The 121,896-nt window shown below is 45.1% G+C and overlaps 1 protein-coding gene across 4 annotated transcripts; it reads left to right on the top strand.

Annotated features, from left to right (window-relative positions):
- The first annotated feature begins 334 nt into the window (after positions 1–334).
- On the top strand, positions 335–107,109 carry LOC116938798 (thyroid hormone receptor beta-A). Of its 4 annotated transcripts, none has more exons than XM_032946442.2 (9): positions 335–622; positions 68,457–68,519; positions 70,531–70,737; positions 82,034–82,137; positions 87,501–87,648; positions 89,313–89,518; positions 90,716–90,865; positions 93,135–93,393; positions 96,500–107,109. In XM_032946442.2, the coding sequence occupies exons 2-9, from the start codon at positions 68,513–68,515 to the stop codon at positions 96,739–96,741; spliced, it is 1,323 nt and encodes a 440-aa protein (XP_032802333.1). In that variant the 5' UTR covers positions 335–622; positions 68,457–68,512; the 3' UTR covers positions 96,742–107,109. The 4 variants fall into 4 exon arrangements, with proteins under 4 accessions (XP_032802333.1, XP_032802336.1, XP_032802334.1 ...); XM_032946445.2 differs by lacking the exon at positions 335–622 and adding an exon at positions 1,664–1,734; XM_032946443.2 differs by lacking the exon at positions 335–622 and adding an exon at positions 11,889–12,650.
- The last annotated feature ends 14,787 nt before the right edge of the window (positions 107,110–121,896 follow it).

The raw sequence follows: 121,896 nt of genomic DNA, 5'->3' as shown, positions 1-121,896 counted from the left end.
AACCCCTCCCGCTCACCCGCCCCTCCCCCCAAACTCACCCCCCACTCACCCCAAACTCACCCACCACTCACCCCCAACCCCTCCCGCTCACCCGCCCCTCCCCCCAAACCCACCCGCTCACCCGCCCCCTCCCCCCCAAACTGACCCGCCCCTCCCCCCCAACTCACCCCCCAACTCACCCCCCCAAAACTCACCCTCACCCCTCCCGTTCACCCGCCCCCTCCCCCCCAACTCACCCCCAACTCACCCCCCCCAAACACCCTCCCCCAACACACCCCCACCCCTCCCGCTCATCCGCCCCCTCCCGCGCATGCGCAGTGCGCGGCTCATCGGCCAAGGTGGGCGAGCCGCGCGCGCTGGAGGTGGCGGCGGCGGCGGAGGGGGGGGTTGGGGAGCGGAGATCGTCCCTTTAAAACATTGTTTTATTTCTCTCGCCACTTCTTACTCTCATCAGCCTCATCGCTGCTGCTGTTGTTGTTATCGCGATACCACTCGGCGTGCTCTCAACTTAACGCGGCGCTACGCGCCTCATCATCATCATCAGTCTCGCTGCCCCGCGTGAAGCTCAGACCGGCCGCGCCAGTGGCGCAGGGAACGGCGGCGGCGGCCAGGAGGAGTGGCGGTGAGTAGTGAGTGGTGGTGGTGAGTGGTGGTGGTGAGTAGTGGTGGTGAGTGGTGGTGGTGAGTGGTGGTGGTGAGTAGTGGTGGTGGTGGTGAGTGGTGAGTGGTGGTGGTGAGTGGTGAGTGGTGGTGGTGAGTGGTGGTGGTGAGTGGTGGTGAGTGGTGAGTGGTGGTGAGTGGTGGTGGTGGTGAGTGGTGGTGGTGGTGAGTAGTGGTGGCGGTGAGTGGTGGTGGTGAGTAGTGGTGGTGAGTGGTGGTGGTGGTGAGTGGTGGTAGTGAGTGGTGGTGGTGAGTGGTGGTGGTGGTGAGTGGTGGTGAGTGGTGGTGGTGGTGAGTAGTGGTGGTGGTGAGTGGTTGTGAGTGGTGGTGGTGAGTGGTGGTGGTGAGCGGGTGGTGGTGGTGAGCGGGTGGTGGTAGTGAGTGGTGAGTGGTGGTGGTGAGTGGCGGTGAGTGGTGGTGGTGGTGAGCGAGTGGTGGTGGTGAGTGGTGGCGGTGAGTGGTGAGCGGTGGTGGTGAGCGAGTGGTGGTGGTGAGTGGTGGTGGTGAGTGGTGCTGGTGAACGAGTGGTAGTGGTGAGTGGTGGTGAGTGAGTGGTGGTGCACGGTGCGAGGCCAAAGTGAAGTGGTGGGGGCAGTGGGGGATGAGGGGCAGTGGGGGGGCGAGTTGGGGGGGGGGGTGCGCAGCGGTGACGAGGGGCAGCGGTGACGAGGGGCAGCGGGGCCGGGGCAGCGGTGACGAGTGGCAGCGTGGACGAGTGGCAGCTGGGATGGGGGGCAGCTGGGATGGGGGGCAGCGGTGACGAGGGGCAGCGGGGCCGGGGTAGCGGTGACGAGTGGCAGCGTGGACGGGGGGCAGCTGGGATGGGGGGCAGCGGGGACGAGGGGCAGCGGGGACGAGGGGCAGCGGGGACGAGGGGCAGCAGTAACAGGGACGGAGCAACAGCAGCGTCAAGTCAGTCGGAGAGCGACCTCGTGCGAATCAACAGACTGAACAGTAATGGGGGGAGGGGGGTGGGTGTAGAGTGAGCGATGGAGCAGCAGCGGGCAGCGGGCAGCGCACTGCTCATGAGCGCCGCCCGAGTTCGATTCCCGGACAGGGCCAACGCAGCTGAACGTGAGCTGGGGGGGGGGAGTGAGATAGTCACTGGTGTCCTATCCCGTCCACTGGAACGCGCACCGTGCAGAGTGGTTGGAGGCGTTTAATGGTCACTTATAACAACTCTATTACCATACCTGTCAACCCGTACGGTTCACCCCGTAATTCGTGTACAGGCAAATTGAGTTTTTAGGTTTTTATTTTGGTATAGCCCTGTGAAGCCATACGGCGTGCGGACGTTTCAATACGGGCAACAACAACAACAAAGAAATGTCTATTTGTGTTGTGTTTCTGCCTTTTGATGAGACTTTGTAGGATGAACGTTGAGATTTATAAGGACACGGGGTGAATCAATAAGGTCTGAATTTGTCTGTAATAAGGTAGGAGGGCACTGATAAGGGGTTAACAGGTCTGTAGTGGTGAGTGTACTGGTGGTGAGTGTAGTAGTAGTAGTGATTGTCTTCGTGTTTCACCCTTGTTGCGATGGGACTTTGTAGGATGAACGTTGAGATTTATAAGGACACGGGGTGAATCAATAAGGTCTGAATGTGTCTGTAATAAGGTAGGAGGGCACTGACAAGGGGTCGACAGGTCCATAGGGTTTAGTCAACCCACAATACTGACGCGGGTACACGGGGGGGTGGCAGTCCTTCATCCAGCAGTGGACTGACTCCCCTTTTGATCACGAGAGACACGAGCAGCAGAGCAGCAGGAGGAGGAGGGATGGACGATCGAGCTGAGAGTCGCGGTGCTTCTCTCTCTCTCTGTCTCACCAGAGTTCAACTTCGTACTCTTCGCCGTCCGCGATGTCTCTCTCCTTGTTTACTCCCACGACCGTGCCACGACTTTGCGCGCATGCTAGGCGGTCCACGTGCGCGCACGCTCGCTCCTGAGCTGCTGTTGTTGTTGATGCTGTTGTTGTTGTTGATGCTGTTGTTGATGTATTCCCCATGGTGTTGATGCCGCAGAGTTCATTCCTAAGCTGTGGTGCAGCAGTGTATGGGTATGTTGTTGCCTTGCGCGATATTAAATACGTGCGTCAAAACAGGTTAGCATAGAGGATGATGATGATGACGATGCTGCTGCTGCTTGTCGTGCATCGGAGGAGCAGTGCAGAAAGAACACAATTGTGTACTGTACGTACATTGTTGGTCTCCCGGTGTTGAACTTCTTTCGCACCGCACGTGGCCATCCGTGCTCGTCGGAGGTGCTCGTGGGAAGGGCACACATCTGCTCCAAAGACAAAGATCCCCCGTGGGGCAAGTGCTGTTAGCGAGTACCTATCAAGGCTGGCACGGCACACGAAAGGGTGGGTTGGCCAACAACCACGCCCGGCCGCCTTTGTCTTCCCAGTGACGATGTTTACTACACACCGCAACCAGGCACTCATTTGAGGCTGAGTCGACCTAGGGGAGGCCCAGCACCGGTTCAGATAATCGTCACCGGTGTTGTTTGGCCGGGTTCGTAGCGAAGCTACAACGCTACCCCCCCTCTCCCCCCCCATTATATATTGTACCACAAAGCAGCTCACGACCAGGGTGGTGAAGCATGGCTTTTAAAAAAAAATATAAAGCCTCCCCACGAGCCGCAACGGGTTGGGGGAGTGGGGCTCCTCATCCAGCAGTGGATTGTGTGACACGCAAGGGCGCGGACCGGCTGGCTTCGTGTTGCAGTCCAGGGCATGGTGGCACGGGTTCGTTCCGTGCACGACTTCTTCCACTCTGGTGGTGGTGCTTGTTGTTGTTGCTGTTGCGTGACGATGTGGCCCAGAGACGTCTCCCACAAGTCAGCGGGGTGCTTGGGTATATTTCAGTGGTGGCCGGGAAAGAATAATAACAATAAAAAACGCGTACGGTGTTTTGAAGAGACGAATTCGGTCTTGCCGGTAAATGGGAACCTTCTTGAAAACGGGAGTGGAGGGAGCTCGCAGACTTCGAGCGATATCCTCCTCCACTGTTGTTGTTGTTGTCGTCGTTGTGATTGCGGGCCTGTGACCGTCTCCATCCGTACCGTGTACACCATCGGCTACGTCTTGCGCGTGCATCTTCTTATCTGCTGGGGAGCGGTAGTGCTGTGATTAGTGATTAGGGCGCTGCTGCGCTACGAACCCGGCGACCCCAGTGACGATTATCTGAACCGGTCCTGCGCCTCCCCCTAGGTCGACTCAGCCTCAGATGAGTAGCTGGTGCGATGTGTAAACACCGCCACTGGGGGAGACAAAGGCGGCCGGGCGTGGTTGTTGGCCACCCACCCCGTCGTGTTGCCGTGCCGGATAACAGCGCTTGCCCCCAATAGTCTGTTAATGCTTTACGGGGGATATTTGTTATCTTAGTGTCGCTATGTATGTGCCTGTGTGTGTGTTTGTGTGCATTGTATCTATAGATAATGTGTGCGATGTGACTGTGCGTGTTGTGTCTTTGTGTAGCAATGTGTGTGTGGCTATGACGTGTGTGTGTTGAGAGCGGTGGTGCCTCGGTTTGCGCAACAAGCTTCTACAATCTCGGCAATACACAATGGAAATTGGTATCCGATTTTAGTACGCCAAAAATTCGCACTGGGCGGGGGATACAAAGGCGTTCGTGGGGACACCGCGATGGTGAGATGTTAACTCCCTCGCCGGATACGCAGGAGGTCGTGGGTTCCTTCCCGACCCTGACGCCTGTTGTATATACTTGCAGTTGGCGCGTTCTCCCCGTTGTCGTGTGGATTTCTCTCCGGGTCCTCCAGTGTTTCCCTTCCACATTTTTAGGCACATGCGTTTCGAGTCTTTGGCTGCGATGTACATTTCCACGTGATAAGGTCACTTCGTTGAGCTGTCATTTGTGGCCAGGTCGCTTCCGATAAAGAGCTACACCACTCAGTGGGACTTACCACTTACCTGGCATAGAGACACAGCGACTTGAAGACACGGAGACACATCAACGCAGGAGATGAGGGCTATGTCGACCAGAGAAGCTGGATCTCAGGATTTACCCTCAGCCCCACTATGTGTGTGATCTCTGCTGTGGAAAGGATGCGTGTGTCGTTCAAACGCTGGTCTTGCTGGCCCCAAGAGAAACCCCACAGGAACAAAACACAACAATCGTATATAAGATGCCCAAAGGGTTACCTACACCCGACTTGCGTTGACTGACTTACTGGACATCCGTGAAATACTGGGACATCCGTGAAAAATAGCTTTATAGCTCATCGGATTCCTCCAGTATAAATAGAGAATTTGATTCTGACTGACCTGATAAAATAAAAATAGATTATTTCAGCTCAGGCGTGCTTACTAACCACACGGCCCCCGTGTAGCTGTTTGGGTCTCGGTAGGCTTCTGTGCATATATCATGGTACTTATTCCCCTTAGGGCCTTAATGGTTTGACGGGGCATTTGGGTGTGTTAAGTGCTGGTGTGTAGTCGCAGTTTGTATGTGTGCAGGTTAAGTGTGTGCGTCTGTGTCTATGTATGCTGCACAAACTCGCACAAACTCGCACTGAGTAGTCGCACTGACTAGCCTAGTGAAGTATGACCGAGGGCTGTTTATACATGTTGATGTTTGTGGCTGTGTGCCAGCTTGTTCCCTGCATGTGTGTGGGGAGCGGGAGTGCAGCTGGGCTACGCACCCGGCGACGTGAGTTCGATTCCCGCTCACGGCCAACACCAGTGATGATTATCTGAACCGGTCATGGCCCTCCCCTAATTCGACTCGGCCTCATGTGTGTAAGCATCACCACTGGGGAGACAAAGGCGGTCGGGCGTGGTGCTTGCCACCCACCCCCTCGTGTACCGTGCCGGCCTTCATAGGTGCTCGCTAACAGCACTTGCCCCAACAGTCTGTTAAGGCTATACCGGGGATCTTTGTATGTGTTTGTGCTCGGTGTACTGTATTGTATGTGGTATGTCTGTGTGTGTTCATGATGGGTTGGGGAGGGTAGGTGATGACGTGCGTCCAGGTGTTTTCTCTCACTTGTTTGTCAACAACGCCCATGAACAAAATCGGAGGGCACGTTCTACATTTTAATGACTATACTATACAGGAGTGTGGTGCGGAAAAAATAATGAATTCACTGCCAAAACGCACTTATTCACTGATCTGCACAGTTAATCACTATAAACACGGAATATTAATGATGTTTCCCTGCGACTCCTAGCTATGAAACACTGTGGCTGACAGAATGAATTAATTACTCACCATGACCACTTTTTGGCAACTGTTTAAATGGGAAACAGTGAGACAATTTATAACAAGCAAAGGTTATTGCAGATTGAGGCTTTGCAAGAAAAGGAGAGAAGTTTAGGAATGAAACACGAGTGTTTATATATGATATTTTAAACACTCGCATTGCTTCTTTTTGAAAGGTTTTCTCTCGCCACGTAAACAGTTTGGGGGAGTTATGTCTGCGTCTCAAACTGGAGCTAATTAAGTGAGAAGGTGTCCTCGCCAGTTAAACTTGTAATATGAGAAATAGACAAATGTGGTCAGAAGAGTGAAGAGAGGCCAGCAACATCCAGCTGAGCTGCAGGAGTTGGCCACGGGCTAATATTGTCCAGTAAGTTGAAGACGTCAAATTGACACCTGATTGAAAATAAGTTAAAATTTTATAAATGGCATATTAAACGTGACTACGTAAATCTTCTAGTTATGAATTGACTGCAATTCCAGTGGTGTTAGAATTGATAAAGTTATTCAGCACTGGGAATGTGGAGTACATAACACATATCGTTCGGTTGGTTTTGCAAACAGTTTAAGACGGAACTTAGGGAGAGCGATTGAGGTGACTATAACAGTATTAACGTTGTAGCTTACGTAGACTTAAATAACGACTCAAAGCTTAATTAAAAGTAACGTTTAAGTGAACGGTCTCTTGAGAGGAAAGAAAGACATTCATGTTGCCCACCAATTAGTCTTCTTCAAGCATTCCCTGGGCCAGTCGGCCAAAACGTCGAGCTCTTAAGAACATGAAGAGGTTGTGACTTAACAGGTTAGAATAATAATATTAACCTATTCTAATGGATTAGCTGGCTTTGGGAAATAATTAAAGTAGTCCGCGTAGAGTGGAACAATACTTTTTGTTATTCAAGAACCCAATGCACATTAGCAGAGGGGAAACTCAGGCTAGAAACCCGGAGCAATGCTCCGCCATATAAGGGACCGACTGAAAGCACTCGGGCTCACTGCCCTCTACCACCAGAGGGGCAGCGATCGGGAGCAGCAAGTGGAACAATACGTTAAAAACATTTCTAAAAGATTTAGAGGCTAGTGTAACTTGCACATTGTCGAATGTTGCGATGTCGAGGCTGAATGCGTTCGCCGTGTGATGTTACGCACATTTTCAAACAGCGAGCAGGGTGTGGCTCGGAATAAAAATGAAGATTGGTCACAAGCGGAAGTTGCTGATAAGGAGTGAGGTCGCATCTGTTATCCTGTCATAGAAGGTCCCCTGGAGTAATTGGAAAGTTGATTTTGCAGGGGACAAAGGCAAGAGGAAAGGAACATGATTGGTTCAGGAGACAATGTGGGGCAGTTTGATGGGACATTCCATGAGAGAAGCTGGTAATCACAAACAGAGCATTTGTCATGGGCATTAACCCTCGTCTATGAGGATGACGGATAAGTGCAATCGAGTTTTTGAATCTGGCGTGTTGCATTGTCGCGGGGCATATTACCCGTGGCGAGGTTGGCCGCTAAAATCCGAGTTTGGGGGATTGATTCACTTCATTAACTCTGACTGATAAAATCAGCCCCGCCTCGTGGGAAGTCAACAGTGGTTGTCCTTTCCAGAGAGACTGGCCCCTCAATAGGAATGTGGAATTTCCACTTTTTTTTTGCTCAACACTTAACCGAGTTGAACACTGCCCTATTCTTGTTTTAGCTAGACGCCTTTTAAAAAAAAAATGCATTTAGTTGTTCCTACAGAAAGATGCTCCTGTAGATTTTCTGGAATAAATACAGTGCATACATAATGTACCTCAATAGGCTCCACAACCAGAAGGCCTGTCGTTATAATCTTGGTAACAAATTAAATGTATTGGCTTCTTGGAATTACAAGGTGTTTTAATTGATAAATATTTTTTAAAGTTGAAAATAAATGCTCATTTCATATCTCAGGGTGGCAAAAAAAAAATGGTAGGTGGACCAGCGCTACCAAGTACTGGACGTAGATTGTGAAGTCACAAACTCGTGAATTATTCATGAGCACGTGACGACCAACCGTTCACTTCTGTGCACACGCGAGGTTGTGGGGGCCAGTGTGAGACGACAATGTCATGATTGATCCAGGACATTTAAGGTTGTACTCAATTTTTGCGAGCCTCACACCGTGCATGTGCAACATCTAGACTGATTAGGAGATCAGCAGAAATGGCCATATTATATTATGCGTAATAGTGCAATATACCATTATGGCTTGAATGGTATTAAACTGCTTTTGATTTGTTATTCTGATATTGATTTTCACATTCCGCTTATAACTTGAGAGCCTAAATTAGAACAACAGTGGCTCATTACACCAAAAAATCAGCAAAAAGTCCCTTCTCGAAAATGCAGGTTTGTGTGTGTTTTTGTGAGGGTGTGATTTCAGCTGTAGAGAGCGGGCAATAAACGTTAATGAAGTGATTGGTTGGTTGTCCTTGCTTGTGAGAGATGCTTTTTATTTGATTTCAAAGCCTCTATACGTCCCCCCCTCCCCCCTCAAATCTCCATACACGTATTCAATCTCTGAACAAACTCCTTTGTAAGAATTGGAGGAAATTGCTTACAAAATATTCAATCATCTGTTGTAGAAAAAAGGTTGAGAGACCGTTAGAAATCAGTGGGATGTCTGTAAAATTGGTCGTCCTTTATAACAAAAAATCAAGCTGCTCTTGATTTATGCAAGGATTATTTTTTTATCCTCCATTCTGTTTTTTTACTCAAACACAAAGAAGAGTGTAAGGACGAGCCCCCCCCCCTCCCCCATGTGTTTGGCCGTGGTGTTGGCGTTACAATGTTGTATTTTAGTAGTTAATTATATTTGTCAAAAAATGTTCTGTAAAATTCCTGACATTCAGGTCGTGTTTGTAATTCTCAGGTTTAAGAGGACACTTCCAAGACTCATTGGGGTCAAACCTTGGTATACACTGGGTCTCGGGGATAACTTTTCCAGGTCACTGAAATCTCGTTCGACTTTATTCAAGTTCATTTGCACAATGTTCAAAACAAATATCGTGCCCTCAGTGTAAGTAAAAAATATTAGAAAACCTTAAATTGGATCCTATTGTAAGCTGCACTGATTGGGGTGCGCTTCAGCCAACCAATAAAAAAGCTTACATGCGTGTGTCCTTAGCTCCTGGGCTTGTGAGCATATCAAGTACCAAAGCACCCTCTTTTCGAAATGCGTGCCGTTAATTCAATAGGTTAAAGCCCATTGAGATTCATTATCTATTGTCTGTTTTACTTACAGAGCGTATCCACACTTTACCCCACCACACACAAACTCAAGTTGCTGTGTTCGTAGCGCAGCCCGATAACCAATATCCTATGACTATCACTAACTGTGGTGTACCCATTTAACACACTGTTGTCACAAAAAATAGACGAAGATCCCCCATATAGCCTTTTTAATAGACTGTTTGGGCAAGTGCTGTTAGCGAACACCAATGAAGGCCGGGACGGCACACGAGGGGGTGGGTGGCCAGCACTAAGCCTAGCCACCTTTGTCTTCTTCGTGGTGATGTTCACAACACTGCACCAGGTACTCATTTGAGGATGAGTCAACCTCAGGGAGGCCCAGGACCGCTTCAGATAATCGTCACTGGTGGTGGCCATTAGCGGAAGTCGAACCCGGATCGCCAGGTTCGTAGCGCAGTGCGCTAACCGCCTACACCACCGCTCCCCACACACACAATCACACACAACCACACACAACAAGATGTAGAATGATGGGAGCATTGCGCTGCGCACGAGGTAGGAGGGATGACAGAAGAACAGTGTGGACAAGACAGATGTGGTGAGATGAGAAAAGATGTAAACAAGAGAGAAAAGAGTGATAAATATAGTGAGGTGCTTGAAGAGAGATGCATTCAGACAAGCAATGAAGTAAAGAGGAACGGAGTAGAGATAATGGTGATGAGAGATTTAGTCAAAATAGGAGTGAGATGACCGGAAAGATAAAAACAAGTGTTTGAAGAGCGGAAAAACATGTGGAGACTGACGAGACACAACAACATTAACCAGCCCCCACCAACTTCTTACCCCCCTCCTCCCCGCTCCAATGGGACGTCTCATGACCATCGTGACCAGTGGGCTGTGTGGCTCAGTACTAATTTAACGATTTGCCTTGCAGATGTGTAAAATATTGCAGTGAAATCAATCCACTTCCTTAACGCAGACAATTCGAGTTCAACGGAAAGTTCCTCCGGAATATCCTGATTGGTTTTTCCCCATTCACGGATAATCCTACGGATAATGGGATCCGCAAAAAATCACCCCCCCCCACCCCCCACATCACAACGGATAGGAGGAGTTCTGTATGTTCCTTGTCTTGTAATTATTAAATTCTGGATAAATGAAGATCATCTAAAGGATCATTGTGTATTTTTGTTTTACATTAATCACAAACTTATAAACCGCAGAGTAGCGGAGAGAGTGGATCATATATCTCACTATTTAAATCGTTACAACGTTGATGAAACTCTTGAGAATCAGCATTTTAATGCCCGATGTCAAGGAGAAGGGATGGGAAAATGAGTGCACTGTGTACATTTTGGATAGTTCTGGTTATGCTGAGCACTCCGTATTGGAGAGAATGCAGATGTGTGCCATGGTTGCAATATTTTGTTTGATTAGCTACATGGATAGTGTCGTTTTTACAAGGGAGATCCGTGGTGCTGTTTGAGCGCAGTAACAACAGCAACAATAACAGAATTAAAAAAAAACCCATCAACACGAGGTATTTAATGGTCGTAAAGGAAACGCAAGAGAATATTAAAAAAAACTGTGCAAATTAACTTTTGAGAGCAAAGAGGTGCCGTAAAAAAAAAGTTAAGCGGGAGGGTGGAAACCAATCTGCAGATGATGGTTAAGGGTATTCCAGGCACTCGGAGCAGCAATATTCTTTTATCAAACAAATGTTTTAGCAAGTGGCTGTTTTTGTTCATTTAATACCAGATGATCAATAACGTTCACTTCGCAGCAGGATTGCGTGCTTTTACGTATGTTGAACTTCTTTTGCACCGTACGTAGCCAACCGCGCTAATCGGAGGTACGGAGGAAGGACAGCAAACTAAACACAAAAAGCAATTGTAAAGTAATTAGCTTTCAATCTAGATGTAAAAGTGCCATAGCTCTCAGCAGCTTCCCAATATAGCTTCAGTGGCTTCCTTTTTTAAACCCTTGGCCTGTACGTGAAGTGCTACATTTCACCGTCGTTGTAATATACAGCACCGCATAAAACAGTAGCACTGACGGCTATTACCCTTTCAGTCTGCATCATAGCACAGCATTGGTTAAGAACGTAAGAAAATTGTAAATGTTGACTCGGGAGAGATCCCTCAATTTTGTCTCGCAGTGCCTGCTTTTGAGACTGCACGTAAAACTTGGCGATGCACCCTTTTTTATTATACACGCTTTTTATCAACTCACTCTGTTGTTATTGTCGTTGTTGTATCCTCAAATCTTGTAACTCGATTGTAACCCGCTTCCCAATGTGGTATCGACCGCGAACTTGGTATACTTATGTCATACTGATGACAATACTATATTCTATCATACAAAAAAAACAATCTTTTTTTACGTGTTATGTTTCGGCTTGGGTCTAATTGTCCACAGTAAACTCACGTTGGCTGTCATTGACCACGGTGCCCTTACGTTATGGCAAGCTTCGGGGCCACTTCTTCGAGTCGTGGAGTTCTGCCGTTACTACAGTACATTTCATAAAAAGTTTTAAAATAATTAAATAGACTTTTAAATAAATGTTTTCTCCTACAACATCAGAGTGCAGCGCCACATTAAATACGCACTACAATGACAATAGTTTAAAGCGATTTGAAGCATGTTTTATTATTTTTTTGGGGGGGGGGGGCAGAGCTTTGTGACGTCATATTTGAGGGGGGAGGGGGGTCTGACTTTTTGTGACGTCGTGTGACGAAGGGGGGGGGGGGTTGGGGGGTCAAAAATCGTCCAAAATCGCGTGACGTCATTTATGGACGGCCTCAACCAGCATGCGTACATTTTATTGGACATTTTGTCTTGCGGCCGTTTCGATATTCCCATGAACGGCCACGTCTTCGGCGGCGTGTTGGTGGAAGCGGCGACCAGCGGTGTCCTCTCGACGGAACGCATCGCTCTGGCTACGCCGTCCCACGTTCGAGTGACGGGCGCCGGGAGCGTTCGCGACGCAGTTCGCGCGCTCGTGAAAGCGAGGGGAGTGTTTGGCGTGTCGGTATAAGTGCCCACCGGGCCAATGAACCCGCCGACCTGACTTGTCGATCGCCAAGCCGCACGGCGAAGTTTGTGCGGCATGGCGACAGGGGGGTCACCCATAAAGCGATTCGGCTATCGCGCGTTCCACAGCATCGCAGAATCCGGACGACGCGCGCGTGGATTGCTAGAGCGGCGGGTTCCGACCGTACTTGTTAATTCATTTGAGATCCCTTTGAAACGGTTAAATCATAAGGCTTGTAACGCCGCTCGCCAGCATATTCCAGTGAGATGGAGTGCAGGCCAAGTGGAGTGTCCTGATTTGAACCGAAGTTTGTCCTGTTGGCTCGCTCGCTTGTTGTCATGTGCCAGTGCAGGGGCAAGCGTCCAATGTCCCAGAGACTTATCACGCACGGCGGACTCTCTCTCTCTCTCTCCCTCTGCACCAGGTTATGTTTGTGTACGCATGTTTAAGAGATGCTGCAACAACAACAACAACAAACCACGCGCTCTATAAACTTCACCGTGCTGAGCGGCTCCACAATCCAGGTCGTATTTTTGGACAGTTATGGTGTGGCTCTGTTGTTTTTCTGTTTCGGGGGGGGGGGGGGGTGGTTTGCATAGCTCTCTCTCTCGTGCGTACAAAATAATGTGTGGCTCCTGGGGGTTTTAGCAGCTGGATGGTGTCCATGTTATGGAGTTAAGTTCGACGCAGCTGTGGCTTGCCATAATTAGGGGCATTCCCCCCCCCTCCCCATCCTTTCATAATTTGTGCTTTGTGTATGTTGGACTTGTGCACAGCTTTTTTTTAAAGTTAATGAGCATGTAGGAATGTTCTTGTACAATTTCAATATGTAGGCTCTGTACAGAGTGACTAAAAAATCACCGGTGGGGGGGAGGGGCGGGGGGCGGGGGGGGGCACCCACCCTTTGGTAGACCCCACCGCTGTAATGCCTCGTTGGCAACGTGGGTTGTTGTGGCCGCACTTGATTCGCCGTGTTTTGCCGAGTGTGGGTTTGGGCGAGAATGGGACTCGTTTCAAATATTGCTTCGCCACTGATGTTGGCCGTGGACGGGTTCACAGAGCCGCGGTGCTTTTACCCCACCGCGCCACTAACTTCTGCACCACCCAACCACCCACCCCACCCCACCCCCCATTGCCCGTTATACTTTTATAGAGTCTTGACGATGTGTATTAAAAGAGTGGCTGGGAAATTTCAGATTGAACGCCCAATGGGTTGTTGCTCATAAAAACCGGCGGAATCGTTTGAGAAAAGAATTTCCAACCTGGAGCAATTAATCATCCAGTCAATGCGCTGTTAAAAAACAACAACAACAACAACATACAAGCATATAAAAGTGCGTGCCACGAGAGAACTATAAAATGCAGAATGAGCCGTCTTAAATAATCACACTACTGCACAGTGTGTACTGTACGTACAGTGTGTACTGTACGCACGCACTGCATTGTCGAGGATGTTTTCCTGCCTGTTGCTGTTTGGTTCGCGCAAACAAACTCGCAATCGGAAGTTGAGAGGTCAAATCCCCGTCGGGAGTCGACTTTGGCCATCGTCCTTCTGGGGTAGAGTAAACGAGTGTCATTTGTGTGGGGTAAGCCGACCCACAACGGTGACATCGCCCTGCGGGAGAGACTGGTCGCTTGCCATGGGATTGGCGAATTTCCCACCACTCGTTCAGCGATGCCAATGGAGTTGAGCACTGTTTAAAGCTTGTTTGAGGCGGGGATACACGGGGCACATTTAATATAGGATGCGTTGTACACAAGACAGGGCGTGACAAGCTAACAGACAGTGTACTAGGGCTGCGTCATTCCACAACAAAAAAAAACCAGGACGACTCAATGCTGTGATTTTGTTTGTGAGTGTACAATACATTTTAAATTATTCAACTTTAATTTAATCCAAAGCACACAAATGTATACATGTATTACATAAAATGTAACATGTTAACAAACCCGTCTTTGATGCATATTCTATGTGCCCATCTGGCACGTGTTTATTTGTACAAGAAGATACTTTTATAATATGTTGGTCATACAGAGAAATTGCCCTTCTGTAAACTGATATCACATTTGACGTTGCGTAACCAATTGGGCTCGTAAAATTGGAGAGTATCTGGACATTCAAAAACATCACAACTTCCATCACTGCCCTGGTCACTGTTCTGTAAGATTTAACGCAGCATATCCTGCACGTTGCGTAACATTACATGAATTTGAGTGTGTAAAAAACACAACTGATAACCAAATCTTCTGAACCCACCCCACTCCCCTCCAAAAATGCTAAACATTCAAGTACCTTTATTATTGCAACATGTTTTGAATGAACAAAAAAAAAACCCTTTTAATCATATATACTTACATTTATTGCTCACCAGATGCTGCGCATATATATTTTTTTAAAACAGACGTTTCAAAAAAGAATTCCTTTAGTCCATGACAAGGTCTTTCAACCTCTGCAGTGCTGCAGATTTAAATCGGTGGTTTAGCCTCACATTTCAGCCCATTTTAGGCCATACCTTTCGGTACATTTTTTAAAAATACAGTACAGTTGAACTCCTCTTATCCTTGCTGATATGGAGCAGATGCTTTGTGGTGTCGGATCCTAATCGCGTTTATCTTGGCGTTTTACTGTTAAAAGAGGTGAAGGTAAACGGGCACAATCGAATGAATTTTCCACCACTTCTGGGCTACTATTGTTCACGCTGGAGCGGAGATAATAGGATGAATCACATACTTCCATGGGAACATTTCAAGGTTCATTCTGAACATGTCCAACACGTGGATAGGTGCAGACAAATTTACCACCAATCCCTTACCGGTCCACCGCTGGATGAAGGCTTTCCCATGCTGTGTGTGGGGCATTGGGGTTCTTTGACCATATTTCACCAGCTGGTCATTGTCACTTGGTTAAGTGGGTGTTCCAGGTGCAATTAAAATATTACCCACCACTCACGTTAGTCATGGCTGGGATTTTAACCCGGGTCACTGGCTTCGTATTGAATTGCGCTAGCTATATTGGGTCTCTAATTTCGTGCTTTGTTTAACATATTCTTGAACACTGGAAAGTCAGGTTCGTATCTCCCTCCTAATATGAGTATCGTGATGGGCTCCAGTGGTGGACTCAATACGGGAGAACCCCTTATCCACAGCAATGAGGAGGACCAATTTCACACATTCTATTATATGTGGGGTCGCCTGTGTTTTTTACTGCACTTATCCGTGAAATAATTCACAGATAATCGAAGTTATGAGGTATATGCCCACAGTGAATGCCAGAAAATATAGCTATTGAAGACCTGTGTGTACAACTGTGGATAATTGGAAGAATTTGCCGATAATCGAATTTATGAGGTATATGCCCACAGTGATTGTCAGAAAATATAGCTATTGAAGACCTGTGTGTACAACTGTGGATAATTGGAAGAATTTGCCCAACAACTCCAATTACGCGCAAAACATGTGCACATGTTTCGAAGTTTTTGTAGCTAGGTGGTGGGTCGATGTGCTTCAAAGGCATGTCTCTCTGTGCGTTCATGTGTCGGTATCTTCCTCCTAGATCTCTCTCCTTGTGTTTCTCTGTCAGAAGAGACAGTAAAATCAGAGGGACGTAGGTACGGAGACACAAAAAGACAATGATCGCCCATGTGGCCTTTAACAGAATGGTGAGGCAAGTGCTGTTAGCGAGCACCTATGAAGGTCGACACGGCACACGAGGGGGTGGATAGCCACCACCACGCCCAGCCGCCTTTGTTTCCCGAGTCCTGATGTTTACATATCACACCAGGTACTCATTAAAGGTTGAGTCGACCTTGGGGAGACCCAGCACCGGTTAAAATATTTTTCTTCTGCAACTCATAATGAGTGGGATTCGAACTTGTGTCACCGTGTTTGTAGTGCGGTGCGCTAATCACTACACTACTGCTCCCCTAGACTCCTGCAAACAAGTGTACACACTCGCACAGGCTACACACATAAACATATGCATGCACGCAACAATAACAACCACTATGTGGTGGTGACGTCACCACAGCGCTTGTGCCAGGCTATGTGCACGTTAAGGCCACATCGAACGCCCACTGGCAGGTCACGGGGCACACCCAGCTTCCATGGGTCAACTGACTGGGATGAATGGCCGATGCACCACCTGTGGCCCCTACTGTGCCAACCTGCTGTGTTTTAGCCACCCAGCACTCCGAGCATTGTTGGTAGCGTCGCTCCTCTGCCCTCCGTTATTGCTGGAGGGCGACTGCCTCCAACTTTCCAGTAGCGTCCTTCACGAGCCTCCTCCACAGAGGCTGATCTTGACACCGCTGGTAAAGGTCATCGTCAAGTCGACTCAGCTCCACATCCTCTAGTACCACATCACTCCATCTCTTCTCTAGCCCGTGCCGTGCCCGTTTAGCCCCCTCTATCCAGCCGAACACAAGTTGTTCAGGCATTAGGAAGCTGGACATGCGTTCTACACGACCCAGCCAACGCAGCCTTGCCTACCGTAGGAGCTCACCGATCAGACTTTGTCCAGATTTTTAAAAGATTTGTGAGCTCCTCACACAATCCAGCCTGGTTAAACCCAGGATGGATCGTAGGCAGGCCAGCCTAAATGTTTATAACCGGTGAAGATGTTCCATTAGGGGGGGTCCACGTTTCGCAAGCATAGAGAAGGGAGGGCATGACTGTGGCCGAGACGACCCAAATCTTTGTGTGGGGCGACAGACCACGTAGCTTCCACATAGCGTTATGCAGCCGATGAAAAGATAATGCTGCTCGGCTGATTCAGAGTGAGACCTCTGCTGTCAATCTGGAGCCGGTCATGAGCACTCTGCCCAGGTATGGAATATTCTCCACTCTCTCCACAACTGCCCCATAACCAATTTGGAGTTGTGGGGGTGGAGTGTCTGATGGTACAAAATACCCAGGCAGGTGCTTAGTTTTGGTGGGGCTGATGGTAAGGCCCCCACCTCTTTGTGGCACGCTCCAGGTTCAGCAGCAGCGCCTCCAACTCCTCCTCTGAGTGAGCAGCAGTGACCAGATCATCGGCATTACATAATATGGTTGACCAACAGGGTGCCATCCCTTGACCGCATCCGGGCATCGATCAGCCTCCCATTGTATCTGTACCAGATGGCAATTCCTCCGGTATAGCCATCGAAGACTTCACGAACTACGTGGTCGAAATAGATGTTAAATAATGTTGGAGCCAGAGGACGTCCCTGTCGCACCCCAAGGTGAGGAGGGAATGACTCCGACTCCTGGCCATGTAGTTTTACCCGGGCCTGCTCACCATCATGAAGGTCCTAAATGATTATGAGCAGAGAGTCAGGGCCTCCGAAAACACGAATAATGACCCAGAGCCCAGGCCTACTGATGGTATCATAGGCATTGGCCAGGTCAATAAAGCAGAGATGTAGGTTCTGTTGGAATTACCTATACCTCTGCCGTAGCAGACAGACAGAAAATATGACATTTTTTCAGGACTGCCCTTTCCTGAAACCATATTGGGGCTCTGCAAGCCTTTCCTCAGCGTGCCTGGCAAGGCGATGTTGAATAACTGTAACAAAAATATAAAAAAAAATGTTCCTGGGTAGTAAGTGTTATTTTCCAATTGCTTATGCCTCAAAGGTACGGAAAATGTCTATTATTCCCCACAAACTTTGCTTTTGTGACCAGGACACAAAAGCAAAGTTAATAATCCACTCCATTCATAACTCTGTGTAACAAATGTATTATTATTTTTGTTCCTGGGTAGTAAATGTTATTTCCTAATTGCTTATGCCTTAAAAGTACAGAAAATGGCTATTATTCCCCAAAACTTTGCTTTTGTGACCTGGGGCTTACAGCTTCCCACACCTCACCGCCATGTTCCCACGCCCCCTTCATTCTATTGATCTGACGAAAAGCCACCCCTCATGGTGGCAGGAGCCAGAGCCGGTGCATGCACGCACGTGCACACACACACACTTCTTAAGCACCCTTGGCACGTCTGGTCCCTGAGCCAGATTCAGCAATCTTGTGAGGCCAGCGCATCGCAATTTTGTACTGGCTCGGCGACACCATGAGGGCCTCGTGGTAACTCGTCATGGATATACCAGTTGAAAGTGTCCCCGTGTCTGTGTCTTTGTGTGTGTCTCCGTGGGTGTCTCTGTCTCTTTGTGCGTCTACGCATATCCACGTCTCAAACTATGCCCCTGGGTCTTTTTGTGTCTCCATGTCTCTGTGACACTGTGTGTTTGTTTATTTGCATGTGGTGTGTGATCAAAGCATGTCCTGCTGGCGGCACTCACTTTGATCGCAGCACGTTTCAGTCACTCGGTGTATCTATGGGCATTTTTTTTATTCCTTATAAAACAATTCACGGATATCCCATGAGTCATGATAATTATTTTCTGCACGGTGGATAATTGGAAGAAGTAATAGTGGTGTTCGTGGACCCTACTGCTTCTGCGGATAATAGTCTCAAGTAATAGGGTAACGGATCATAGGACTTCTCCTGTATTGGTCCTGACGTAGTGGTTGAATATGTATATTCCCATGACGAGAACCAGCATGGTGTAAATAGAGCACTGTTTATTGTGTAATACTCGGTGTCAAACAATAACGCAGTGCTTTTAAAACTCAGAGTTTACTTGAATATTCCAAAGATTTTCCAGGAAGTCGCATGCCAGTTATTTTATCTGTTGATGTGTGTGACTGCATTTTCTTTTATATTGCAGAAGAATGGAAACATTCAGCTGTGCATAACTCAGATTATTGGGAAAGCTATTTCTGCCATGGGCATAATCCAATTAACAGATATTTGGAATTCTACAGCATATGAAATAATGAAATCGGACTACATTACAGCCATGTACCATCGAGTATTTATACGACTGGGTGTTACTGTTGAGCACTAGACTAACATTTGAAAGTTAGCCAGTTAAAATCCCAGTCTGGGGTTGAATAGGTCCAATATCCTTTGGGCTCTGATAAAATAAACTGCATTTTGTGGGAATTTAACAGTGATTGTTCAATAGAGACACTCACCAATGTGACATGGGGATATTGAATTCTTACCTCCGCAAATGGAGATGAGTAACGGAACACTTTTGACTCGACTATTGGCCACCCAGTCAAGGTTTCATGTCGGGAGTCTGAGAGAGGGGGCATGGTGTCAAGGAGCAGACTTGGTACATTTGTGCCATGTACTTCATTTCAGTACAGAACTATGGTCTTATATCTTACATGTTCTTTTTTTTTAACCCATGGATTTATGTGCATATACACCTTTTTACAGCATTGCAATTATGGAAATACACAAGCGAGACATCTTTGGGTTACAATTGCCAATTGCAACTAGATGAATGTATGATTGGTACAGGAGATTTTTTATAGCTTTAAATAAAAAAAACCTAATAAGTTGTTCGGTGTGCTACTAATGTGTATGTTCTCCCTTGACTTGATGCACAGTATTGAACTGTGTTTTCATGCTGCCCGTATGGTTTACCACTGCACTACTGCAGAGTATTGTTCCAATTTCCCTGTAATATGCCCCACAAATCAGCCAATTTGCTGCCATTTGACCTCGGTTTATAGACAAGCCCACACAGTCTCGTAATCAGGACTCGGCCTTGGTGGTGAGTGTGCCTTCAGCCTCTGCAATGGCCAGATATGGTTTCACCATAGATCTTTGGCATGAGGGATCGGAAGCTGCCCGTACTTGTCAGCGGTCAGGATGCCCTGGGCTTTGTGTTGATCACAAATACCGTACCAGGGGCTGAGGTGCAGCCCAAAACTTTTCCTGATCCTCCTCCACGCTTTACTCGTACATTAACCTTGGTGTCATTCTCCCCTATGGGCACTGTACGTGGTGATCTGTGTTCGATTCACACCCACAGCTAATATCAGTGGCGAACGGTATCTGAACCGGTCCTGGGGCCCACCCTTCACCAATCCACATTGGTGAAGAATGGTGCTAATAACTTCGAACAAGTGCAACAATAGAACAGCGTTAACAACACGCACACGTACATACAAACAAATACAGCAAGCACTGAGTTACTGGAGTTACCCCACCGTGTGTCCTCTGTTAAAACCCATCTCTTTTTCTCCCTTGCTCATCTTAATGCCCTGTCCTGCCCCCCCCCCCCCCCCCAGCTATGACCAGGTCTACCACAAGCCCTCCTTCCACACTCCCTCCTGTCCTCCTGCCACCACAACTATACCACCACATTTAATAACCACGCTCTCTATTTTATCATCTTATGTACAAATACAATTGTACATTGGTGTCTTTAATTAAGGCGATATATAAATCTACGTAAGATAAGATCACGTGAGTTGGGCAGGTTCCCTTGCTTTCAAGTCAAAAGTCAAAACTGATTTGTTGGCAAAATAAATGTTATATTGCAAATGTAATGTTTACACTTACAACATGTTATTTATAATACAGGTTTTTGGATTAGATCGCGTTATTTATAAATGTGTCGTAACCCTCCACCACCCGACACGACCAATCAGCAAAAAAGTGTCACGTTGACAAAAGACAATTAGTTCACTACTTTAGCCCACCGGTGTGTTGAAGAGTGAATCCAAACTGGAAATGTTGTGGATTCACTCTTCAACACACCGATGGGCTAAAGTAGTGAACTATTTTGTCTTTTGGCAATGTGACACTTTTTTGCCGATTGGCCGTGTCGGGTGGTGGAGGGTTACGACACATTTATAAATAACGCGATCTAACCCAAGAACATTTATTATGAATAATATTGGTCGCGAAGGCTTACGTGTTAAATGTTGTTACTTGCTTGGTGATGTTTTTCTGCTCAGCCTGCATTCTGACCTACAGAATTCAGGCCAACCTGTGAAGCAAAATCGGCCCAGAGAATTTAGGCCTGAGGCTAAAATGGCAGCCAACTTGAGTTGATCAAAACATGGAATGGTGGGGGCTCAAATCGAATTCCGTGGCTCATGGCTCATGGTATTGCCGTATTTCCATCTACCGGGCCCCCTTTACAGCTCTGCAAATACAGCCAACTCTCAATTATTTCTCGAGTAATTTTGGGGGGGAAGGGGGGCGGGGCCTGGTAACCTTGATTAATAAAAGAAAATGCAGATAATGCAAAACACATGCCAATTAGGATGCAAAACATTTGTTGAATGGGGCGAAGACCTAGAATGTCTCAAGTCTGTTTTTTTTATTGCTGCTTGGAGTAATATGTTTACTTCCCAGCGCGCGTGTTGGTATTTGCGGTGGGCACGTGACAGTGGGCAACAGCCAATAATGAAAGCACTGTGTGCTTAGAGATATTTGATTGATTTTGTTTGCAAGCACGGTCAATCGACCAGCCAGGGAATCTGCCCGCGGATAATCGAGAATTAACACTGGGGCCTTGGTGCACATGACGACGTTTAACGTGATCCACTAAGGCAACGGAAAGATTACTGGGCTATGGGCAGGCTCAGAATACAGAGTGTTGAGGAGCAGGATGGACAGGTGGCTAAGCACACACGCGTGCGTACACAGCAGCCTGGCCGCACGGGCACCCAGGCATGAATACAAATGTACACATGGGAAATCGTGAGACTGCCACTGAACACAATGCGTATTATCACAAAGCATTCGACTGTACTTATTGTGTTTATAAACGTGTTTTTTTTCATTTTAACAGTTTTGGTGGCGCTCATTATTGTGCGCACGTGATTTCTTCTTTCGTGGGGTTGAAGTTTTTTTTACTCTTACAGAATTGACGGGGAGTACGAGCTTACGGGAGTAAAAATCCATTTTCCCTACTCAAAATAGTCAGGCAAAATTGAAACCTTCCTGTTGCAAATAAAGATCAGACATAAATACGTGGATAAACGCAAAAAAAAGTTACAGAATGTTAAATTGAACAAAAATATATTTTGAGGTCCTATTGCTTATGAGGGTTTGGGGAAGGGACTGTTTTGTGGATTAGCAAAATTCACGGAGAAGAGGAATTTTTACTTTTATCTGCGTCTTATCCATGCAAACACGGATATTGGGATGAATTTCAGATGTATTCCTCTTTCCTGCCGCAAATATTTGAATAATAATGTGTTATATCGCGCCGTTCATGTAAATGGAATCTCACAATCGCCAAGGAACCACTAAAAAGCTGGAAGGCAGCCACACGCAGTTCTCTAGATATGAAGATGTTTTCAGCCAATTAATGAGTGTTCATACATGTGGGAGGAAACCGGAGAGCACCCAGCGAAAATAGAAAGATGTAGAAGTGTAGTGGTGCTGTATAATGGCGTTGTATAGTGTAATGTGCCTTGTGTCACGGCTGTGATAGCGTCAGCAGTGCAGGAGGCAGCAGTAGTGGCAAAATCATCACCATCATTATATTATCTTCTTGTTATCATGGGCCATGGTCTGTCCACTTATGGATGAAGGCCTCTCCGTGCTGTCGCCACCGCTTATGGTCTTGTGATGCTGCAGTATATCTCACAAACTTATGTCATCTCGCTCCATCCCTGCCATAGGAGTTGTTGTGGACCGCGGGTGAATCATGGATATTTAGGGCATGTACATTTTTTGGTGAATGGATTTTTGGAGTTTCACTCCACGTTCTGTTGCACTATTGCCCAATTATTTAGCACTATTGCCTACACAGGCAAAATGGTATACAGTACATAACAATGATTGTGTAAGCAAAATACAGCGTCTGACTGCATTCCCTTACCCGCAAGTGGCAGAGTCCAAAGTCACACCCCCAAAATCCGCCAGAAGTCCCATCAGATTTTTTGAGATGCAATGAAATGTTTGCATGATGATTATAAATAAAAAAAAACTGGCCTGTGCTGCTGCTTTCCTAGAATGGCATGACGTGGCTCTTTCCTGTACCAAAGCTTCAAGAATAAAGACAAATAATTGCATTTATAAAATGTGTAGATACTACAGCATCTCGATACGAGCACAGCACCACCAACAACGAGTTCACCACAACCAACATTTCAACAATCTCGACACCATGGCACTAACAGGCCCCGAGCATGCGCATTTATGTTTAACTTCTTTCGCATCGTACGTAGCCAACCTTGCTAATCGGAGTAGGTGCAGACGTGTGATAGCAGAGGGGCCCCGCTGTAACAAAGCCCCAGCAGCTCCTAGATGGGACGTGGCACAGCCGCTGCATGCCTCACGTAAGCCCCAGATGAGCCAATTGCTGCCCGGGCGTCACCCAAAGCGGACCCCGGGAGATGCAAACACCCCCGCAGAGCACAACATCTGCAGCCCCCCCTCTCCCCTCTCCAGGGACGTCGAACACAACCCTGAGATTAACTATGGCCCAAACCAAGCAAGAGGTGGGGGTGGGGGGAAAGCAATGGCTAAGGAAGAAAACAGGGCCCCAGCGAAGAGTGAAAAGCAACAGCGAAATAACAAGTAAATAAGTAAATAAATAATATTATACTAAATCATAATGAAAGTTGTGTGTGGCTCTGTGGGCTCAGCCAGCCCCCTGCACTCTGCCCTCCCCTCACCCTCCCACTCTCCATCCGCGTCCACGGCTGGAGGGGAGTGATTTTTTTAACTCTCGCTGCCTGCCCTGCTGGCACGTGGCGCTATGGTTAGATAGAACACTTCACTCCGGTAAGTAAAAAAACAAAACTAATTTTGGTCGGACTCTTATCGTTCATACGTTGATTTGTGTGCGATGGATTACACATGTCATAAGCGAGTATGCTACTAATAAAACACCTCGATCCAGGGTCGATGAAAAGGAGTTGTTTTGGGGGGGTGGAGCTATGGCTCTATGGTTCGTGCACTGCGCTACAATCCTTGGCCTGAGCTTGAGTTCCGACCACGGTTGACATCAGTGGTAAGTGATATCGGAACCGGTACTCAGTTCCCCCTTTAATTAAGGGGCCGTCCATAAATGACGTCACGCACCTCGCGGGGGGGGGGGGGGGTCAGACATGTGTGACGATGTGTGACGAAGACGGGGGGAGGGGTTTTGAGAAATGTGATGTTCCATCAAAATGCGCAACTTTAAATTATTATAGACAACACGTTCTACTTAATTAAATAGACTTTTTTTAAGTAAATGTTTTCTCCTACAACATCAGAGTGCAGCGCCACATTAAATACGCACAATGACAATAGTTTAAAGCGATTTGAAGCATGTTTTATTTTGGGGGGGGGGGCAGAGCCTTGTGACGTCATATTTGAGAGGGGGGGGGGTCTGACTTTTTGTGACGCCGTGTGACTAGGGGGGGGGGATCATTTGTGCACGGCCCCTAATCTGCACTGACCAGCATGGTGAAGTATAGTCAAACAACCCCCATTACCAACACATGTGGAGAGGCGTTCTTACGGTAATTGATTAAATGCTTTTCTTTAATACTTACTCGTGTTATTTTTTTAAAAAATAATCGTATCTTTGTGAACCTTGAAGTGGCAGTCCCACTCATACACGTAGATTTGTCATGCGTAACCATGCCAAACATGAATACAATTGGCCAAACATTCCAATGCAAAGACCTGCCTGGGGAATAAAAAAAAGCTTGAGACACGTTGAGGTTCTTCTGGGTAATTAAAGGACAACATCTTTATTATTACTGGCCATGTCACAAATATATCGTTCACTGCCACCGAATTGTGGAATTTTAACCACTGACTCGGTGCTGCAAGTAGAATTTTTTGAGTTTAATTATGTTTACCTAGAGCTATTTTTACAAGGGAGATCGGTGGTAGTGAGTGAGCACCCACGACATGAAGACGAAGACAAAAGCAGTCCAGGGTCCTTGCAGCATATTGCACAAATAACAAACAGGGTGTGTAACGATTGTAAACAAAGATTAGCACTGTCCAAACCCCTTTTTGAGTGTTGAGACACGTTTGACTTTTGCCATGCATAAGTCGATCTGTATACCTGTAGACATGTGCGCGACTGGTTAAGCTAATACTTCGTGCCAAACAGAATGTGTAATCTGGTTAATGCAAGCATGAATGGTGACTGCTCATGACCATTGTCGAGCTGTCATGTATGTAGGTTGAATTTCTTGCCACCGTGCATAGCCAACCGTGTATAATCGGACAAAAAGCTGTTCTAAATAAATGAGTTGAAAATCTTGATTTTAAAAGTCCGTAGCGCCCAGTGGCTTCCTAATATCGGCAGGAAGAGCGTTCCAGATGGCCGCAGAAGCGTATCTGAAAGTGCGCGATGTGGTTGATCGTCTTTGTTCGATGGATAGCCAAAAGTTGCCGCGAGGATAACCAGAGTTTGCGTGATGGTTTATGCTCCTTGATGAAATCAGCAAGGTATTGTGGTCCATTTGTGGCAAGCAATTTGTAATGAGTGCGACCTTATAATGTATTTGTTAATATCCACACGTAAGCTGCTAATACAGTATGTGTGTGTGATGCTCTGCTTCACCACAAAGGACAACGGCAAGTGAAAACCTCGCTGGACAGTATCTCATGCAACCGCCTCTGACGAAATCGCCCGGAATGTGCCCGATATCATCAGATCTCGGAAGCTGAACAGGGTTGAGCCCGGATAGTGCTTGGGGTGGGTGCCGCCATGCGTAGCCAGTCGTAGCAGTCCACGTGGGGCTGCATGGCGAGCAAGAGGGCAGTGAAGCCACATTTGTTGTTGTCCTGTACTCTGTTCTCGCTATGCTCCCGCACTTTAGGTGCCCTACCTTCACCGATGCGCTCTAACCAAGCGCGGTGAAGTTACGGTTCAAATAACCCCCATGACCAGCTCGGTGTATGGGTGTAATCTCATCCAGCAGTAGATTGACAGCAGAGCTTTACACGTACGTCAAAGAATCTTAAGCAAAATGCGGTTGTGTAAAGGCACCGTGGTGATTGATAAAACTGGAGTTTTGCTACTTGAAAGGTGAAACATTACGTTTCGGAGGTCTTTTTGATGCTACACTTGAATTGGCAAGTCTGCTTTAACAGGTTGTATGAGGTTCTCGTGCTATATATATTAGGTTGTAAATATTTTGCTCTGTGCTTTGCAAGGTTTGCATGTTCTCTTTATTTCTGTTCTGAAGATTAATTAACTTTTAATATGTTATTGGGAGGGCACTTGAAGTTACAGTTGTGGGTTTGTAATCTTCGCTGTAGCTTGAGCAATCGTCACTTAATAGACGTTGCTCTATGTTTGATTTTTTTTCTATTTTGAAAGACTGCACAGACTCCAGATGGGCAGTGCTCAATTTGCAATTGATCCATAGTGATTTGACATACTGGTCAGGAGTTGACTTGGCCCATCATCACTATCGGGTGGATAAAATAAACACTAAGGCAAAATGCTTGCCCTGTGGATAGAGTTGGCCCCGTCATAGCGATGTGGACTTTCCACCATGAAGTGACCATCTCCCCCACACATTTATTGAGCAGAAAGGAAGCCAGGTGTTTCTCTTGCAAAGAAGGCATTGCCTTTTGTGCAAAGAATTGGCACATATGCAATATATGCGATGCAATTACAGGTTTTAAATTAGTGACCGTTTAAACGCTTCTACAAAGTTCTGTTAAAATCGCTTGTATTAAATGACCTGTACTCATACCAGTTGACTTGCCGTATCTGGATGCTTGTGTAAATGTATTTTCTTTAAAGTGATGTTCGGGTTAAATGTTTTTTCTGGTTTCTGCTAAGAGACTAATTCCTATTTATTCGAATCAATAGTTTTATAGGAATATACTCATTGGAATGTACTACTCATTGCACTTTGCTGTCATTTAAATACATAGTCGAACTGTCATACAATTCTTGCTGTCCGTAGTTGGCAAAAGTATTTAGGTAATTTAAAAAATTAAAACCTTGCTTGGTGTATCTGGTGGGTTCCATTGAATTGTGCTCATGAGCAATCCAACAACTAACTTTTTGTTGGATTGAGGTCACTAGCAATATCCAACGTGTTACAGAATTACACGAGCACTTGACAATAATGAATCCAGTTCCTTTTGGGCTAAACCCCTAATCAAAATTGATACTTGATTAAAATAAAAAGGCAATTGATTACTGTGTTCGTTCAGGCATCCTGCAATCTGACTTTGTTGTAGGTTACTTAATTTGGTTCCAGATTGAAGCTGAAAGGCAAAATCAATGCGTCTTCATTCCCCCCAACGATACTATGGAGAGGAGACACTTCCGTTTTGGTAACCCAGAGCCGGTGATGGAAATTCCACATTGCACTGAAGTTGTACGATTTGTTCTGATCACGGATGGATAACAGGCTGCGTCCACTCCTAACTGGCATTTGAACTCACAACTATCACATTGCAAGCTCAGTCCTCTTTCCACAATGGCATCTGGCCAGATATAGTAGAGTAATACCCCGTTTTACATCAGAGATGCATTCCTGAAAGGTGTGGCTAATATCGAAACAGAATCAGAATATTTATACCGGAGGAATCCGATGAGCTATGAAGCTCTTTTTTTTCACAGATGTCCAGTCGGGGCGTTGTCAGAACGTCACGACGTACATCAAGGCGATTCAGTGATAGGTGGAGGCGAAGGCTGAGGCGAGGGCTACGGGAAAGGACAGGTGATGCTGCCAGCCACGTCAGTGTGTGTTGAGGCGACGCAAATCGGGTAGCGGTATTGATAAAGTGACGGCATATTTGCGGAAACAACGTCAAAGGGAGAGACGTAAATCGGGGCATTGCTGCATTATTTGCCATCCAACATAAAATTTGCTCTTGTGGAAACAAAAAATATTGTTCTCTTCCTCTCTTGTGCCATCCCTCATTCTTCTCACACCCGTATTTTTTTTGTAAGTTGAGCTCAGTACTCACATTTGCCCATATCCACTATACTATTCACATATATTCCCTATGATACTAACTATCTCTGGGTCCACCAGAATGAAAAAAAGTCTACTGGAAGAGGTAGCCTAGTAACGTGGTTTCTCGGAACCAGCATCCACCACACCACAAAAGCATCTTACACCCCTTTCCAGATTGGCTGTAACACTCACCTCTGCACGAGTCTATATTAGTTTTTGTATTATGCTTGTTTACCCAGGATAACCTCACTGAGTGTCATGACTCTTTCTTCGGGGGGGGGGGGGGTGTCCTGCCAAGGTTCTGCAGTATGGGGCAATGGTTACCATGTATAATTACAAATTTGGACTCAGTCTGGCACACAATAGCCAACTCTTGGCAGATGACATCAAGTGCTCGTTATCGTCTGCAGCGAAGCAAAGGCGCACGTTTTATGGTAAATACACGGCGCAGCATTAATCGCGCGGCCGCTGGATAAGAAATGAGCGCGAATCTCTGCAACAAGCGACGAATGCGCTGCCGCTAGGCCATGCCACCATTCATAAGAACTCGTGTAGCATTACAGTACTCCTAATTTATCACAATCTCATAACCGCAGCCTCTTACATCGAAGGGGAATCACGGTGGCGAGGATGTTAACTCCTTCGCCCGGTATACAGGAGGTCGTGGGTTTGGTCCCGACCCCGACTCGATATTTGGAGTTTGTGTGTTCTCCCTGTAGTCGCAGGGATTTTTCTCGAGGTCGTCCGATTTTTCTCTCCACACTTAGAAGCAACATGTGTTTCGAGTATTTGGCTGCTATACATTTCCACATGATAAGCCAATTCGTCGAGTGAGCATCTGTGGCCAGGTCGCTTCTGAAAAAGAGATATGTCGCTCAGTGGGCCTTACCTTGGAATATAAAAAATAGTTTTACTTTAAATCTGCAGCAGTTTTTTTTCTTCTATATAGTGGAATCCATAGGCAGTGTTACTCACATTAGATTACAGTGTACTATTGGCCAAGATACTTAACAATCCTGTACTTAATGCTTTTGGATTACAGTATTTAAGAATTGCGGCAAATGTATTATTCCATTCAGATTACAGCATGCAGTTTGTCTACGGATTACGGTACAGTTTTAGAAACGTATTATTGAGCAGTGCATCCAAGTCAACACACATTTTTATTCCATGCACATTAACATCGTGTACGGCCGACACTATGCCGATTATCTCCCGTGTACTGGTAATACATGGACATTACCTTTCCACGTACTCTTCCACAAGGGTTGTAATAACGTAGATTACACGAGAGACTTAATACCCATGGAATTTCATTATCTGTGCTGTCATGTCTATTGTGCGTGGTGCATTATGCCATATACTGAACCACCGTAGTATGCACTCCTTCAATGGAGGAATGGAAAAATGTCACAAACACTCTTCTGAAGCCCTCTCGTGGCTTGCAGACCTCTCCACCGTTGTTGGCACTTAGCTCCTGAACATATTGCCATCATGCTCAAGGATAGAAGAGTATAATATTCCGCAGTTTCCCTCGGCACTCGGTGCAAAGTGTATCCCCTAGCTTAGCGCGACAAATTATGTGTGTGCATTGTACAGTGCTGAATTCTTTTCTGGAAGCAATTTTGCCCTTCGTGGAAAATCGAACCATATATGTGGAGTGTTGTAAAAGCACTAATGCACAATACAAATAATTGTGATTACTTTATTGTTTAACGGCTGTGGATGGTGATGATTATTGTGACATGCACTTAAGTGCAAGAATGTTTTCAATGGCACATTCTAGGAAATAAGCCTTTAGATTGCAGTCTCGCTGTATTGTTTGTAACTTTCTATCCTTTTGTACCATTGCGTCGTGTGCGAGCACATTTTTTGTAAGCGGCCTATTTCTGGTTTCAATGAATTATGTTCACGTCCAGGCAAGGGCCGTCCAGTGTAACGACCTGTATAATGAGAGGTTGTGGTACAAATGGCGGGATGATTGATGTTAAGACATCGTCGCGCAGCTATCTATGAAAACTGCATCAACAGCGGTTGTCCCGTGGATAGACTTTCCCCACCATAGAAATGTGGTGTTGCCACCAATAGCTCAGAGTTGCCACTGGTGATGAGCATTGCTCAATGCCCATTGAAGCGTGGGGACGTTGAGCACCATGCATTGAAAGCAAGCAAAAAGTCCATTTATTGTCGTTCAAAATAGGACGAAATTCCAAAAATCTAAAATCCGCATTGATGTGAGTGGGCGGGGGGGGGAACGCTTTTAGCGGATTACAAAATCCACAATGCACCTTGATAGTTACTCGTAAAGCTTGTGGTAAACATTCACAGAACGTCTTAAATCTTAGGAGTTTTTAGGCATGCGACTCCAAAAATATTTTTTTTTAAACATTGTTTTTAGTCACATAGCTAATAATGAGACTGATTCATCATTATTATCGTCATCATCATCATCATTCAGTTTATATCTACTGCTGGAGGAATGTCACCTACTCCATGCGTCTTGTCGTGCCATGTTCGTCCAGTGCCGGAATCAATCTCCTCTGCACTTAAGGCAATGTTGCGTCATTATGTGCTTCATTTACTTTTAATGTCATGAGTCGGTTGGTGATTCCCCTGGGTATATCAACATATTCTGCTCTATAGTAGAGTTGTGCTCCTCCTCCTCCTCCTCAGTGCGTCTTATTTCATCTCCAATTTTGCGGCCTGCTTTATCGCGCGAAGCAGTGACACGGGGGTGGGGGGGGGGGGAGTCACTCCTAATGCCTGACAAGGCAAAAAAACCCACTAAAAAACACATCCTTGTGGGTGCTGCTACGTGGCACTGTAATTAATTGTTCTTGCATTAATGTCGTACATCTGGAACTCGATTCGTACGCAACGGGCAAAGAGAAAAAAAACAAAAAACCATGTTCGCTCATACGACGAATTCTTGTTGCGCATTTCCAATGTCGTACATTGTGCCGTGCACGAGGCCGCTTGAGTTGATGTTTTTTTTTCGCCATCGGTTCGTATTTTTTCTTTGCGGCCCCTTTAGCAGCCATCGCGCGCGAACGCGCCGGCGGAAAACGCAACTGGCACGCTTGGCGCTTCGGGTAAAAGAGCGACGCTGTTGAAGGCCGAAGGAATTCGGGCCCGTGTTGAAGCGCAGAGTAACATCCATCGCGCCCGCGTGTGTCTCGTCCAGACGACAACGAGGCACGCACCACGCATGCGACCAAAGTTCAGGCGCAGCTTCAGGTGCAATGAATCCGTGTGCGACCGCGCCCTGACGGATCATGCCCAACGTTGACTGATGCAAAAATGTTTGCTTGCATAACGAATATAACCTACAGTGTGTAGAGCGGCGGAGCATACGCTGTAAATAGTACTAAAATATCCTGACTTTAAAAATATATTTGGAATGCAAGTACTGTACAGTGCTTCGCTGGGCATGGTCACCGCCGATGTTGGTTCAGATAAACCAGCAGATCCAGTTCAGCATGAAGTGTTTCAATCAAAACAATGCCCGTGATTTTAAGCAACAATCTTTTGCGGGCGGTCGCAGGGCGTTAAATCCTTTATGCCAAACGCTTTGGTGCATTATGCACACCGTTAAAGCGAAGCCAGACGGCCAGAGTTTGTGTGCGTTTGTGCGACAACACGTAAGTGCCTGTTTTTTTTACCCTGTTATGAATATGCAGCAGAAATCCGAAAATCCATGATCCAGTCGTTTGCAAAGGCCCGGTAATTTGCGGATTATTGGCGGTTCACAACTGCCCCTTATAAGCGGATTGAAAATGATTTGCGGATCGCAGACCGCGATTCGTTGAAGTGGAGCTGCAGGAGCGGATGTGCCAGGATATGCGGAGGTAAGATAAAAAATAATAATCATATATATTTAGCAATTAATACATTTTGCATCTGCTCAGATTAGCCGTGCTGCTGTGATTCATCAGTAGAAAAAAGGATTTTTGCGAAATTTTAGACTTGGATATCAAGCATCATTTGGGTCTGAGAAATACCGGTAACCTCATCCGCTAATTTATTGTGAATTCATTTAGCCACTAGTCACGTGACTGCACTTCCCCTCTCATCTGTGAATGTTTAACGGATTGCTGGAGTAGCGCAGCTCTTTCCTCCCATAATCAGTGGTACTCCGCCTCGGCACAACACAAATAGCGGATTATTTGGTGGGAACCTCTTTGGAGCTCCATGGATGACAAGGTCCCTGATTTGGTCCCCCCCATATCAAAGCAGATTATTGTTGATTTCTGATTTAGTTCGGTGGTGGAGAGATGGTCTCGTGTCCACTTAACCCTACCACGGTAAGCACGGTTGGCTACGTACGGTACGAAAAGAAGTTCAACATACACATTATCATTCCTCTCGTAATTAACACCATTAAAGACATTTAGTTACACTCAACACACTTCAGTGGGAGTGAAATTTAGAGTACAGTGAATATATAGTGACCCCCCTCACTTTATTTTTGGTTTTACCACTTCATTGGGACATCAACCCCCACCCATTGCTCTCTGACCCAATAACTTTAGCATAGGAATGTGGAAATTACACATTTGAACCTGCTGACTCTATGCTGCCAATGGGTCATATGAGCACTTTTCTCTCACCCATGTAGCCCCATAATTGTGTCATCATTGAGACAGTGAATCTGCATTGATCAGAAGTACAATGTTGACAATCAAAATGTGTTTTGGTATCTGCGTTTTTATTTGCTACAAACATTAAACGAATGAGCTTCCAACTGCATGTGCAAGTGCTTTCATGCAAGGTGTTTTATTTAATTCATAATGGATTTTTTTTTTTGGCTTAGATCGCCGCATGAGCAACATGTGTGTCAGGCATCTCTCCTCCACCTGCCACAGCCAATTAATAAAGTTATTGCGTGAAGAACAAAACGTTGCAAATTTCTATTTAAAGCTTTCGTGACTGTAGGGATTCATCTTCATGGTTCTTTCGGTAAAGTCACGTAGAATGGAAATAAAATAATAAATATAAAACATAATAAAATAACATTTATTTTATTATATTAATATTTTATTATGTTTAATTTTTATTATTTTATTTCCATTCGTTACAAGTTACAGGTTATTGACCGGTGTGTTGCAGAGCAACGACAACCTTTAACAATGTTAAGTTGGGGTAATAAATGTTCACCTGACTACTTTATTAATTGGCCGTGTCGGGTGGAGGAGGGTGTCAGTCTGAGACACAAATCAATCGTGAATCATCATAGTGCTCGTGAAAGCCGACAACGTAATGTTGGTTCTGTTCACATTCATCTTCAACGGACCTTGTTTTTTGGTGAGTTTCTTGTGTTTTTGCCAGTGTGGCTTGTTTGTCAGAAGCACTCATTCGTGTCCCTGCAAGCAATTTTGGATGTCCCTGCACCCGCTGGTAGGTGATGAAATTAAAAAAAAAACGCACAGCGCTGTGCATCTCGTTCTATCCCCGAAACAATGATGCATCAAGTGTTCTTCATGTTGAACATGCTACAATAGTGTCTGACGGAATTGATGTCTGCAAAGAGCTTTTACTGCAGTTCAAAGCAGTGCATTGGGTTGATGAGGTGACGTACGTTGCACCGACGTGCTCTGCGTGTGAGCACATTAAAGCAGGCATCGCACACACTTCACATGCATCCGGGTGCCTTGGTGCGCGCCTGCAATCCAGCACTTTTGGAGGCAAGGGGGGTGGTGGATTGTGTGCAAGCGTATCGCAATCCCAAATCCACCAGGTTGGGAGGTGGCGAGCAAATGGCAGTATGGCAACTGCGGTGGAAGGCATACGTGCTGAGCTTCGAATGTTGCCTTCATATGCAGTTGGGCTTCTCTGGGGTTACTCGAGTTTCACGTTCACATACAAAACTCATGGGTGTAGGTGGACTCGGTACCTCAGAATTACATGGTATTATGTTTTGTGGCGAGTGTGCGATGTCGCTTCACAGTTGGCGCAGTCTCTCAATCTTGGGTCCAGTGCCTACCCGCCGCCCCCCCCCCCCTTGCCAGCCTATCCTGCAAGTTGTAATCGTCAAGAACAGCTGAATCGCTCCTCATTGGGTACCAGTTAAGACTTGCATTTTTATTTAAAGCTTTCGTGACTGCAGGGATTCATATTCTTGGTTCTTTCGGTAAAGTCACGTAGAAGGGAAACAATAAAATAATACAAATATAAAACAATAACATTTTCACGATGTTTTTTTTCTGTGGTTTTCACACCTGATGATGATTGCTTGTGTTGCAGTCGAAACGTCGTGAGAATTTTATTGTTTTATATTTTTATTATTTTATTGTGTCCCTTCTACGTGACTTTACCGAAAGAACCAAGAATACAGTTAAGACTTGTTAAGATCAGCGTGACAAACGCCAGTCTCGGTGGGGCCAGCGCTTATCAACTGGCCTCACTGAAAGATTAGACGATTAAATTCAATTAATTGCACAAACCTTGGTACCTCGAATCACCCCGCTGTGGTACAGAATGTGTAAATGGCAACATGCAGAGGGGTCACAAGAAGACTTTCTTACAGGAATAGACGGCCAACACGGGAGAGTGGTTATTTTCAGAGTGGAGGGTTGCTAGTATTTTTTTAATATCACCCGATCGAACAAAGACAGTTGTCACCGCATCGCGCGCTTTCAGATGCGCTTCTGCGGCCGTCTGGAACGCTCTTGCTTCCGATATTAGGAAGCAACTTGAGCTATGCACTTTTACATGATTGCGAGTCATAATTCGTTCTGGAAATGTGTTTGTAATCCAAAGCACTCGTATATCAAAGCACTCGTAAATCAGTTGTGATCACGTGACGCACGGCGAGACAAAGCGCGTATACGTACTACCCGTATTGCAAGACCCTCGCTCGTTTATCAAATTAATATTTATTTAAAACATTTTGCTCCTCTTGCAAAACACTCGCAGACCAAGTTACTCGCAATCCAAGGTTTTACATCTATATTGAAAACTAATTTCTTCAGAACTGCTTTTTGTCTTGAGTTTGTTGTCCTTCCCCCCCCCCCCCCCGCAAGTCCGGTTGGCTACGTAAGGTGTGTATGCAATCAGATTGTATTTGTTTTCAGCGGCAGGCCTCTGTCTGCCTTTCCCCCCCCACCACTTCGTCAGTTCGACACAGTTACGCAATGCACCAGAGACTGGAAGCACGACCGCCCCCCCCCGTCTCGCCGTTGCTCTCACGACTGTGTCAACTTGCACTCATTGACGCTCGCGTGCTCTCAACCCTGGAGATCCGCTCGGTGTCTCCCCCGAGTCCACTTCACGCGAACCCTTGATGGTGTCCCGCCGCCAGACCCCCCTGAACGATAAAATCAAGCATAGGCGGAGTACTCTTAGGTTATTTTCGGTAAAGTCATGTAGATAGGGAAATAAATAAGTAATAGATGACGACGTTTCGGTCGCAACAATAAGCGATCGTCCTCAGGTGAAAGAGAGAAACATGCCTCTGTGACGAGGCATTATATAGAGGGGGGAGGGGAGGCGTAACATTCAAAGAGGGCTTGGGGGAAAGAGAGAAAAGAAATGTGACAAGGAAGCTGAGATATCAAAATTAACAAAATGTAATGCAACTCAGAGAGTCGGCTAACACAACAGTTAACACTTTACCCGGTTGATCAACGTCCTTCCAAAGATTGCAAAATTTTGCATCCATCTTCCCGGTTGAAATTATGTCCGAGTTATGTGGAAAACCTCCCCGTAGGGGCGGTTCAATCTTGATTTAGAAGCTTTCGTGACTGCAGGATTTCATACTCTTAGGTTCTTTCGGTTGCGATCGAAACGTAGCGATCTATTATTGATTTATTTTCCTACCTACGTGACCTTACCGAAATAACCTTAAGAGTATGAAATCCTGCAGTCACGAAAGCTTCTAATGTATATGGGTAGAGTAATACCCCAGCTTACCTGATTTGCGTCGCCCACGGCGTCAACCCGTCCATTCTCGTATCTGTCGCCTCGGCCCTCGCTTGCACCTACCCTGTACACACACTACTTTGCGTCGCACATAAAAAAAAAGTACTTTACTGTAGAGCACAAAAAACTATCTACATACAGCATTTTGGCGATTGGGAAATATTGTTTTGGTCTTTCTCATTTTTATATTCGTCGTCGCACCCGTTCAGGAACGCATCCCCGATGTAAACCGGGGTATTGCCGTGTGTTTCTTTCTTATCCTGCACATTGTTGCATTTACTGACTGCAACCTGAAATGTGAATGAAATGCAAGTTGGACCGACGTTCTTTCTCACATTCAGCCCTTCCTCACATTCAGCCCTTCCTTGATAAGATGCCCACGACATTGTCAGCCTGTCTTGTTGGGATGTTCCTCCTCTGCAACGTGGCTCCCACTTTCATTACCAAGGCATCGATGAATGCAAGGCAATTTTAAAACACTCTGTTACATTCGAAAGGGGCTCTCCCATCTCTCCTGTATGTATGTTGAAGTTATTTCGCACCGTGTGTAGCCCACCGTGCTAATCCGCGGTGAGGGGGGGGGGGGTCAACAAAGTAAACACAAAAAGGAGTTCTAAAGACATTCGTTTTCAATCTATATTTAAAAGTGCATAGCTCCAGTGGCTTCCTAATATTGGAAGAAATAAGCATTCCAGACGGCCGCAGAAGCGCATCTGAGAAAGCGTGCGATGCGGTGACCACCGTCTTTGTTCGATGGCCGAGCCAAAAAGCCGCTGCGAGGATGACCGGAGTTTGCGCGATGGGTTATGCTCCTTGACGAGATCAGCGAGGGATTATGGTTCATTAGTGACAAGTACTTTGCGCGTAAGGAGTGTGACCTTATAATCCCTCCTCCACCTGACACATTCACACTTCGAGTTTGCTTCCCCTTGCCTTCAAATGATTCCTCCCTTCGTGTTTTGTGTGGCTGGATTTCTAACCCCCGTGTTCATTCTTTTTGGTCGGGTGTCTTTTATGGCCACTTTGTGCTTCTCTCCTAAAAACTGATTCCCCCCCCCAAAAAACAAGTCGTATAACCCATCAAATACCCGAGGTGGGGTGGTCTTCAATCAGCATAAAAAAAGCTGTACATGTGCATATGTGTGCGGTGTAAATTTGATTGTGATAAGTGGATGTTGGATGCTTGGGTGAAGGAATAAGCATGGACAGGTGATGTCTAATGAGGAAGTTGGTGTGCTCAGTGCATATTATTAAACATGGTTCTTGTGCAGTGGCAGGCTCATATGTATGTGTTCAAAACAGATTAAGACTACATGAAAAAGGATATTCTTTGCAAATGTTTCAGTCTATCGTTTAGAGAGTGTGCAGATATTAGGGGTGTGTTCCCAAATTTCAGATTAATCTGTAAATCTAGCCTAGATACAAAGCTTTTGGGTGATCCGGAAATAAAACAAAAAATCTGATTGATCTGAAAGTATGTCACGTGAAATGTTTTTTAAGGAAATGTTTAATGTAGTCGAGATCATCGATGTGTAGGTTACACATCAGGTACATCTATTGCAAGTGCCGGAGGTAAGAGAGGCAGAGTAAAAAGTAAAAATGTGACAGATAGCACTTGGATCGTCGACTGTGTTTAAGTGATGTGAAAAAAAGTTATTTAATAAAAATATAGGTCAGGATATTTGTGCAATCCACTGCTGGATGAGGGCCTCCACATGCTGTGCAGGTCAAGAGGGTTGCTTGGACATAACTTTTGCGCACGGGTCAGTGTGTGTTAGTGCACATGGGAAGTGTTGACTTTGGATCATCGTACATCACAACACTGGATTTATCTGCACTGCCTTCTGTTGACAACTTAGCCCTGCAGCAGCCTATAACACATGCTATGCACGGTGGTGGTCACCCATCCAAACACTGTCCAGGCTCACCCCCAGGATAGCCTCCGAGAAGTGATGAGATTGGATACATTCCGGGCTATTTGGTCAGAGGTGGCAAATATGATAGACGCATGAAATGTGTATCGTCGTGAAACAAAACATCACCTTCAAGAGCATAGTCAGATGCACGTGTCCTAATTTTTGTCAAATGAATGCATTTCGGAGGCGTTAAATACACTTGAATTTTATGTTGCGACACGTGCGATGAAATCGATACAATTACTGACACTTATTATAATCAGGCACTGCGGTACTTTAAAACCCACGCATAAATAACAGCACAGGATACCATTAGTGGCTGCGAAAGATTATTTTTACAAACACATTTTAACCTCGTTCGGTCAGTAATGCAGCGGTGCAGAATGTTGCTATGAGCTGTTATTAAGAGAGTGTGTGTGTGTATTTTAATTGCCATTTATTTGAAGTATTATGGAGAGTTCAGTAGTGCATTAAAACACTGCCTTACCGCCTGCCAGCTCTGTAAATATCCAGTAGGCTCCTGACAAACCCTCAACTTTGACCGTCCTGTTATTCATTGGCAGGGCTTTGTCGGGTGGGTCCGTGCCAGCAGGTGCAGCAGCGTTCAGGTGCGTTGCTTATCAGTGTGTGTGGAGCATAACCACTTTCATATGGGTGTGGCCAAGCCACAAAAAAAAAACACATGACCTTCAGGTATTTATGATAAAATATATATGTTTATTTGCGGTCTGTCCAAGTCACTGTAATCATCGTAAATAAATTCACCGCAGATTGACACAAGTCTCCGATTGTCATGAGCATTCACGATTGATGTTATGCCTAGATTACCTATACACGTATATACTTTCTTGCCTTACAACATTGGCTTGAAATATTTTCGTTTAACCAATGGCACGCGAATACATCCTTGGCAAAAGTCAGTGGTCTCCCCTGCTCAGAAGAGCCGTGCTACAGTGCCCCAAACCACTAGCAACCCAGACTTGTGAGTTGTTAAAGTTCCGCATTGTATTGGTAGCAGCGTGCACGTGTAACACATTGCTTTGAATGTTGGCTTAGTGGATCGCACAGATTTGGTCATGAAGTGAGTGGTGGCCAACCTGCTGGGCTGTGAACTGACCAGGACTTGGGAATCGAGGGGGCACTGACCCTCACTGTTGCTCGCAAGTGGTTTTGTGTGCTGTGCGTGAGCTTTCTCGGGCTATTCTGGGATTATTTCTCGTATGCACCATCCATCGCTCGTTCTGCGGAGAGGTGGCCAAACATCTCAAACACGGCACGTTCAGGTGTTTTATCCGTCACGTGAAATTTGAATTGATTTGTAATGTTGTGGTTTAAAGTTGTACTTTGTTTTGGCCAAAATGGCATGTTTTACACGTCCGCTGTAAAGTTTCAAGTACAATATTTATGTGTCTGCCAATGATTAACCACATACGTGTTCAAACAACCTTTGGAAAATGCTCACTTGAGCTCCGCTTTGCCTATTGCTGCATTATATACAAGTGCGTAAGAGTGAGTAAAACCATTTTCACCTCTCGCTTTGCTTTCTGTAATGCCATATGACGATACATTTCATTTGTCCGTCTTCAGTGCTGTAGTTAACGTTGTTGCTTTATTAAAAATACATTCATGTCAATGGTTTAACGTAATGTTGTATGTGCATCGTAATGCTCTGCATTGCGACATGTCCATCGAAAATCCCCTCTCGTGTAGGGATTATGAACACGGTCTGCGATTGCACGCATCGGTTCGCGATGTGGAAAATGAGCTTGCGCTTGAAAGGGGCTTCTTGTACACCAGTGGTACATTTTCAAATCAAATCTACGTAATCAACCGACTAAGGTTACCCTCGAAATCTTAGTATGCGCTCAAACAAAAATACAGTGATAAAACACGCAACAACAGTATCCAGCGTGTGCCCGGATAAATTCTACGTTGTATTGTGTCAATTGGTTGGTAACAAGTGAGAGTGGAGGGAGGGACAGGCCGTAGAGACTCCAGACTAGTACTGGCCAACCCACTTCCCGCACTCTTCATGAAACACTGCGCTTCGTGCAGAGCAAAGTCGATCTGTGGGAGCATTTCATGCCTGGAAGACTGCTCAATTGCAATGGTTATTTCTGACACTATTTAAACCGACGTCTCTCCTTTCTACGTTTGTAAGAGCATTGCCATCTTTCTGTCTTAGGTTGCCTAACAGCCAAGCGAGCGTGCAGTCTGCTGATAAAACATTGCTTTGTGACAGTACCGATGCAGTATCTTTAGCAGTTGCCTCTGATGAGGTCTTCACATTGGGACGCATTTATCACCGAGCTGGTTTTCAGTTCGCCGAGTCTGCATGTTGCGTTGCCAAGATGGCTCTTGCTGGACTGACAGCATGTGCCAATCATGGAAGGCACATAAATCAAACGCGGTGAATCCAGGGGCCTCGTTGTGCAAAGCAATATAACTATAAATGTGATCCGTAGTGTTCTGCGAGCGGTTATGTTGTCTGCATGGATAGCCGTGCGGTCAGCTATTATCATGACAACTGTTAATGGATGTGTTGGGGAGTGGGGGGATGCGTGCACAGCAGTAATAGTACACCACCAAGAACACAGCCTGCAAAGACTCCGTGGCAGATGGGATGTAAACACAAAATAGTCGGATCAAATCCCCCAGTGGCTTTTTTTTGGAAATGCCGTAGTTTAAAATGATATTTTGAGGTTACTAAGGGAAACATTTAAATGGTAATATTATTGGGTTCTTTATGCAGTGAAAACTATATGCAAGATTTTATCATAAGAGCTGTGCTTGGGATTATTTAGCAAACGTTTTTTTTTCCTGTTCTCACTCAAAACACATAGGTCAGAAGTATATATATATTTTTTTAAAAACTGCTATCAACTGGGCAATTATAGCAATTAATGCAACAAAACAAGCATTGAATACCGTGCATGCAGTGCTACTCGTGACGCAGAATAGTCACGCGTATGCTGTATTATACCCAAGCAACACTTTATTTTGAACATATATGCAATAAGTTGCATGCAGTTTGGTTATTTGGATGTCCTGCTGTTGCTAGAAAATAGTAACCCTACACACAGTGTCCACGCTATCTTCCTGCAGTTGAGTGGAGTGCATTAATAATTCATCTTGGGTATCGTGGAGTTTCTGCCTATGTGATATGCAAGTGGTTATCGTATATATCTCATCATTATTAGTATTACTACCACGCTTGATTATTACCAAAGGCTTTTGGCTGGCCATCGGACAAAGACGGTCACTGCATCGCGCGCTTTCAGATGCACTTCTGTGGCAGTCTGGAACGCTCTTCTGATATTAGGAAGCCACTGGATCTCTGCACTTTAAAATCTATATTGAAAACTAATTTGATCAGAACTGCTTTTTGTGTTTAGTTTGTGCTTCCCCCGCACGTCTGATTATCCACAGTTGGCTCCGTATGGTAAGAAAGAAGTTCAACATACTGTACATGCATGCAAAGGGGAGTTTCACCAAATCTCGAGATGCTTTTTCAGGAGTGTCCTGCTAAATTTAGAGCAAGTGGTTTGCTTGCCTCTGTACGTCTGGAGCTTGAGTGCTGTTACCCTGTGTGTCACTTCTCTTCGGGCATGCTGGGTCCTTCCTACGTTAGCAGGCACGTACTGATGTATAATCGACCATCCCATCTATTTACCATACTAACGCTTTTTAACCATTTTTTTATCACCAGGAAAGGCCCACTGAGCTACATAAGCAACCTGGCCGCAAACAATAGCTCAACGCAGTGGCTTATCATGTGCACATGTATAGCAGCGAAATACTCTAAAACGCACGTTACCTTAGAATGTGGAGGAAAAAAAAACGGAGGACCTGGAGAAAAATCCACGTGACCACGTGGAGAGCATGCAGACTCCCAAATATGCAGGTGTCAGGGTTGAGATCGAAGTCACGACTTCCTGTATACCAGGCTAGATGGTTAACAACTTGCCACCGTGGTGCCAGTCTTCCTGTTCTGGTTGCTTGCAAGCGTTAAAACGCCCTAGAACAAATCTATCATTGATATTTTGGTTAGGCTATGCAACGATCCGACAAGCCAAACCAATACAGTTGTCACGTGTAACGTGACAATTATTAATGGTGCAGGACATGCGACGTGCTTCGGCTGCCATGTAGATTTTACATAAACTGGTGTTCCTCACCACCTGAAGCTTGTTGAAGTTCCGTGTATTTGTCATTGTGGATTTTGAAACTTGTAGTTGAGTGTTTGGATACCCACTATAACTTCAATGATTAGTGACATCATGGGCTCTGTTAAATGACCAAGTAAAAAAATATCACCAGACTCATTATTTAATTCTAAAGTGCTGACTTTAGCGACATGCTTAAAATACCATCAGCATCTGCAAACGTTAGGAGGGTTAATCAGTGTTAATCTTCACTCTTTTGACGATTCCTTCAGTGAAACACCAAGCACGCTGGGCACAGAAGGTTAGCAGTAAAGTTCTGCAATTGATAATTACCAGTTGCAAAGGACTTGAAGTGGCACATGGACAGCTCTGAGAGCGGTAACTCTTTTCCAGTGATTACATGTGTCTGTCATTAACGGCTCTCGGCCAACTGCACATGAAATATCTAGAACACCTGAAGTTGGCCAATATTTACAATTATCGTATGAGAAGTGCAGGTAATTGTTGGAAGATTGTAAACGAATACCCAATGCATTGTTTGAAGGCACACCTGCATGAACACACATGCAAACAGGTGGCTCGTATGAATATGGGAGATAGGCATGCACCCACATGCACAATATGCAGGATCATGCACCTACCCTCTCAGTTTCATGGACGGGAACATACAGTAGCACGCGCTCCTAATTTGAGTGAACACTCGCGAACAACTTATCTCGCTGGCTGATGGCTAATTTTAGCCAAAACGAAGCCAGTCAATATGCCAGGTTGGCAGTACTGACTTCTCCTAATCGTCTTTGCATTATTGATGTCCTTAACACTTTTCCCCACAGAGGTTGAACGTGTTAATCCGCTAGCTCTGTCCTGGACGTCTGTCTGAAGCGTGGGGGCATGATATCTTGTAAAGAAGATCCAATGTGAATACAACCTTTGTGGAAAGTTTTGTTGCCATCATGGACTCACCACTTACAAAGATGGCCACATTGTCCTGGAACTTGGAGATTAAAAAAACAGCGCTCAAGAGGATTCGCCTTGGCGTTTGTGTCTTCCCTGTAGTGGCCCCCTTTCCCCTGCCCTCTAGATGAGGTGATTATATACGTAGTCATATTGCAACGTCACACGTTATGCGACATGTTACGTAGGTGATTATATACGTGGTCATATTGCAACGTCACACGTTATGCGACATGTTACGTATGTCATATCATTGTGCGGCCCAAAAGGTAACACTATTGTCGTTGATGAACTAATTGCGAGGACAAACGCATGTATGAAAGTGTTACAGAGCCCACATGTATGCATGGTTTTTTCCTCCTTGCTTTACAGTACATCCCATTATACAGTATAGTATTGCATTTATATTTGGTTTAACGCGTAGGCTTTCGCGACCAATATTATTCATAATAAAGGTTTTTGGGTTAGATCGCGTTATTTATAAGTGTGTCGTAACCCTCCACCACCCGACACTGCCAATCAGCAAAAAAAAGTGACACTTTTTTTTGCTGATGCAAAGAGGCTGCCTGGCCCACCCACTTTCCCCCTCGACTCATCCTGTACGACACATTTATAAATAACGCGATCTAACCCAAAAACCTTTATTATGCATTTATATTTGTTTCGAAGTCTCATTCTTTGAATAATTTCGTTAATTGTGAGTGCATTCATTTTTAGATATTGTATTTGGTGAGATATACACAGTGAAAGCACTAAAGTCTGCAATGCACCGCAATAAACGAAACTTTTTATTTTACTAGGTAAGGTGCACTGAGCTATATAGCTATTTTACAGACGTGACCTGCCACAAATTATAGCTCAACAAAGTGGATTGTCACGTGGAAATGTATTGCAGCCAAATACTCGAAAATACAATACATATGCTGTGAAAATGTGTGGACTTTCACAGATTTTCATAGCTTTTAGTTGCGCGACTCCAAAATGCGTAACATTTTAGGAACGTGTGAATTGCATCAACACCCTTGCTTGGGATTTTGTCACGAAGGGCCCGACATCAGAATCGGCTCCAAAGTGTTCTCCCACCACGGAGAGCTGGCGAATACCAAGGCGTTCCTTACGGAAACGCAGCTATCCTAGGCTGGTTATCAAAGATTGTTCGTAATCGTTGCAGCCACCCGCTGAGCTTCTCACGGAAGGCCCTCTCGCACTGAATGGAGCCACTCGCGACGAGTCGTGGTGCAGATATTTGAATCAGAACCTTGTGGATATAAGGTTTTTTTTGCCACTTCCAAAAAAATCTGGACTATTTCCCCCTGTGGACTACCCCCAAGTTGCCATGAACTGTGGGTGCCTCCATGAATTTTGGGATTCATGGATTTTATTTTTGCGGATTTAAGGATTTTCACTGCACAGTTTGCAGGTGAAATGTTTCAAGCTCATTTGTCAAGTAACACACTGGTCTTATGTTGCAAAGATTCCAAAAAGTTGAATGACAGGCTTAGCTACATGGAAACGTTTAATGATTTTCACGTGCAACTATATCAAATGGATGTGTTAAGCAAATCACTGTCCAGTGAGCTTTGTACTTGCTACAGTGAGACAGGTACTGTGAAAGAGGCTGCCTGGCCCACCCACTTTCCCCCTCGACTCATCCTGTCCATTGCTGACCTACCCTGTGACAAGCGTATGTTTGCTTAACAAGCTACCCGAGCTACTCGTCCAGAGGGCGCTCTGCAACTTTGCACTGCAGCCGTCACAAAATGCCACAGGTGAGAACCGTTCGTGTGAATTGAGAGTGCATCACAGTCGGCGATGGCTCATCAATGGTCGTCTTCCCTTAGCCAGCGGTGAAAATAAAAACATTCCTGTGCTAAAGGGCAGTGTCTCCATAGCGCAAGCATTGCCATGAAGGCTCTCTGGCGACAGTGCCACGTTCCGCTGTGAGGGCCTCCCCACGCCGTGAAGGCATGCGTTTGCAAGTGGCAAATGGCGCGTTCATTCCTAAAATTCCACCATGATTGATTGCCGGCACCTCACTTCCAAGAATCGGCAATCGATTCTGAAAACGGATATTGGTTTCCAGTTATCTCACAACAAGCCTATTCACGGCAGAGGTGATTGGGTGATAACTCAATTAAGTACTTGTTTCCCACTTTGTATTACTTTCGAGCGATACGGAGTTGGGTGATAGTCGCATGGACTCCTAAGTCATATCATTGCTGGGCGGTTTTCACCTAAGTGAGGTACAGGTTTGTCTGGTCAAGTAACTCTGCTGACTCGTAGTAACCGCATGCTGTATTTGTGTGATAGAATCCCAGCAGCCCCTGAGCCTGGGAGAGGCTGCATCGCATGTGGTGCATTCTGTAGCTCAGTCTGATTGAATGAAACCGCTCTAAGTGCGAGCCAGGATTCAGCACGTACCCCCCCTCTCCCTCAACTTTCTTTTACACTCAGCGGTCATTTTTATAAAAAAAAATATGTACAGTGATTATTTTACGATACAATGGTTATTTCATCATTCTTATATACATTTGACTCATAATTCTAAACATAGGGTCCTTGCCTTAAAAATTTGCGAGTTCACTTTCATTAGTTCAAGCAAATCTGACTGCTGATGAGACGCTGTATGCTAAAACTGGTCCAGAGTTTGCTGGTGTTGGTCCGGTGCTGCTGACGTTGTGCACTCCCTAAAGGCCTTGTGATTGACGGAAAGGGCAAAAAATGCGTACTTTCATTTTTTAAGTCGTGGGACAGATACAGTGCATGAAGGAGTTAAGTTGCCTGCTTATTTGTTATGTATAGTATTGCATCATTGTACACATTTGTGTTTGTGCTTTGGTCTCATTTGTGTTTACGTTTAGGCTTATGTTATGATTATTAATTGCCACTTGATTAAACTGGCCCCCACCATACGAACGTGGAATTACCACCAGACTTATGACTGCCAACAGGTGAGTGCTTCAGGAGCACTTAGACTACATTTGAGATTCAGGTTCCTTTTATGAAAAAAAGCATTTAGAGAATGGTCTGACTTTTTTCTTTCAAGGGAGACCTGGGAAAGTCTTCTTCTATGGAAAAAGTAATGTCGACGAGCGTTGGGCCAATCAACTAAAACAATTAGATCTGAAATTGAAGGAGTTGAAACTGCCCTATTAGATTCCGCGGTCACAGACTCGTATTTTTTTAGCTAGGCAGACTTTTAATGGCTGTGAGCATCCCTTTATGTAATGCCTTCCAAGATGTACGCGTGCAGCATATTTCCCCTCACTTTTCAGTGGAACTCCTCCATCCACGACGCAAATCTGTCCTCGATCAATCGATACAGCACATGATCACAATTATAATCATCATCATCATCATAATGCAGTTCTGTATTTATCGTGATAATGCGCGACTGTATTGTGAAGGTGGATTGTTGAAGATGATGCTTGTTATGATAATGGTGGTGATGATAATGATGATCAAACAATTTTATGGGGACTAATTTGATGTGAAATGCTTGAAACGCTTGGTTTGGAAACAATGCCTCTGCTCTGTTGCACTGTGCGAGTGTAAGAAGTTAGGGGCAGCACATGGTAGCACACCTAGCTACAGATGCAGAATGGTGAAGCTGTCTCCTTGTAACATGGAGCTGTTCGTCATAACTTTTTAATTGTTTGTCTTACATGTTGACAACTGTGGGAAATAGATTCTAAAAAAGAAGCCAGGCTTAGTGAATTAAAATGATGTATACCGAGTATGAGAAGCAAACATTTCTTTCAGAAGACTCAAATATAAACTTAGGTTTCTGAACATGTATGCACAACTTTTCTTATGCAGTTCAACTTTTGGTAATGCATGGTGCTGGCTGTCACGCTGATACACTGGTTAACACACTGCTATGAACCCCACAACCTGAGTTGGATTCCCTGCTGTGACTATCATCATTGGTCCACCACCTCCTTCCACCTCCCCACTGAATAATGAAATGTGGCCGTGACTTTTGCGGCATCGGGTGGCCTTCCATCGATCAAGCTCTTTAGCAAGGCCTGAAAGTTATATTTATATCGTCGGCATTTACAATTACGCATTAAACTATAAGTGCTCCGGCAATTTGAATTGTCACGACTAAGAGTCAAGATTTGATTCAAGAATACATTATTTTTCATCTTGTTTGTAGTGCAGGTACTTAACATCTACTCTGCATGTGTGGCAGCGTTCGTGCTCTCAAAATGCAGCCCAGCAATTTCCCAATCACGAAAGAAGCTAAGATTGAGTAATAAAAAAACAGCAGCCCTCAACATGTTCCTCAGATTTCAACCCATAACTGAGCTGCCCCAGACGGTCAATAACGAGGAGACATTCTCAAGTTAAAGGACAAAGCCGCCAAACTAAAAATGGCATCCCTTGAAGCCATCGTGTTCCAACCGTGATGTTCCACAAACGTGTGAGGGGAAGGCCCCAATAGCCGCCTTGCGTGTTATCCCTCTGCGTCAGGTGTTTCTAGAACTTTTTTGGCCTGCGGACCCACTCAGCCTGTGGAAACATTTCCGCGGACCACCCAGCCCCCCACCCCTGGTGACAAAACGCATTCACTTCTCTCTAAAGGCCACTAATACAGCATGATTAATATTGCCGGAACATGCAGTATTTATTTTTAAACGTGGCTGGAAGGTTTTTTTTTCTTCGGGTTGCATTTAGATCTTAGGGTTAGAGTAATCAGGGTAGTTTACCTAACTTCATGTTTAAAGTTAAATATAAGTAAAATATGAATTCATGTCCCAAACAAAAGGTGTAAACATCATTATTTCCGGATCAACCTGCGTTTGCATCGCAGCCCCACGGACCACCTGGAGGACCGTCGTAGACCACACTGGGTGGTACCAGTGACTGCACCCTGAGAACCATTGCTGTAGATGGACAGAACAAACAAGGCAGAACACACGAGAGAGCACAGAGGAGAGACGTGCCCTCCAAATGAAACAATGCATTTGAAGGGAATCAATGGCCAAGTGACTTCCTGCTCAAATGAGCATTGAGTCTTTGGTGCTCATCTCCTGTTCACGGCCCTGCAGAACCAGTGGTGGAAATTCTACATTCCTGTGGTGGGGACAAGTCTTTCTATTGAACTTAAAATGAACTGAATATGTTTTTGTAACGGAAATATTCATGCTTTTTTGGATGCATTGCATAGGTTTTAAGATGAAATGCAATGGTAGTGATGGGCTCTATGCAATTACAGATGGTTGTACTCATTAAGCCACTGTAAAAATAAAACTATTAAACACATGATGGCAGGACTGGTCCTTGAAGAAACACAGTTATTTTGGAAAACTGTAAGTCGATCAATGTATTCATATTCTGTATAAGCAGGGCAATTTAATTTAGTTATTTATCTTAACGGATAGCTAATTATTGTACAAAGTGAATTGAAATGTTTGAAATTATATTTACAATGAATCTTGTTTTTTATAACTCCTAAGGTACAGTGGCAATGTGAGTCGTGATTCACTTAAGATCTGTCGCCAGGGTCCGAGTGTTGCCACAGTACAGGACCCAGAAGTGGTAATTTCTGCAGGGCGACACTTGAAATTCTTCGGTTCCGACAGCCTGCTGTTCAAGACTGTTAGAGAGGAGCATACTGACAGCTGCGTAGAAAAACCCCGGTTTAGATAATCATAATAATGTTTGCGCGCTTTCAGATGTGCTTCTGCGGCCGTCTGGAAGGCTCTTTCTTCCGATATTAGGAAGCCATTGCAGCAGCTACGCACTTTCAAATCTAGATTGAAAACTCATTCTTTTAGAACTGCTTTTTGCGTTCAATTTGTTGTCCTTTTCTCTACACCTCCGATTAGCACGGTGCAAAAGAAGTTCAACATACATGCGTACAGAAATTTAGTTTAACACGTAGACTTTCGTGACCAATATCCATAATAAAGGCGTTTTTTGTTAGATCACTTAAATACAAATGTGTCGTTAACCCACCACCACCCGACACAGCCAATCAGTAAGGTTTGCCACGTAAATAAAACGTGCCAATTAGTTACTAGTTACTTCAGCACACCGGTATGTTGGAGAGTAAACCCACAGCATTTACAATTTGAGCAGCAAATCTAGTTGTCTGGCCTGTTTTTTGTGAAGAGATATCGCTCATTGGACTGGCCTTGTGCCAAGCATGGTTCTCTTGCTCGTAGAACTGGGCCAAAAGTGTCTCCGTGGTTCAAATGAGTATCAGGTGGTGTGCTCATCTCCGTTGGCATTCAGCAGCCCAGTGGGTGGAAATTTCACAATCCCATTGCCCGGGCGGGCGGGTGGCAGTCCCATTTTTTTTTTATAGGGCAAACATTCTGGGCTTTTAGACAAAGCCGTGTTCGTATTGCAGGACCTCCAATAATCAAACGGACTTGAGCTCACAACCATCGGGGCTTAGAAGGGCCCGAGTCACCAGAGCCACATATCCAGTCAGTGTGACATGGCTCGTGGGCTGCACAGGCTTTGTGCTTTATACGCCGTTGAAGCTGGTTGAGACACCGTACCGACTCTTCTGGTAATGTTATCGGCTGCAGGGATTGTGTTAATCGTGGCATGTGCTGCACATACATGCCGCCCTAATGGCTTGTGTTGTATAGTTATGCGTTTTGCTTCTGGCTGTGATGTGGCGTTCCTGCAAAAGGTATCGGGCGTTGGGCGCACCATGCACATTTAAAAAAAAAATCTGCATATTTAAAAAAACAATGATTTCCTGCTGTTTTGATGCTTTAAAAAAATAATTACTTTCCCGGCGGTAAAATAACCTGCTTTATGTGGTAGTGGATATTAAGTGCACTCTGAATCCTTAATCAGCCCTTGTTTAGACGGCTGTAGTGTTCGAGGTGCTGGCCAAACGTTTGTGAATATCAGGATAAGAAACCTTTATTTGTACTGGAGGATTCCGATGAGCTATAAAGCTTTTTTTCCACAGATGTCCAGTAGGGGTGGGTCAGAAAGTTATAACAACAACCAATAGTGGTGCAGAGTATAGGAAAAGTAAGCAAATCACGATTTTTTTACATTTTATTTTACCAGGTAAAGCCCACTGTGCATGTATGTTGACCTCGCACACCGTACATAGCCAACCATCCTAATCGGAGGTTCGGGGATGGGCGATAAACTAAACACAAAAAGCAGTTCTGAAGAAATGAGTTTTCAATTTAGCTTTAAATGTGCGTAGCTCCAGTGGTTTCCTAATATCGGAAGGAAGAACGTTCCAGACGGCCGCAGAAGCGCATTTGAAAGTGTGTAATGCGGTGACCGTCTTTCACTAAAATGAATGCAGTAAGGGAAGCTCCGAGGCTGAAGTGAAACTGATTGGGGGGAATGGTTGAGGATCGTCAAGTTGACGGAGACCATTTGACGGTTGACGGAGACCATTGTGCCCGCTCGGGCGAGTGCTCTCAGGCCACGTCGGGCTACCAGCTGGGTCTCGGCGAATTCCGTCTTCGGGAATGCACCGCACCCGTGTGTCCTGAGATCGTCCGACTGGACGTCTACGTGAAACGGATTGATGGAGACTGCATCTGCCTCTTGATGGGGGTTCATCGTGTAAACTCCACGCTGAAAACAAGCGGCATTGCAATGTGCTTGCTTTAATGATTAAAACGAATGATAAAACTCGCTTCAAAAGCTCGCATTGTGTAAAATGCGTCAAGGAAACGTGTTTTTCTATAGTTGTAATTACCCGTGCCTTTTCGTCTGTGATAGACTGCAGGGGCACTGCAAATGCACATATTACTGCTGCTCTCTTTGGGTTTGAAAGTTATCTATTTTAAATAGTACCTCCCACTGATGATTAAATCCATTATGCATGCTTCAGTTGGGAGTTTAAAAATAGATATTTTAAATAGCCGACTGGAACTTGTATACCTTTTTTTTAAAACAAAGAACGTTGAATATAACACAAAAAAATGGTTACATAGTTCGTAGGGGACCTACACATCTTGCTGTCATCACAGCGACGCTTGTCAAATTGATAACAAACACGTGGTATTTTGGTAATCGATGTATCCCAAAAAAGTGCCACCGGACCAGTATCGTCTTGGCTTCGCAGAATAAATACGCTTCAACACTCATCACAGAATGCCCTTGCCTATACACATAATGACCACCCCCTCCTCCTCCTCGCGCGCGCACACACACACACAGAACTTTCCATAGGTGCGTGCCTGCTTGCCGGGCACATTGCTACTGAGTGATCACATTAGCCAGTGTGGCGAGGGGATGCGCACGAGCACAACCATAAAAAGAGAGTAGTCGCGCACTGTGTGGGGGTTATGTTGTTGGAGTCTCTTCGCAGCGCACATTGCTGCACAGCACGTTGACGTTACGGCCACGTTATGTCCGTGTGGCATAGCAATTTTTTTTGCGAATTCAGTCCGAATGAATGCCACGTGAAAGAATGTATCTATTTGCAGAGTTGTTAAAGCAATGGCCCCAATGAACATTTTTTTTTACCGTTAGATAGGAAGGGTTTGGTTTTTGGAATCTGAGAAATAGAATTTTGTTGCCGGAATTGACAGCACACCTGTGAAATAACTAGTAATTAGTAGCGATTAATGAGGACATTACTTTAATGGGGAGGGGGGGAGGGGATGTATATGTCAATACAAATCAGGTTTTGATGGGCTGATTGGGTAATACGAACGGAGAGCATCAGATGCACACGTGCGCAGCTCTTTCGGTGATGGTGGGACCATAGACTCTGAAAGAGCTGTATGAAAAAGCAATGGTGTTTTTTTTGTCTTCACTGCCATCTGTTACCTCCTAAAAATGAACACCCATGGTAAAATTACACCTGGGCATGTTTGTGTGCGTGTCACGTGTGTTTTTTGCATGTAGAGAGCAGCAATGTGTCCCATGATGGCGAAAAGACAAATCACTTGACATAATGCCATGAAACTTATCACGCGCTTGGCAAATAACAATTCTAATAAATAATTGAATGTGCTTTCGCGAGGAATTGGGTTTAATCGAAGGATAACAGATAATGTCAGATGAATGTTAAAGTCGAAGTCTGTTTTGACAGCTGTACAGCCCAGCGGTCAACGAAGCTCACACTAAATGAGTTTACATCATAGTGGATGATTCCATCCGGCATATTTCTGTAAATGTATGTGGACCATTACCAAAGCCAACACCATCATGAAAATGTAACTTTAAAGAGACCCTGTTACATTATTTGCAAGATTGGACTACTGGGGGAGATGTGGGGGCATGCACTTGCAGTGGGAATATAAATGAATGTGCACTTTTATTTATTTATTTTGGCCATAGGTGCATTCCTCAATCTGCATACACCCAGATCCCCTTTCGGGACACACTTCTCTATGGAGAGTGAGCTCACGGATTCCTTTCGAAGGTGGAGCAATTCTTTGCAGACCATAAAACCCATTCGCTGTTGACAATTATTTTATTTTGACAAGATGCAGACGTTTATGGGATGACGGTGGCAGGTCCTGTAGAAAGTAGAGGGCGAGATGGAGTGATGTTGCAGATCGGATCCAGCGTTCGAAAACTCACCGTTCAAAACTTCCATAGCATCCCTGTGGCCAGTGCTCTCTATGGGAATTTGATGCTTCACTGTCTGTTCCAGAGTATTTTGAGTGGACTACGCCAGACAAATGTTTAAGAAAGGGCTTCTCGGGGGGTAGCATTTAAGAGTTAAATTTTTTTCTGTTCAGTTTGTTTTATTTTTGTATAGCCCTGTGAGCCATTCGGCTCTTGAATTAGCCACAGTGAGTGACTCAGCGCGTCAATTAGCCACAGCCATGGGTATTTCTGTCGGCTGCTTCGGTATCAATGACCAGAGCCCTGTAAAAGGAAATGCAATGGCTAGAGGGGGAGACCATTTGGTAGGTTCACGTGGCAGAATTGAGGCAGGAGATTTGTAACCAGTATTCGAGGATTTGTGAATTGATTCCGCCAGAGTCAGGTTTTTTTTGCTGCTATTGAGGTTCGTATAGTAAGTAATTTGCACTTCGCAAGGAGATAGCTGGAGTTTCGCTTGCTGCCTTCCCGGGTAGTGGTTTGTCTGCTGAATGCAAGTTGATCAGATCAGCCCTTGCTCCATTGAGTATTAGGATTATTCTAAATGGTCTCTCGTGAACATCCTTTTGAACTGCTTGCAGTTTATTATGACGAGGGTAATTATTTCTTTATCCACGGATCTGGGCAGCCGTAAACTATATTTACTCGAAATTTAATCGCAGGGTTTGGTTTTTTTGCTTTTTGCTTTAATGATACAATCCACTCGAGCCAGCTTTGTGTCCGACTCCCCCCCCCCCCCGTTCCCGCAGTGAGTGACTCAGCACGTCGACCGACGAGCGTGACACTGTGTGGCACTGGCGGTGTAACAACCGCTGGGGTGAAACTACACCAGCGCTCCTGAACCCCCGTGGGGGTTGCCCCCAAACCCCCGAGTGGTCGGGTGCGGTGGGGAGGGAGATGTTGAAATCCTTTCGAGGGAGGTGCAGGCTGCGGCTTGGGCCCCATGCAAGAGCAAATGTCACGTGTGCGCGCAGGCGAACGTTAGTTCCGTGCGCGCAGCGGCAAAACGAACCAATGCACAACTTGAAACGAATGCCTCCACTGACAACGCGTTGACTGGAGGAGGCGTGCACGTGTAATTAATCTCTCTGTGGATTGTGGGGTTTAGTGACTTGGGGGTGGGGGTGCCGGGGGTGTGCAGAGGGGCGTGGGGTGTAGGGGTGCAGGGACCATTGGTCTTGAATGGGGGGGGGGGGGGGGGTCGCCAAACAAAACAGGTCGAAACCCACTGCACTACACACAGGGCATGTGCAGACTTGGCAAATGTGTTTTTTTTGGCGTAATGGACTTGTGCAAGGGGACCTTCGGTGCACACCTCATGCTCGTCTCGCCTTGATTGACATTAAATAACACACGAAGCATCGAAGCTGACCATATCAAAGACATGAGTCATATATATGAAAGTTATATATATATATAAAATAAACTAGTTGCGTGCCAATGTGCCCAAGTTATCCGATTTATGGACATGGCATAATAGGTAAATGGAAATCTTTATTTTACCAGATAAGCGTCCATTAAGATGCATGTGTCAGTATTGGGGTCACAATTACAGAATGAATTAATGACACTGTGGGTTATTGCAGTAGAACCACTCTTAACGACGGTAATTGGTTCCACGAAGCCGGTCGTTAAATGATTTGGTCGTTAAGCGAGTTTAGGAAATGCATGTTTAAAGGCTTTTTTCGTTCCGATAGCATCGAAAGTTACCCTTTTTCACCCCCCCCAAAAAGTGCTTTATGATATCTGAACAATGTAATGTGTCGATCGTCGTTAAATGATGGGAATTGTACTTCAGGCAAAAGTACAACAACAATATGCAAGAAGGTAAACGTAGGTCAAGTTTTCTCAACAGTCCAACGTGGACTGAATTTGTGAATATTTTACTCGCCCTTGGGAAAATCAGCTCAATAAAGGGATGGACTGTGAACTATTTTTTTTATTTTACCAGGTAAGGCCCACGGAGCTGTAAAGCTCTTTTTCAGAATGGACCTGGCCACAAATGATAGTCCAACTAAGTGGCTTATCACGTGGAATTTTATAGCAGCCAAATACTCTAAAACGCATGTTTCTAAAAGTTAGAGGGAAAAACCGGAGGGCCCGGAAAAAAATCCACGTGACCACAGGGAGAACATGCAAACTCCAAATATACTGGCGTCTGCGTCGGGATTGAACCCACGACCTCCTGTAAACCAGGCGAGATATTTAACATCTCACCACCGTGGGACATCTGATAATGGGCGCTTGCACATGGAAACACAAAATCACTCGCATGTGGTATCCATCTCTGATCCGTCATCTCCGCATCCCAAGTTGGTCGACTTCATTTGTGCAGTGTCAAGAGACGTAAAAAAAAATGGCTTAAAAAACAAAGCGTGTATCGGTTTAGATATGTATTTTCTGAGACTGTGTCAACGTCGTGTGTCACGGTAATAAGCACTGTGAAGTGAAATGTAAGTTGATTGCCAAAGCCTCTAACTGCCTGTTGGCTCTCGTGGGAGGCACAGGGAGGCATTTACTGCCACGTCTCAAATCACAAAGGGGGGGGGGGGGTGCCCTGAGAGGAGGAGGAGGAGGAAATGTGACGTTTCATTCACGGAAGAAGAAACTGAACCGCAAAAATCAACAGAAACTGAAACTTGAAATTACAATGAAAAGTAATGGCTGCATAATAAAACTGATACGTTATTTTAAACTGATGAGTGTACCTTAATTTTAAAATTAAATAACGCCGCTGTGTCCATTACTAAAGTGAGTGACCTTCCCTTGAGGTCTACCAGCACTGACTGTGAGCGCCTTTGACATCATGCAAATGCAGTGTATAGGACTATGAGTTTATGGATATTGCTTTCGTGAAACCAATATCCATAATATAGTTTTTTTAAAATTATATCGCTTAAATATAAATGTGTCCTTAAACACGACACATGTATATTTACGCGATCTAACCCAACAAAAAAACTATTATAGGACTATAATTTGGTTCCCATAATAAGTTGTGTGGAATCCCTCCCTGCCTCTACGGGGAGGGTTTCCACACAACTATTAGATCTTTTAACAGACTTCGAGACAAGAATGCTCATCTGATCGAGTCACTCACTTTTCTGAAGAGATGCCACGACACCAAGATAATACTGATCACCTTTACGTTCACATCTGCTGCTGTCACTTCTCTTAATGCTAAACGGATATTGTTCAGGCCACAACACAAGTAGCAGTATATTCTTGGTTCTTTCGGTAAAGTCACGTAGAAGGGAAACAATAAAATAATAAAACAATAAAACTCTCACGACGTTTCGACTGCAACACAATATTTTTTTTTTTATTTTATTGTTTCCCTTCTACGTGACTTTACCGAAAGAACCAAGAATACAAGTAGCAGTATTCATTGAAGCGCTGTCATCCCGACAGTTCTGTTCCTTCACCTGAAGAAGGCTACTTGTGTTGTGGCCGAAACGTCGTGATAATTTTATTTTATTATGTTTTATTTTTGTTATTTTATTTCCATTCTATGTGACTTTACCGAAAGAACCAAGAAGATGAATCCCTGCAGTCACGAAAGCTTTAAATAGAGAGACCAAGTGGGCTGAGTTACATAATGCTGAGGTAGTCTTGCCCGTGAATGGAAGCAAGGTCTCAGACAGAAATCGGGCCAGTTTGTGGGTAGGTGAGTTGATAGTGGAAACGATGGGCTGAATTGGAGTACCTTCTTTATTGATTTTTGGAAGACCATAGAAGCTGGGTGGTCTAGTAGCAGAAGGTTTTAGGGAGAGCCGCTTGAATGGTTCGATTAGAGAAGTCGAATTGGTAATGATATTGTTGGTTTTTGTAGTCAGGCAGTTGGTAGGATCTTTGTTGATTTTGGTGTAACTGCCATCATTTAGAAGGTCCTGGATTTTGTTGTCATATATGGTTTTAGCCATGATGACAGTTGCATTGCCCTTGTCGGCTGAGAGGATGACTGTCTTCTCTCTTTTTCAATTTGGCAAGTTAAGAGCGCTCGTCTTTGCTGATGTTACGAATGGGTTTCTTAGCATTTTTAAGGATGGTGGCAATTTCAGATCTTGCCACATCTGTCGGGATGTGTCCCAAGCCTTTGAGGGCTACATCTACCTGGGCAATTGTATCATCCACTGGGATGTGTTTGGGGGTGACAGCAAAATTCAGCCCCCTAGCTAGTATTGATTTTAGGCTTCGGAGATTGTGCTGTTACTCTGATTGATAACAGTCTTGTTAACACCTAGCTTTTTAAGGATGTGATCCCTGACATGCAACACCCCGGTGTCTACAAACTAAGCTGTGGCTGCGGCAGTAGTTACATTGGGGAAACGAAGTGACATGTCTCGGACCGTGTTCGTGAACACAAGGCAGATCTGAAACACGGTAGGACCAATACCACGGCCATGGGCTGATCATTGTTTTAACGCTGTGGGCACACGCGAAATTTATTTCTCCAAGACGAAGGTACTCTGCAAACCCACTGGCTATCAACAAAGATTCGTTCATGAAGCCATCCATATATATAAACAGACACAATTTCAACCGAGAAGGGTACAAACTGAGCAATCATTGGAAGGACGTTATTGACCAGTTTAAGTCATAACTGGCTCTGATGTTTCCATCCTACCTGCCGATGTTAGCAGTTGTTTCCGACTCTCTGAGTTTCATTCCTCGATGTGGCGGGGTGGCTACATTGGCACGCTGCTAATCTCTCACCAATACAATGGGCAGCCTAACAGCTTTGGGGTGCCCTCGATCTTCCTTCTCTAACCCCGTCCACTTACCCTGGGCAGCACCCATCTCAGGCCTATATAACACCCTGCTTCAGCAGCTCTCTTGCTATTTTTTTTTCACCTGAGGACGATTGCTTGTGTTGTGATCGAAACGTCGTGATTTTTATTATAATTTTTATTTTATATCGTGACTTTACCGAAAGATACCAAAGAGTATAATATGTAGTTTTATATTTGTAACATTGCTTTAAAGTAAACTAATGTAATTGATTTAAAATACAACTGCAGTAAGTTTTTAAATTAAATTTATACTGGACTTGGCATGGCATTATTAAAAAATGTAATAGAATACGGAGTGAATAAAAAAATAACATTTTTTTACTGTCGCTGAAAGGTTATGAAGATCTCAATATTTCGGCACACGTGCCCTTTGCAGCAAATATTGTGGTGTAAAGCAATAGGGTCTTCAGTGTCAGACGATGGACTCGGTGGGGTCCAATGTGTCATTGGCGTTTGACATTTTTATGAATGAATACCGAAAGTTAATATGCGGATAGTGCAACTGAAGTGTAATGAGTTTTTTTTTATTGCGTGAAAAATCATTCATGGGGTCAAACAGTTGGCTAGATGTGCTTAATTAAACCTGTTGTAATTAATTGCATAGCACTGTGCATGAGAATCGATCTTTTGAAAACAAAAGGCCTGCAGAGTCTTTATATCCCTGCAGTCTTGCGTATGATTTATTGTTATGCATGTTTATCCAGGAAAACCCTCACTGAAGTCCCAGTGATTGCTATGTAGATCCAATTGAGCAATTTACGGGTAATTTTTCAAATTTGGACCTTGACGCTGGTACACAAACGGCATACTGTTACAAATGACGTCACATATGTATGTACGTACTTTTAACTTATTTTGCAGCTACCTAGACAACCGTGACTAATTCGAGGTGCGGGGGAAGGACAACAAACTGAACACAAAAAGCAGTTGTAAAGAAATTAGTTTTAAATCTAGATTTAAAAGTGCATATCCCCAGTGTCTTCCTGATATCAGAAGGGAGAGCATTCCAAACGGCCACACCTGAAAACGCGCAATGCGGTGACCGTCTTTGTTCGATGACTAGCCCAAAAGCTGCTGCTGCTGCTGCTGCGAGGGTGACCGGAGTTGGCGTGATGGTTTACGCTCCTTGAGTAGATCAGTACGGTATTGTGGTTCATTTGTGGATAGCACTTTGTATGTAATGAGTGTGACCGTATAATGCAGAGTTATTCACTAATTTTCACTTTCGCTGATAAGACAGTGTGAGAGCCGCCATACATGTGAAACCATTGGGTTTAACAGCATGATGTTTTTTTTTATATTTGTGTATATTATCGGGGGCCGCAGATCAAGGGCCACACTAGAGGAGGCCACACTAAAGGTCGCCAGGGGTCGCCAGTGGCCCGCGGGCCTTGCAATGAAGAACACGTATAATGTATTAATTCGGCAATTATAAGCCCAATGCAGCTCAGTGAGCACTTGACAGACACGGGATCTTTAACGTCCACTGTCAGGCAGACGGTGCGTATTTATGGTTAATATACCCGCGGGTATAACCAGGGCGGCCGCTGGGTTCAAGCAGCGAACACCTGCAACAAGCGGCAGACGTTATCGCTCGACCATGCCCCCCGCCCATGTGAGTGGGGCTACATGGAACGCTCACTGCCGTTTTAAAAACAATGATTGTGCCAGATGTCTAGGTAACGTACAGGTCAGCAAACCATACCCTACTCCACAGGCATGACCCACAGCAATCCTGACATACGTGCATGGCATATACAGTGCATGCATTGCCTAGGAATGCAAATTCAATCTGTGTGCATGTGTGTATCTAAAGGCATGTGGGGAGCGGTAGTGCAACGGTTACCGGGCTGCGCCACGAACCCAACCCCCTGAGTTCGATTCTTGCTCCAGTGACGATTATCCGAATTGGTCCTGGTCCTCCCCTAGGTCGACTCGCGCTAAAAAAAAGAGTTCCTGGTTGCGATGTGTAAACATTACCGCTAGGGGAGACAAAGGCGGCCGGGCGTGGTGCTGGCCACCCACCCCCCCACCTCGTGTCCCGTACCGGCCTTCATAGGTCTTGATCGCTAACAGCACTTGCCCCAACAGTCTGTTACACGCTATCCTGAAAGGGAGGGGGGGGGGGGTGATATCTTTGCCTTTATCTAAAGGCATGAACTGTACGGGTAAGTTGCATTCCAAGCCTCAAGACGAGTCTTGCCCTCTCCTGGGTTGAGAGAAGCGTGTACCTGTGAAGTTGGGCGACAGAACCGCACGTGTGGTTACGTCTAGGGCCTGTCCCACGTGGACGTTTTGTGCACAGTAACCGGTTTGGGGAGGTCGGCAATGACAACACCTCCCATCGAACACGGCGAAAATGCGCGCCAAGTAGCTTTGCATTCACTGTTTTTTGACGTCCGCAAGGGGATTTAAGATCCTCCTGGGATTATAGAACACAAGGATGCTAATACTACTGGTAGGAACCTCCTGGTTACACCAGCCTACAGGGGATTATACTGGTAGGAAACGTAGTGGACTGGAAGCCCAACCGGGATTAATTCACAGGAGGCAGGGGATTAATTGTGTATGTCTGTGGATGTCTGTCCACGTGGGAGGGGTGGGGCTGGGTGGAGAGGGGAGGGTAGGGAGGGGGAGGGTGGGGCTGGGTGGGGAGGGGAGGGTGGGAAGGGGCTGGTTGGGGAGGGGGGGTGGGAGGGGTGGGGCTGGGTGTGGAGGGGCTGGTCTCCCCATGGTGCCCTTATATGGACTGGAAGCCCAACCGGGATTAATTCACAGGAGGCAGGGGATTAATTGTGTTTGTCTGTGGATGTCTGTCCACGTGTATCCAGACACCCGGATATATAACAAATGCGCTCCTAGTGGGCATTACTGGTAGGGAAATTTTCCTACCAGCCCCCTCCACTGGAATGTGTTTCAGAATGGTCCTTCGCAAATTTCGTAGACAAGGGATTTAAAAAATGAGTTCCCAGTACATTTTGTATGGCTCGGTGATTCCAGCGGTCCCTCCCCGTTTGGTTTAATTAATCGTTTGACTATTTTGTTCGGATGTTACCTGCTACGTTGTTAATCTTTACAAGTTCACAAGTATGAAAAGCCTGTGCCATATTAATATTTTATCACTTGACGATAGTATTTGATCACATGACGATGGGTTTTCATCTCCGTCGCCATTGGTTCTTTCATTGGAGTCTGCCATTGCTCCGACTTTGGTTATGCGAGTCCAAGATTTCTGGTCAGGGCGTTGGCTCGGCCCATCATCACCCTCAAAGGTTCATAAAATAAATACCGAGTGGTGAGAGGTTATGATTGGCTGTGCTATGAATGGACGAGTTTCTTTGATGGGCACGTGTTCCAGTCACTGGCTCACGGCCACCAACAGAGGTGGCCACCAACCAAGAAGCCCCTTTTGTGTCCAGCTGGGGAGATGCTTTGGCTCAGCTCACATGCTGTACTAGTATGTTTATAATATTCCTTCCAGGAGCCTTGTGATATTTTTAACGTTTGTCCCACTGGATTGCAATTTATGAACCTATTAGGATGCGTGCTGCAGACTGAGAATAGAGCCTTAATTGCTGCATCTAATTTGATCTCCCAGGAGAACTTTAGTTAATGTGTTTGACAGTGACTGTTAAATAGTCCCCTTGGTTATCATCAGGGATTCTTTGAGTCTATGATGTTGTGATTTTATTTTTACTCATTAAGGTGTAATGTGAACAAGTATAAGCAAAGGACATTTAACTGAGCTGTTTTCGTCTTTGGCGCATGTATTTGAAACCTGAAAAGGTCATTTTGGAATTCTGTCATAAAATAACTTTTTTTTTGCGTGTGCAAAGTCCACACTTACATGACCAACATTTACAGTGAACTAAACATGGCATGTAATAGTTGGTCCGTCTTATTTTCAGTTGATACTCTCCTGAAGCATTGGACTCTGGTTTGATTCTCATCAATGCTAGTTAACCCTTTCCCATTCCGATGACGTACGTGTACGTCATAAGTTAGTGCAGGCGTGTCGCTTGAGTTCTCCGCGGCGATGTAACATTTATTTTTAAAACAGCCGCGCTGCGTCTTTCTAAATAAAATTAACGCTGAATGGCTTGCGCTTTCCGAGATCCAGCGGTGAATGGGACCCACCCTGCAACTTGCAGATGTCTCCGAATGAGAAACGTTGAAAAAATCATTTTCTTGACTGTTTCTCAGGTCAAACGTTCAGAGTCATTTACAGCCAGAAGCACCACTCGATTTGGAAACACGTCTATTGGGACACGGTCTTCTGTGCAGCTGGCATGATACGCTTGAAGAACTGTTCTTTGAAAGTCAGCCAGTCCACGAGCAAACCACACCCTCACCTGGCCATAGTTGCTGGGAGGGAAACGCTGCCCTCACTAACGTCATTGAGGTTTTTCGGCTTCTTAAGCTTTCCCACACCAGTCGGTTCAAGGCGATTGATAACATTGCTCAGGCATTGAATCAGAATCATTATTTTTACCGCTGGAGGAATCCGATGAGCTAAATAAAACTATTTTTCACAGGTGTCCAGTAGTGGCGGGTCGGAAAGATACAACGACAAACAATACAAAAGTCACGATAGGAGCGCAAAGTAGAAAAAAGGTGGTAAGCATGCCAATCTGGCGAGATGCTCCTTCATAATAAAGGTGTTTGGGTTAGATCGCGTTTATTTATAAATGTGTCGTAACCCTCCACCACCCGACACGGCCAATCAGCAAAAAAAGTGTCACGTTGACAAAAGACAAATAATTCACTACTTTAGCCCACCGGTGTGTTGAAGAGTGAATCCACATTTACAGTTTGAGTACGACGTTTCGCTGGTAAATACATCCAGCATCATCGGGCAATTCGCCAGAATCGTAAAGCCCTCGCTTGCTCCCGGTTTTATATAGAGCAGCAGGGTGACGTCATCACTTAACTCATCTCAGGTGCAGTGATTAGAGGCGGAGGGGGGGTATTGCTCCTTCCTCTTACATTTATATCCAGGAACATCTGCAGCTTAGCCGGGTGATTGGTCGGTGGTGCGTGCTTGCGTGTGAACCCATATTGTGGCGGTGAGGATTGGTGGACCGCACAAATGTCGCAAAACTCCCTTGCCGCGGGAATCGAGGAGGTGGCCGTCATACCCTGGCTTGCCAGGAGAAGGCAGTCCAGCAAAATTTAATAGGATAGAGTGTATGGGATAGAGTGTTTTCCCACGTGTAAACCCTCATGAATTGGCCGATTGACACCTTCATATATAGAGGACTGAAAAGCTTGGGCGAACGTCGGTGCCAGCTCACCACGTGGCTGCCTTCCCGCTTTTCTGTGGTTCCTCGCACCTCTGAGTCGTTCTCTCTCCTCCAAAGCGAGTGAATGCTGCACGCGTGACAATTTTAAAGGAATCGTGAGTTGGAAGACGGATCTTTTTCAAGACAGGTCAGTCTCATATGCATACTAAATCTGTGATGAAGACAATCCTCCTACTACTCCTAAGGGCGAGAACATGGTTACCTGGACAGCTCTTGCATTCATATCTGCATCTCGCCTCTCTTGTGCAAAAACAACTGGCAGGATCCTACGCCGCTCTATGTCTGCACGAACCTTTCCTTCGCGGGTGCGGAATGCTTCTGGGTCGCCGTCAAGTTTTGCCTTGGGGGGGGCTTTTGTCCTCGCGTACAACACGGGGCCACTAATGGGCTGACCCTCCGCATGCTGCCGTGAATAATACCGCTGGTGCGGTACGTCTTCCAGCTTCCGCAGCGCTGCTGGCCGGGCGCTTTTCCGCTTGGCGTTGCTCGAGGATGCCGACGGCTTCCAAAACAAATTTCTGAATCTCGTCCACGTTGCGTCTCGGGCGCTTGTGGACTTTGTTCGACGCCAACCCGGTGGCGGTTTTTCGAAGTGGATTCTCACTGCCCTAAGCTTACTTACTTGACATTCTTCAATCGTGTTATTTTTATATTGTCACGGCAGCACCTGGCCTTAGCAGTTCGCAGAGAAGGGTCGGCTCTACAATGTACGGCGATGCATTCACATGTGCATTGCCGTTAGGTATTGAGTGTGTTGCTCGTATGGGAGCAGTGTGTACAGACACGGCACGGGGAAATCAATGCAGCCTCGAGACGGGACACGATGTAAGCCACTGTTCAGTGCAGTGGAGCCGTAGCCTTCCAAGCTGTGACATGAGGGGCAAGACTGACGTCAGCTGCTAAAGGGCACCAAGGTGCATTCGTGTGTATGTGTCCCACGGCTGCAGTCGAATTAAAAATAAATATCCGTTGACATTTGATCCGTTTGGCTTCCATTTAAATTAGGCCATCTACATCAATATACATTACGTTTTGCCGTACAAGTGGAATTTCACTTCACGTGGTGTATAATTGCATCTTCGTGGCATCGTATCCCTTTTTGCAACGAGTCGAGTCGTTTTCGTTGAGGTGAAAGCCGTCTAAATAATGTCCCTATAAAAATCGTGTAACTGTGTCAGTGGTGGACAAGTCAAAGTGTCTCCCCCCCCCACCACCCCCGGCTCAATCGAGCGTGTGGTGGTGCCTGTCTCTCCAAAGCACGCACGCACACTGTGACCCAGTTTTGTAAATTCCACTTTTGCGTGGCTAGACCATTTCCTCCACTTGACAACCAACCACTCTTGACTTGTCGCAAAAGTTAGCACTCATTCGTATTGACCCAAAGATGGGTCGATGGGATTAAAAGCATGCTCCCACTCCAGGATTTGAATCTACAAGTTTACAATTGATCACAAGGGTTTTGACTGTTAGGAGCTCCATTGTGTCCTGGCAAGGCAGGTGTGGAAAAAAATACCAGGAGCATTTCAGGAGAATACAAATAAAATTATTGATCTTTTATCACGTAAAAATATATATTCACCTTTTCGAATGTTCCTATTAAAAATAAAGATCTATAATAATTTTAAATATGCACAGTGTCACTTACATTTTTATTCAGGTCTGTGACTATGTTCTTTATAAGTAATGTGCTTCTCGACCGTTTATTATTTAATTATTTACTTCTAAATAATGTAATTTGTAGGTATGTTGAATTTATTTCGCGGAACCTACGTAGCAAACCGTTGTCCAGACCTTTTGTTTATGTATGACAAAACATTTTATCTAAACTTTCCACACAATTTTCTATATATATAAGTCAAAATTTGTCTGTGGGTTTGTGGCGGGGTTTGTGTGTGGGTTTGTTTGTGTTCGCGCACTTGTGAAGGATTTGGCTCTCCAACGGTGGGGTTTACGTTAAATAAAAAATAGCCAGGTACCACGCCGGAAGCCCCGCCGTGAGCAAGCGCTATTCCCTTTTCACATCCGTCAACTTTTAATTAGTTTAATTAGCGATTTAGTGCGTTTTTTGTGTGTTCTATCTTTCTATTTATTTATTTATTTATGACGCGTGCATACCAACTCACGCGCCTTTGGTGGGGGAGGACGGCCCATGCCAAGTCCCACGCCTTCGGTGGGACATTTGTTTTCGCGTTAACAATGCTATAAAAATACACCAAACGATGAGGTAAATTCTTCAATGTGTGATGTCCCCCCCACCCCGATGCGTGCAGTTACTACTATACAGTCGCTAGATGCTACCACTATAGGCCGTAGATATTACTGCAGAGTGGCCGGGGAGATCGTGGCTAGGGGGGTCAGGGGTAGCAGCCCAGTCCCAGCCTGCCAAGGTGCCACCTCGGCCGGCTGGACAATCTAGATGAGGCCGAAGGCTCTGCACGGGACTAGGCCTCACCACGTCACTCTGTCAGGTGATTACTTTGTGCTATAGAGTCGATAAATACTGCTATAGAGTCAGCATGTGCTGCTGTAGTGATAGCAGGTACCACCACAGTCAGTATGCACTGCTGTAATCATAGCAGGTACCACCACAGTCGGTATGCACTGCTGTTATCATAGCAGGTACCACCACAGTCAGCATGTACTACTGTAGTGATAGCAGGTACCACCACAGTCAGTATGCACTGCTGTAATCATAGCAGGTACCACCACAGTCGGTATGCACTGCTGTTATAGCAGGTACCACCACAGTCAGCATGTACTACTGTAGTGATAGCAGGTACCACCACAGTCAGTATGCACTGCTGTAATCATAGCAGGTACCACCACAGTCAGCATGTACTACTGTAACATAGCAGGTACCACCACAGTCAGTATGCACTGCTGTAACATAGCAGGTACCACCACAGTCATTACGCACTGCTGTTAGATTTTTAAGAGTAGTTTTGAAATATTTTTTTGACCCGGGCAACGCCGGGTACTTCCGGCTAGTGTTTAATAACAAAACAAATTGGAGGTAATGTCAAGGGAAAACAATGAGGGGGCAGGGGAATACAACAAATATCCCTCTTATCTTTCTCACGAGGAGAGGAATATTTGTAGCATTGCATTATCGGAGGCCAAATGTTAACATAATCTGCATTTTTATTTGGCAGGGTATGCCGATATGAGATCTCTGACTTCCGAATGTTCTCTGATCCACGTATTCCTCTTGGCCGGCCCTCGGTGTGAATCCAAGCACACGCTTCTCCATGTTTCAATGTGCACTTGACAGCTTCTGTTCCTATTCTTGGTTCTTTCGGTAAAGTCACGTTGAAGGGAAACAATAAAATAATAAAATATATGTAAAACAATAAAATTCTCACGACGTTTCGACTGTAACGCAAACAGTCATCATCAGGTGTTTGTGTTACAGTCGAAACGTCGTGAGAATTTTATTGTTTTATATATATTATTATTTTATTGTTTATATATATTTTATTATTTTATTGTTTCCCTTCAACGTGACTTTACCGAAAGAACCAAGAATATGAATCACTACAGTCACGAAAGCTTTAAATCAAAATTTTGCTTCTGTTCCATTTCCTTCATCAATGTCCATGCTCCCGATATACGTTTTATCACGTGATATATTCAAAAAAATAAACATTCTTCTTAAGTTGCGTTGGTAGTATATTGTCAAGTTTCGTTATTTAAATTCAGTTTTCCAAGCTATATCTATCACGGAGATGGAGCAAATAAATCAGCTTGAGGGTAAGAGCTCGGTGGATTGTTGCGCTTCATAGATGAGAATAGCTTGGGGGGTGGGGGGGGGGCTTCCTACAGCAGTGGATAGATCATGGCTGCTGATGATGAGCATGTGTACAATTATATGCCAACCAGTATAGGGTTTTTTTTTTACAATAATATCTCTGACCGATTGGTGACCATTACATTCACTGCACTCTGGAGCTTTGCTTAACCTTTTGTACCTGCTTGGCTTTGAATCCAGGGCCTCAGCCGTGGATAAACTATAACCCTGTTGTGATGCTCTTGATCGATACCACACGCGCCACTTGGTTTGTGAGTACACAAGAACTTTGGGAAGAGGAATTAAAGCGCCCCCATTACAAACGTGTTACCGATGCACTCACACCAGTAAAAAGCGAGGATAAGTTTCGTCTCCAAAATTTTGGTCACTACATTTTTAATCGACGTGTTCCATCGGCTGTGACACATGGTTCAGGAAACGTGGTCATTAGCTAAAGAATTCAAACAAAAACGGAAAAGTGCGCAGAGGCGTGTTTGGAATTACACTGAGAGACAGGGAGGGACATATGGATTTATAAAACACATGCAGATCGATGACTTCATTCAACTGATTAAGAAAAAAGCAGGCTGAGACAGGACCCTGCACTGGAAGGGACGTTGGCTGATGATCAAGAATAATAATAGTGGCAGCCAAAGGAAAGAAACGCGTCCATGAGGCTGTCCAGCGAAGAGCTGCAGCGAATGAGATCAGTTCGTGTGCAGGTGCTGAGTGGATCGTTGCATCGCGGGATCATGAGGAGGGGTGGCAGCGGCGAGGGGGAGGCCTTCATCCAGCGGCGGATTTGTCATGGCTGATGATGATGAGGGTCAATTGTAGGCAGTTAAAGGGCTCTCGTGCTACATTACACTGCCTCGTATGGATGTTGTTTTGGGTGCATTTGAGGACAAGATTAATAATTGTATTTCCAGTATTCAAACCTTTATAGTGCACCACAAAAGATCTGTTCATATTCATCGATTTTATCCAATTGAAAATGCATAAAGGATGGGCTACAAACTTGGTTTCTATGCAAAGCATCTCACCGGTTGGAAATGTACATCGCAATATTCTAAATATTGTGTTTTATAGTCAATAATTATTATGAATTTACCAATACGGTCCATTTCAACTTGCATAACACTCTCCAGAACGTGTACATTAAATTCATTGTGTATATAATTGATCATCAGTATTAAAAATAAATGCGTGTAATATATGCACATGGAAAATTATCTCAAAATCGTTGTCTTTCAAACCTTGCATGGACATTCTACAAGGCAAGCTGAAACCAAAAGCCGCATCTTGAAATTCTCAGTAAACTGACATACTTGAATATTAAAGTGCAGTTAATCGTTTCTCCTTGTGCAAAGACAAACATACTCTGCCTTAATTGACTGGCTTTACATTTGTTTTTATTCTGCTGTGATCAGCATAGTATGCTTTCAAGAAAAATATATACTTTAAAGAGACGGACGAATCCGGAGCCTTTTGGCAAAAACGAACATAAAGATACCTTCAAGCATTTACTCTGTAAATGTGTGACTGTGTGTGTGTGTGTGCTAGGGAGCGGGGGTGTAGCGGTTAGCGCATTACACTATGAATCTGGCGACCCGAGTTTGATTCCTGCTCACTGCCAACACCGGTGACAATGATCTGAATCGGTCCTGGGGCTCCCCTAGGTTGACTCAGCCTCAAACGAGTACCTGGTACGGTGTGTAAACGTCGGCACTTGGGAGACAAAGGCGGTCGGGCGTGGTTGCTGGCCACCCACCCCCTCGTGTGCCGTTCCGGCCTTCGTAGGTGCTCGCTAACAGCACTTGCCCCAACGGTATGCTTAGGCTATACGGGGGGGGGGGGGGGGGGTGGGATCTTTTGCTATGGGCATATTTGTGGGACTGTATGGTGACTGAGTTGAGACGATGAACCCTGCGTTAGTGAGTACATTCTGTTTCCTGGAATACCAAACGAAGGGAATGGAATGTACTCTGAAACGTGAGTGCTTGGTCGAAGCCGCTTCTCAGTGTCACGGACTGTTGCCAGAATACTGCGAGAACTAATTATCTGTGCGGCAGCTTGGCTTCGGTTATGAAAGATGGCAGGGGGTTGACAGCTCTGATGGTGCAACCATTGACATTGTGAAGTAATGCTCTGCATTTGAAAAGTGATATTTTGTTTAATGTTTGCCTTTGCAGAGGGATCTCTTTGTATATATGGACCATAATGAGCAAGGGCAGCTGAAGTGCAGGCTATGGCAGGTAAGCAGTGCAGCTCTTTGACATTTTCATTGCTTTTGTCACTCATCAGGTCAGGCTGTCTGTATATTGATGATGCATATTATATTAAGGTGCTGTGCAGTTGAAATTGTTGGTTATTCATCGGTGCCTTTTGAGTATATTTGATACCATTGTAGCTTTATGGAAAATTTTACATTAAATTGCTGTTGCAATTCAAGGATAGTCATCATGCTGTTACAATTCAAGTGCAATTATCATAATCTTTTTTTTTTAATGTAGCATTGAGTAGCGTGCGTGAATCATATACACAGTGCAAAACAAATGCCTGTGCGCATGAAAACACAAATCTGAAACTTTAAGTGACCCAAACGTTTTTTTTTACTGTCATCCTGCACGTTTTCATGCCCTGCAAAGGTTATGTACGTGACAGGTACTCACTGTATTAATTCCTAGCATGAGTTTAATTTTATTTATTTGTTTTATATGTTCAATAACCTTAAGTGGTTCAGTGGCTCCGTAACGTATTTAACATTCTTAACATTCGGTGTAAATTCCATCCAACTGAATCGGCCAAACTAAAGCAGATTATCAAAGATCTTCAAGGTAGTGGGGGGGGGACATCCCATGCTGGTCTAACCCAGCTGCCCTGTTCTGGCCGGCCTCATTGATTTGCATGCAAGTGAATAAGAGCACACACATGATGTGCATGCACATACATATCAGTGGGAATTCGGGGCTGCAAATTGAATCATCCATGTACATAAATGGGAGCTCGGTGTAACTTTAGTTTCAGTAAATGGCATGCAAAAGCTATCTAAGGCTTAATTAGTATTAACATTTGCTAGTGTATGCTTGGTGATTTGTTAGGCAGTGAATTATATTCGTGACCTAATTTACAGTTTTATGACCGCTTGCCACTGCATTTACTGGCAATCGCAAAACCTTTAGGCACACATAATACAGATGGGTGAAACTGGCACGAGAGAAGAGCTGGAGGGAAGATTGACATTGCACTCGTGCAATGTCTATACCGACTGACGGACCGTGTTCAAATATGCGTTGTATCTTTGACATGCATCTTCCAGTTCTAAACCACCAACTATGTTAAGACGAGCAGGTTGAATTTCTAAAAGTGTTTATTCCCCCCCCACCCCTCTCCTTTCTGTCCCCTGATGAAAAAAAGAAAAATAAATAACCCAAAGTGCTTTTGAGAGACGGTACATTTAACAGACTGGGAACATTGGTAATTTTACCCCACCCGAAAATTGGTAAAGCCAAATTGTCAAAGGGCGAATTGTGTAATGGCTAATTTAAATAGCCTTTTGTGCTAGTTTTTGCGACATGTGTAATGCACTACTGAAAATGGGTGCAAATTGGCTTCCTCGTAGCCAGGGCAAACAATTCAGTATTCCACATGAGAGTCAAGTTAAGTGCCATTTCTTATCGTGTCTCCCTACACACACAAGAGTGTGCTCTGCTGGTTGACTCCATAACGTCGTTCAGAAGTAAGAGCACCATCTCTCTGCTGGACATGTGCATGTTCACTTTTTAAGCAGGGAGCATACGTGGGTTGCATGTACCAGTTTTTTTATCTTCAATCCCCATTTTATTTATGCCAGTTTGTGCTTTACAGGTGTTACGTGGCGAGGTGAAGAAAATACCTTATTGAATTCTCACCACGTGCATTGCCTATTATTCTGTAAGGAGTCACTTCTTCGGTAGAGTGCGGTGAAATTCCAAGCATCCGCAAATCCTCAAATTTATGACCCTTCCCGCAGTTAGTGGCAACTCCCATAATCAAAAATCCAAACTCCGCAAACATTTAAACACATTTTTGGAGTTGCACGGCTGACTCCCCCTAACACTTGAGTGGCACCGTCAATGGAAATGATTATTTTTTTAAAACAAGGCGGGCTTCAAAGAGATCTGCCCTCCAAAGCTAGCTGACTACTCAGTCCCCAGGCTGCCCACCCCATAATGTAGTTGAGTAATGGCGCGGTGCTGCACTGCCGACTGTCCTTCCCGCTTTCAGGAGCGGTGGCGATGAGTAGCCGCGGCTGCCTGACTCACGCTCCGCCCATCAAGCGCCCGCCCGAGGACGATGACATCGACGACTATGGAGGCTTGGCCAGCTCTTCCCCTTCCTCGTCCGACTACGGCATGGCCTACCAAGGCCAACACAGCCCGTCCTCGTCTTCGTGCGACGCCCCGAAGCGGGACGGCTCCAAAAAACACAAAGGTACGATGCACGGCCCGGCGAGCAGCGAGCGAGAGGCGCCACTTGGATCGACTGCGTTATTTTAAGGCCCGCAACGGGAAGACGCCTTCACATCACTGGGAAATGCCTGGTGGTTGCTGGTTGTAATCGGCAACGTAGATGTCGTACCGTCCAGTTTTCGCGTTCCTCCGTGGTGTTCACACGCTAAAACGCGGTTCTTCCATTCGGCAACGCCTTTCTCACAACGCGGAATACACACCATTATAACGTGGAACACGCAACCTTTCGAATGCGGTTTCTGAGCGGTCGATAATGAACTCGTTTCTTGGGTTGCGTGGCTGAGCGGTGCAGTGATGCGGTACGTGGAATGATAGAGTAACGCAGCGGGCCTACCCTCAGTTATTGGTCCTAACCATCTTACCATGTGTGCGTAGTAGTAGTAGTAGTACATTGTACCTCACTAAACGTTATCATTACATTATTTATGGGGACATTTTTCCGCTTAACGCTTTTTTAAGGAACACATCTATCACGTTAAACGAGGGATGCATTACTGTGCTGAATTGTAACACACCGGTGTGCTGAAGTCGTAATAAATGTTCACGTGGCAACCATAGGCTGCGTTCGGTGGAGGTGGGTGTACGACACATTTGCGTCCACGCGATCTAGCCCACATTTTTGTTCATCACGAATGCATTTTCATCGTTGTGTTCCTTGCACTTAGTGAAGAGACAGAGCTGCGCCATCTTCACAATTATTTTCCACCACGTTTCAAACGGAAAGTCTTGGTACATGTCTCCTGATTTTTTCAGACAAATGTAATAAAGGTCTGGGCTTCTTTTGTTCAAATATGCATGCGGTGGTGATCATAAATGTTTGGCTGCCCTAAGACAGTCATGTGAATTCCACTTTGCTATGCCAAGGGGTAATCAAGTTTCAAGTTGTATTTATTAGGTATAGCCCTGTGAGCCATGTGGCTCTTGAGTTGGGTGCAGCCGCAACAAACATAAATATGAGAACATCTTAAAGCGACGACACGCAACAGAAACATCCTGGATAAACCAGCAAACCTTCCACAAAAAAAACACCGTGTTACAACGCTGCGTGCAAAAATCCCAGTGTGATGCGAGTCAAACTATAACAACCATAAGACAATTTAGATTAAAGTTATCAGGCCAACCCCGCACTTCCGCAAGGAACATGGCTTAACCATATGTTTTCGAAATCGCCAAAATAAAGCTATAAAATACAATGTAACAACAGTAATCATGAGAACTGTGATTCAAATTTAACAATAAACGATATATTTAACATGTACGACCAAACTACATCCCACAAAGAGATGGGCTTAGCCAACACACTCTTCCATCGTGAGGACGGTTCCACCGAGGTAGGTTTGTTAAGTAAAGCCATTGTGAACGGTAAGTGCTCATTTCAGTGTCCTTCCAAATGCCAAACGTATCAATGCATGAACCTGCCTCAGAAAGTCCTAAATCTCTGTGAGATTTAACCTGGCTTCAACTTGACATTGCTATGTATACAGTTGGACATACAGTGAGGGAAAAAGTGTTTGATCCCCTGCTGATTTTGTACGTTTGCCCACTGACAAAGAAATGATCAGTCTATAATTTTAATGGTAGGTTTATTTGAACAGTGAGAGACAGAATAACAGCAAAAAAATCCAGAGAAACGCATGTCAAAAATGTTATGAATTGATTTGTATTTTAATGAGGGAAAAAAGTATTTGACCCCTCTGCAAAACATGACTTAGTACTTGGTGGCAAAACCCTTGTTGGCAATCACAGAGGTCAGACGTTTCTTGTAGTTGGCCACCAGGTTTGCACACATCTCAGGAGGGATTTTGTCCCACTCCTCTTTGCAGATCTTCTCCAAGTCATTAAGGTTTCGAGGCTGACGTTTGGCAACTCGAACCTTCAGCTCCCTCCACAGATTTTACATGGGATTAAGGTCTGGAGACTGGCTAGGCCACTCCAGGACCTTAATGTGCTTCTTCTTGAGCCCCTCCTTTGTTGCCTTGGCCGTGTGTTTTAGGTCATTGTCATGCTGGAATACCCATCCACGACCCATTTTCAATGCCATGGCTGAGGGAAGGAGGTTCTCACCCAAGATTTGACGGTACATGGCCCCGTCCATCGTCCCTTTCATGCGGTGAAGTTGTCCTGTCCCCTTAGCAGAAAAACACCCCCAAAGCATAATGTTTCCACCTCCATGTTTGATGGTGGGGATGGTGTTCTTGGGGTCATAGGCAGCATTCCTCCTCCTCCAAACACGGCGAGTTGAGTTGATGCCAAAGAGCTCCATTTTGGTCTCATCTGACCACAACACTTTGACCCAGTTGTCCTCTGAATCATTCAGATGTTCATTGGCAAACTTCAGATGGGCATGTATATATGCTTTCTTGAGCAGGGGGACCTTGCGGGCGCTGCAGGATTTCAGTCCTTCACGGCGTAGTGTGTTACCAATTGTTTTCTTGGTGACTATGGTCCCAGCTGCCTTGAGGTCATTGACAAGATCCTCCTGTGTAGTTCTGGGCTGATTCATCACCGTTCTCATGATCATTGCAACTCAACGAGGTGAGATCTTGCATGGAGCCCCAGGCCGAGGGAGATTGACAGTTCTTTTGTGGTTCTTCCATTTGCAAATAATCGCACCAACTGTTGTCACCTTCTCACCAAGCTGCTTGGCAATGGTCTTGTAGCCCATTCCAGCCTTGTGTAGGTCTACAAGCTTGTCCCTGACATCCTTGGAGAGCTCTTTGGTCTTGGCCATGGTGGAGAGTTTGGAATCTGGTTGGTTGATTGCTTCTGTGGACAGGTGTCTTTTATACAGGTAACAAGCTGAGATTAGGAGCACTGCCTTTAAGAGTGTGCTCCTAATCTCAGCTCGTTACCTGTATAAAAGACACCTGGGAGCCAGAAATCTTTCTGATTGAGAGGGGGTCAAATACTTATTTCCCTCATTAAAATGCAAATCAATTTATAACATTTTTGACATGCGTTTTTTCTGGATTTTCTTGTTGTTATTCTGTCTCTCACTGTTCAAATAAACCTACCATTAAAATTATAGACTGATCATTTCTTTGTCAGTGGGCAAACGTTCAAAATCAGCAGGGGATTACATTATTTTTTCCCTCACTGTAGCATTGTTACAATTCTGGCTTGGACAGGCCTCCATCCAGCGGTGTATTGATCACGGCCGATGACGATGATGACAATGATGATGACATTCATTTTTTAAGTTAAAAGAGGATATTCTGCCTCGTTAGTACGGATATGAATTGTGCCGGGCACCAGACTGTCCCAGGTACAAGAGCAAAGCCATTACTTTGTTCTGGTGTCCAAAACACAGCTGAAGGTAGCCAGGGTGTCTGGAGATCCAAACTGTACTCTTTTTGATGTGAGTACAGCAACAAGGAGACATCCAATCAGTCCAGAAACTACCGTATCTCGCCATTGGTGGTGAGGCGCTAACTACCTCGCCTGTTATACAGGAGGATGTGGATTCGATCCAGACCCTGGTGCCTGTATATTTTGAGTTAGCATGTTCTCCCCGTGATAAGCCACTAAATTGTTCTCCTCGTGGTCGTGTGGATTTTTTTCCCGGCCCTCCGGTTTTTCCCGCCACATTTCGAAACGTGTGTTTCGAGTATTTGGCTGCTACAAAATTTCCACGTGATAAGCCACCTCGTTGGGCTATCTGAAAAGCTCAGTGGGCCTTGCCTGGTTGAATAAAAATGTATTACTTGACTGTGTTGATCCTGAAATATGGTATTCGAGCATATTAACATCTTTGATTGCTGGGATTTTTTTCCCAGCAGTCATTACGCAGGAGGAAAATGTCATTATTGACCAGTCTCTTCCCTTGGGCCAAGATTAAACAAAACAAACGAAAATTCTGGGAAGGGGGCCTTAAGCGGTAGCCCTGTGGTATTTTGCTTCCGTGGGCCATTCTACAACGCGAAGGGAAGCACTGCTGGGCGAGAGAACCCTGAGGATACTTCGTCTCGTGGCGTGACAACGAGAGCACAACCAGGGTGCAATTTGGATGAAAATCTTCTAATGAGAATTTGACGGTAAATTAATAATTAGCATGTTCATTTCTTTAGTATTTTCATTGGTAATGATAAAAGGAATGCAAATGACGCACAAATCAGGAACACATATTTTTTACAGCCGCCGCAAGCTGCTAATGAGAACGGCATGACTCAAATTGAGCGCACGCCTTTTCAAGAAAAAAAAGTGAAATGGGCAAAAGTCATAAATGCACATTGTGCATGTGCCTATAATTGACTTAAGGAAATTAGGTGACTATATTGTTTACAAATATAAATATGTGTAATGGACATTATTACTGAATGGGGAAGAAGTACCACAATTTCCCCAACAATTTCCAATTACACATTAAAACAGCCCTCTCGTCCAAATATCAGACTGCTGAAAAAACAATTTACAATCTAAAGTGTGCCACAAATGCCACTGTCGCCATACAATAACCACAGCGAATTCTGGTGATCACAAGTCCCGATAACCTGCAGCTGTTGTTGGCATACCAGTCCGTTTCCTTTGAGAAGGTCTGGGATCTATCTCCACCACTCATATGATGGACGAGTTCTCAGTCCTTGAGGACGCTTTTGCTCATTTCCACAATGCTGACTCGAGACTCACAGGTCCCTGACCGAGGGATGCATTTCAACCTTTAAATCGGAGGATTCATATTGGAGTCCACTCAAGGGACAGTTCAAATCCCAAGGTTCATTAATTTCCATTTGCTGGAAACAAATCAATCGCTGTGTCACAAATCTCAACCCCTCGTAGCACGCAACACATGCATAAACCAAAATTACAATTGGACCAATGTATGCAGATACGTATTTTAAGCTTACTTCGCACCGCAGGTAGCCAATTGTGCTAATTGGAGGTGTGGGGGAAGGACAACAAACCATACTCTTTGGTTCTTTCGGTAAAGTCACGTGGGTAGAAAAATAATAATAATAGATCACGACGTTTCGATCGCCACACAAGCACCTGAAGGCGGTTGCTTGTGTGGAGACTCGAGACGTCGTGATCGATTATTATTTTTCTACCTACGTGACTTCACAGAAAGAACCAAAGAGTATTGATTCCTGCAGTCCGAAAGCTTCAAATCAAGACAACAAACTATATACAAAATGACAGAATCTCCCATCAGTAATAATTTCTCAAATCATAAGGTGACAATTTTTTCTTAGATCGAAACGGTGCATATCTGCTGTATGCCTCTATTGTTAAATAATATGTTTGCAGTTTTTACAATGGATATCCAAGTCTAAAATAAAAAAATAAAATAAAAATCTAAATTTGTGGATTGTTGGCACAGCTGGTCTGTGCTAATGCAAAACATAAATAAAAACCATCCCTCCACATTTCCCCGCAGCTCTCCATGAGCACCATCATCCACTATCTATGGATCGCGGTTTTCTGTGCGCTGAGCATTTTCAATCAACTTTCAGAAGCACTCGCGAATTGCCAATAATCCGCAAGGGGAAGATTTCATAATTCTGGCGAATCTCCTGATGAAGCTGGTTGTAAATCATCAGTGAAATGTCATACTGAAATTGTACATGGTGTGTGGGTTTGCCCTCCAACACAGCGGTGTGCTGAAGTAGTAACTAATTGGCACGTTTTGTGCCAGTTAGTTATTATGGTTATTATGAAATGTATCGTGGATTTGCAGAGGGTAATTCAGTCACAGCTGTACATTATGAGTAAAATATATTAGACGAATCATGATTAGACATCCATTTCTTTCTTGTGTTTTATGTACCTAATGGTGATGCGGAATAATGATACAAATCAATAATTAACGCGGGAAAGCCTCAGAGACTTTAGGCTCTTGTTCTGGACGGTGTTCTGTTGGGATGTTTGGCCGAAACCATTTATAATTGTTGGACCACATGGGAAGAAACCGGAGAATTCAGAAAAATACCCCACGCAGGTTACTCCACACATATAATCCTCCAGAGAGTGAATACGGTGAGGACATGCAATCTGGCCGTGACCCACGCCCATTTCTGCGTGACCTTTACCTGGCACCTCACAGCCACACGCCGATAACACCTTTTATGCACGGCTGGTCACGAACCACGCTCAACACTCCATGCATAGGTTCTGAAATCGGCCCCATTGAGGATGATTCAATCACAGCTGGTAATTTTGGCAAAAAAAAAGCCTCACCGAGTCTCATGGCTCTTGTTCAGGATGGTCCCGCCAAGCTTTTACAGAAGCAGAGAGGGTGATGGTTTTATGCGCAGTCCAAATTGATAAGTTTGAGGGTATTTTTTTTCAGCATTGGGATGTTTGGCCAGTGCCAGTTACCTTGTCTTTGTCTCTTAGCTATGCAGACATTTTGGGCAACCACCCTTCTGCGGAGCAGTTAATACGTTTTGCGTCCATATATTTTTTTTATATTCGATGTTCCCTCGTGAAAAACCGTTCACGTATCAAGTCAGAACAGGCCATTTGACAAATTACAGTGTCCAAGTTTGCTCAGGGCCTCGCGATGTTAAGGTGTGATCTTCAACTGTAATGCAGCGTTAATTTAGGGGGGGGGGGGGGTCGGTAACCAAAATAGCAAGAAGAGCCATCTTCTATTTCAGCAACAAACGAAAAAAATCAGTCTTCTTGGTTCTTTCGGTAAAGTCACGTAGAATGGAAATAAAATAATAAAAATAAAACATAATAAAAATAAAACATAATAAAATAATAAAAAAAAAATCAGTATTCCAAGCACTGCAATGCACGCGGCGAACAACGTCACAAAGCCGTCCTTAAAGAGCCGCACGTGGGCTCCGGCCGGAGCCGCAGCTTGCCGACCCCCGACCTCGTCTATATTGCAACCTGTCGAATTTTAGTGTTGGTCCCTGAATGTCATTTCACTAACTGCTGTTTACCATGAACTATTTGTTTATTTCGCCTGGCCACAAATGATAGCTCAACGAAGTGGCTCATCCGTGTGGACATTTCGAGCAGCCAAAATACTCTCAAATGCGCGTTTCGAAATGTGGAGGGGAGACACCGGAGGGCTCAGAAAAAAGATCCACACGACCACGAGGGGAACGGCAAACTCCAAATATACAACAGGCGTTCGGGTTGAGATCGAACCCACAACCTCCTGTATACCAGGCGAGGTAGTTAACATCTCGTTTTTGGGACGGTTGCCCAATTCCTCCCCCCCCCCCGCCGCCGCCCCCTAAATATCAGGTGAGCCAATCGGTGAGCTCAATACATCTTTATGCATATATGTATCCACTTGTAATACTTGGGCTTCCTTGTAGCACTGCAGCAGTCTGTAATGTCATGTATGTATGTTGAACCTCTTTCGCACCGTACGTAGCCAACCGTGCTAATTGGAGGTGCGGGGATCATCGCAGAGTTCATCTTAGTCGCTGTCTTCAAATCGGACTCGCCGAGCTCTCCTCGTCACTGTCGCGCTTTGGCACCCCTCCTTCGTGTGCCCTGTTGCCGTCCATCGTCCCGCTCGATTGTTTCCGACCCGCTCGTGGTTATCGCCGAGTGCAGTAAAAACACTTTTGTTGAGAAAAATTGCGTCATCAACAACATTAACACTGCTGTCGAGTCGGTGCCTCACTCCGCGTGCCCTCGCCACGTCTGAAAGAGGGTCAGTCCCCAAATTGTGTGCGCCCTGCGAGTTTTTCTATTGCACTGGGGTGTCCGTGTGATACATCTGGTGAGGTTTTTTTTTTCAAAATATAATCATGACACCCCCCCCCCATTTCATTGGATTATTTATTAATAAGCTTTAATATCACCCCTGCCTTTTGTTTAACCATCTGAGGTCACAGGGATTCATTATAGTGTTAATGGAATTTATTTAACTGTATCAGGGATCGTTGTGATTTATTTCTTGCTATATGTCCTTTTACAATCTGAGACCCCATTGAGATATATTACAGTCATGTATAATGCATTTTGTTTAAAGTGTGACAACCTTGATGTATTACATCGTGCTGTGCATGAAAAGGCATAACACCATTGCGTTTCACGATCACTTTGTGTTTTTCTATATATGTATGTATGCTGAACTTTTTTGCATCGTACATAGCCTAACCGCGCTAATCACTGTGTTAGGCTAATAAACATGGGTAAACTCCTAGTGTACAGACAGATGTTCTCTGCAAGCCATCTGGCTATCATGAGAGATTCGTTCATGAGGCTATCCACATATACAAACGCAGAGACAATTTCAACCGAGAAGATGGATTCTGGCTTAGCAATCATTGGAAGGATTTGATAAACCATTTCGGGTCTTAATTGATTGTTCACGCTTACGGTGGCTTTCAGACCGCATCCATTATTTTTGTCTCCCCCCTCCTCTTTTCTGAACATAGATGGACTCGTCCATCTGAATAACTGCCAAATCGCTCTCCGTGGTGCTAACAATAAAAAAACGCCACATTTTTCAAATTTTCTTGCTGTGGTTTTCACACCTGATGATGATTGCTTGTTTTGCAGTCGAAACGTCGTGAACATTTTATTGTTTTATATTTTTATTATTTTATTGTTTCCCTTCTACGTGACTTTACCGAAAGAACCAAGAATATGGGTTAACTCCGTTTATGAGCATCTCATTTGGGGATTATTGAGTTTATCTATTTTTTTTGGGGAATGTGGCATTGCAACACCAAGCCCTGAACAGAGAGATGGCTATTTTATTGTCACGCACAGCTATTTTAGTGTACAAATGACTGTGAAAAAACATGGTGTAAATCCGAGGCACAATGGCAACACAAGCAAACAATCATGTCAGAATAATACAATTTAACATTTACATGCTATAACAAGTACATGTTAATACTTTGTGAAGTAAGAGTTTGAATTCAAGCATACTTTCAATATACATGCTAATAGACTGTACACTTGTTTAAAATACAAACTTTATTGCATTACTCGTGAGCGCTTTTCCCAGTCTGAATTTGTCTCAGAGGAAAAATGTAAAAATTCAGGTAATTCGATATCACAACGGAATCCACGCAAACATATGACAAGGAATTGAGTACAATTTCTGAGCAATTAAATGACATGACTTTGAGTGCATTAGAGCTATTACATAGATGACAGAATCATCTCCACAGTCGTGCCTCAATGTGGGAAAGTCACAGCCTTAGGGCTGTTACATGAAAATAAGATTTCAGAGCTAATCGTATTGAGGCCACTGTCTGAAAGGCACGGTGATTTTAGAGCAGAACACATAAGTGAGGGTATTGCATAGAGTAAAAACTCTTATGAATACTGGCACCTATACAAAGGTTTACTACGTCTAACTTACTCAAAGGCATACTAATTCTGCAACCTATACAAAGCTATACTTATTCTGTAACCTATACAAAGCTATACTTATTCTGTAACCTATACAAAAGTATACTAACCCATACAAAGGTATACTAATCCTGCAACCTATACAAATTCTGTAACCTATGATTCGTGGGATCGTGGTCAAAATTGCATCGTAGTGATACAAGAAATGAACTCGGGACACCTTTTCGGATGGGGCCCTACATTTTACGACATTTTCGTCAATTTCATTGTTGAACATTTGGCGTGTGAGAGGAAACGTTATGAAACACCGTAATTGACGTTTTTATGTTTCCAGCCTTGAGGGTGTAAAGACAAGTGAAATGTATCAAAGGATAAAGCTCAGTGTGATGACGGCTTGCGTGAATTGTGGCAACGGAATGGCTGCAATTGAGACAAAATATATCCCCTCGACGTAGGAATCTGGCCAAAAAAGCCGCAACAAAAGTGAATTCTGTTTACTTCACGGCTCCGTAAATATCTTTGTCACCCATCCCATGCACATTTCAATGGATTGTTCCCGCACTCAAAGCACATGTACACAAATTCCTCCTCACCTGCCACCCAGAATGGTACTCTTTTACAAGTGATGCTGGCTCGATTTCAATGATCAACTTGGTCTACCACTCACATCGTCGTCAACGTGTTTGTGATGAAGATGATGATGGCATTCCGTACACGATGAACGTAATCGCTATATTTGAGAAAAAGAGTTGCACTGTGTGAAGAAGTTATAGGAGAGCAGTATTTATATGATATATGAGGGAAAAGAAAGATATAGTACTTAAGAGAGAGTTGTACACAGAGATAAAAGCACATTGGCACTGTACTTGCTCGATCCTGAATATAGGTTTCTCCCCTAAACCCCCTCCCATGACCTCAATCCCTGTGACCTCTACCCCATGACCTCCATGCCGTGACCTTCACCCTATGACCTTAACCCCTATGACCCCACCTTGTGACCTACACACCCCCCCATGACCTCCACTTCCATGACTTTCACCCTATGACCTCCACCTCATTACACTACTTGACTGTAAAAGGTGACATACTTAACAAGTTAATTAGGAACTATTTCACTCAGTGGTGTGACATGACTAACATTGTTAAATTTAGTTTCGTTAAAAAAATATTTACAAACCGTCTGTGCATATTTGGCCCATCTGCCGTAACTTGTACTGGTTTGACCTCCATGATTCACAATTGTTTACGAAAGTGTACGTTGCCGCATCTGTACCTAACCTTTCTGGTACCTCTTGCTGTGACCTTGGCACAATTTTTTGTTATCGATTTGCATGTGTTTTGTTTACGGCTGTTAAACTCCTCGTTTGTTAGTTGCACAATATTCCTTGAGGACCATGTTACTCACTCTCTGCAATATTCATGTTTTCGTCTTTTGTCTTTTGTTATTGTGTTCACACACACCAAAGATCTCCCGTGTAAAATAGCCGGGCCACACGGAAACCACAGGAGTCCAGGCATTTTTTACATCTAAATAAAAAAAACTGAATTCTTTAGAACTGCTTTTCGTGTTTAGTTTGTTGTCCTTAACCCGCACCTCCGATTTAGCACGGTTGGCTGCATACGATGCGAAAGACGTTCAACATACATACATACAAATTGGATAATCCGTGTAAGAAATAAAATAAACTGAATGTAATGTTACATTTCACAAGAACATCTATAAACATGTTTGTCTAATACTATATACCCTGTAGACATTTTAAACATTTGATTAAAAGTCATTGTAGCCATGGAGAGACTAACCTTAGCAGTTGGATTGTGGAATTTCCATCACTGATCGAGGGCTGCCAATGGAGATAACATAACTGTCCCACACAGGATGGAGGCGCTGACATTTGGAACGTTGCCGTGTTAAGCTTTGAAGATGACTTGCAACAATGCAATATCGGTACATCGGAAATCAAATTACCTCTCGCTTGCAGGTGCCTATATGCCCAGCTACCTGGACAAGAATGAGCCCTGTGTGGTATGCGGGGACAAGGCAACTGGCTACCACTACCGGTGCATCACCTGCGAAGGATGCAAGGTTTGTCGCGTGCCCACACAGCCGAACGGGAGAGATCTGCGTGACCGGGTTGTTGTGTATGTGCGTACCTACGTATGTTGTATTTCTTTCGCGCCGTACGTAGCCAACTGTGCCAATCGGAGGGGTTAGCCAAACCACACCTTGTGCGGTGATATGGTCAGGGCAGCCTTATTGGGGTCTCCAACCCGTGGATCTGGAACTGGTAACCCGGTGGCAGACGTTTGGGACCCGTCATTGAGTCCGTGCCAGTTTTGCAACAGACTTTTAAAACGGCGTTGTTATTCCAAAGAGCTTACCGAGTGTGTGATAAGCTCGGCGTATTCGTGATGGACTGGAAGTATGAAGAGGGCACGATAACAAGTGTTCAGACTTACGAGTGCACCATGATAAAACATACTAAACGTTCGTAAATAACAACTTGCTTAAAATAAAAAAAATTAATATGTGCATGTACATTTGTATGTGTGTGTTTGCATGTCTGCAAGTGTGTACGTGTGTGCCTGTGTATATGTGGGGAGCAGGGGCGGAGCCAGGATTTTGACTTTGGGGGGGCTGACTTCAATATTCTGAGATATCCAGTGTATGTTTTCCAATGGGTGCCACAAATGTATAAAACACATTTAATTGGATTTGAACGCGGAGTTTATTAATAGGTCGGAGCCGCTGATGTGGCTAATAAGTTCGATAAGTTCGAAAGGCTGCCGCTCAAGCAGCCTGCAGGGCAGCACAAGGTGGCAGCCTGCAGGGCAGCACACAAGGTGGCAGCCTGCAGGGCAGCACACGAGGTGGCAGCCTGCAGAATTTTGCAGCAGCCGGATATCCGGTTATCCCGATTACCGACTTTCCCAGAATTTCAGGGGGGGGCTGAGCCCCCCTCAGCCCCCCCTGTGGCTCCGCCCCTGGTGGGGAGTGGTAGTGCAACGGTTGGTGTGCTGCACTACTAGCCCGAGTTTGGTTCCTGCTCACGGCCAACTCCGGTGACGATTATCTGAATCAGTTATGGGCCTCCCCTAGGTCGACTCTGCCTGAAATGGGTACCCGGTGCGGTGTGTAGTAAACATCGCCGCAGGGGAGACAAATGCGGCCTGGCATGGTGCTGGACACCCATCCCTTCGTGTACGATGCGGCCTTTATAGATGCTCGCTAACAGCACTTGCCCCAACAGTCTGATAAGGCTATAAGGGGGGTGGGGGTGGGAGCATTGTCTTTTTGTATATATGGGCTATGCATGAAATTATTGATGTAATACAGACATGTATGTAGAGCAAACCCTTCATATATTTTTGGGAATACTTTCCTGGAGAACTTGCGCGAATATTAAATCCGCGAATATTAATACTCAAAGCTTGAGGAAAAAGAGTATCCGGGGGGGGGGGGCATAAACATACATTGCGTTTAAACATGAACGTGTCAACGGTGTGTATGTATTAATGAATACATATATTGTAATGTAGCATTGTGTTATTCAGCTGAGATTTGAGAGTGATGAACGTAAGCACATTTTGAACGTGCAAATATGAATACATTCACGTCATAGAGTATACGTAATTCCACGGTTGGCTACGTACGGCGCGAAATAAGTTCAACGAACACGAATGCACAGAGGGAAAAAGCACTCGTCTGTAAACGGTGCGCCCGGGAAAAGTCGCTCCGAACACCTCGGCCCACTTTCTTGCCGGGTAGTCAGCAGCGAGCCGTTTAAAAATACAACCCCGCAAATTTCAAAATAGCACTGCAATAAGTTTGCCGCGAGTACGTGAAACGGCGACGAGCAAAAACAAATCAACAAAAAAAAAACCCCCCACGAGCATTAAAGGTTTTAGCTGTATTGTTGGGGCGCGAAAACGGTTCGGGTTCCAATAACGCGGGGAGTTTGGGGGGGGATGTTGGGGTTCTCCAACCTTAAACGAATCGGGGGGGGAAACGCCGTGCGTGTGCAGATGCCATGCTTGCTCGAGGGCGCCACCTATTGGATGAACTTTAAACGTTTTATTTTACCAGGAAAGGCCCACTCGAGCTATGTAGAGACAGCGCGCCTGTTCAGAAGCGACCTGGCCACAAATGATAGCTCATGCGGAAATGCGTAGCGGCCGAATACTTTTAGGTGCGCGTTGATTCTAAATGTGGAGGGGAAAAACCGGAGGACCCGGAGAAAAATCCACGTGGCCACGGGGAGAGAGAGAGAGAGAGAGACGCGCAAACTCCAAATATAGAGCAGCAGGCGTTGTCAGGGTCGGGATCGAACCCACAAGCTCCTGCATTCCAGACGGGCGAGTTAACATTTCTACACCGCAGCACCCTTAAACGGTTTATCTCCCTCCTACCCTCTGATCTTGACATTTAGGAAACCTTAGTGCCCCAACTCATGTCCTCACTTGGGGTAAATATCACCTGCTGTATCTATTTTACTTTGTTGGTTGGGATAAAACATATATAGAGTAAAACCTTGGATTGCGAGCATGATTTGTTCCAGAAACGTGTTTGTGGTAATCCAAAGCACTCGTATATCAAAGCACTCGTAAATCAGTTGTGATCACGTGACGCTCGGCGAGACAAAGCGCGTATACGTACCACTCGTATTGCAAGACCCTCGCTCGCTTATCAAATTAATATTTATTTACATTTTTCGCTCGTCTTGCAAAACACTCGAAGACCAAGGTGTTTCCTTTTTGGGAGTTTACTTTGACCTATACATCTCATTGATATATGCCGCTCTCCGTCAGATCTTCTGATCGACTCGGTTAAAACAGTGTCATAAGTTAAAATATAAGTCCTCTTTTGAGAAAGCGGAGGTGGAGTCCATCAGGGGAAAGTTCATGGCGTGGCAGGGTGACAAAGCCAGCGCTGTGCCGAGTCCACCTTTGTCTTCTTTAGTGCGATGTACTTTCACACTGCACCATGTTCTTATTATAGGCCAAGTGATACTCGGGAAGGCTCATGCCAGACATAGATAAAATTAACTGTCACGTGCACAGATGCGTGTGCAGGAGCAGCTTGTATTCAGTGTGTCCCATAATAGCTGTGCAGTTAGTGTAAATCGTGTTCATGCGCTATCATGGAAACGTGCCCCCAATAAAGAGTTTATGCCAGAAACTGCAATGCACTTAATTACCGCGCAGTAACTAATATACGTGTAACGATTCGTCGATTAATCAATTGAAATTAATTCTCATGGTCAAGATGCACCCGTCGAATATTTAGATGTGAGAATCGTTTTTTTTACCATTTATGCAAATCGGAGTGCAGAATATGCTTAGGTTGAATTCAGGATTACAAAAGCAACGAAAACTAAACAAGCAAGAGAGAGAAAGAGAAAAGCTATACAAAAATACTGTAACGATGATATGTAAACAAGAGGGATTCTTGGATTGAACCCTGACCCTGGATCATTGTACGCATTGACGGTACAACAGTGCAGCACAACACACCGGTTCTCATAAAAGTTAAACGCACCCCGTAAGTCTTTCCGACCGGGGTTGCAGATGGCGGGGAAATACCGCACACCGGTATACCGCTAATATGTTCAAATCATCAAATCAATGAGAGGAGAAGTAAATGGTTGTTAGGAATCATGGTGATTCGAGGGACCCCCCCGCCCCCAGTTGTATCTCTTGCCCTGTGTTTTACGAGATGTTAAGCATGCCGCACGCGCTCTCTTTGAGAAGCAGCACCGCTGAAGCGCGCACAGTCCTGGGAAGTACGTTCATCGTTTCACGCGAACTTTACTTTACAGAGATCTTGGTAAAGCCGCATTTTCGTGGGAAACGAGACCACCGCAAAAAAAAATAGCGATCTGGTGTTATGAGCAATGCCAAACTGAACATGACGTTACTTCATTACTGTTCATGAAAGCCACACAATCCATTTCGCAGCCTCTCCTCCACACCCGACCTGTTTGGTTCAGTGTTTACCGTTCGAGAATTTGCGGTCCCCCAAAAATGTGGTCTCCGCTGGCTGTCGCCCGACATCAGCAGTGTGACTAACGACGCGTCGATGAATCCATCGATGGTTATAAAGCGCACGATACGTGGATCGAGTTGCGTGTGTAACAATCTGCGGCTATCTCTTTTGTATGTTGCCGCCCCGCACTCCCCAGCCACCAGAGTCCGCTACGATGACCGCAACATTAAAAGAGGATTGATTGTTGAATTGAATTGCCGGGAGGTGGTGGGGCGAGGTTGGAATTGCTGCCCCGCCGCCCCCCCCCCCCCCCCCGATACTCATCAGTGGTTTGGTCACATGACCGGCATTCGTGCTTGAGAAGTGCAGTCTGTTGAAATGTTTCATCGCAGAAAAATTGAAACCAACACGAAGTTGTTATGGGCGGCATAATAATTTTATACATTAAGGGCAATTTGCCTTGTTTGGTCTATGTTGGGCTTGAACAAAAGAACAAAAATTAACCTTGGCCTTTGAATATATGTGCATGCAGAGGATGCTCATATTATCGGTCAACTTGGAAGTTCATAATATATCACGTGGCAAGGAATATGTATGTTGAACTTATTTCGCACCGTACGTAGCCAACCGTGCTAATCTACAATATGCTATGGATGTGATCAGGAGAAGGAAGTCGTGATAGATGGGACATGACTTAACACTCGAGCAGCAGGTTGTGAAGACTGTAATTGCGGGCTTGCCACCGAAGGGAACACCAAAAGCCAGATTGTGGGATACTATAAGAGTAAACTTTGTTTGTATGCATGTTGAACTTCTTTGAGCACCGTATGTGGCCAACCGTGCTAATCGGAGGTCAGCTGTCACTTTAACAACTGCAGTACCTGGCTGAAGGAAAAAAGTGAGAGTGAGGTGTGGAGCCATGGACAGCATTGGCCAAGGTGACCTCTTGACCTTGATTAAAGGCAAGACCTTTACAAGGTTACCCACATCTTTTGCCCCAATTCACTTAATGCCTTAATTTCTGCTGTGCAATCACTGCGACCATTTTTGCGGCATTAGTTAATTAGGCTGAAGTGATGGTGCCAATAGGAGGTGATCTGGAGATGTAAGTGCTTTACGGATTTGCGTACCAATATACATCGAAGTGAATGTGACCAAAAAACCATCATGATGACGCACACATACGACAAAGCCTTTCCATGAAAAATGACCAGAGGGGTTCGCGCCTGAACAATATGGGAAGCAAATATACCCTTATTGTTGTCGTCGTTTGGGTTTCATTGCTAAAAACCCATGAGTTGGCTAGCACAATCGATGGTTTTGCCAAAACCCGTCACTGCGGTACTTCATCAAGGTCGCGTAAGCGGTACCCGCGTGGGGTACCGTGGACGAATGCTGCGGCAACTTTGCATAGGGAGTGCAAAACATTTTCCAAGAACCCAGGCCGTGCGCTTTTATTGCAGGGATTCTTCAGGCGCACCATCCAGAAGAACCTGCACCCATCGTATGCATGCAAGTACGAGGGCAGCTGCATCATCGACCGGATCACGCGGAACCAGTGCCAAGAGTGCCGCTACCAGAAGTGCATCGCTGTGGGCATGGCCTCTGACCGTACGTTACATCCACGCGTCCGCCGACATGCACTCGTTGTCATACAACGTACGCACGCATGTACCTATGTTGAAACCTCTTTCGCACCGTACGTAGCCAACCGTGCTAATCGGAGGTGCGGGGGAAGGACGGACGGCAAAACTGAACGCAAAAAGCAGTTGCAAAGTTTTCAGATTATATTTCAAAATGGTTTCCTAATATCGGAAGGATGTGCTTTCCAGATGGCCGCAGAAGCGCATGTGAAAGCGTGCGATGCAGTGGTCGTCTTTGTTAGATGGCTCGCCAAAAGCCGCTGCGAGGATGACACAGTGCATTCCTGGAAACAAAGTCGCACATGGAGTGGCCGTAAATCGGACCCTATTTTTCCCATGGACAGTTAAAACGTCACTTACCGGTGTGTTTTTCCTTTCATAAGCCATGTTTAACAGGGTTTAATAGATGCTATCGTTTTTTTGGGGGGGGAGTTAGGTCGCGTAAATATATAAATGTGTCGTTAAACCCGCCACCACCCGACACAGCCAATTAGTAAGGTTTGTCACGTAAACAGAGCGTGCCAATTTGTCACGAGTACAGCACTAACCGGTGTGTTTTAGAGCAAATCCACAATATTTACAATCTGAGTACAACGTTTCGCCATTAATTACAACTAGCATCATCAGGGGGACAGCCAGATTTGTAGATAAATCCTCCTGTTTCGTTTCTTAAATAGAGGGATAGATGTGATGACGTCACTTGTGAGCCCTTCACTTGCGAATAGGTTTAGTAGTTAAGAAACAAAACAAAAAAACACTTTAGAATAACAAAAGAGCTCCATGCCAAGTCACATCGGAAACCAGACCGACTGTTCAAACGTGTTCGGAGTCGTATCGGAAGATGCATCGTAAATCAAGTTTCTGCATTGTTGATCAATTAATGGTGGCGTTATATAAATGTCGGAAATGCGGATCGCCGTAAATCGGACTGCCGTAAATTGCAGACCGCCTGTATTTGATATTTATGGTTTAATAATGTTCCCTCTCTTCTGGCTTATAAGGTGACCACTGTTTACTTTATTATAAAGTGGTGCCCATTCCATGTATGTTGAACTTCTTTTGCACCGTGCTAATCGGAGGTGCGGGAAAGGACAACAAGATAAAATCCCTACAGCGATAAACGGCTGAATATTATTACGACCCCCACTTAAACTCCACAACCTTACGGTTTTAAGCTCCACCTTGTCAGATTACGATTCTGTACGGCAGCTCCAATGTTGATAAAGAACGTGAAACCCAATAGCTGTAGACAGCACCTGAGCACCGCCCTACAGAATGTATTTGTTTCGGTGTCGGCGGCGAGAATTGTCTCAGAATAGCAATTCTTTCAGTGCTGCTTTTGTAAATTGTAAACAAATAAAAAAAAACCACACAAAGCCATAAAATTGGTCATTTGTGCCAGGAGGGTGCGAAAGGCTCGCGATGAATGTGCTCGTCACGTCGTGCCCTAATGCTTACGTCCACAGCGGGGTCACTCATCCACTTGTTTCAACTTGACAGCCGAGGACGATAAGAGTGCAACGCTTCTGCGTCCGTGTTATCGGCACGCGGGGCGCGCGTAAGCAGACGTCCCCCCGTTGCCCCGCATCTCCGCGATGTTTAACCCGCGGCCGCGTCTCCCGGCGGCGGCAGTGGTGCTGGACGACAGCAAGCGCCTGGCCAAGCGGCGTCTGATCGAGGAGAACCGGCAGCGGCGCAAGCAGGACGAGAAGCGGCGCAACGTCATCGAGCGACCGGGGCCCAGCGACAAGGAGTGGGAGCTGATTCAGCTCGTCACGGCCGCCCACTGCACCACCAACGCCCAGGGGAGCCAGTGGAAGGAGCACAGGCGATTCCTGGTCAGCAACTGCCTCGGGCCGCGCCGACGGCGTTACCCTCGCGCCGTAGCCGGACGGTGCACTCCAGGAACGCCACCGGGGCGGCGCGCGTGCTGCTGCTGCTCGGCGCAGTCACGTTCACGTTTTTTGGGAAAGTTGGAAGTGCGCTCGCACTCGAGTGCGTCAACGGGGGCAGCGCTGTTGTCCTGGTGGCCCTTGACTCTCCAACACACCGGTGGGCTGAAGTAGTAACGACGTTTTGGCACGTTTTGTTTACGTGACGAGCCTTACCAGTTGGTTGTGTCGGATTGTGGCGAGTTTAAGGACACAGTGATACTTGCGCGATCCAACCCAAAAAAAAAACCTTCGTTACGAATAATAGTGGTCGCAAAAGCCTACGTGCCAAAAGGGGGCCATCCTTTTACCATTTTTCCAGCTTAAAAAAAAACAAAAACCTGATGACATTTTAGAAGTTCAACACATATTCGTACACGTGTGGTTGTCGACACACACGTTTGACAGGCACTGCTTTGTCCTCTAGGGATGCGAGCTTTGCTAGAGCAGCGCTCTCAGCGGCCGTGCGTTGGTGTTTTGAAAGGGTCTGTCGCCTTATTTGCCTGCCTCCAGAACGCTGCTATGACTGGTTCACAATGTACGGAACCTTCCGATAGCTGCCGAAGATAAGTAAAAATTTTTTCCGTGATCCAAGGTACACTTGAAGATATTAAAGCCCCCAGTCAACCTCCCACTGCTCCCTCGCAGTGGGAGGTTGCTCATTCTCCTCTGCTGGCCACATGGTCTGGAACTGCTTTTCCCCCTTGTTCAAGTCGAGGCTCAAGACTTTACTTTCTTCCTTTACCAATAACTGACTCCTCTTGTCTGTAAAATAAATATGGCCACAGTTTTTGTACACGATATTCAGATGTGATCACATTTCGTGACTATTTAACCTACTATAAAACCTACTCTTTAGTAATGAAAGTTTAAGGGTGTAGTCATTGCACACCTGGATTTAATTATCGTGCGTAACATTTCTTCTTGCTGAAAATAATCGCGACACGTTCAGGGACCATCGGTTAAGGAAAATATCAGCCCATGTCTAAAACGTGCCGCGTATTTTTTTCAGTGGGAAAAATGCCCCCCCGCATCGTCAGCAAAGTGGGGATGGTCTACTGATACGCGTGTTGGTTGTTGTCGTCTGTGTACGTGCACCGTCAGTCTGAGGATATTGGCCAGGAGTCCGTGCTGTCCAGCCTGGATGGGGATGATAAGGTGGACCTCCAGGCCTTTACCCACTTCACAGCCATCATCACTCCGTCCATCACCCGGGTTGTTGACTTTGCCAAGAAGCTGCCCATGTTTACCGAGGTCAGCTGATGGTCCGGAGGACTGCAACTTCTTACAGCGTTGTTATTTATTACATTGCTGTGGTGTTTCTTATTATATTATATATGCATATATACACAAAGGCAAAGACGTACAGACAAAACAGGCCCATACGTACAATTAAATACACACAGACCACACACAGATACACATACACAGATTGCACACAGTCTGAACATAGACGTGCATAAATGAATGCACGCCAACATACAGACACTGACTACACACAGACCACACACACAAACGATGCACACGGACACAGAACATGCACACTACTTTACTCTTTTAAACAGACACGATAGAGGTGGAACACAACGCAAATGTATGTAATTGTGTTGTAAGATCGTTTGGTTTTATTTACTTATATTTTTCTTATTTTATACCTTGTTTATTAACTCTTGCTGCCCTGTCTGTCTGCTGACCGAGTCACCCTTGGAAAAGAGCTGTATAGCTCAATGGGTAATTTACTCGGATAATAAACTTCTGATTCTTATAATGTACACCCAAAACACACTTAGAACAATCTTTTATCGTTTTCTTTTTCCTTCTGTGGGCTTCCCCATGAGCGCTGACACCTTTGTGGCCTAGTTTATGTGCCCAGGGCAAGCCTGGCAAGGCATACGGGTGAGATGGGTTTAGAGATAGGCCCACAGAATAACGGAAAATTATCGGACCTTTAACAATTTGCAAATCCTAATTCTCAGTGCCCATTCGGTTCGCAGAAACTACGACGTGGGGAGGGGGGCGGAAATCTGAAACGTTGGACGTTTTAAAGGATTTTACGTGGCTAGAATGTTCTATAATCCACGAAAGTTTCCCCAATCTAGTGGATAATTCGTCCTATAATTGACGAGACACTGGAAATTGAGATTTTTTTTTTACTGCAGCGGTGTATAAAGTGTTGCTGGCTTCTTGAAAAGATTTATGTTTGCATCACAGAAATGCTTCAAAGCCGTCTCTGTTTCTCCGAGATAGAGAGATGGAGATACAAATAGAGAGAGAGATTGAGATGCAGAGAGACAGAGATACAGCGAGTAACGGAGATTCAGGCAGAGATGGTTAATGCAGGGAGACAAATGGAAATGGAGAGAGAAATGGAGATGGGGAGACGGAGAGACGAATGTAGAGAGACAATTGGAGATGCAGAGACAACCAAGAAGCAGATTGACAGATATGCGGTTGAGGATAAAAAAAAGCTTGGATAATTAGTTTTTAAAAATGATAAAATACTGAACTGCAGAGCCATATGGTAGATTTCCGACATGGCAACTCCTACAATGCGTAAATGTTCTGCAGGTTAATAAGAGAGTGGTTCGTCACATGCTCTCGTTTCTCCTTTAACCTGCACATTTTCACGGATCCTTGAGAGTCGCGCAGCCGCGTGTATTCTTGGAGTAATATCACAGTGTGCCACATGTTACATGGTTCGCTACACTCGTGCCCAACATCGCCACCGATTTTTGGAGTTCTACTATGAGCATTAATTTGAAATGCACATTACTTGCGTGGGTGACGTCATCTGTTGTTGGCTGAAATACCAGTTTAGTGATTGGCCAACAGCAGGCTGCTCGTTAACACAGAGCCTAGTGTCGACGAATCCTATTATGGACCAATCAGAATCTTTATTTAGACTGCCGGAGGAATCCGATGAGCTATGAAGCTCTTTCTTTTTTTAGAGATGTCCAGTATGGGTGGGTCAGCAAGTTACAACGGCGAACAATACAAAAAACGATAGTGCAAATATATAAAATGGTAAATCAATAATTATCCCAATATACAAGTACGATTTATCAACATTGGACAAGGCGGCAAAAACAACAACAACAAAAACACAGTCCCAGACCACACCAAAATAACACCACACAGCAGTAGTCCCTCAATAAAATGGCACATGAACATTGAACTATACAGGTAAGGATCAAAGTTTACAAATCACATTGGCCTATGTGGATGTATCCAGCACTAATCGTCTGCTTCAGGATATGTTTTTAAGGATGATTTGCGATGTCGGGGGGGAGGAAACAGGGTTGTTTCAAAACGTTGGTGTGTGGCACAATGGCAAAGGCGTCGTCACCCATTCCAATTCTTGTTCTAGGGACGTTTAAAAAGGAAATTGGATGGACGCCTTGGGCTTGTTGGGTTTGGCAATGGAGATAACGAGTTCGCCAAGTATAGTGCAGATTTTGCCGACGAGGTTTTATTATGAATGAGCAGGGCCCAATGTGATAACGTGCACGCCCTTCCCCCGCAGCTGCCGTGCGAGGACCAGATAGTGCTGCTCAAGGGATGCTGCATGGAAATCATGTCTCTGCGCGCCGCCGTGCGCTACGACCCCGAGAGCGACACGCTCACGCTCAACGGCGAGGTCGCGGTCAAGAAAGAGCAGCTGAAGAATGGCGGCCTGGGCCTCGTATCGGACGCCATATTCGACCTGGGCCGCTCGTTGGCGGCCTTCAGCTTGGATGACACGGAGGTGGCGCTACTGCAGGCGGTGCTGCTGATGTCTACGGGTAAGTGAGAGCGTGACAGAGTCATGCTGCGGGTGGTGGCGCCGTGGTGGCTAGGAGATGTTAACTACCTCGCCTGGTGTACAGGAGGTTGTGTGGGTTCGATTCCATAAATTTTCACGTGGTAAGCAATTTCCTTGAGCTATCATTTGTGGCCAGGTTGCTTCTGAAAAAGAGCAAATATAGCTGTGGGCCTCACCTGGTAAAGTAAAAAAATAGTTTAATCATTTTTATAGACTCTCCAAAACACACAGTGTGACATTTCACCAACGCACAGCAAAAGTGACAACAGCAGCCCCCATTGACGACTGAGTGGTTGGTGGCGTCACCAAAGTGCTTGTGCAGGGCTCAGTGTGCCTTGCGCCCGTGTGGAATTTCAGAGGACTCGTTTGCAGGAGGTCATGGGACATACCCCAGGTGTTCCATGTAAACTCACTAAGATTCCTGGCAGGAACAAGCAATGAGATTCAAACTATATATTACTCATTTGTCAATGTATTAACTCTAAATATATTCAATTTAACTGGACCAATTATTATACATGATTAAGAAGCTGGATCAGGTGACTCGGTTATTCTGACTTAATTTTCTTGGAGATGCTTGACGTGCCCGCAAGCGAAGCATCGTGTATCTAATTGCTAAACTTTTAGTGTGATAATTATTCTTCACTTTGCCAGTGAGCGAGGCTGCAATGATAACAGTTGTTGGTGCGTTAAACGCTTGTCAGCCACGTGACATTTCGGTTTGTTTGGCCGTGGCGGGTGGTCGGAGGATCTTGCTGCAGTTATTTCGCCCGGATCATTCCGCAGCCAAACCAAAAACTCAATTGTGAATTCGAACATTGACTGCGAAAACGTACGTGTGAAGATGAGTGGCTTTAGATGTGCAAGTGCTGAAACGGACGTCTGTTTTATTTATGACAATGGTCGAGGATTTCGCGTCTTACACACCCAAATATAGATCAGCACGTCTAGAATTTCCTTACACATGATTGGCATAGAGCTCTACGCCGTATCCCACTGTGTACAGCGTAGTAAGTTTTTTGTGTCTTTTTTATTGTTATATTATTGTTGGTATTTATTCACTGCTTTGCTGCATAGGAAGTTCAACAAAGCTGGCCGCATGCCAACCCAAATGAGTGGTTGCGCCACCTGCTGGCGAGAGTCTGCCCATGCCAATGGGGAGCGGCGGAGTAGCGGTTTGCACACTACGCTACGAACCCGGGCCTCCCCTAGGCCGACTCAGCCTCAAATGAGTATCTGGTGCGGTGTGTAAACAGCAACTGGGGAGACAAAGGCGGCCGTGCGTGGTGCTGGCCACCCACCCCCCGGTGTGCCGTGCTGGCCTTCATCGGTGCTCAATAGCAGCACTTGCCCCAACAGTTTGTTAAGGCTATATTGGGGGATCTTTGTCTTTATTTTTTATTTATTTCCTGCGTAGAGGAGTAACACCCCATTGGGGTGTGCAGTGAAACTCCTCGAGTCTGCGGTGACATGGGCCGTGGTGGCGAGATGTTAACTACCTCGCCTGGTATGCAGGAGGTCGTGGGTTTGATTCCAACCCTGACGATGCCTGTTGTATATTTGGAGTTTGCATGGTCTCCCCATGGTCGCATGGATTTTTCTCCGGGTCCTCCAGTTTTTCCCTCCACATTTAGAAACTTGCTCTTAGATTATTTGGCTGCTATGCATTTGCGCATCATAAGCCACTTTGTTGAGCTATCATTTGTTGTGGCCAGGTCACTTCTGAAAAGGAGCAATATAGGTCAGTGGGTTTTACCTGGTAAAGAAAATATTTTATTAATAGTATAGTACCACCGGTGTAAAAACTCCTGAAGTCTGCGATTAATATGTGGAAAATTCACAAAGTACAGACATTTCTGCTAAGTGACCCAAATTCACTGATTTTAGGAGACATGCCTTTTTGGCCATGTCTATGTCTGTGTCAGGTGGGTGGTCCCTGGTTGAGTGGTGAGTGTCAAGTGAGTGGTTAGTGTCTCATAAGTAACAGGTGAGTGTGGTGAGTGTCAGGTGAATCTTTTGAGTGGTGAGTCTGGTGAATATTGCATATCAGATCATTTGTGTCACTTGAGTGGCTGGTAATTTTTTTTACGTCTAATGAGCGAATGGTGAATAGTTTTAATTTACAGCATAACACAAATACCATGGTCTATACGGTTGCGACCACAATTGCTATAGCCACATCGTATCGCTATACGCACGCGCACCACAAGTAGAACACACGTTTATATTACCACCCATTCCGTACCCAACTTGCCCACAGTTGGAAAGTTGGGAGTAAAATCCTCGTTAGATGTGGTCCTGGCCTGTAATCTCTTTGAGGCGGACGAACTTAGTTCGACAAGTTAGGAAGTAAAAGTGGTCATCCTTTGGAGAGACTGACGCCACCACCTTAGGAATATGCAATATCGACCACTTGCTCGTGGAGTTGGAGCGATACTTTGACTCGTGGACTTTTTTGCACGAGTCGTATTATTCTATATCACACCACGAGCACAGCAATATAATATCAGAATCTTTATTTAAAGACGAGGAATCCGATAGAGTCATGAAGAAGCTCTTTTTTCATAGATGTCCAACCGGGGTGGGTCGGCAAAGTTGCATCAACAAATGAAAGTTGGAACACAAAAACAAAAAAAAGTTGACCTGACGGTGGGGGTGGGGGGTGCATCGAGCCTCGTTAGGGCAGATAAGCCAACAAATCTCCAAGCTCTGTGCTCTGCCAGTCCGGCGGGGGGTGGGGAGTGGGGGGTGGGATTTAATCGCAGTTAAGTATTTTGCTGCTAATGTTTATTATTTGGTCAATTTGGACAGTGACGCTGGCACACAGTCGCCTGCTCTTGCAAAACAAATGTCCCGGGATCTTTAACGCCCACTGTGCGTGCAGCTAGCTGCGTTGAATCGCCTGTGTTTAACTCACCCGCAGCATTAATCGGCACCCGTTGTTTTACGTCTCTGACACACCGCGAGGTGTTTTCTAACCAACGGTCACCTGACTTCTCATTGTGGTTTTTCGGCAACTTAAAAAAGAAAGTTCTTGACGCCGCATTTCGTTTTGCTGGGCTCTTGTTTGTTTTGGGTAACCGAAGATCGGCCTGGGCTGGTAAATGTGGACAAGGTGGAGAAGCTGCAGGACACCTACCTGCTGGCTCTGGAGCACTACATCAACCACCGAGAGCACCGCCTGAACCACTTCTGGCCCAAGCTGCTCATGAAGGTGACAGACCTCCGGCTCATTGGGGCGTGTCACTCCAGCCGCATCTTGCACATGAAGGTCACGTGCCCCTCCGTGCTTTTCCCTCCGCTCTTCCTGGAGATCTTCCAGGACTGACGGGAGTCGAGAGAACTTGCGCGCACAAGCTGCCGTCCTCCTCTTGACCCTTGAGCCTATCCCTAGCCGTATGCTGACCTTTGCCCTGCGAGGCATGTCACTGGGCTAATGAGGTTAAGGCAGCCAGGTACACTACAGTTTTGTAATTTAAAGTTGTCATCATTCATGTACATGGACAGTTCTAACACTTTATTCTTACAAAGATGTCACGGTCTTCTGGATGAGGCTGTTATTTTTTTTGTGTATGATGTTTAAAAGCTGACTTTATTATCTAAGGTTAAAGCATTTAATTTATGTTTTTAAAGTTATGGTTGGAGAACATTTTATATACCACATTTATACATAGTCTCTTTTCGTGGCATACAATAACAATCCTATATGTGTGGCATATAACATGCAAATATGTTTGAGTCATGGCCAAATGTTGAGTGGGTTTTGATTTGCAGCGTTTGTGATTGGAATCAGTGCTGTTAGAGGTGGTTAAGCAGTAGATATAAAACTGTTTGCGATTGTGGTTAATGAGATAAAAGTATAGGCTTTTGTCTGCTTCAAGTAAAACATAATTAGAATTAAAATGTAGCTATTATTATTTTGCTGTTTATACCAATGCTTGCTGTTTTTAATCGGCCTACTTTGTGACTTCATCATATACCGTAGTGAATTTGACCTCTATGCATAGTTTTTCATAGCTTTTACGATCATGTTCATTATTCCAAAATCTATTTTTGATGCCTGTATTTAAATCGAATCGCTATCGTGACGTCTACAATATGAGAATAGTAATAATCTGCATTATTGATGATGGCTCTTTCGTACATTGAGTTAATTTGGAAATAGGTTCATGATTCTGAATGTCACTGTTTTATGAGGCATTTACCCGAAATATCGATTCATAAAATGTTTTTAACAGTATACAATTTTAAACAATAAAACATGAAAACAGTGGTACATGAAAGCCATTGTACTTAGAGTAAAACCTCTGGAAGCCAGACTATTTGGGGGGGATAAGCCCAGTTATGGGGGATACCCAGCAAACTACAATTTAAATAACACACTGAACTAAAACTAAACTCCTTTTTATTTTAACAGGTAAAGGCCCACTTAGCTTACATAGCTCTTTTTCACAAGTGACCTGGCCATAAATGACAGCTCAACCACGTGGCTTAACACGTGGAAATGTATAGCTGGCCAAATACTTTAAACACAATTATTAACATTCCATTACGTGCAGCGGAGACGGAAGAATGGATGATTCTTTAACCCAATAAACAGAATTATTCTCCCAGGCTTGAATAAACTTTTATTGTTAAAGCCAGTTTTATACGATTTCAGTGAACCTGTTGCAATGTTCAGAAGTAATTCGTGCGTTTAGAATTTTCCGACACAAAATATGGCATCGAGATTTACGCCACATCATAACCGCACGCGGTGTGAACGTTTGTTCCGGTTGGATTGTGTTTTTTTAATTTATTTGTCACATTTTCTTGTTTTTATTTAGGTAGCCTTTTCCGGCTAACCCTTTAATTTTGGCTTAAACAAGTCTGGCTTCGTGAGGTTCCTCTGTATAAACAATTATCGACGCATTTCGTTATTAACTTTTGGTCTGGCAAATTGCTGAAAGTTTACTTCATGAACGACTGTACTGTAGATTGTGACTTTTATTCATATTGTAATATAATAATTTAAATTATAAATCATGATTTGTTGCCTGTAAAAGTGACATGTAAATAAAATATTAAACTATGACATTCTAAAAAAAAAAGGAACATTGGTTAAATATTTGAAGAATTAAACATTTACGAAAGTGCTAAGAGAATAAAGAAATAAATCATCACAATGTTGTCACGAGAATCATGGCATTATCATGGCATAGTGAGTGGCATGTGTTTGTAGCGAACACGTCTTGTGTAAGAATTTCACGTTTCCCATTTTTTTGCCAAAAGGACTCGGCGTGAATCCTCTCGCCGCGCATGTATATTTCCGATCAAATTTAAAATAGTGCCCCGTCCGTTGTCTTGCAATTTTCAAAAGCATTCAATAAAGCAGTGTTCTACCTCAAACTTCACGCGTTTAGAAGCAACTGAAGGCCTAATAAGTGCAACCATTTGAAATACATATCTTCATGCAGCAGCAGGCTTGACGCCTCCATCCTGCGTCAACTGTTCCACGCAGTCCAGGCTTGTCCTCAAGCAGCGGCGTTGGCGTTTCATTTTGAGTCCTCGACATTGAAAGTGAACACGTTGAGCGTACAAGTGAACATTCTGGTAGGTCCAGCGTGCAGATCGTTGGCAGTGTTGCAAGCGGTCGCTTGCCGCCCGTACTCGCAAGGCTGTGCTCCGGACGTATATTTTTTATTCGGTGCTAATGCACTCTGATTGGCAATGAATAGGGGGGGGGAAGGGGTGTCATCCCATCGTTTGTCTCTTAATAGCACGTAAATTGGTTTTTAGTCAACAAAAAATATGCCGTCAATACTGTTTGCTGCTCACAAAGTCGTGATATGCAATGTTTATACTCGCTACAGCGACACTGCCGTGGTGATCGCGTACACGAGTCTTAGAGCGAGCGCGTGAGCCCGTTCATTTTTCACAGCGAGGCGGTGGTGGGGGGGGGGGGACGCGTACAGCGTGAGGTACAGCGTGAGGTCCCCGTGACCATAGTCGTGACGCGCATTGCCGACTAACCCCACAGCAGCTCTCATTTTTTTTTATATATATCGCTCGTCAAATACACTTTGCAACAATCGGCACATATTCCTACGGCATTTGGGCACAGGTCTTGTGTCTGCAACCAATGCGTCCTTGCAATTGTGTTAATGCAGGTTCAGCTTGTCTTCTGACACGTCGTCCCTGCTGGTAATTGGCAACGCAGTTCTCTACCGGGACATCTGCATTCTCCGGCATTGTGCTTGACTTGATAACAACAACAACAACAACAAAACGTTGTTGTATGCCTTAAAGTTTGGTTGACTCGCCGTACAAGGCTGCTCCGTCACTCACCGCTTTAGGCCATGGAGGCGTTGGATTGTTTATCATTAATTCATCAGCTGATAATTATTAAAATCTGTCCTATTTATATCACGTACGGACGCACGCACGCTTTGCGACACAGTCTTTTATCGCAAGTCAAGAGGTGCCGGACAAACCCCCCCCACCCCCCCCGACCGTTTGCTCGAGCGCTCTTCTGCACAGATGTGCAGAGCCCACGTGGCTTAGCCGACAGCTGCATTCATCTCTTGATGATAATTGATTTAGTATTCATACATTGCCTGACTGAGCTATTATGTGGAAAAGTCAAAGCAGGGTCCTTAAGCATTGATATAGTCAAGACTAGAGGCCTAATGTGACTCAGCCGAGTCGGAGCTCTTGCGTACGTCTTTACAATTGCCACAAATGATGCGTGTAGAATTTTCAGTGAAAGCATTCTACAGGGAATTTCAGAGTACAGTTTAAGTGAAACATGAACCAGAGTGTAGCGTTCCTTGACGCGACTGAATGCAATGTGTCACACGAGGCAGTTGTAAGCGGAGTGGTAAGACTGCATAGGAGTTAATAGCTGTGTATTGAACGTAATCGTCAAATTGATATACGGTACAAAAAAAGCGTAATTCCTGTAAAATAACTTTCCAAACCTCAAACCTTGCAGAGAAGTCACGTAGGACGTTCACCTGTTATTGATCTCGCCGATTTAAGCGTTTACATTTGAACATGCCATGAATGATCTTCCTGCGGAAGGAATAACGCACTGTAAATGTGTTACACTTAAATGTTTAAACGTAAACGAGCATGTGCAGGCGTCCATGTCTCAATTTGTGAATGTGGCTTCTCGAAGGATGTTTAAATATAGCATATACAGCACGTGACCTTTAGCAATGTCCAGACCGATTGTGAGATTGTATCCATTCTGATGCAACAAGTAGTTTAAACACGTGCAAAGCTGTGCGCATCTATAATTGGAACACACCAAAATAGGATATTTGTGGAGCAGCCAGCAAAGGTCTTGGTTGTGTTCGAACTGTGCCTATGGTTTACCCTGTTATTTATTGGTATTTAATATTTTCACTGGGTTATAATGGCACGATATGGTGGTTGAACCACCTTGTGTAACACACTGCCATGTGTTTTGGACAGCAATGTGGCACACAATATATTATCTAAAAAAAAAAGTGCTTTCTAACGGTGAGCTGCATGGGGCAACTGAATGTAGTTCACACACTCGCATCAAGTTTAACGCGACACATTATGATGCTTTGTGGCTTGTCTTTACGTCGCTATCCAGAATGTTTTGTGATTTTGATTGTTCCAAAATCCACACCCAACTTTGGTTGATGAGTTCGTTACAAAGGATTAATTTTCATTCAGATGAACCGGTGTTCAGATGCACTCAGTAACAGCGTTAGTATCATTCAGCGCCCCCCTAATGTGACAATCTACAATGTATGTTCTGATAAACTCTGATGTTGCGTGGTTTGTCTGTCCAGCATGCTTCGGAAACTTCTGAGGCGTGTAAATATTTTTCAACCTGGGTTTTTTAATTGAGATTCGTTTTTTTTCTTCAGTTATTTTTACCTCTTCGATTATTTTTTCCTCCAAGGAATAAACTGATACTTATCATGACATGGCAATGTAAATCTGACATATACTTTTTAAATTTGGAAATACATATGATAAAAAACTCTATCGATGCGTTTTATGCTTTACCGGCATAGAATGTGACGTGTTTTTGTTCTGTGTTATGAAAAGAACAATCCTGAACATAACCAGTGGCTTATTACTCTTTGGTTCTTTAGGTAAAGTCACGTAGGTAAAAAAAATAACAAAAATAATACAGTGGGGGGGGGGGGGGGTAGCACGTGCCCCCCCAATGATCCGATCGAAATCCCTTATTTCGATCGGATCATTGGGGTTTATTAGTAATAAATCGGCATTTTGCGACCCGCACTGCCACTGTGTAGCATATTATTACGTGCCAGGGACTCTATGAGATGATAGGACAATAGTCTGAGTCTATAATTGGGGCAATAAGTAACGGAAAAGCAGTTATAAGTGACTCACAGAATTGTGCGCAGTTGCGTATACAGAGTCCACGACTTCCCTGAAGGCATCAACACCTTCAGCGAGCGCATTGCCGATCACACAACGCGGTTCGAATTCGCCATCGCCGCACACGAATCGAATAAAAAGCAAGGGACAAGTCCTTACTGACTAACAAGTCCTTACTCACTAACAAGTCCTTACTAACAAGTCCTTACTCACTAACAAGTCCTTACTAACAAGTCCTTACTCACTAACAAGTCCTTACTCACTAACAAGTCCTTACTAACAAGTCCTTACTCACTAACAAGTCCTTACTAACAAGTCCTTACTAACAAGTCCTTACTTACTAACAAAAGTCCTCTTATCATTTTTAATTGCTGGAGGGGTTGCCCCTCCCTACCTCAAAATCCTGGCTCCACCATTGCTTCAGGGCTGCATTAGTGTTCAAACTAACATGGCGGAAAATTAGAACCCAAAGCTTGTTGAAAAACACTTTTTAAAGATGGCTTGCTGACCCTCCACCCCTGACCCTGGAGGCGGAGGCGAGGGGGGTTGCTCCAGGAAGCGTCGGGGTTCACGAAGTGTGGGATCGTTGACCCCGGGGGGCCCCGTGCTGCTGATCCCGAAACGCAACTGAGCCGTTGCTATCGTCAGTGGTCATGGAAACTGAGCGATAAAGAATAACACGCGTAACAGCCGCCCAAGTGAAACGTGACTGATTCTTGGGTGTACTCCAGCTAATTATTTCATTTATCAGTCGTTAATGAAAAGTGAAGGGTTTTGTTAACGCTCAATAAAAGGTAAAATTGACAAATCCTCGTAATTCAAATATTGCATACTCTTTGGTTCTTTCGGTAAAGTCACGTGGGTATATTTTATACCCAGGTGACTTGACCGAAAGAGTATGGATTCCTGCAGTCACGAAAGCTTCAAATCAAGATCAAATATTGCATGCGCTTTCCCCCCCCCATACGTGCTTTGTAGACAATGCTCATTTAGGTATCCCCAATTTTCTCACTCCGTTGCATTGCCTGCAAGCTAACCAACCACTTGCTTCACCATATTTGCGATGTCTTTGTTACGTTTCAGTAAGTTCTCGCCTAACTGCGTGGCATTCTCACAAAGTGCCGATTCACAGTCGCAAGTGAAACTCTTGGTCAGGAGTTAAATCAACCCATCGTCCTTCTTGAGTCAATGAAATAAGTACCCCCGTTTTACGAGTCTCACAACACTCTCTCAGGGCTGATAGAATGTGCATTCATCTGCACTATCTGAAGACCGCTCTGTTTCTAATAAATCTATACCCGCAGCTGTTACACATCTTCTTGTCTTTTCAAAATAGCATAAATCGGCCCAGCTTTACCCACCTCATCATCGTCGAGGCTCAGTCACATGCCACGCTTACACAGTCGTTGCCTATACAGTTATACACTCACGACATCCACCGTAGTCGAATCATGTATAGCAGTCTGAATAGCATTTAAAAAATATATACATTTGCTTAAAATTCCTGCAGAGCCAAATCTTTATAATCAGGGACACCTAATCATCAGATGGAACCTTGCCTACTACTGAGACATTTTCACCCACACCCCCTTTTTTTTACATATATATAAAAATACAAATCTCTTAATTTCTTGGATTGTGTAGCCATAGGGCAAGTGTAATGTTATCGGGTAAAACTGTTGACATCTACGACCATGCAACAAAATGTGCCGTCAAAAAAAAACAAGTTGCCGTAACTCTCCATGAATGTAGGCGAATGCGGGCACGTGGGTGGGGCAATGATTGTTGGGGGCACGCGAGCTTACGGAGGTTGAGGCGAGGGAGAGCTCTCTTGGGATTGCGTCGAATGTATCTAATAAGCCATTACTATGGGTTGACAATGACATGTAAGAGCGCAGCTCAGGATGGGGAGGCGGGGGGGGGTGAAAAGCACACTTACTGTCGAAAGTCAAAACGTTCTCTTACCCATTCGTATTGAAAATGATCGACTCCAGGCAACGCCTCGTTTTAAAATACGGCGACGCATTCGACCTGCAGCAACAAAAAAAAGGTTTGCTGTGCTTGATGAGAACCGGGTGCTTGAAAATATTCCAACGCAGGTGCCCCACCACCACCACCATCAGGACCGTATTCGAGACGACGAGTGAATCGTCGTCACCGTTTTGTAATAAAAGTCCCCTGTAAACGGGGGAGGAAAACACAAACTGCGTTACTCGTGGGGAGCCCTTTTCGCCCGCGCAGTTTAAACGGCAGCGCTGTGAAATGGTTGCGTCTCGTTTGTGCATTGTTGAGTGGTGACCGTGACGCTGTTCTTCGCGTGCTCGCTCGTTCGCCTGCTTGTTTTTGTTTGTAATGCGTCAATTCGATGTTTCGCGAGACGCTTTCTTTCACCGCTGCTGCGACGCCACAATTCTTGACACCTTTCAAAGTGTGACCAAGCCACAGTTTTTGTCGGTAAACGTTTCCCGTCCACGATGTCACTCGGCCATTCCCGTCGGCATTAGCCACCAACGTGTGAAGCTGCTATGCCTTCTTACCAACAGCCCCGATTCATGTATGTAGGTTGTATGTATGTTAAACTTCTTTCGCACGGTACGTTAGCCAACCGTGCCAATCGTAGTTGCGGCGGCTGGGTGGGTGGGAGGAATAACGAACTTAACAGATCAAAGCAGTTTTAAAGCAGCAAGTGTTGATCAGATAGATTGTTGTGTGCCAAATTTGAACATATGTCCACCCAAATTGCTTTTGTTGGCTTCTCACCAAAACATGAATTGGGCCGCGGTTTGCTACTCGTACACTATTGGAGTGATCATGACGAACATGTTCGAATGTTGCATGTACAAGGCGATACATTTATTTGACACCGAGCTAAAATGTTGGAGATACATTTTTAGGGTGACGGTGGGGGTGGGAAAATGCATTTTATCTCAAACATTTTCCCCGCATCTATTTGTGCAGTAACATGGGAGTGTGGGGTTTGTGTTAACACTTAACCTGAAATAGTCAATGGAGTACTGCGGTATATCGCTAATTTGAACGGCACGATATCTCACGCGCGGGGCGAAATCCTGAAATAATTGTGATATTTGTTATTACATGCATACACGTACGAACGTGGTTCATAAAAAAAATTGTGACGGTAACAGGCATAGCAGCCTTAAGGCGGTGACTTTAATAACGGACACTATTATTGAGATCCTAAATTACGTATATAAATGCACTGATTTTAACTGATAAAATAGCTTTAAACCTCTCCACAGTATGCACAGTGGCTCCTACACATTGAGTTATATGGGAGGTTATCTGTACTTTGTGTGTACCTTGAATGTGAAATAGGATAGTACAAAAAAACCCCATTGTGGAATATGTAGTTTTATACAAAAAAATGATGTTTGATTTGATATATTTTATTAAAGATGAATGTATAGCTCTTTGAATGTTGGTGGTCATTGGGAACACGAGGTTTGTGAATATCGTTTGTCCGGTGGGTGGGGGAGTCTCACAATTGTGCTGGGGTGTTCCGAGAGATTGGAGCATAATCGTCCGTCTGGAATGCGTGCAGAGGCACGGATGTAAACAATAGTTAACGGATATGTTTTTTGCCTCCCCCGGCTCTCCTAGGGATAAACAAAAGACATAATACTGTTTGTTGGCACTTGGTAATACAGGTGTTTAAATTCAGTGGTGGGGAGGGGGGGGGGGTTTCACCTTCTAAACGACGTTGTTTAATGTGTTTGTAATATCATGTTGTTGTGAATAAGCGCCTGCGCATCTACTGAGAGAACATATGTGTTGGTACGAATTGGGGATGGGACCCTTAAAAAAAACTTTTTGGTTTTTACAACCCATACAAAGTGGAGTTGTGTATTGTTTGTATTATAATAGTCAATGTTATAAAAAATATATAGATTTCAAATTCATGTTAACCATGCAACTTTATGGACTGCTACTAAACTATAAAAACAAAATTCCATATCTTTCATTGAGAGCTCTCCATCTGTACATGCACACACCAAAAAAAAATAACACCTGGCCGGTCGCACTTCAACAGCGCACCACTCGCAATCACGAGACGAAAGTTCACATCCTCATTGCGGGGTCAACTGTTCCCAGCATGCCTCCAGTTGATCACGTGATGAGACCACGTGATGCGAAGTGTCCCATGGAGAGAGGGTCGTCTCTCGTACAAACGTGAAAGTGCCACCGCTGCTGCTGGCTCGGGACTGCTAACGGGAGGAGATGCTTGTTGGAGGATTGGTGGGGGTACATGAACCGTTGCTCGCTACAGCATTGCATGCAGTAGCGTAGGTATTTCCACAGTAGTACACGCCTTTGCTCTTCCCATTTCCCTGCTTGTAATTTATGTATGTCTGCTGAACTTCTTTCGCACCGTACGTAGCCGAGCGTGGTAAGCGGAGGTGCGGGGGAAGGACAACAAACTAAACATTTACTTGTTTAGGAGCCTTGTGTTATGGTAACATTCAGTCGGCTTAATATGTTTGGTAGCTGTGTACGGCATACGACCTGAATTGCCCTCTGTGCAGAAACCCTCTTGCGTTGCCTGGCACACGTGTTATCCTAAGCTTCATGGCGTGCTGCATTGGTTACTGGTTGAAAGGTTAACGTTTGTCTTGATCTGTGGGTTGTCGCTATTCAGACTAAAGTGTTAGGGGTGCCACGTTTGATGAGATGTTAACTACCTCGCTTGGTATACAGGAGGTCGTGGGTTCGATCCATAACCCTGATGCCTGCTGTATATTTGGAGTTTGCATGTTCTCTCCGTGGTCGCGTAGATTTTTCTCCGGATCCTCTGGTCTTTACCTCCACATTTAGAATGAACATCACACGTTTAGAGGATTTGGCTGCTGTACATTTCCACGTGACGATAAGCCACTTCGTTGAGCTATCATTTGTGGCCAGGTCGCTTCTGAAAAAGAGCGATGTAGCTCAGTGAAAACTTACCTGGTAAAAAAATAATAAAAAATAGTCGTAATAGTTAATTGTGAATCGCCAATATTGATGCCGCATGTTGTCACATTGAATTGCGATCATGTAATGCGACCACGTGCAGCACTCCAAAGCAACTGCAGAGGGTAACTCATCGTAACGAAACGGTACAAAAACAGATTTTCACATTAACAAAAGCCCAGTTCATTCAATTGTTGCATTTTCCTCGGCAAAATGTGACTTCTCTTGGTGGTAGGTTTTTTTTCTTGTTGTTTTGAAGTAGTACTCTGAGCCGCGCTCTAAATCTTAATCGTTTCCCATCTGAAGCACTGCCGGGTGTGCTTTGTGTTCATTAAAATGAAAGCATCGTTCGTGTCAATGTCTCCCAGTCTGATAACATAAGTCACGGTGACACGTGAAGACACGCATCTCGCGTCAGTGTTTCTAAAATATGAATGTCTAGGTATGGTACACACTGTAAGCACACCGCTCTGTGCTCGTGCACAGGTAATGGAATTTTTAAGGGGAGTGCTCTAAACATCACAGATGCCCCTTACGTGATTTCCTGAGAGGAATGTACTGAATATTTAGCGGTCTCCTTGTTCACAAGATGCTGGCGGGTAGACACGTCCGTGAAAGAAAACGTGATCTGGCCAAGGTACGGTCCACTCTTCCACGTATTCCCTAAGAACAAGCAACACCTCTGCCACCATGGCACCAACCGTAATTGTAGGCCTCCAGTTTGGCACACAACAACCGCCAATGTGCATCAAATTGGACCCGCGAGGGCGTCGTTACTCATCAGCAATGGCCGCGTTGCTGTGCTCGAACCAAAGCTGTGAAGGACGAGAACAACCCCATCATAGCAGCACAACAGTGCAGGTGGGGAAACCCCACGAGTTACAAACATCACGCAAAAACGTGCAGAAAGCGACAGCCTTTTGCGCAAACGCCACTCGAGACGCACTGGAGGAGGGCATTGCGCTCCCCCTGTCTTACTGGACATCTATGTGAAATAAATGTTTTTGATAGCTCATCGGATTCCTCCGGTACGAATACATATTCTGATTCCGATGATGATTGAATCTTGATTTGAAGCTTTCGTGACTGCAGGAATCCATACTCTTTGGTTCTTTCGGTAAAGTCACGTGGGTAGAAAAATCTAATCAAATAAATCACGTTTTCGATCGCAACACAAGCGGTCGTCATCAGGCAATGACGATGACTACTGCTTGTGTTGCGGTTGAAATGTGATTTTTTTTCTAACTACGTGACTTTACCGAAAGAACCAAGAATACGGTGATCATTGCTTCACTGCTGCTGGCTGTCATTCGGTCACACTTGCTCAAATGTATTTTGATGGTGACCAAAGGCAAGAGGACATCAGTGCACCTCTTCAGCAAATGCTGATGGGGTTTCACAAAATTAACAAAGACCTCTGCTTTGTCCACGTCTTTGTGTGCGTTTTTTTTTAGCATTTGCTACGTGTGGATTGCAGAGGCCATATCTTGGCACCGTCTGCCACAAGTCGTAGACGTTTTTCAAAAAACGTTGGCAAGAAATTGGATCGGAGATTTGTTTTTTTCTTGAACGAAGCCGTTTCCTTCTCCCATTGATGTAATCTTTAGAAGACCACCGCGGCTCCTCCGTGCGGCTGTGACGTCGCAGAGGAGCACAGACACACACGGGGGCAGTTTGTACTCTGCACACGGTATTTTAGCGGAATGGATTTTTAATGGGGTATTTCGGTACATTGCTCGTCGAAGCAGCAGGTCCCTGTCACGTGCTCGCTTCAGCAGTACATTGTAAAAAAAAAAACCCCAACGAATATAGTCTCATACTTTAATATCATTTTGGAGAGTCATGAATATAGGAATGGATTGATGCTGACGTCTGTTACTCGTGAAAGGTTTAATTACGTAACGGGTCATAGGCATTAATCGTGAAAATAAAATTGATTGGGACGTTTTTTTTGTTGTTGCCTGTGAACGAAACGTTTACGTTTGGACACGACTCTGATGTTACTTCCCTCTGGCACGATAGTGGATGCAGGAAACGTCATCGACGATCCGAGTAACTGGTGCTTCATAAGTTAGAACACTTTTATAATGTTAGGAGAGTGTGTGCTTTGGTATCCTATGCCCCTCGTGTATAAGATTAGTGTATCCAGATTTGCTTCAAATTCTGTTTTGGTTGCCCAATCAGAACGGGTTTATGTTGAGATTATACACAAAGACGCCAATTGTTAGACACCCCTAACCAAAATATCACTTGAAACCCTGTATAGTGTTGTATATTGGTGTTGTAATTGTCACAGAGTATATTGTAAATCTACAGATGTCCCTCATACTGCGTAACCTGATAGGTTCTATTTCTGTACAGAGTATATTGTAATCTGATAATTGTCACTATTTTAGTAGAGGTATTGTATTTATGCAATAAAATGCATACAAAAAAACGATTTGTGTACTCGTTATTTGCTTCGTGTTAGTTTTCGCATGGATCTCGCGTTGCTCTTCTCAAAAGTTTCTCTCCTCAAATCACAATTCCGCAACGTAACTACGTACATTTTTCGGTGAAGTCACGTAGGTATAAAATAAAATAAATCACGACGTTTCGGGCGCAACACAAGCGTCCGTCATGGGGTGGGGAAAAGCGTGGTCTGCAACACAAGATTACGTACATGTTGGTATCGTGTATGCGAGGCGTGGTGGCACACGGCGGGAGATCCCAGCAACGTTGAGGCCGAGTTGGTGGCTCGCACTGAGATGGGAGCCATTCTCATCCGTGCGAGGCACCCGACTGGAGGAGAAACGAGGCGTCCACAGGGCAGTGCAGCAAGTCGATTTGCTGGCCTCTACGAGTTTTATGTGGGAACTTCAGTAAAACTCGAGAGACACAAACGGCCACTCTGGGTGAAGTGGCTTGCGTGCGTTTGCTGTCGGGCCCCGATTCTGAGTCGCCTGATGTCTCCTGCAGCCGCTCACCTTCAGCTCGCCTTCATCGGGACCTCAGTGACGTTCCTCGTCATCGCTTGAAGTCACGCAAGCCCCTTTTGGACCCATGCGCTTAACTTTAAACAACGTGAATTCAACCCCGATGAGGCTTAGGGAGCCGACCGGGCTTCAAGAGAACTCGCAAACAAACACCTTCTGAAAGACCCAATGCAGAAGATCCCTGTGTTTGATCTTCCACGAAGGTCATGGTCTACCATAAACCGCATCCATCGCACAAACCGTGGCAAATGCGAAAACTTGGCAAGACCAGCTTGCGACATTGCAATTAAACTATTACAATGGTAACTTGTAAAGCAAAGAGTGAGTCATTTATTCCCAATTTTTAACGCTAGGCTACGAATACCGCAATGCAACGGGTAATGGCAACACAAATGGTGTTTTGATTGTCTTTTTTTCTGCTTAGTTTATCAAAAATCATTTTAATCTCAGGCGTCGTAATGCAAAGGGACCACTGGGCACAAGTCACAACACGAAGCGTAATTGAATGGAATGGTGATGCACCGCTGCATCAGTTTGTGATCGACGCGCTCCCCTGCTTAGTACGCAGCCCAGCGGGCTACGTACTAAGAGTAAACCGTGGATTCCACGTGGTGGGGTTTAGTGGGGTTCTAAAGATTCACTTTCAAGGTTATGAATCTGTCCATTAATCAGCACACATTTGATGTGCCTTTCAGAACATAACATGGCTGAGAAAGCACATTTGTTCAATTTGTATTTGGCCATGGCAAATGCGAAGATCCATTTTCCAAATTGCACGCGCAACTTGCAGCGTTATGCTATTCAACTCGAAACAAGACAATCGGTACGTGGCAAATCAGATTTGACGTAACTTATTTCTCAAGAATATGTTGTTCAAATTAAATTGGCAAAGGCACCTTAAAAGCACACTATTTAAAAAAAAATAGCCGTACACTGCTTCGTATAATGAATAAAAACAATTATTCATAGGTGTGTTTTTATTTGTTACGCGGCAAATCCCCGTGTACACAGTTGCCTATCTCGTTTGGGGTGATAGCAGCCACTGTTGGGGTGGAGAGGCGCCCAGACAGCAGCCAGCCAGAAAACTCGAGGCATAGATAATTATTTTCAATATCAGTGTGATGTTGTGTGTGTGGATGATAGCAGTTTTCACAGACCCTGTGGGATTATAGGAGTCGTTGGTCATATGATTGCGGATGTGTCCTGTGGCGTGTCGTGACGTGAGTTGGTGTGCTGTATGAACGTTCGTGCCGCATTTCTTCTGAATGTAACCAAGGAAATAATCAGAGACAGTGTCTCCTCCTTCACGAATCCGTCTCTCCACGTCAAAACAACAACAACAACAACAACAAAAAACAAAGTATTTCGTACACATCCCACCAGTCGGTGCGGCCTGCCGTGACTGACATAATTTCAGCCGCATTAATTCGGCACGAGTAAAAAAAAAACACGTGGACCGGTTTCTACATACAGTGTCTTATCAACAGAGTCTGGCTTGGCTCAATCAATGCCGTTAAACTGAGGGCCCCTTCTGAATATCGATGACTCGTGTGCGCAATTATTTATTAAATTAGCGGCCCGGTGGCACTTTTAAAGCATTGTGAGTCGATCCAGCCCTCGCTGATGAGACTATCGACAACACTGAGCAGAGGCTCCCCAACTCCGGGTGCAATTGCAGCTCGACGCGTTACAACTTTCGCTGAACGAAATAGATCGGCGGGCCATGTCTACGGACTTTAACAAATCGGCGTCTCCGTGCGCAACGGAATTTTCGCCAGTGGGTCGGGGGATGCGTTCCTGAAAGGCGCGCGACGGATCTCCAAATGACGCAAATCAAAAGCCACATTTTGAAATATCGCACGTAAACGATGTCTGTTGTCCTCGACGGTGCAGTCCATTTATTTGCGCGCGACGCAAAGTGGTTCGTGGGACATGGTAAGGTGGTGGAGGCGAAGGCTGAGAGGCTACGGATAAGGAGAAAGGGCGGACGACGATGCTGTCAGCGACGTTAAGCGTGGGGTGGTTGAGTCGACGCAACTCAGGTGACCGTGTTAATAATAATGAAGTGACGACGTGTTTTGCGAAACGACGTGAAAGGGGGGTGACGTAACATCGGGGCGTTACTGTAGAACTCCTGGTAACGACGGGCCTCCATAGAGCCCAGTGTGTAGTGTATAGTGTAGTGTATAGTGGTGTAGTGTATAGTCGTGTATAGGGTAGTGTATAGTAGTGTAGAGTAGTGTATAGTGTAGTGTATAGGGTAGTGTATAGTAGTGTATAGTAGTGTAGTGTATAGTAGTGTATAGTGTAGTGTAGTGTATAGAATAGAACCCCTCTTAACGACTAACCGCTTAACGACGGGCCTCCATAGAGCCCTGTGTGTAGTGTATAGTAGTGTATAGTGTAGTGCATAGTAGTGTATAGTATAGTGTATAGTGTAGTGTATAGTAGTGTAGTGCATAGTAGTGTATAGTATAGTGTAGCGTAGAGTAGTATATAGTGTAGTGTAGAGTGTAGTGTATAGTAGTATAGTGTAGTGTATAGTGTAGAGTAGTGTATAGTGTAGTGTGTAGTAGTGTATAGTAGTGTCGTGTATAGTGTAGTGTATAGTAGTATAGTGTATAGTAGTGTGTAGTGTATAGTCGTGTATAGTGTAGTGTATAGTGTAGTGTATAGTAGTATAGTGTATAGTAGTGTAGTGTATAGAATAGAACCCCTCTTAATGACTAACCGCTTAACGACGGGCCTCCATAGAGCCCAGTGTGTAGTGTATAGTGTAGTGTATAGTAGTGTAGTGTATAGTGTAGTGTATAGTAGTGTATAGTGTAGTGATAGTGTAATGTATAGTAATGTATGGCAGTGTAGTGTATAGTAGTGTAGTGTATAGTATAGTGTATTGTACTGACTGGTGTTCTGGGTAATAACCTTAGTGATCACTCCTTCATTTATGGGGTGAGATCATCAGCCAGACCCAAAGCCCCCCTAAATTGGTTGAGAAGCACTCTATGGGACACTTCAGCACTCAGGCATTTATTAATGATGTGCTTCACTCAGATATTGACGAGGTCTGTGATATGCCCAACCTGACTACGGCTTGGGAGACCTTCAGGTACACGTTTCTCCAAATTCTTAACAAACATGCTCCGTTGGATAGATTTAAAACTAAAAGCAACCGCCCACCATGGTTTGATCCTTTGATTACAAAGCTGGAAAACAATCAAATGTATCGAAAAGGCATCCAAAACAGATAATCTGCCCGTTGAGCTTAACCGAAATTGGGAATATTTTTCAGAACCCCAAAAAAATAGTTGACAATTTTAACCTTCATCTTTCTGAACCTGGTAATCTTTTTGGTAATGTGTAGTGTATTAACACGCGCATACAGGGGGGAATGGTAAAGACGCGCGAGTTATGGACAGTGGGGTTACGTGGGGCCGGCCAGGTGTGGCGGCGGGGAACTGTGCGGTAATGACGGGCCAATTAAGCCAGGGAGCGATGTACGGCTGTGATTGGCTGGGGTTGTTGTCAAGGGCGGAGTGGCGCCGGGATGTCTGGGAATAGAGGGGGGCAAGTAACACGTGCGGGGGGGGGGGGCGCGGGGCGTCGGGGGCACGCGGCCTAATCAATTGGTTGGTAATGAGAACGGGGATATATTCGGGAGACGGGAAGAACGAGGGGAGTTGTCGCTGGGACTGGAACGAAGCAGGTCGGGGAGAACCGGAGCGAAGACATAGGAGACAGAACAGGCTAGCAGTAGAGTAGAGACAAGCAGAGACGAGCAGAGATGAGCAGAGACAAGCAGACGGAGTGGGACAGAGACAGAGAGACAGAGACAGCGGAAGAGATACAGAGATACAGAGACATCGGGCGACGGAGGGAGACAGAGACATCGAGCGACGGAGGGAGACAGGGACAGCGAGCGACGGAGAGAGACAGAGACAGCGAGCGACGGAGAGAGACAGAGACAGCGAGTGGCAGAGAGAGACATAGACAGCGGGAGAGAGACAGAGATACAACGTGAGACAGAGACAGAGAGGGACAGAGACGGCGGGAGAGAGACGGAGATACAGCGAGAGACAGAGACGGAGAGAGACAGATACAGCGTGAGACAGAGACGGAGAGGGACAGAGACAGCGGGAGAGAGACGGAGAGACAGCGTGAGACAGAGACGGAGAGAGACCGAGACAGCGGGAGAGAGACAGAGATACAGCGAGAGACAGACATCAAGTGACAGAGAGAGACGAAGAGAGACAGGGACGAGGCAGAGGGACAGTGAGGGATAGGGGAGGAAGCGGAGTGAGCGAGACGGGCGGAGCGCGGCGAGCGAGCTGCGGCTAAGCGGAATGACGGAGTCACAGACGTGACGTGAAGAGTCACAGACGTGACGTGAAGAGTCACAGACGTGATGTGAAGAGTCACAGACGTGATGTGAAGAGTCACAGACGTGATGTGAAGAGTCACAGACGTGACGTGAAGAGTCACAGACGTGATGTGAAGAGTCACAGACGTGATGTGAAGAGTCACAGACGTGACGTGAAGAGTCACAGACGTGATGTGAAGAGTCACAGACGTGACGTGAAGAGTCACAGACGTGACGTGAAGAGTCACAGACGTGATGTGAAGAGTCACAGACGTGATGTGAAGAGTCACAGACGTGACGTGAAGAGTCACAGACGTAGTGTGAAGAGTCACAGACGTCACGTGAAGAGTCACAGACGTGATGTGAAGAGTCACAGACGTGATATGAAGAGTCACAGACGTGATGTGAAGAGTCACAGACGTAGTGTGAAGAGTCACAGACGTGACGTGAAGAGTCACAGACGTGATGTGAAGAGTCACAGACGTGATATGAAGAGTCACAGACGTGATGTGAAGAGTCACAGACGTGATATGAAGAGTCACAGACGTGATGTGAAGAGTCACAGACGTGATGTGAAGAGTCACAGACGTAGTGTGAAGAGTCACAGACGTGATGTGAAGAGTCACAGACGTGACGTGAAGAGTCACAGACGTGATGTGAAGAGTCACAGACGTAGTGTGAAGAGTCACAGACGTAGTGTGAAGAGTCACAGACGTGATGTGAAGAGTCACAGACGTGACGTGAAGAGTCACAGACGTGACGTGAAGAGTCACAGACGTGACGTGAAGAGTCACAGACGTAGTGTGAAGAGTCACAGACGTGACGTGAAGAGTCACAGACGTGACGTGAAGAGTCACAGACGTGACGTGAAGAGTCACAGACGTGATGTGAAGAGTCACAGACGTGATGTGAAGAGTCACAGACGTGATGTGAAGAGTCACAGACGTGATGTGAAGAGTCACAGACGTGACGTGAAGAGTCACAGACGTGACGTGAAGAGTCACAGACGTAGTGTGAAGAGTCACAGACGTGACGTGAAGAGTCACAGACGTGACGTGAAGAGTCACAGACGTGACGTGAAGAGTCACAGACGTGACGTGAAGAGTCACAGACGTGACGTGAAGAGTCACAGACGTGATGTGAAGAGTCACAGACGTGATGTGAAGAGTCACAGACGTGACGTGAAGAGTCACAGACGTGATGTGAAGAGTCACAGACGTGATGTGAAGAGTCACAGACGTGACGTGAAGAGTCACAGACGTGATGTGAAGAGTCACAGACGTGATGTGAAGAGTCACAGACGTGACGTGAAGAGTCACAGACGTGACGTGAAGAGTCACAGACGTGATGTGAAGAGTCACAGACGTGATGTGAAGAGTCACAGACGTCATGTGAAGAGTCACAGACGTCATGTGAAGAGTCACAGACGTGACGTGAAGAGTCACAGACGTGATGTGAAGAGTCACAGACGTGATGTGAAGAGTCACAGACGTGACGTGAAGAGTCACAGACGTGATGTGAAGAGTCACAGACGTGACGTGAAGAGTCACAGACGTGATGTGAAGAGTCACAGACGTGATGTGAAGAGTCACAGACGTGACGTGAAGAGTCACAGACGTGACGTGAAGAGTCACAGACGTGACGTGAAGAGTCACAGACGTGATGTGAAGAGTCACAGACGTGACGTGAAGAGTCACAGACGTGACGTGAAGAGTCACAGACGTGACGTGAAGAGTCACAGACGTGATGTGAAGAGTCACAGACGAAATGTGAAGAGTCACAGACGTGATGTGAAGAGTCACAGACGTAGTGTGAAGAGTCACAGACGTGACGTGAAGAGTCACAGACGTGATGTGAAGAGTCACAGACGTAGTGTGAAGAGTCACAGACGTAGTGTGAAGAGTCACAGACGTAGTGTGAAGAGTCACAGACGTGATGTGAAGAGTCACAGACGTGACGTGAAGAGTCACAGACGTGACGTGAAGAGTCACAGACGTGATGTGAAGAGTCACAGACGTAGTGTGAAGAGTCACAGACGTGACGTGAAGAGTCACAGACGTGACGTGAAGAGTCACAGACGTGATGTGAAGAGTCACAGACGTGATGTGAAGAGTCACAGACGTGATGTGAAGAGTCACAGACGTGATGTGAAGAGTCACAGACGTGACGTGAAGAGTCACAGACGTGACGTGAAGAGTCACAGACGTAGTGTGAAGAGTCACAGACGTGACGTGAAGAGTCACAGACGTGACGTGAAGAGTCACAGACGTGACGTGAAGAGTCACAGACGTGACGTGAAGAGTCACAGACGTGACGTGAAGAGTCACAGACGTGATGTGAAGAGTCACAGACGTGATGTGAAGAGTCACAGACGTGACGTGAAGAGTCACAGACGTGATGTGAAGAGTCACAGACGTGATGTGAAGAGTCACAGACGTGACGTGAAGAGTCACAGACGTGATGTGAAGAGTCACAGACGTGATGTGAAGAGTCACAGACGTGACGTGAAGAGTCACAGACGTGACGTGAAGAGTCACAGACGTGATGTGAAGAGTCACAGACGTGATGTGAAGAGTCACAGACGTCATGTGAAGAGTCACAGACGTCATGTGAAGAGTCACAGACGTGACGTGAAGAGTCACAGACGTGATGTGAAGAGTCACAGACGTGATGTGAAGAGTCACAGACGTGACGTGAAGAGTCACAGACGTGATGTGAAGAGTCACAGACGTGACGTGAAGAGTCACAGACGTGATGTGAAGAGTCACAGACGTGATGTGAAGAGTCACAGACGTGACGTGAAGAGTCACAGACGTGACGTGAAGAGTCACAGACGTGACGTGAAGAGTCACAGACGTGATGTGAAGAGTCACAGACGTGACGTGAAGAGTCACAGACGTGACGTGAAGAGTCACAGACGTGACGTGAAGAGTCACAGACGTGACGTGAAGAGTCACAGACGTGATGTGAAGAGTCACAGACGTGATGTGAAGAGTCACAGACGTGACGTGAAGAGTCACAGACGTGACGTGAAGAGTCACAGACGTGATGTGAAGAGTCACAGACGTGACGTGAAGAGTCACAGACGTGATGTGAAGAGTCACAGACGTGATGTGAAGAGTCACAGACGTGATGTGAAGAGTCACAGACGTGACGTGAAGAGTCACAGACGTGACGTGAAGAGTCACAGACGTGACGTGAAGAGTCACAGACGTGACGTGAAGAGTCACAGACGTGATGTGAAGAGTCACAGACGTGACGTGAAGAGTCACAGACGTGACGTGAAGAGTCACAGACGTGACGTGAAGAGTCACAGACGTGATGTGAAGAGTCACAGACGTAGTGTGAAGAGTCACAGACGTGATGTGAAGAGTCACAGCGTGATGTGAAGAGTCACAGACGTGATGTGAAGAGTCACAGACGTGATGTGAAGAGTCACAGATGTGACGTGAAGAGTCACAGACGTGACGTGAAGAGTCACAGACGTGATGTGAAGAGTCACAGACGTAGTGTGAAGAGTCACAGACGTGATGTGAAGAGTCACAGACGTGAAGAGTCACAGACGTGATGTGAAGAGTCACAGACATAGTGTGAAGAGTCACAGACGTGATGTGAAGAGTCACAGACGTGATGTGAAGAGTCACAGACGTGACGTGAAGAGTCACAGACGTGATGTGAAGAGTCACAGACGTGATGTGAAGAGTCACAGACGTGATGTGAAGAGTCACAGACGTGACGTGAAGAGTCACAGACGTGACGTGAAGAGTCACAGACGTGACGTGAAGAGTCACAGACGTGACGTGAAGAGTCACAGACGTGACGTGAAGAGTCACAGACGTGACGTGAAGAGTCACAGACGTGATGTGAAGAGTCACAGACGTGATGTGAAGAGTCACAGACGTGATGTGAAGAGTCACAGATGTGACGTGAAGAGTCACAGACGTGACGTGAAGAGTCACAGACGTGACGTGAAGAGTCACAGACGTGATGTGAAGAGTCACAGACGTGACGTGAAGAGTCACAGACGTGACGTGAAGAGTCACAGACGTGATGTGAAGAGTCACAGACGTAGTGTGAAGAGTCACAGACGTGAAGAGTCACAGACGTGATGTGAAGAGTCACAGACGTAGTGTGAAGAGTCACAGACGTGATGTGAAGAGTCACAGACGTGAAGAGTCACAGACGTGATGTGAAGAGTCACAGACGTAGTGTGAAGAGTCACAGACGTGATGTGAAGAGTCACAGACGTGATGTGAAGAGTCACAGACATAGTGTGAAGAGTCACAGACGTGACGTGAAGAGTCACAGACGTGACGTGAAGAGTCACAGACGTGATGTGAAGAGTCACAGACGTGATGTGAAGAGTCACAGACGTGATGTGAAGAGTCACAGACGTGATGTGAAGAGTCACAGACGTGACGTGAAGAGTCACAGACGTGATGTGAAGAGTCACAGACGTGATGTGAAGAGTCACAGACGTGACGTGAAGAGTCACAGACGTGACGTGAAGAGTCACAGACGTGATGTGAAGAGTCACAGACGTGATGTGAAGAGTCACAGACGTGACGTGAAGAGTCACAGACGTGACGTGAAGAGTCACAGACGTGATGTGAAGAGTCACAGACGTGATGTGAAGAGTCACAGACGTGATGTGAAGAGTCACAGACGTCATGTGAAGAGTCACAGACGTCATGTGAAGAGTCACAGACGTGACGTGAAGAGTCACAGACGTGACGTGAAGAGTCACAGACGTGATGTGAAGAGTCACAGACGTGATGTGAAGAGTCACAGACGTAGTGTGAAGAGTCACAGACGTGACGTGAAGAGTCACAGACGTGACGTGAAGAGTCACAGACGTGACGTGAAGAGTCACAGATGTGACGTGAAGAGTCACAGATGTGATGTGAAGAGTCACAGACGTGACGTGAAGAGTCACAGATGTGATGTGAAGAGTCACAGACGTGACGTGAAGAGTCACAGACGTGATGTGAAGAGTTGTAATAAAAGTGGTGTCGGAGAAAACAAGAAAGTTGTCCGCGTCAAGTCGACCACTACAAATGTATTGGGAGTCACCCCTGCTCATGCAAATTCCTACACCCCTGTCCAAACATTAAACGAATTTAGTTTCCAGCCAATCCACGAAAGTAATGCTCTGAAACAACTGTCCTACCTCAAAGCGTCCTCCTCTACCAGAGCAGATAGTATTCCCGTCTTTGCTCTACTAACTGTTGGTCACCTAATATACAAACCTATAGCCCATATTTTCAACCTGTCCATCAAAGAAGCATCAGTTCCTCTAGAATGGAAACATACCTATGTCCGTCCACTTCACAAAGGGGGCCCTAAAGATGATCCAGATAACTACCGACCTATCTCAATTTTGTCCCCGTTGATGAAAATTTTTGAAAAATTATTGAACTACCAAATTAGCAGTTTCCTGTTCACCAACAATCTACTACATCTAAAACAATCTGGGTTCCGAAAAAATACAGCACCACATCTGCTGCATTAGACTCTCTGAATCACATTTACAGTAGCCTTGATAATAAGCAGTACTGTGCCTGTCTTTTTCTTGATTTGTCCAAAGCGTTTGATACAGTAGACGACAACACTCTGCTTAGTAAACTAAGTTGCCTCGGTTTTTCCGAAAACGCAGTAAAATGGTTTAAAAAATTACCTCTTTTCTCGCACCCAAACTGTATTCACAGATGGTTGGAGGTCAAACAGTGTTAAGATAACAAAAGAGATTCCACAGGGTTCCATCCTCGGCCCCCTTTTGTTCTCTCTTTATGTCAATGACTTGGGCACTGACCTGGATCATTCCAGGGTAAATTTTTTTGCAGATGACACAATACTGATTACTGCTGGCCGCTCTCCGGATGACGTGATTGCTAAGCTCCAGGGTGATTTCAACAAACTACAACATCAGCTAGTTGCTCTTAAACTAATCCTGAATACCTCCAAAACCAAGGTGCTATGCTTCTCACCAGGACTAAAGCAGGAAGTTATTTTTCCCCATTTACATTCCTTAGATAATTATCAAATAGAGCAAGTCAAGATCTATAATTATCTTGGGGTCATTCTGGATTCAAAACTGAATTTTGAAGATCACATTGATTATATTGGTTAAAAGACAAAAATATAAATTGGTTTTCTGTATCGACACAAGCACTGCTTCCCCCCCTATGTTCCGTTTGGAATTGATAAAAGCTACCATACTGCCTCTACTTGATTACTGTGACATCGTGTATAAATCAGCCCCAAGTACTGTAGAAGCTTGATTCCATCTATCACTCGGCATTATGATTTGCATTGAACTGCCCATATAGGACTCACCACTGTGATCTTTACATTGGGTCAAACTTAACATCTCTTAATGTTCGACGGCTTGTGCACCAGATCTTATTTATTCACGATGTACTTACAAAAAAATCCGCAGACTACCTGCTCCTCTCTGTTTCAAAGAACAAATTTGACCTCAGGTCTTCGCTCATTTACCAGCTTCACATTCCCTATTACCGTACAAAAACTGGAGGAAGGGCCTTTGCTATTGATGCCCCCAGGGTCTGGAATGCTATTGCCAATAAACTGCAACTTGAATCACTACCTATGAGATCTTCACTCAAAAATGCTCTAGAGGAGTTGTACACCCCTAGCTGCCACTGCTATTCAGTGGCCTAAAATAAAATAAAATGTTTCGCTCCGGATGACCGCTGCAAAGTATTATCTGTATTTTGATTTAGTGTGCTGATCTTAAAGGTGGATTGAAAAATTTGATACTCCGACTGATGCTCTCGTTGTTGTGGAGTGACTCATGCAGCCAGCTATGGCTCTAGGGCAGTGGTTCTTAACCTTGTTGGAGGTACCGAACCCCACCAGTTTCATATGCGCATTCACCGAACCCCTCTTTAGTGAAAAATAAAATGTGATTTTTTTCAAATTCAAGACATAGATATGTTTTTTACTGGTACACAAAATGAGCCGTGCATGAACATTACCTTGTTCAAAGAATAAAACCAACACAATGCATAAACTCACAACAAATTACATACCTGGAAATCAATGTGACTTCTGCTGTTGCCTTTGAGAGATCAGTTCAGATATGCGTGGCTTCACCTTGGCAAGTGCCACTCTCATGTCATTTTCACAGCAAAGTCTGTTCCTTTTCTTCGTTTTTATGTCCAGCATCCTCGAAAAGGATTGCTCACAAAGATATGTTGTAACAAATGGTATAAAAAAATCCAGGGCTTTCTTAGCAATAACTGGATACTTGTTCATTTGTCGACACCAAAACGTTGAGAGCGTTGTTGTTCTGAAGAGTTGCTGTTGAACCTGGCTCTGCTGAATTTCAATGATTTCGTCGAGGAATTCATCATTGACATCTGCTGTTTCAACAGCAAACGTGAACGGCTGTCTCACCCATGCTGGATATGACTCTCTTGTAGGGAAATATCCGTCGAGAGACTTTGCAAGCTCATCTAAGTGCGTGGCAATTGTTTGCTTCAGTTCCGTGGATACAGAAATATCTCCGATTCCAGACACATCTTCGATCTTACTTGCACAGTCGTCCAGAAGCGGGAAGTTTGCGAAGTTATTGTTCTCTGTTCGTCGTTTCCATAACGGTAGCTTTTTTTGAAAAGCCTTCAGGTGTTCTTCCGCTTCCATGATATTGACTCCACCACCCTGCATCTGCTGATTGAGATGATTGAGAGCTGCGAATATATCAGCCATGTACGCTAAAATGAGAATGAACTCAGGATTTTTGAAGCAATCTGCATGGCAGTGTTGGTGCTCTTGCAAAAACAGGGCT

Source organism: Petromyzon marinus, chromosome 4, assembly GCF_048934315.1.
Source record: "Petromyzon marinus isolate PM22_M1 ecotype Great Lakes invasive population chromosome 4, UKy_Petmar_22M1.pri1.0, whole genome shotgun sequence".
In the NCBI taxonomy this organism is placed as follows: domain Eukaryota; kingdom Metazoa; phylum Chordata; class Hyperoartia; order Petromyzontiformes; family Petromyzontidae; genus Petromyzon; species Petromyzon marinus.
Note: the sequence above shows the minus strand (reverse complement) of the source record. Positions and strands in the feature narration are given on the sequence as shown.

Excerpts from the sequence above, each read along its gene's own strand:
- LOC116938798 (XM_032946442.2), top strand. Across the intron at positions 70,738-82,033 it reads CGGCTCCAAAAAACACAAAG|GTGCCTATATGCCCAGCTAC; the intron begins GTACGATGCACG and ends TCTCGCTTGCAG. Across the intron at positions 82,138-87,500 it reads TCACCTGCGAAGGATGCAAG|GGATTCTTCAGGCGCACCAT; the intron begins GTTTGTCGCGTG and ends CTTTTATTGCAG.